General features: G+C 32.1%; 10 protein-coding genes and 2 non-coding genes across 13 annotated transcripts; 4 read left to right on the top strand and 8 right to left on the bottom strand.

The window, feature by feature from the left end:
* The first annotated feature begins 1,464 nt into the window (after positions 1-1,464).
* On the top strand, positions 1,465-5,699 carry LOC117913558 (pentatricopeptide repeat-containing protein At4g31850, chloroplastic). Its single transcript, XM_034828556.1, has 2 exons — positions 1,465-5,148; positions 5,323-5,699. Exon 1 carries the CDS (start codon positions 1,740-1,742, stop codon positions 5,079-5,081), a length of 3,342 nt encoding a protein of 1,113 aa, XP_034684447.1. The 5' UTR covers positions 1,465-1,739; the 3' UTR covers positions 5,082-5,148; positions 5,323-5,699.
* Positions 5,700-9,850: 4,151 nt separating this feature from the next.
* LOC117911984 lies at positions 9,851-12,242 on the top strand. The gene is made up of 4 exons (XM_034826384.1): positions 9,851-10,643; positions 11,113-11,183; positions 11,403-11,625; positions 11,897-12,242. The coding sequence occupies exons 1-4, from the start codon at positions 10,536-10,538 to the stop codon at positions 12,029-12,031; spliced, it is 537 nt and encodes a 178-aa protein (XP_034682275.1). The 5' UTR covers positions 9,851-10,535; the 3' UTR covers positions 12,032-12,242.
* A 2,312-nt stretch (positions 12,243-14,554) lies between these two features.
* On the bottom strand, positions 14,555-22,407 carry LOC117912463 (UBP1-associated proteins 1C-like). The gene is made up of 3 exons (XM_034827044.1): positions 22,119-22,407; positions 21,651-22,021; positions 14,555-15,893 (listed from the first exon to the last, which is right to left on the bottom strand). The coding sequence occupies exons 1-3, from the start codon at positions 22,210-22,212 to the stop codon at positions 14,796-14,798; spliced, it is 1,563 nt and encodes a 520-aa protein (XP_034682935.1). The 5' UTR covers positions 22,213-22,407; the 3' UTR covers positions 14,555-14,795.
* Positions 22,408-28,906: 6,499 nt separating this feature from the next.
* On the bottom strand, positions 28,907-45,594 carry LOC117912795 (probable protein phosphatase 2C 60). The gene is made up of 11 exons (XM_034827509.1): positions 45,244-45,594; positions 44,080-44,202; positions 37,503-37,566; positions 35,667-35,775; positions 35,286-35,442; positions 33,896-34,021; positions 33,435-33,558; positions 33,054-33,130; positions 31,429-31,481; positions 29,901-29,955; positions 28,907-29,346 (listed from the first exon to the last, which is right to left on the bottom strand). The coding sequence occupies exons 2-11, from the start codon at positions 44,194-44,196 to the stop codon at positions 29,155-29,157; spliced, it is 1,074 nt and encodes a 357-aa protein (XP_034683400.1). The 5' UTR covers positions 44,197-44,202; positions 45,244-45,594; the 3' UTR covers positions 28,907-29,154.
* Positions 45,595-65,522: 19,928 nt separating this feature from the next.
* On the bottom strand, positions 65,523-66,383 carry LOC117912751 (suppressor of Mek1-like). Its single transcript, XM_034827445.1, has one exon. It carries the CDS (start codon positions 66,381-66,383, stop codon positions 65,523-65,525), a length of 861 nt encoding a protein of 286 aa, XP_034683336.1.
* Positions 66,384-76,571: 10,188 nt separating this feature from the next.
* Positions 76,572-77,528, bottom strand: LOC117912242 (mitochondrial import inner membrane translocase subunit TIM23-2-like). Its single transcript, XM_034826755.1, has one exon. The coding sequence runs from the start codon at positions 77,399-77,401 to the stop codon at positions 76,853-76,855; it is 549 nt and encodes a 182-aa protein (XP_034682646.1). The 5' UTR covers positions 77,402-77,528; the 3' UTR covers positions 76,572-76,852.
* Positions 77,529-85,540: 8,012 nt separating this feature from the next.
* On the bottom strand, positions 85,541-87,677 carry LOC117912485 (pentatricopeptide repeat-containing protein At3g29230-like). Its single transcript, XM_034827077.1, has one exon. It carries the CDS (start codon positions 87,663-87,665, stop codon positions 86,085-86,087), a length of 1,581 nt encoding a protein of 526 aa, XP_034682968.1. The 5' UTR covers positions 87,666-87,677; the 3' UTR covers positions 85,541-86,084.
* A 90-nt stretch (positions 87,678-87,767) lies between these two features.
* LOC117912484 (eukaryotic translation initiation factor-like) lies at positions 87,768-96,339 on the bottom strand. The gene is made up of 9 exons (XM_034827076.1): positions 95,952-96,339; positions 93,878-93,949; positions 93,544-93,639; positions 93,181-93,402; positions 90,893-90,990; positions 90,499-90,586; positions 90,052-90,402; positions 89,707-89,949; positions 87,768-89,205 (listed from the first exon to the last, which is right to left on the bottom strand). The coding sequence occupies exons 1-9, from the start codon at positions 96,114-96,116 to the stop codon at positions 88,165-88,167; spliced, it is 2,376 nt and encodes a 791-aa protein (XP_034682967.1). The 5' UTR covers positions 96,117-96,339; the 3' UTR covers positions 87,768-88,164.
* Positions 94,712-94,816, bottom strand: LOC117913716. The gene has a single exon (XR_004651151.1). It is a non-coding gene; the product is annotated as a small nucleolar RNA snoR103 (small nucleolar RNA).
* LOC117913717 lies at positions 95,031-95,135 on the bottom strand. Its single transcript, XR_004651152.1, has one exon. It is a non-coding gene; the product is annotated as a small nucleolar RNA snoR103 (small nucleolar RNA).
* A 10,088-nt stretch (positions 96,340-106,427) lies between the features above and the next one.
* Positions 106,428-112,683, top strand: LOC117913505 (probable phospholipid hydroperoxide glutathione peroxidase). 2 transcript variants are annotated; one of them, XR_004651100.1, is made up of 7 exons: positions 106,428-106,770; positions 108,317-108,393; positions 108,566-108,627; positions 111,101-111,219; positions 111,297-111,464; positions 112,324-112,413; positions 112,533-112,683. XR_004651100.1 is itself a non-coding variant. In XM_034828497.1 (6 exons), exons 1-6 carry the CDS (start codon positions 106,486-106,488, stop codon positions 112,351-112,353), a joined length of 741 nt encoding a protein of 246 aa, XP_034684388.1. In that variant the 5' UTR covers positions 106,429-106,485; the 3' UTR covers positions 112,354-112,586. The 2 variants fall into 2 exon arrangements, 1 of the variants encoding a protein (XP_034684388.1); XM_034828497.1 differs by having other exon boundaries at positions 106,429-106,770; positions 112,324-112,586.
* Positions 112,684-116,145: 3,462 nt separating this feature from the next.
* Positions 116,146-121,586, top strand: LOC117912963 (probable folate-biopterin transporter 6). The gene is made up of 4 exons (XM_034827786.1): positions 116,146-116,930; positions 117,084-117,188; positions 120,512-120,682; positions 120,805-121,586. Exons 1-4 carry the CDS (start codon positions 116,241-116,243, stop codon positions 121,393-121,395), a joined length of 1,557 nt encoding a protein of 518 aa, XP_034683677.1. The 5' UTR covers positions 116,146-116,240; the 3' UTR covers positions 121,396-121,586.
* The last annotated feature ends 1,021 nt before the right edge of the window (positions 121,587-122,607 follow it).

Below are 122,607 nucleotides of genomic sequence, written 5' to 3' on the forward strand. Positions count from 1 at the left end.
AATATTAACCATCTACCATCCATGCACACTCAAACAATCTTTCATCACCTTAGGATGTGTTTGGTATAAGAGAAAAGAGTAGTAACCAGCATCTAATTCATTTTCTCACTTGTTCTTATGTTTTGATAACTTAAATGATGATGGAAATAAAATCTTACTTGTATGTGGTATTTTAATTTATTTTGATTAAAAGATATTTTTGGTTATGTTATTTTTAAAATTACTTTATAAAAATTTTAAAACTAAAGACTTTTTTAGATAATTTCTTTTTAAAAATAAGTTTTTATTATGATTTCATAACACAGATTGTAATTAATGTAAACAAAATTTAATTCACATCTTATTAAAACAAAAAATAATTTTTTAATTACAAATAAATAAATAGTTTTTAATAAATATATGGATATTAATAATATAATAAATCATAAATTATATTGTTTTATAAATATTATAAAAAATATAGATATTAACATTAATTGATTTATTTTATTAAAAATAAATAATAATAATTCAAAATTAATAATTTCTAATACTATTTGTATGATTTTATGCATTTATAAATATTATAAAAATATGGATATTAACATCATAATTAATTTTTTGTTAAAAAATAATAACTATAATTCTATTCTATTTTAAATGAATGTAAAAACAAATAAAATTTAATTTTTTAAGTTATAAATGAACCAAAATTTTCATTATATGCTCAATTAGGAAGATGACATTTTGAATTATTTTATTTAATATCTAATTATTTAATCAATTTTGTAAAACTTAAATTATTCTAAGAATTACAAGATTTATTAAATAATTTAAAACATTAATTATGTCTATTGTTTTTTATAATCATTATATATATATTTTTTAGTTTTAAATTATTTTAAAAAAATTATTAAACTTATTAATAAATTCAATAAAATTGAAATTCATTTTCTCAAGTGAAAAAAGATGGGAACAATTCTCTAGTTTACTTTGTTTTAAAAAATTATTCCTAAAAAACAACAACTAAATAATGGAATAATTTTTTAAAAGCAAATTTGTTTTTAAATTATACACCAATAGGTTTTTATTATTGAGCAAAAACAAATTCTTGAGATTTTTTTTAATTGAAAATAAAAAATTATTTTAAAGCATATGGATATTATTCACAAATTTATTTATTTATTTTTAATTTTTACTTACCAGAAAACAAATTATCACCTCAGGACATCCCTATATGTATCTAGATATAAGAATTAGAGTTACCAAATCTATTATTATTTAAGAAAGGAAATAGCAGTGAAAACAAAATATTCATTTTTATTCCTCTGTGAAAATTGGAATTCATCCTAAAACCACGAAATAATATAATTTTTGAAGAACTACCATATAATTAATTTGTTTAAATTCACTGATGAAATAATATAATTTTTGGGTCCGTAGTTATGGTTGAGTGGAGCTAAAAGCCTAAACCCCGTTATCCCATGTCAACTCCCAGAGAAAATATCTCACAGCCAAGAACAGCCAACCACAGATTCTGCAATTATCCTTGCTTTCTCATTTTTCAAATTCTCTCTCCCTCTCTTTATCTGTCTCAGTGCCAAGGTTCAGGTAAGGATATCCTAATTTCAATAATACTGCAATGTCTTGCTCTCTCACAAGCACTTCAACAAGCATCACTCATTCAAAGGACGCCTAGTGTTTCTGATTTGTGAGGTTCACGCTTTTATGTAAATTCTTTTGTTTCTGATACTCTCTCCATGGATGTGATAATACTCTCCTCTTCAAGTAGTTGTTGTAGTAAGTTCAAGTATGGTTGTGCTGTAACTGGGACTAAACCCTCCGTTTTGAGCTGTAATGAGTCGTTAGGGGGAATCAAAATTCGGAATTTGAACGTTTTGCCATCTGGGTGTAGGGTGAATTGGAAGAAACACAGGAAAAAACAAGTGGGTGTTTGTGGGTTTGTGATTAGAAGCTCATTTGATGTGGTGGTCGTGAAAAGGAAGCCGGAAAGTACTATGTCTTCTGAGGAAGTTTATAGGGTTTTAAAGTCGATTTCAGACCCGAACCAGGCCTTTTCTTTCTTTAATTCTGTGGCGGAAATGCCCAGAGTCATTCACACCACAGAGACATGCAATTACGTGCTTGAAATGTTGAGGGCTCATAGGAGGGTGGAGGATATGGTGGCTGTGTTTAATTTGATGCAAAAGCAAATCATAAAGAGGAGTATAAACACTTACTTGACTATTTTTAAGGTTCTTTATATAAGGGGAGGGCTTCGGGAAGCCCCAGTTGCGCTTGAAAAGATGAGAAAAGTGGGGTTTGTTTTGAACGGGTATTCGTATATTGGGTTGATCCATTTGCTTCTTAAATCTGGTTTTTGTAGGGAGGCTTTGAAGGTGTATAGAAGAATGGTGTCTGAAGGGATTAAGCCCAGTCTCAAGACTTACTCTGCACTTATGGTAGCACTGGGGAAGAGAAGGGATATTGAAACTGTAATGGGTTTGTTACAAGAGATGGAAAGCTTGGGATTGAGGCCTAATATTTACACATTTACCATATGCATTAGAATATTGGGGAGGGCAGGAAAAATTGATGAGGCTTATGGGATTTTGAAAAGGATGGATGATGCAGGATGTGGTCCTGATGTTGTTACTTATACAGTTCTCATTGATGCTCTTTGTAATGCTGGGAAGCTTAATAATGCAAAGGAATTGTTTCTAAAGATGAAAGCAAGCAGCCATAAACCTGATCGAGTAACTTACATAACTTTATTGGACAAGTTTAGTGACCATGGAGACTTGGATGCCATAAAAGAATTTTGGAGTGAAATGGAAGCTGATGGTTATCTTCCTGATGTGGTTACCTTCACCATACTTATTGATGCTTTATGTAAAGTGGGGAAAGTCGATGAAGCATTTGGTACATTAGATGTCATGAAAAAGCAAGGGGTGGCACCAAATCTTCATACTTACAATACTTTGATTTGTGGGCTTTTGAGACTAAATAGATTAGATGATGCATTAGGACTTTTCAACAGTATGGAATCTCTTGGTCTTGAAACCACTGCTTACACTTACATCCTTTTCATTGACTACTATGGAAAGTCAGGAGAATTCGGCAAAGCTATCAAGACATTTGAGAAGATGAAAACTAATGGAATTGTTCCTAATATTGTTGCTTGTAATGCATCTTTATATAGTCTTGCAGAACAAGGGAGGCTTGAAGAGGCAAAAGAGTTCTTTAATGGACTTAAAAAATGTGGGCTTGCTCCAGATGCTATAACCTATAATATTATGATGAGATGCTATGGTAAGGCTGGGAGAGTTGATGATGCCATTAATTTGCTCTCGGAGATGGAGGAAAATGGGTGTGATCCTGAAGTTGTCATTATCAATTCTCTGATTGACACACTTTACAAGGCCGATCGGGTAGATGAGGCATGGAAAATGTTTCAAAGAATGAAGGAAATGAAGCTTGCCCCTACAGTTGTGACTTACAATACGTTACTAGCTGGTTTGGGAAAAGAGGGAAGAGTCCAAAAGGCCACTGCGCTATTCAGGGGTATGATTGCAGATGATTGTCCTCCAAATACAATATCTTTCAACACACTTCTAGACTGCCTTTGCAAGAATGGTGAGGTTGATTTGGCCTTGAAGATGCTATTTAGAATGACGGAAATGAATTGTTTTCCAGATGTTTTAACATACAACACCGTCATTTATGGCTTGATTAAAGAAAACAGAGTTAATTATGCATTCTGGTTATTCCATCAAATGAAGAAAGTGATTTATCCTGATTATGTAACTTTGTGCACCCTCCTTCCTGGTGTCATAAAAGATGGGCGAATTGAGGATGCTTTTAGGGTTGCCAAGGAATTTGTTCATCATGTTGGAGATCGTGCAGATGGGTCTTTTTGGGAAGATTTAATGGGAGGGATTTTGATAGAAGCTGAAATAGGCCAGTCTATATTATTTGCTGAAAGTTTGGTATGTAATGGGATTTGTGAGGATGACTCAGTATTGATACCATTAATTAAGTTTTTGTGCAAACATGGGAAAGCTGGTGATGCCTACAATGTGTTCCTGAAACTTACCAAAAGTTTTTGTATTACACCATCGCTAGAAGCATATAATTCTCTAATTGATGGGCTCCTCAAAGCCCGGCTCACTGAAATGGCTTGGGGTCTTTTTTATAAGATGAAGAATGCTGGCTGTACACCTGATGTTTTCACCTACAACCTGTTCCTTGATACCCTTGGGAAGTCTGGAAAGATCAAAGAACTTTTTGATTTGTATGAAGAGATGCTCTTTAGGGGCTGCAAACCTAACAGAATAACTCATAACATAGTCATCTTCGGTCTTGTGAAATCTAATAGCTTAGATAAGGCTATAGATTTATACTATGACCTTATGAGTGGAGATTTCTCCCCAACTCCTTGGACATATGGCCCTCTTATTGATGGCCTTTTGAAGTCAGGAAGACTGGAGGAAGCGAAGCAGTTCTTTGAGGAGATGCTGGATTATGGATGCATGCCTAACTGTCCGCTTTACAATATTCTTATGAATGGATTTGGGAAACAGGGTGATGTGGAAACTGCTTGTGAGTTGTTTAGAAGGATGGTTAAAGAGGGAATAAGACCAGATTTGAAATCCTACAGCATTATGGTGGATTGCCTTTGCATGGCGGGGAAAGTGGATGATGCTCTGCACTACTTCGAGGAACTAAAGCTTTCTGGCCTGGATCCTGATTTGGTTTGCTATAACCTTATGATCAATGGTCTTGGAAGATCACGGAGGGTGGAGGAAGCTCTTTCTCTTTTTGATGAGATGCGGAATAGAGGGATTACTCCTGATCTTTACACCTACAATGCCTTAATTCTCAATCTTGGGATTGCTGGAATGGTAGAGGAAGCGGGAAAGATGTATGAGGAACTCCAACTTAAAGGCCTTGAACCTAATGTGTTTACTTATAATGCTCTCATTCGCGGGCATAGCATGTCAGGTAACCCTGACCGTGCATATGCAGTCTACAAGAAGATGATGGTTGGGGGCTGCAGACCCAATACAGGAACATTTGCGCAACTTCCTAATCAATCTTGACATCTAAGAGATGTGGTGGTCCACTCATTTGTTGTGCTTGCTGATCTATAGGCTTGGGATGTCCTAGGTACTAATCCCTTCTTTAGCTCTTCCTCTAAAATCCTGGAAGCAATAGCTGACATTTTTCTTCAAGAAACTGTACTTTCTGACCATCTTTTCATCAGTTTAATTAATGGGGTTTTTTCTTTTTCTTCTTTTTCTTTTCAATAATTTAGTTTTGTTTACGCATGGTTCTTGCCAGGGATGATCCAGCCCCATTTTTGTTGATGATTTTGGTCATGGGGGCATACATACAAATATAATTTTGTGGCAATTGATTTTACATCTTCTAGCAGCGGATGCTTCTGCAAGTTTGGTAGTTAACATACCTGCCTCCAGCAGATTCTGCAATACTGGGCCATATATTTAAGGTGCGAGCGACGTTTTCCAAATTGTTATCCATGAGTACTGTGAATACTGTTGTAAACTATGGTTGTCTTGTTCTGTACGAAAACACATTGATTGGACTATGTAAATGACATATTTTGTCACATCCTTGCTTTGCCTGTTTGGCGTATCTTGTCATTCAATAAGACAGTTTATTTTACTGTGTATATATATATATACTGTTTTTATTCATTCTAGTCTTACATATGCAAGTATTTATCTGTATAAGCAATCAAATTGTTCGTAGATCTTGATGCATCTGTTTTGTCAAGGTCATTGTCCTAAGATTTATTTGAAAGGGTTCACTTGGAAGGAGAATAGGTTGTTCTGCGAAGAGGTCATTAGCATGGTTGTTAAAAATTTACAATACATGATAGGATACAATGATATGATATATTTTTAATGTAAATCAATACGTATTGTAATCTGTGCATGATCTTAAATGTATCTTATAATATAGATATAATACATTATATGATACACGATACATAAACCTTTAACTGTTTTTCATAATTTTTAAGAAAAATCAAATTCAAAATTTTTTTCAGCAAAGGAATTTCTTATGTTAATTGTTTAAAATTGTAAAATAAGATTAGAAATTGATCATAAAAGAGAGAAAAAAGTAAAATAATTCTACATAAAAAAACTACATTCTTATTGTCAAAGGCAATGTTGGAAGTTAAATAAATTTATTTTTATTATAAATATTGGAAGTTTTCATTTGAATAATTTTAATGTTGATGTTGAAAATAATGGTGACTGGTGAATAAATTTTTTTACTAAACACATTAATTTTTTTTATAAATTATTTTATTTTATTTTTTTGTTGGGGAAAGAATGATCAACAAACATGAAAAATTGGATCTTTGGAGATGGCACATAAAGCCATACATATTGACAACACATAAGTACATATGCTTAATTAGACTTTGGAACTAAAAATTATATCTAAAAATTCAAAAAGTTTATTTTTGTGGATTTTGTGATATACCTATGCATTAAACTTATATTTTGTTAAATTGAACTTTTCAAAACTCTAGTATTTAATGTCTTCATATGGTATGACATAATTTAACCCTTTAAATTCTACCATCTATTATGAAATTAGCTATATATTACTCTATACTTCATGTTTTCAATACATATATATACAAACATATATATGTATATATACTGTATACGTACACACACATACGCATAGACATGTATATGAATATATATTTTTTTATTTTCTTATTTTTTTCCCTATATAAAAAAACTTATAATACATGATATAGAAAAATAGAAAAATGAATATGTTTTATGAGTTAACAACTATGGTTAATCTAAAAAGTGAATGACTGATTGACTGATTGACTGATGTAAGAGTGTATCAGATGGGCTTTTCGTATCCAGTGCCAAGGCAAGATCTACCAAATAAGCCTACCGGATATCCTTAACCTTGGAAAGTTTAAGTTGAACTGAGATATCAAAACATTGTTATAAGGCCTATTTAACTTTGTATAATTTGGGGTTGAAGACATCAATGACTTCTGTTATTAGTGTATGGTTTCTGTTCAGCTGTGCACATTGCCTGCAACATGTAAGTATAGACTTGGGGATTTCCCTGTGCAAATTCAGGCTTCACTAGAATAATTCAGACCTCCTATAATCCTACTTTTTTCAATTAAGCTGGACTCTCAAGTCAGAACTCTGTCGACTACTTTGCATGTTTATCTGCTGTACAGTAGAAGGTGAGAAGGCAGTTTCTTCCCTTGCATCCTCAGGTTCTTCATTCCTTTTACTTTGTTTTATTAGTACTGTTACTTTTCCTGGGAACACATTTCAGATGAATACTTATACAGGATAATTATCGGGTTGTAGAGATATTGAGGGGCTCTATTCTTTTCTGGTTACCTTTTTTTTGTGTATGTTTTTATTTTTGTCTATTATCAGGAACTAAGTACTTTCTCGAAGGTTGTTTCCTTAATCAATGATTCTTGAGCATTAGAGCTGCTATTGATAGGTTTTGAACTGTAAGTTCTCCCCATGGGTGAGTCCTAGAAGCTCTTTCCATTGTGTAGTTGTCAAGTTGATGGCCGATATTGATGGATTGCACTTTTCAGATCTCATAGATTAAAGCATAAAGGAAAATTGTCATCCAAAATAACACCATATCTGGATATGGAGTCCAATTTGGAAATGCTGGTACTTCTGTGCTGTGGAGAAGATGTCTCTAGTTGTTTCTCCAGTTATGCTCACTGATGGTTGCAACCAATTATGGGTTTCATGTACCAGACTTGTCAAATCCAACTTCCAACTATGTACTTGCATCTTTTTCTCGGTTTTTCTATGCTGCATAAGTAGGGAGAAGAGGATTCCTAATAACTATGCTATACTTGATTTTTACATTTGAATTGTTAAAGTAATATGCAGATGCTATTCAGTATCAGTTCATGAACAAATTAGTCACAAAAACTTGTTTGCTATGAGCGATTTGCTTAGTGCTTTGAGTTTCGAGCAAGAAAACTTATTTTTAAGTTATATTTTCTAAAGTTATAATAAATTCTAAGCTTTTCCTTACCTCCCTTGAAAGTGCATGATTTTCTTTGCAATCTCCATTTCTTATTCAGTTCAAGTGCATAAGTTTAAATTTTCAATTACAGATTGCTGAATCCAGCCAGTGCCATCTTTAGATCTACTTTGTTTGTCATTGGCATTTTCTATATAGCGAGAAACGTACATTGAATCGGCGATATCAGAAAATGTTATTGATCAGTGAGTTACTGAGAGTGTTCTGTGGTATTCTTGATGAGTTATTTTGAAAGTAATCTTGAATGCTTCATTAGATGCACTAGGTTGTGGCTATTTGTTTTGCTTGTGAAAAAGCTTTTGCTATGTGTTGGCAGAGTTTTCTATGACCCAGATAGCAGTGGACTTATGTCCTGATAAGTATTATTTCTTCCATCCTTCATTGTATCTTCCTGGTATTCCCCAATTTTTTTTATCATGTCTCTTGGTTTAATTTTTGGATTCAATGTGAAATGTAAGACAAAATTCATTTTGAGGATATGGGTTCTGTTTCTGGTTGAATGGTTCTTGAAAACCCAGTGATATTTGAACAAAACTGATCTCTTTCTGTTTCTGTTTCAGTAATTGATTGTGCAGGTTGGCTCATGTTAGTCAAGTAATCACATCATGTGAGATGGGTGAGCCGGGAAATTACTTTAGGGGGCAAGATTCATAGAGTCCCTTTTTCAGTGTTAAGAAATCACCTTGTATTTAGCAAAATTTTAAAAACACTTTTTGAATTTTGAAAAATTACTTGTAATGTTTCATGAAAAATACTTGATATATGATTATTTTAAAAAACACTTTTAAAGAAAATGATTTCAATAAAAACATTGTTAAACATATTTTTAGAGTGTATTTGACAGTGATTTTAGAAAGAATTTTTAATGTTTTTAATATTTGAAATTTTTTTAAGTATTAGAAATGATATAAATATTTTCTAAAATTTGATAGCATTTCTACTCAAAATGTTTTTTCTATGTAAAAAAAAAACATTATAAATGATTTTTTAGATTTTAAAAAGTATTTCCTAAATTTTGTTAAACATTTTTTTTAAGTTAAAAACATTTTTTAAAATTATTGTGAAATGAACTCTTAGATTGTGTTTGATAATTTGAAGTGATTTTAATAAAAGTGTTTTCTTTGAGAAGTTAATTTCTCTATTTTTCATATAAGATAAAAATAAATTCTTAAAAGTTAATTGAAGTTTAAATAATAAAATTTTAATTATTTATTTCATATATAATAAAATAGAACAATAAAAAAAAAAATAAAGATTGGGATGTTAATGAGCTCTGGGAAGATGAGGTTAAGAAAAAGTATATTTTAAGAATAAAGGAAGGATAATTATAATAAATTTGATATATATACATATTTAATTTGTGCCATTAAATTCCTAATTCCACCATTTTAAAAGTAACTCTTATGTTTTTAGTCAATCTTTATTTAAATTTTTATTTTGTCTTTTCTAATAATAGTAATAATTATCATTATCATTAATTATTGTCTTAAATAAAAAAAAGAAAAAAATTTTAAAAGGAAAAACTATCGGTTTAAAATGTAAAATATTTTTGGAAAAAGAGAAAGAAATCGACAACCCATGAATCATGGGAAATAAAAATATGAAAATTACAAATATATATACAAATAAAATGAAAATATGAGAATAAAAAATAAATAAAAATAGAAGGATATTATGGTAATTTGTGATAAATGAGGAGGGCATTTTGGTCATTTAAATAAAGACCACCATGACTATAAGGGTTCATAGGAACAAGCTGCAAAGTCCTCAACAAACAGTAGCCATTTATCTCCTGCTGATTCTGCACAACCTCTCTTTCTCTCTCTATCTCTATGAGAAGACTTTCTCTCTCTAGAACCAAATCAACAACCAACCCCTCCAAGAAGAAACAAAGAAACAACACAACCCTCTCTCTCTCTCTCCCTTGGGTTTATTTTTTCTCTCTCTAAAATGGCCCAGCTGGACCAAAATTTATGTAGAATAGAGGAGAAAAACAAAAAAAAGGAAAGATGGAAAGATAGGAGAGAAGGAAAGATATGTGTCTTCAAATGTCCTCCAACCACTGCTATTCTACACCGCATCTTCCCACAAATACCCCTTCTTCTTCACTACTCTCCTCCCAATCTTTATGGGCCTTTTGGGCTTCTCACTTTCTCCATGTCTTTCAGAGACAAAAACTACATACACAGACGCGACCTTCGCTCCTTCTACTTTCTCTCTCTATAATTACATCCCCCTTTTGTTCTCTCTCCCTCTCTCTTCAATCCCAATCCTTATCCACGTATTGGGTTTGCGGTTGTTTCTTCTTTGCTTTATTTCCAAGTTTTGTTTGTGGGTTTAATGGATTCTCACCCACTCTCTCTCTCGTCTTTCTGTCCCTATATTTGATCTGGGTCTCCGTTTTCTGGGCTTAATCTGGGTTTTCTGTTATTGGGGATGCAAGTTTGAGGAAGAAGATGAAGAGGGTTCCTTTGGCTTCTCGGCAGTCTCGTGCTCTTGGCGATGAAGTTAGGGTTGGGTTCAAACATCAAAGTCTATTGCAGGATTACTTGGAATTACAAAAGGTGAGGGCTTTTATTTAGTTATTTATTTTTTTGTGGGTTTGCTTTTCTTCTCTTTTTATCGAAGATCTAGGGTTTCGAATTTCGTGTTTGTTGATTTCTTTCTTCGATTGTTTTTTTTTTTTTTTTGTTTAATGTTTCTGTGAAACCCCATTTAGCTAATCTTTCTTTGATTTGATTTTATGTCCTTAGCATGTATTGATTTTATAGTAGTTCTTTGGTTTTCTGACAAAAAAACTCAGAAAATTAACTTCTGTTTGGCTGGTGAGAAAACTTGGGAAAAAAATGAAACTAGAAAATAGAATTCCGTCTACGTTTTGAAATTCAACATTATACTTTATGTTTCTGTATTTTTCCTACTTTCTCACGACCAATAAAAAGAATATAAGGTTTTTGATATTTGATGAGGTTTTGATTAATTTGATCATCCTCCATTGGTCCTCAATTGGGTTTTATGCCAATCTTCTTATAGGAATTTGTGGCAAAGAAGAGGAAACTACTGGCAGCAAATCAGAAGAGAGAAACCCTTTTGGCTGAAGTTCGGTAATGTCTTTTTTCTGGATCTTAAATTTGAATGTAATCGGTTTATTTTCTGTATTGCTTTGTTTGGTTACTGAGAAAATTTAGAGAAGACACAAAAATGAGCTAGAAAGTTGCCTTTATTTGATATGTTAGAAAGCAAAGGAAAAGCTACTTTGAAATCGAATAGTGGTTCATGGAAAATTTACGAATTGGAGACTGTTTGTTTACTCTGAATTTCAGATTCTTGAGAGGAAGGTATAGGTATCTATCAAAAATCCAATCTCCACCACCCAAACCAGAGCCACTGCAAAATCCAGACATTCAAAGCAAAAAGCTTCCAAAGCAGAAGAACCCTCATGTCAATGGAGTTGATGTAAAGAGCAAAAAGATTGCAAAAACAAGGAATCCTAGTGCCAATGGAGCTGTTCTGAAAAGGCCACCACCTCCTGCAGGCCTGATTTTGGTAAATTGAATTTGAATTTAGAACTTTCTGTGTTTAATATGAATTTGAATTTGTTGTTTATGATGGTTTCAGCATATTCAATAGGAATGAATTTGGATATAGACTCAAAATTGTAAAAAATAAAGTCTATTTCTCTTTAAGGGCGGAGAATATCCACGATTTGGAATGAATTTGGACTTGCAACTTGGAATTTTTTTGCAACATGGTTGTTTTATATGGAGTTAAAAAATGGAACTGTATTAATCACTTGATTTGTGTTCTACCATTACAGGGTGGTGAGAGAATGGGAGAAGAAGCTGTTATGGAGCCACCGAGAGTCAGGGGGAAGCCTAAGAATTGCTTGATCAATGACAAAAAGGGGAAGAAGAAAATCTCATGGCAAGATCCAGTGGCTTTGAAGGTCTAAATTTCCCTTGGATTAGTCCTTCAATGGATGATTATGATTGAGATTTTATTTTATTTTTTCTTTGTATTTTTTTTATTCCTTTCCTTTTTCAGTGCAAACTGGAAAGGGAGTATCTGATAAATCAGTACACATGAAAATGTGGAACACCCATTAACCAAATCATAGGAATTATATCTTACATGTTAATGCTTCTGGGCTCACTATATATGCATATGTGTGTATTAATTTTCCTATGAATGTGATGAATAGAGGAAATATTGGCTTATTAGTAAGAGGGAGAAGTAGGGAACGCTTTAGAGATTGGCTTGGAAGGTGAGCTATGGCCAGAATTTGAGATTGCAAAGAAAGGAATGCCTATGAAGAAGCCAAGGGGCACTGATGGCCAAGTTGAAAGGGGATAGAATCACTGTCATCTTGCTTCATTGTAAGCGCATCTGCAACCTCTTCTTTAGGAGTATGTTTGTTGAAGTTAGAGAGAAAATGAGAGAAAATAATTCTAAGGTATTTGTACAAAGCTATATAAGAATTTAACAAAGAAATAAATTGATCCTTGCAAGATTTCAGGATTTATGTAATATTATACAACCATATAACACCTAGCTATGGAAAATATAAAAAAACTCAACAATTCAATCATGCACACTTGACTACTATCAACTTTTCATTTGTAAAATTTATAAAACTTTTATTAACTTAGTTCAATCGTGATGAATTAGGTTATAAATTATGTTAATGGCAATTGTATTATCACAATACGATATCATGGGTTTTTGAAATTTAATCTTAAGATCTACAAGTATAATCTTTATTCAAAGTTCATAAATACCTTTGAAATTTAATCTTTAGCTCTCATTACCAGATATCTCAATTTTTTTATACATATTTCAAAACCATTATTTTTTCAATGTAAAAGGTATTACTATTTTTTTTTTAATTTTAAAAACATAAAATAGGAATTTTTTTATCTAAAAGTAAGGATCAAAACTCTTACAACGCTATCTACATGGTTTGGATACACTTTTGAAACTTTTATATAAAAACAATTTTTTCTTAAATCTTTAAAAATCACTTTCATAAATAAAATTTGAGGAAATAAAAAAGTTGAGGTCACAAGTAAGTTTCTACTCTTTTTTTAATTTTAATTTTTTTTATTTTAAAAATAAAAAATAAGAGGTGTATTCAAATGGGTACTAAGGTCTCTTTAGTACCTGATTTTAAAAATAGTTTTTTATTTTCAAATAAAAAACTAGAAAAACACGTTTCATAACAAAAACTGTTTTCAGGAAACATCTTTTAATTGTTTTCTAAAAGTTATCTTAAAAAATAATTATACAAATATGTAGAATGATTAAAAATAAAATGTTAGATATAAAATTATTTTTAAAAATATTTAAAAACAAGTTAAAAATATTTTAAGTTTTCAAATAGACTTTTGTTTTACAAAATATTAGAAACAATTTTTTAAAATTGTTTTTTAAAACTATTTTTTAAAAAAATTATCAAACAACTCCTAAACTTTTCAATTTTTTTTTTTAATTTTATTGCGCCTTTCATGTTTTACTAAATCCTTTACTAATTTTTTTATTAGTCGCCTTCATTAAATTAAGGTTTGATGAAACGCATTGATCGATTGTGTTTGGGACTTAGATTCATCAATTTTGAATAAAGATCAATTGATCAATCTTTAGCTTTTTCCTCGTACCTCTCACACTCATTAAAGGGTTTGATAAAATTTAATATTTATTGTTTAATAAATGATTTTCAGTTAAATTATTGACTTCAAAGTTATTATTTATTTTTATATTAAATATTAATCCTATTTAATAAATTTAAATTTATTTTAAATCATCATAATGACAGATTTACCTTATTAATTTTAATGAATATTTATATTTTCATTAATTTTAAGTAATAAATTTATTTGTTCAACATTAATATTTAAAGTATTATTAATACCTAAGATAACTAAACAAATATTTACCATAAAAAATGAGTTGCCAATCAAGAGTTATAGTTGTAAAATATAGGTAAATGTGATAAAAGATATTTAAAAATAAGTTACCATTAACATATTTATGTTAATCAATTTAATGACTTAAATTACATCATTAAGTTGATTTACCAAAGACAAACTTACGCACTCTTTCCCTAAAAAAAAAAAAAAAAAAATTCTTGAGAGGAAAATTATTTGATAATAATTGTAAATCTATTCTCTCTCTCTCTCTAAAATTGATCAAAAAATTATATATTTTAAAATTATTTAATGAAGAAAATAAGTAAATCGAGTTTAAAGAAACATATAAAAATAATTTATTGAGTTCAAACCTATTTTTTATTTTTATTTTTTATTTTTCTCCATTTTTCTTTATACTTTTCCTCTTTCCCTCACATTTTCCTTCTAATTTTTATGATAACCAAACATAACCATGAATTTTAAATGTTCCCTTTCCGCTTCTGCAACTTGCAAAAGGTTTACACTCCAAGTTGAGTTTCAAAACAAACCCTTGAGTAGATAATCCTGAGTGAGCTAATAGAATGGAAAGAGTTGATTTGAGAGTAATGTTCAGTCAAATATGGAAAAATTGTTACTTTGAGCCTATCACTAGAAGAGAATACTAATAAATTTCTTGCATCTTTTTACCTACCTAATGGTCCAAAGGAGAGATACCTGAGGAAGCAGTTATAATTTACAATCCAGTGCTCTTGCCCCTACTTGAATAATCCAGTAAGCTGATGTTGTTTACCCCATTCTACAGAGCAGTTTTCATTGTTGCCATCCTGCTTCCATTTTAATTTCATCATCTACTTCTGTTTCCTTGTTTTTGTCTGCATTGGCCGTTGAATCATTCATTTTCTTCTTGGTTGTTGTTTCTCCATCATTTTCAACATTATCTGGTAAGATGGATATGGTGATGAGAGCTCCACCATTTTTCCTTAGCAGGGTCATGTGCTTCTTTCCATTCTGATGTTCTTTCATTAAGTCTTCACTGGTGGTTCCAATCTTACAGGTTTCACACCAGAATTTTAGATTTGTCTGCTTTTTGTTCACTAGCAACTTGTCTTGTTCTTCGGTCATATCCTCTTGGGCTTCTATTTCCTCATTCCCTTCAGCATTGCTTGGTGAAGCAGCCTCCTCTGTGGCTGTTGTTTCTCCAACTTCTTGGGCATCATCAGGCAAGGAGGATATGGCCATGAGAGTTCCAGAATTTTTCTTGAGTTTCGCCACGTGCTTCTTTCCATTTTGATGCTTTTTCATCAAGTCTTCACTAGTGGTTCCAATCTTACAGGTTTGGCACCAGAATTTTAGATTTGTCTGCCTTATGTTCGGTAGCAACTTGTCTCCTTTGCACATATCCTCTTGGGCTTCTATTTCCTCTGTCCTTTCAGCATTACTTGGTGAAGCATCTTCCCCTGTGGCTGTTGTTTTTCCAATGTCTTGGGCATCATCAGGCGAGGATATGGCCCTGAGAGTTCCAGATTTTTTCCTGAGTTTTGCCATGTGCTTCTTTCCATTCCAATGCATTTCCATCAACGCCTGGTTGTTGGTGCTAATCTCACAAATTGGGCACCAAAATTTTTTATCCTTCTGCTTTTCTCTCACCTGTGATTTGCCCTCATCTCCATCGGGAAATGGATCAGGTCTGCAAATCTTTTGGCTCATTTCTTCACTTTTTTTAAGTGATGCCTCCTTGGCCTCATGCTTCTTTCCCCGGAAGTGATCTTGCAAACCTCGTTCACAAGTAGCACTCACTTGACAGAGTGGGCAGGTCCATTTATTTTCTGTTTTCTTCTTTTTGCTAGATGAAGATGCCTGATCACCACCGGCTACTTCTGCCTTCCTCTTTATCCCAACAGGCATGGCCTGCATTGAAATAATAATAACATGTCAACCCCACTTAAATTCCCAAAGCCACTTCTTGCTCAAAACTAGAGTAGAAAGCATAGGTATTGGGTCTTAAAAGAAGGAAAATGCAGCAAGCAAAGATTAGCCTATCACACTCCCATTCTCATGCATAAATTAGCTACAGAATTGTTACACACATCTCAGTGTACAAAATGTATTTACCATGTGAATAATTTTTGTATGCTCGAGTGTAGTCTGTAACATGGATAAAGACTACATCTTTGGATAGTCCTGCTTATTAAGATTAATGACAAAAACAACTACAATAAAAAAATAAGGAAAAATCCAACATGCTAATGATTTGTAGGAACAGTCACTAATAGACAACAATCAATATTTTTCTTCTCCCCCAAATTGAATTCCTTCTATCTAGTTCTTTCTCCTTATTGCATGAAAATCTACAAGAATATTCACTTTAATATAATGTAGCTCTGTTAAAAAAAAAAATGAATAATCCTCAGGATGGATTTATAGCAGTTGAAGCATCATCTAGGAAAGAAGATGCCTGCTGCATAGTTGGGCCCCTAATGCCAGCTTGAAGGCCTAGCTTTTCCCTGTTAGCAACATACTCATATGAGAGCACACTCAGTTACCAAATGTAAATCTCATTGACCAATGTGACAAAAGACAAACACATATACATAATTGATCACTTCAGAGGTTTTTTAAATATCGACTTCCCATGGGAATTTACTGCAGCATCATTTACCTTTTTTCTACAAATATGACGTTGAATACTTAATAATTGTAGAACATATTAGACACTTCACTAATTCAAACAACCTCAGCCTCAGGAATAATTTAAAAGAAACCATGGGTATAACAGTTTTTTGGTACATGAGTCTTTAAGTATTGTAAAAAAATTGATAATCATTTACAATACTCCTAAGAGGTAAGTGATCTTTGTAGCACATACTTATTGATAACAAAGCTAGATCAACATTTAGGGACTCATGAGCAATATTTCAGTTACCTGGGAAATGTGTGTAGTACTTGTATTAAACATGACTGAGTGCATGAGTAATGAATGCATCCAACACCCCTGCTTTCATAGGTGAGTGATAGGAGTGTCCAACAAAGAAAAAGAGCGACATATTCATAACTCAAAATTCTGTATGTTACTTTATTGAGACCATTCTTTGAGTATTACCACTTATTCATTTTCATAATAAAGGATACTATTATAGAGGCTGACAAATGTGTCTGCATGACAGACCTAAAGAGTGCCAAGGTGATTGTTAGATGTGTGTGTAACATAACAAGTTAATAGTCTACATACCCCATGAATTTGCTAAGTCATTCACTAATTAGACATTTCTAAGTAATGTTGGAGAGAAAATGATATGAAACTAATAAAAAGTTTTACAACAAACTAGAAAATCAAGGAAAGGATTCATTTGCAAATCAAATATGAAGTGCCAAATCGTACAGAGTTTTAACCAATAAGTCATGAGTATCCTACCAAAAGAAATGAGGCTTAGAGAATTCACCTATTGAAACCTAAAAAGAATCATGATTGATAGCATCCTATTCTTGTCAATGGCGACAGAGCTAATAATCACAACTTCATTATAAAAATTACATGCACAAGCAAATCCACACACACATGAGGTGAGCTTTACATGTAGATAGATGCCATGTATGCCAAGTTTCAAAAGGGCCAGCAATATAATGCTGGCTTATGCAGCCTTTACCAGTACCTACAGCTCCCTGGATAGAGGTTAGTGTGGACTTTATATTGGGGTTCCCTCGAACAGAAAAAGGTATATATTTGGTATTTGTTGTGATTGATAGTTTTCTAAAATGGCACATTTTATAGGTGTAAAAAGGCCCTCGATGCAACCTATGTTGCAAATCTTTTCTTTTGGGAAGTGGCTTGTGTTAGGGCATTATGTTTTCAATTTATTTGTTGGCAATTTTATCCTTTTTCATTCCAACATAGGAACCTTTTCAGATAGTGGCTTACTCTCCATTGAAGACTCAAGGTTGCCATTTATTCAATTGAATTGTCATAGGTAAGTTTAAAAAGGTTTGTCTACATGGCAAGTTAGGTTTGAAAAGGGGTTGGATTGGGTTAGGTTCTTAAATTTGAGCTAAAACTTGTTAAAAAATTAATTTGGCTTAATGGGAATGCTCAAGCATTGGCCAAAATGCTAGTGCTAAAGCCACCGCTCAAGCACTTAAATAATTGAACAGTGTTTAAGTTTGCTCGAGCGCTCGTTTTGATTCTGCCATATTCTGCAGTTCTCTTTTTTTGGAAAATAACGATTTACTTTTTATGGAAAAATCCATTTCCAATCCTCTAGGTCTCCGAACCTATATATACCCTTCCTAAACTCGTTTTAGGGTTGGATGCTTTTGTGAGAAAAACCTACATTGCTTGATCATTCTAAAGAAACTCTCAATAATTTGTATATTCGAATTCTGGGTTATTGAAGGAATTGCATCCCCTCAGAGGTTGAGACAAATCCATTGGAGCATTTGAGGTGTTGGGTTGCAGATGTGGATCATGATATGAGTACTGGAGAGTAAGTAGTTAGGTAGATTTGTGTATCTTGATTTCAAATAATTGCTGTTTGATCTAAGGTTTTGGATCTTATGGTTTTTTTATCTTCACAGTCAGTGTGGAGGTTTTCGATGTAAAAATCATTGTCTCTAGTGTGTAATTGATTTTTTCATTGATCTCTTTAATCTATTAGGGTTCAATTTAGTTAAAAAGGTTTAAATCCCTTTCACAAGTTTAAATTGGATTAAAATTTTCAACCCTTATTTTAAAATCTTTAAAAGATAACCCATTCACCTCCCTCTAGGCCTTACCTTGTTGGACATTAGGTTTTTCAATTGGTATTAGAGTAGACCTTTAAATAAAAATATGATTTTTTTCTCGATCTTACTAATCCAGTATGGAACAATGGCAACCAAAGGTGGGTGCTTCCATTAATAATCCACCATATTTTGATGGGAGTAACTATCCCCGTTGGAAGGCTTGAATGAATTTTTTTCTAAAAATGTAAGGTGAAAGAATTAGGAATTTGGTGGACTTTGGATGGGGACCCTCACTGAAATTAGATGTTTCTAGAAGATCTATTGGGGAACTCAAACCTAAGCAAGAGTGGGATAAATTGGATAATGAAGGTAGTGAGGCTAATGCTTAGGCCTTGTATAACATATTTCATAGGGTGAGTCTTAACGAGGTTTGTAGGGTAGCCACCTACAAGCATGCTAAAAGGCCTGGGACATCCTCGCAGTAAACTCATGAAGGCATTTCAGCTGTGAAGTTGTCTAAAATCCAAATGCCCACATCTAGATTTGAGAGCATACGAATGCAAGAGGATTAAACCTTCTCTACATTCTACTATGAGCTTAGTGATATGGTAAATTCATCCTTAACCTAGGAGAAAGGATCACTGAGTCTAAGATCGTTAGAAAAATTTTAAGATCGCTTTCTAAGAGGTTTAGACTTAAGGTTAATGCAATAGAGGAAAGTAGGGACGTCGACTCTATGAGAGTTGATGAACTTGTTGGTTGTCTTCAAACTTATGAGATGACCTTTACAAACTCTCAGAAGCCTAAAGAATCATCTTTCAAGGCTTCTAAGAATGAGGAAAAAGAATCTTAAAAGTTCTGAAAAAGTAGGATGAGAAGAACTTGACCATATGGCAAAATGTGTAAAAGAAGCTTTGAAATTTCATAGAAGGACTAATAGGAAACAAGAATCAGGAAAAGGAAAACATTTTGAAAAGTTTGTAAAAGAAAAAGGCAAGGGATTCTCCAAAGGGAAAAATGTTGAATAGTTTAATTGTGGTGGTTTGGGACATGCTTCTTTTGATTGTCCTGGTTCCAAGGATATTACAAAATCTATACAGGCTACTTGGAGTGACATAGACTCCAACGAGAGTGATTCCATAGCTTTGGAGGACACTAGGTATGATCAAACTGATTATGTTACCTCTGTTGCATCTGTTGATTTTGTGCATGATTCGGATAGTGAATGTGAATTTAATGATCAATAGAATGTTGAATTTCTTTAACATATTGCTTGAGTATCAATGCTTGATTAAAAAGTTCTTGAAAGCCAATTTTGGAGTTGATTCACAAAAATCTAAGATTGATATGCTATGTGAAGAGAAAATAAATCATGTTGAAAAAATTTGGTTTCTTAAGACTAAGTATCAATCTCTCCTTGAGAGAAACGATGCTCTAACTCGAGAAATTGAATCCCAAAGAACCTTTCTTTCTTCCAATTATGAAGTTTTTCATCCTAGGACTGAAGAATTAAAAGATATTTTTGATAAATGCAAGTCCCATGGAGATAAGAGAGGCTTACGTTACATTAACAAAACTGATACTCCCACTAGTGGAGACAATCTTTGTTAAAGGTAGGGAAGAGACTCCTAACCATGTAGCCTCATCTAGCATTTCTCCCCTATGCACTTATTGTAAGAAGTATAGACACACTCAAAGTGGATATCATAGTAGATTCTTTGAAAGGTATGAGTCTCAATTGAATAGACTAAGGGATGAGTTTGATTTCCTAAAAAATAAAATTCTACATATTAAGAAAAGAAAGAAGAAAAGTTCCTCTAGTTGACCATCTAAAGTGAAACAAGTGTGGTTGAGGAAGGATAGGCCTAAGTACATTGTTGTCTTTACGACCCTTAGAGCTAAAGCCCCTAGTGAGTGGTGTTTTAATAGCAGGTGTTCTAGGCATATGACGGGTGATAAGTCATTCTTCACCTCCTTTGAAGATTTCAATGGAGGTAATGTCACCTTTGGTGATAGTAGTGATACCCATGCGAATTCTGGGTTGTTGAAGAGACCTGCATCCCTTTAGAGGCAAAGGCAAATTCACTTGAGCAATCCATGTGCTGCATCATGAACATGGATTATGATACAAATGTTGGAGAACATGTCTTTGATCTTGTATGGTAAATTTTAGATTTGAGGTCCTAGATCTCGTAGTTTTCTATTTCGATGTAAAAAAGTCTCCTTTGTATTGGTTGGGTTTTGATCATTCCTAATTTCTTATAGGGATTGATTAAATCATTCTCAAAGAATTAATTGGATAAAAAATTTCCAACCCTTATATTAAAATCTTTGAAATACAGTTACCCTACTAGACAATCTATTTTTCACTTAGGATTATATAAAGAGGATCCAATTGATGGGTGAACACTTTTAGTTGAAATATTGATAACAAGGATTATTTCATGATAAGGAAGGAACAACCCTAGGGATTCCCCACGATCATGCCATGGTAAGGAAGGAGCCTAAGATCCACCTTCTCAACTGTTTATTACAAGTAGTTAAGAAGTTTTTAACTAATTCTTGTTTTTTCTAAGAAAGAATTTTCCACTACAACCGTTTTTCATTCTTTGAATCTGCACTTCACCTGCATTCCAAGATCACTTCATGAGATTCGACACCTAATTCATTGGGTTTTTTAAAGGCTGTCACTAGGGAATGATTTGCCAAATTTGCATAAATTTAGAGAAGGGCAAAGAAAAGAAGTTGTGGATATATTTAAAACTACCAAACAAACAACCTTGAAATTGAAAAATCACTCAATCTGAGTGGGAAAATCGATTCAATCACTAAATATACAATAAATCCAATTCCACCACACCAAATTAGATGCAACAAAATAATCCAGATAGGATAAGTAACATTTGCACAAATAGCAGAAAATAAATAGACTTGAAATCGAGTAATTACCATTGGTGGCACACCGTCATTCGGCAGCGGTTTAGTAACTGTCGAGTTTCCATGGACGCCACCTTCTAATCCACTCATGAAAGCCAAAATCTCAGAGTCCTTGAATCCTGGAAGCAGCACATGATGAAGCACCCGAGTCATCACCTTCAATCCCTCCTCAAAACCCCATCGCTGAAGCAAAGTCGTGATCGGTTGTTCGAACAACAAGGAAAATCCAGCACCGCCTCTTATAATTGCCAACTCTCTCTCGATCATCAACTCCCTCCTCAATTCAGCCTCAATATCATGGCGCATGGTCGCTTGCGCCGCAAGAAGCTCCTTCCTGACCCTACGTTCCGATCCCATGTCTTCCGTGGCGCTCCACAAGTTACCTGAAAAGAAAAAAGAACACCGAGAAAAGATTAATACAGTAACGAGAATCAAGCGAAGAATGGAGAAGGAGGGTGTAATTTTGAAGGGGAATGGTACCAATGAAGGATTGAGTAGTGTAGTGCGGAGCGGATGGAGATGGAGGGACGTAGGATGAGGCTCCTTTGTCGCCTGCTCTGAACTGGAACTGCATGATGATCTGATAGCGAATGGAGGAAAGCTAGGGTTTTTATTTTGGTCCTTAGATTTGGAAATTGCAAAGACTTTCCAAACTGGAGGGGAGTAGTGTTGGTGTGGGAGATGAAATAGGAAATTCCAGAGACTTTTCAAATTGGAGTGGACTGGTAGTGTACGACTGTACAACTGCACAACACAGGCGTTGTGTTCTAATTTTAAACGCCTTTCATCTAACGGCCCTTCCACTGTCCGCGCCTATTCCTGTTTTAGGAAGATTCTATATAATCAAAAATTGAAAAAGAAAATTATTAAAAAATAAAAACAAGGTATATATTTTATTTGTTTTCGGCTTGTATATATGATAATAAAAAATTTTAAAAAAAACAAAGAAGCCTTTTTTTTTATATTAAAAATAGAAAAAAAATATTTGCAATAATATATTTTAGTTGTTCTAGTTTGTTTTAGGGTTATTTTAAAGAATAATGACACAAATATAAAAAATATTTGAAAATAAAGTAATACATATAAAATTTATTCTTTAAAAAATATTTAGAAACGTAGAAAATAAGGTGAAAACATTCTTAATTGCCAAACAGACTTTTGGTTTTAAAAACATCAAAAAATGATTTTAAAAATTACTTTTGATAACTATTCTCAAAAACTATTTCTGAAAATAGATTTTGAAAACAATTCCGTACAATAATTTTTAATATATTGAATGTGTAACGACTTGCACCAAATTGTGTAGATATTATCTGTTTTGAGCCCAAAGAAACTCTCATGGTTTTAAAACATGTCTATATCATTAAGAGAAATATATATTTATATAGCGTTAGAAACTTTCTCTCATATCTGATGTGAGATATCATAATCACCCCCTATGTAAACACTACCTCTTTGTTGTGTCTTATGAGATTGAAGGACCAAACAAATAGACACCCCTCACGGAGCTAAACAAACTCTTACATTGGGGTCAGAGATCAACTTTAATACCATTTGTAACGACTCACACCCAACCATGTAGATATTGTCCATTCTAAACTCAAAGGGGCTCTCATGACTTTAAAATGCATTTGCAAGGTTAAAAGGAGCTTATACATATATAGCTTTAATAACTTTCTCTTATATCTAATGTGAGATATCATAAAGACCTTCCATGCAAACACAATGTCTTTATTGTGTCCCACGAGATTGCAGAGTCAAACAGACAAACACCTTATATGGGATCAAACAAACCCCCACACTAAGGTCAAGAATCGGCTCTGATACCATTTATAACGGCTCGTTCCCAACCATGTAGATATTGTCTACTCTAGACCCAAATGTATTCTCACGACTTTAAAACATATTTATATGATTAAAAAGAGTTCATACTTATATAGTGTTAGAAACTTTCTCCCTTATTTGATGTGGGGTATTACAAAATGGATTCTTTTCTATGTCTTATGCTTTTTTAAATTAAAATTATTTTTTGAAAAAATGAATTTATTGTTTACACAAAAGTCATTTGTCAAAGGATAATTTATTTTTTTGAATATTGAATTTGTCTTTTCATCATTTTTTCTATATTAAACCCAAACTCTTTTTTACGTTCACCTCATCTTTTCAAAAGATGGATTCATCATTTTAATAAATATTCAACTCATTTTTCTAAAATACTTTTTTACACTAATTCATCTTTTTCAATGCAAGCTTCATATTAAATTCAATTTGGTTTAAACTATGAAAATTTTAAAATTATTTTTATAGAACGTGAAAGTTTATAGGTTCACTTTAGGTAACACCTAGAGAAGGTGAATGGATGTTTCAACGTTTTAAGTCCAAAAATTTAATCTTTTCAATTATTTAACTATTTCTTTTAGGAAGCCCAAGAACATTCAATACAAAACATACAAGATTTTTTTTTTTTTTTTTTTTTTTTTTTTAACGAAAAACCACTCACATAATGTGTAGATATAAAAACCATGGGGTCAAAGATCTCTAATCACAAGTCCATTGTTCAAAAATATAGTATACAAGTTTACCTAACATATTTATTCATAAGACTTACTCTCCAACACCTACATTGAACTTCACATCTGTAACACAACACCACATGTGCTCCCAATGGATCTTACCTTAGCACCTGAGGGAATGCAGATCTTCTTCTTAACCCAACAAATGTAAAGACAAACATTTATGAGAGTTTCAGGATGAGAAGGCAAATTAGGTTACAAAACCATTTTTAGCATGGTATTTATAGAATTTAAATATCTAGTGGAATCAAATTCATATTTCCAAAATAAAATCAATTAAAATATGGAAATAAAAATATTGGCAAAGAGATTAGGATCTTTGCACGAACGCTTGAGCGCTCCAAAGAGTGCTTGAATGCTCTTCTAGTGCTTGAGCACTCGAAGAGTTTTAAAATAATTTTTAAACCATTTTTTAAAAGTAGTTTAGCTCAACTTAAACACATGTGGTCTACAACTGAAAACCCAATAATTCAATAGGATAACACCTTGAGGGGAGAGAGAGAAAATGGGTTAATAGGTATTTTTAGCTTTTTACCTTAATAACCCAAAAAGATGAATTTTTTTAATACAATTAACTCCTTTGAGAATATAGAGAATATTAAAAAACAATATAACACACAAGACGAGAATTATTTTATATGGAAAACCTCCACATAATTGCACATTTAGACTTGAAGCTCTTCCAAATGGATGTGAAGATTGTATTTCACAATGGAAAACTAGATGAGGAGATCTATGTGGATCAACCTATTCAGCTTGAGGTTGAGGGATAAGAATGCAAAGTATGTCACCTCAAGCATTTAATTTATGACCTAAAACAATCATCTAGACAATAGTACTTTAGATTTCATAAAGTAATCATTTCTATTGGTTTTGAAATGTTGAAAGAGGATCACTATATGTATGTCAAACGATTAGGGGAAAGACTTCCTCATTCTATCTTTGTATGTTGATGATATTCTATTTACTGAAAATAACATGGATATGGTTGTCACTACCAAAGGATGGTTGTCCTCCACTTTTGATATAAAGGAAATGAGGGAAGCAAATTTTGTGCTTAAAGTTAAGATCATAAGGGATCACTCAAGAAAACTTCTTGGTTTGTCTCAAGAGACTTACATTAAGAAGATTCTAGAGCAATTTTAGATGCAAAATTGCAAACCTATTGACACTTTATTGAGAAGGGTGCACCTTGAGCTTTGACCAATGCCTTAAGAATGATGAGGAAATGAAACAAATGACAAAAGTTCTTTATGTGAGTGCAATTGGAAGTTTGATGTGTGTTATGTTGTGTACTTGACCTGACATGCTTTGTAGTTAGATTAGTCAGTCGTTACCAAAGTAACTCAGGCTCTGTTCAGTGCGAGCAGTTAAAAGGATTTTTCATTATCTCCAAGAGACTAAAGATTTTGTCATCTATTATCAAGGTGGAGACTTAAAATTTAGAGAATATTGTGATGCGGATTGGGCTAGTGATAGAGATGAGCATAAATCCACTACATGATATGCTTTCATACTTAATGGTGTCATTATTGCTTGGTGTAGTAAGAAAAAAATCCTACATTGATCTATCCACTATGGAGTCAAAGTATGATGCTTGTTCAGTGGCCATATAGGAGGTTATCTAGGTGGGAAGATTCTTTCAACATTGAAAGTCATGCCTCCAGTCAAAGAGTCCATCACTATTTTTAGTGATAACATGACTTCTCTAGCATATAGTAAGGATCCTAAATATCATGGCAAAACCAAACACATTGATATTCATTTTACTACATTCAAGACATTATTGCACAGATGAAGGTAGTCTTAAAACATATCTCAACCAGTAGAATGATGGTTGATCCGTTTCCAAAAACCATTGCTAAAGATGTCTTTCAAACTCATATGAGGAGTTTAGGACTTTGTGGACTTTGATTTGTATTTTGTTTTTAGGCTCCTTTTGTTTTGACATTTTATATATGGGTATGCTATGCATTTGTTTTTCATAGATGTAGATTCCATTTTAGTTTGATTGATACCACCAACATACATTATTTGATTGTTACCGGGCTTAAATTGGTCCATTCACATGGGCAATTACCCTAACACTTAGATGGCGAGCAAGATGAAACGATATTTATTTTGGTGCTAAAAAAGAAAGCAAAATAAACTACATGTTTGGAATGTAGCCTTAGATAGGCTAAAATGAAACATATAGAATTCAAATTTGAAATTATTCCACAAATTCATATAACCTAAACAAAGCCAAATGTGAGATCTTATGCAGGTGTTTGATGAGTGATTATGCTAAGAAACTCATATTAGGTGCTTAAGGAAACAACTAGACTAAGATTCATACGACGCTAGGGAGTGACACACCCACTCTTGTGGGAACTTCGTCATACCATACACATCATATTGTATGCGCTATCTACGACCATTGAAGAGAGTGGTTGAATGGATTGCTGCCTCAACACCATGTGAGCCCTTATAGACTACAATAAAATTTACTCTATATCCTTAAACCTAGGACTATGTCATGAAGTAAGGGTAATATGTTGCTACTTTAGCATGTAACCCAAAGATCATGATTGATATGATTTAATAAAATATGTTAGGAAATCGGTCAAACCTAAACGGATTGACATGAGTGGTTAGGAAAGATTGTTAGTAACACACCACCATTTATAACTGATAGTCCAAACAATTATATCAACTTTGTGTTTGATATAAATATGAGTAAAAATATGTATATAAGTTGGGATTAAGCATCTTTTAATTGAGATATGACTCATTGAGAGGCTTTTAAAGGTGTTTGAATTGGTGTGATTAACAGGTCTAGAGTATAAACGAGATTTTTTTTTAGCGATGTGCTGTGCTAGTGAGATGGACACTTAGCATAAGCACTCATACTTCATAGTTTCTCATCTTGTCGCACACTCCATTTTCTATATGAAGAAAATGACTTGATGTAAGATTGGGAGAAAAAATAGGGAGATTTTATCCAATATGGACAAGTGAGAGATTTTATAATTTAAATGTTTTTTTAAATTCACCATCCACATATGGGTCAAATAAAAAGGGGATGGATAAGTAGATGAGTTTCCATGAAATTCAAAATTTGTTTTTGAATTAAATTGGTTAAAAACATAATGGAGATAATTCTCCATTTAATTTGGAATCCTTATCCTTCACCAATAAGGTTGACTATAAATAATAAGATTATTGGTCAGTCTCATACAAACCTTATTCATTGCACTTTGAAATTGACTACTATTTCATCTTATCAAAAATTGCAAAGATATTTCTTGTATTGTTTTCAAAGCTATATTTATCATTCTTGCATGAAAATGTTGAAGTGTTGGAAGAATATTGTGGAATTGTAAACTTTTATTAGAACCTAAAAACCAAGTATATAGTTAAGGTATTGTATGGAGAATCCTTTCATAATGAAGTACCTCAGAGACTTGTATTGAAATTTGAAGACCATAAATGTATGCAAGTTAGTGCCCTACCATGTATATCCATCATCTTTCCTTTACTTTTTATTGCTTATTAACTTTGAATTAAATTATTTTATAAATTAATAAAAAATTTGAAAGTTAACCACCATTTACCTCATTCTCGAGTCATTATTTTATTTGCTATAGAAGACTCCACATTATCGCGAAGTTTTCTATAGCAAATATAAAATTATTGACAATCATTATGATTGAGCATTAATATGGTGATATAGTCAATATTGTGAAGTCTTCTATATCATGGGAGGGTAATATAATCAATATATATATATATAACTCTTGGTTATAGTTTTAATCATAATTAGAGCCTATAGGGAATGATTTTGAGGGGTTATAACATTTCCTAATGCTTTAAAATGCTTTCTTACAAAAATTATACGTTTGTCAAACTTTTTCTTATAAAAATTATATGTTTGTCAAACTTTTAAAAATCTAGAGAATCACTTAAAATGATTCTTTCAAAAATCACAATTTTCTTAAATTTTATAATACATGACACAAAGACATTATTAAAGCTATTAATTTATTTATATCTAAATACTAAATGATTCTCCTTAAAAATGGTTTTAATGAAATTGCTATTAGTAAAAGCGCTACAAACTAAAAGAACACTTCCAAACAGAATTCTTGGTCTTCTTCCATGTTTTATGAGAAATGTTTCAAACTAGGAGAAAGTTAAAATCAAATATATATATATATATATATATATATATAGTTACCATATTGTATCACTCACCCCTTATATCACACATCTACATAGTTACTATGTTGTATTGCTCATAAGATTATAGGATCAAATAGATGGATTTTGCCATTAAGAGATCAAACCCACTACATATATAGCAACATAGTCAGATGTTAGACATTACAATCACCCAATCAAGAACTTCTTCCCCTCAACTTCATGTCGTATCAATCATTAGATTGTGGGATCAAATTCACAAGCTCCCAAAGAAGCATTCAAGATCATTATGATACTATTTGTAATTCCCTATAAGATTGTGAAATCCCCTTATGTCGTGTCACCCATGGGATTATGGGATCAAATCCTCAAACTCCTACTCCTGATTTTTAAATCCTCATGGTAAAAGCAGAAGGTGCATAACTAACCAAAATTTATCAACATTTCGAGCCATATAAAACATAATTAATCACAAAATTACCCATTTAACCTCGATGATTTTCTGAAAAATCGTAATTAAAATCACCTGTACATGTTATTATAGTGATAATAAATTCAAACCTATGAACACACACCAAACAAAAAGAAACAAACATACATTATTATTTTTTTTTTCAAGTGTTTCTTCATTCATTGTAGTGCTAAACAATCTACAATTACAGACAATCTGAGAATTGAAATCTTCCAGAATTCTAACAAGCGTGTGTGAGGGTGGATCTTAAATACGAATGAAATTCACCCATCTATGCAAGATGGATGACTTACTCTGTTGGTTTCGGTTCAGTATCAGCTTGGTTACATGATGAAGATTGCTCCCCTGATGGAGTGGCCGTGATGGGCTTCTTGAATTGCACCAAGATCATGGTCATGTTGTCACACCCTTCACCACCAGCTGTTGATGGAGCTAAACACCTATCAAGTACTCGTTCACATACTGCAGAAAGCTTGCTTTCCTGCATAATTTTCATTGTTTGGTATCAATTAGAGGCAAGACCTTTTGACAAATAGCTTGTCACACATTATTTTGGCATGCGTGGCGGGAAAGAAATGCCACTATTTTTTAAGATAAGTGGAGGATGATAGAGGGGTTGTGGGATTTACTTTACTTCTATTCCTCTTTCTAGGCCTTGTAAACCGAGGCTTTTAAAGGTATTCTTCTCAATGTCATCCAACTCAACTGGCTTTCGGTTTGTAAATCAAAAAGGTTTGGACATCCCTGAGAGGAGTTGCGTTTGTAGTAAAAACCTTTTGCATAGATTCCTTGTATAGTAGAATCATATTACGATCGGGTTTTTTTGTAATAGCAGACAAGGCTCCTCATCCTTCTCATGCTTTTGTTAATACAAATATATACTTCTCTTGTTTCTAATAAATAAAAAAAACAACAGTTATCAAACATTTTTCTTGCTCCTGCTTTTTAACATTATAAACAAAGAAAACAAACTTAGTCAGTTGTTTTTCTAATTACACTTGAAAAGCAGAAGTTCTAAAGATGAAATTAACTTACCGAGATCAGTTGCTCCTGTATAAAATCTACTAGTTGCTGGCTTGACATGCAATCCCTGGAAAATATTTACAGAAGGAGCAGAGTTTCAATTATCATAAATTAAAAGGACTGAATCCAACTTCACCAAGTTACAATCATGAACAGGAGATATGTATTGATCATATATGTTTGTAGGAGAAACCCTAGCAAGGAGTGTCCCAGCAGTTCTGATCAAACAAAATTGAGCATTTCAGGCATGCACTCACCAAGATGAGCAGGAGAAATTGTGAGTCATATGACTGACAAGAATAATTGAACTAACCAAAACAGCACAAATTATGTAAGATTTGGAAATGCAACAAGGTATTCACAAAAATAAATAACTCAGATACATGTACAATAATCCCAACTAAGTGGGTGTTTGGTAAACCAACTTGTAACTTAAGTTATTAAGTATTAAGTTTTACCAAACACCCCCTAAGTGATGGACTGACTATATCACAACACAAGAAACCAATGACTAAGGCACATAGAAATTGCCTTAAACCTCAAAATCTAGGTGAGTACTTATCATATTTTTGGTGTAGCAAACCCATTAAAATTCCAAAAGTGGTCCTTTATGCACAGAACTGGAATCAGCACTCCATTCCACAAACCAAATGAAATCATAGTGTTTTCACTAAGGTTGCTCATAACCTTATGCAAAAGGAAATATAGAAAATGGCTCAAGGAGCCTCAAAATACACAAGACATTCAATACTTCGTTATAAACCAAATTCAATATTCTCTTCAACAAAGAAAAAAAAAAGGAAAAAAAATTAAAAAAATTAAGGTCTTGTTTGAATACACTAACCTGTTTTTTGTTATTAAAAATAGAAAGTAGCAATAACTTCTATACAAAAAGTGTAGACATACTTTTTAACACTTCAAATTTTTTAAACAATTTTTAAAAACCAATACTTTTTCAAGTTATAACCATTTTCTGTTTTTTAAAATAAAAAACAGGAAATGCATCCAAACGGATACTAAACCTTTAAAAATAAAAATAAAAAAGTTGCCCTTACTTATAGTTCTCTTACAACCAGAATGACCTAGAGTGTATACTAGTAGAACATGCACTGATCTTCATATCAATGTCCATAACTGTGTCGGTGTACTTGTAAAAAAGTAACAAAATGAAGCAACTGACTTCTTCATTGATATTTTATCCTTCCTTGGGTGTCATTTTTTGTTAAACATTCAGCCATGAACAATTTATCTCTTTCATAATAATGCAAATACTCCCCTTATAAAAAGAGAACAAGAATGCAAATATTTTCACAACATAGGATGACAATATTATAGCCACATCAATATAAACCTCCATTACCATTACCTTAGATTCATTTTCTGTTGAAGTGAGGCAAACCAAAACTAATTTCATACTGATAATTAGGATGCAGGTAAATTCATCCTTCGATAAAACTAATGTAATGCATTTAACTATCAATGCAATTTTACAGTGAGATTCTATATTGAATTGACAAAGAAAAAAGTATAAGATGCATACCATATGCCATCACATGCCAGCACGATAAAATCATCATCATCGCAAAGTTCAACCTAAATTTAGAAAATGAATAAACATCAGAAAAAGTAGAAAGAAAAAGAATTAGGTGAAGATTTGATGACATTAGTATGAAGTGCCACCACATGCATAAGTGTTCAAGATCCAACATCTATTGTTTTAATAGGAAAAAAAATATACATAAAGGTAACTGAAGGGGGCAAACCCCAGAGTACATGGGTATAAGAGGTACCCCATAGGAACAAATAAAGGAAAAGAGCAGCCACAAACAAGGCCATGACCTAACAACTATGAAGGAAGTACAAAATAGATGTAATAAACTTTAGATATAGATCAAAATGCAATAAAAAGAGCATGTGCTTCTTCCTCCCATTTTCTTGAGGCTTCACACACAAACAATACATAGACAATTTAAACCCCTCTTTGTAGATCTTCTCCTTTTCCTTTTGCCTAAGCTCACATGCACAAGCATTCATGTTCCATTCAAAATAAGAGCATATTGTCACGGACTTAGTCGTTCACTAAGCTCGTGCGGCACTTAGGCAAGTCAAGACGCTTGATCTTGCTAAGTCAGCCTTGATCCCCAATGCTTAGCTTGCTCGGCTAATACACTTGCGACTCGAAAGCTTAAGAAGCTTAGTAGGCAACTCCTTAAAGAATGGAAGCTCTTTATTACTCAAAGAAGCCTTTACAAGTGCTTGGAAGCTCACTTGCTTGGTTAGGAAGTGATTTGGGTGGTGGCATGGCCAAATGAGGCCCTCACTTATTTATAGGCACCAAGGGAACTCTCTGGAACCTTGGAGGGTTCCTTACAAATCAAGAATATTCTAGAACATCCTACCCTATTCTATGTACAACCCTATGTACTAGAATATACAAGAGATTCCTAGAAGTCTCTAGAAAGCCTTGGACTCTTCTCATGCCTTCCACCATAGTGTAGAGATGTGTGGACATCTCTAGGCATTTCTAGAACCTTCCACACTCTTCCCACCAATGGCTTAGTGTAGATGGCTCTAGGAGTTTCCAAAAGTTTCCCTCCTCCTATATAAGCCCATGGGGAGGGTCATTTGAAGCATCCTGTGACAATATGCTAGACATTTGATCAAAATATAGACCAAGTTAAAGAATTTGGACAACACCTCCCTTTTGAAAATCTTCTATTTTTGCTTCAAACCCATTTCATTTTCTCAGACTCCCACTCAAACTATGTGACACAAAGCAATTCTACCAATGGTTGTCGTGCTTATACATGATTCCTTTCTCATAAGAATTTGAAATGAGAGTACATTTGTGTTATAAGTTTCATTGAAAATGTCTAGTTTTCTTAATCTTTTGGGAACCATAGTTAAACCTTTCATCAAAGTTATTTCTACTTTTTCTCTCACCTTTTCTATGGTTGAACTCTTCATCAATGTTATTTCTACAATTATGAGAGAAAAATAACATTAAACTTGCTTCTTCTTTGACCATGGACATAATCAAAGTATACATTGTGCGGTAAACTTTTCCTGTATCAATTATTGCAAGGAAGAAAGATACTTGTAGTATACATACTGAATAGCAATTTTATCATATTGTAACTATTGCACAAGGCAGAAGATACATACAGTGTTTATATCTGGATTGGCGGTTACAATTTGCTTTTCAGGAGGCAAAAATTTGTTCTGCTTGAATTCCATATCACCTACAATAAATAGAAAACTTGGCCTGTGACATGAAAACTAAACAACCTCTCTTGTGCATGTGTAAATTCTGTTTAACTTGGGAATGGATAGCAATGGCCCTGAGCTTATGGAGCTAGCTGCCACTGCACCTTGGGTTTTTCTTGCAGCCTACAGAATGGGCTGGGAGTCTATAAACCCCAGAACAAAATACCAAACAAATAACCAAAAAAGAAAAAAGAAAAAGAAAATTAAAAGAACAGACAAACAAAAGAAGGAAAAATAAGTAGTTCATTAGAAATTTAGAAGTGTCAAACAGGCAAGCACCTATGGCTCTTGCAAGATTTAAACTTCCATTGACTCGGCCTGCATGGATAAAACCACCAGCTTTTAAAATTCGCTCTTTCTCGACCTCGAGATCAGGTTTGTGGTCTCTAGACAGATTGTAAGCCTGCATTACACACACACACAAAAAAAAAAAATCAAATTAACTACAAAATGCATATTTTATAGAGAATCTATCATAAAAATGAAAATGATAATAAAAAATAAAAATAAATTCTATGTTTTTTATGCTAAAAAATTCTGAATGCCAGAGCCTGTCCATTCATCACTAATCAAAATTTTGGTTACATCTTTAACTGCCTATGGTGCAGAAGTCATTTGGTTTTGTGTCAACTGTCTTTTCAAGAACCAAAAGAAAAAAAATTAAAAAAGGAGTTGCCTTCTCACAGTTGGGCAAGTAAAACATGCTTAAAGAAGTCTCTCAAAAATTTCCTGTCACTTACCTGACCCTTCCTAGAAATTACACAACGAGAATCACCAGCATTAGCAACAACAAGTTGGTTATTTCTAATAATTGCGACACAGGCTGTACTCCCAGAAGTTGGTCCAGCAAAATCAGAATGAGGGCCCTGGTTACAATAGTTATAGAGTAACAAGTAAATCATAGAATAATAGAAGAAACAGATAAAATAAAACTCATCAAACAACTCTTTCCGTATATAGCATCACCTAGAGGATATGGGATAGACAATTCCAAACATGAATTACAGAATTCCACAGAAGCCACATTCTATTTGCTGATATAAATGGCATACCCTGCAATGTACCCTAGATTCTTTGTTTACAATAAAAAACATATAACTCTTGAAGCTGGCCTCTGCTTCCCAACTAAGTCTGACAAGGGCAGATAGGATTCCAATCAAAATATGTATCAAAATCCACAGAACAGTCACACCAATGAGGCTATAAGTATCTTTCTTATAAACTCTTTTCTATTGCAGTTTCTCAATTATTATAGAATACAATCTAGAAGGAAAATACATAAATAGAAGAAATATCACCATGAATCCTCATAGCACAGTTTTAAATTTTCAAGTAGCCTCAACATCAAATTTATTCACTCATCAAAGAGTTCAGCTAACCTATGAATACATGCTTCCCAGTAACCATGGGAAATACTCATCATAATAACATGACCAAACAACTACATGACCAAATCCACAGCATACACTTCAAGAGATTCAAACAAAGAATAATATGCTTAAAGTAACTATCTTTCATAAAGCAAATGCTAATGAATCAAACAAAAATAATTTTTTTTGACGGTTAATATTTTTTTTTGGTTGGGACTCAATCAGAAACCTCCCACACCCCATACCCCACCCCACCCAAACCCTTGCCACTTGATCAGGCCTCAATGGCAAATCAAACAAAATATTGCACAACTCATAAAATTCATAAAATTTTGTGAATTTTACCCAAAACATCAATTCATAAAATTCAGCTACCCTCAATTAAGAAGTGTAATTCTGTTGTTAAAATCAAGTATAAAAAATATGAACTCTTAACACTACATATATAACACAAATCTTAATGAAGATGAAGCAAAGAAATATTCCTCTATTTGAACAACAGAGCAATGTAGCATGCATTTGAAATCAGTTTGGATTTCTACCAAAAATTTCCACATGATTAAAATAATTTTAACCAAATAAAATTCAAATTGATGAATGTTGAACATTAGATGAAATGTTTTTCTAAAAGGAACTTCTTTAAACCTCCATAAATTGTCACAAAGAATTTTGAATCAAATGTATGCCAATGCTAGAGTAAAAAGCTTGTATGCCAATGCTTAATATTTTTTTTACAGTTGCCAATAGTGTAAGAAACTACCTCCTCAAATGCCCAATCATCAACATGGTCATTACCATCGCTGCTGCTCCTTGGAGACCAAATCAAACCTTCTATCATGCCAGTGAATTTGTTTATTTTATCTCCTAGAACAGCTAATTCCCTCCACCCTCTCTGTCCCCGCATCATCTCATCCATTCTACATCAAGAGTAACACATTTTTTTTGGTGAAAGTCAGAACCACATAAACTAAAATCAGAAGTGCTTGTCATCAGAGAGAGGGGGATAAAGGTAGCAGAGCTTGTGCATAATCAATCACTTTATGATCCTAAACCATTAAAGTATAGCACCATTACCAGATCATGATCACACCAGCTGCTAAAAAATAGAAAATAGTGGAAAGATAATCTAAGAACTAACAACCTGAAAAAGGATTTCTGAACAGAAGTTCCCAAGTCTCCAGCTGTATAAGCTTCATTCTTGAGCACCTGTTGGTGAAGATACTTGGCACAAAACTTTGCAACTACCTTACCTGCAAATTAAAGGGCTTGGGTGAGCAGCAAGAACCTAAATGCAGTGTTATGAGAGACAATTCTATCTAATGTTTATACTTCATGCATAAGCTTGATCATGAGCAGAAGGGATTGGTGATTTGTAATACAGTTAACTATTACAGTGTTTCCTGAGACGAAGGCCTTCCACCACAATATAACAGATGAATTTGGCATAGCTAAACGAAATAATAACTGTGTCATGAGACATTGGATGTGGCAAAAGAATGAAATATAAAAATGAATTGAAAAGAAACAAAGTTCACCCCCACAAAATAAATAAATAGAGAGAGAGAGAGAGAGAGAAAAGTTAGCAAGTGAGCTAATAACATTTTAACAAAAAATGGTTACTCAAACATATGCAAGATGATGTTCTAATCCTAACTACCAATGCTTTCCATAACATGAAAACTTAAACTGGACAGTACCACCTACCACGATATAAATCTAAATGGTAAGAAAGGATTAACTTCAAATAGAATACTTAGTGATCAAAGAGGAAACAATAATAATAATAATAAATAAATAAATAAATAAAAAAGATACATTTTCTCCTTAGAAGTGGGGTTGGGGCTGGACTGATGGGGGGTGTGGAATTCCATGGCTGGAAGAAGAATGAAACAATCTTGAAATCATTATTTTTGTGGCCAATGGAAGATCCTATAAGAATAGTTCTTTTTGTTTTATTTACATTAAGGGTTGCCTCTGAATTAAGAGCCCATTTCTGCTCCATTTTGCAGTTAATGTTTCCTTCTTTTTTCTTTTGGGTGCTTCTTGTATACTGATTGTACTTGGGCATGATGCCACCTACTGGAGTTTTTTGAAATCAATATTGTAACAAAAATAAAGATAAAAGATATAATTACCCATGCTTGATCACAACCACATTACCTAGATCTTCCAGTTTGAGTCCCATTCAAACTCATCAAAGTGTAAACTTTTTCATAGGAACAAACTGAACAAATTTTAGATAATTCTTAACATCATATTCCACCAGTTTGTATCAAGGAAAATGTTTCAAATTTCGTTCCCAACTTCAGTATTCATAAAAATGATCAAATATTAAGAAAAATACATCACTATTTCGTGTTTCTTTGCTTTAGGATCAGAAAAGAAAAACAAAAGTTTCATAGTAGATCAGGCAGCTTCCAAAACACCCAGATGCGAAGTGCTGAATTATTTGCATTAAAGCATGCAGAATATATTGTACATAATCATCAGAAAGAAAAGAAAAGGGATTAGTTTATAGCAAACAAAGAATGAAAAAATATGCAGGACTAGTACAACTTCAAGTAACAAAATATTCATAAACTAAAAAGAAATTTAAACAACAAAAGACACCATACATTTGCAGCACTTTTTAAATTAATTAAAGTTTTATGAACACATGATACATCTGTATCATAATGGCAATCCAGATTCCTATAAAGAGGAAAAAAGTTATGGCCAATTTACATGCTTCAGTGTATGTTACAAAGAAATAAATCACAAAAGAAAATGTACAGTGAATAAAATTTTTGGTTGGATCCAATTGCATATAGGATCTATTGTGAGCAAAGTCATCTGAATTCCTGAAATTAATCCAATTTGATTAAATCAATCCAAGTTAAAAGGAAAAGATAAATAAATGAATTGAAGGTAACACAAAGTACAACACTTAAATATAGAATGAACAAAAGAACACCAAAAACACCAGACATTTTCTTACCTCCATGGCCATCATAAACACCAAAAAACGAAGTGGAAGCATCCAGATCAGGGTATGCAGCATGCTAAAATAACAAATAACCATGGTAAATAACAGTATATATATATATATATGCATAAATAAACTAACAAGTTCAATTTAGTGCACAAATTAACATTTCCAATAAGCCAAGATCAAAATGTTGAAAATTAAACATTTATTTGTGAGGATCATGACCAAAGGCAGACAATGCCAAGATACCAAATTTGTAAGCATGAAACAAAAACATGGAATTGCAGTTGAGTTGATAACCCATCTTACATTTCTCTGAAATGCACTTAAATTCCTTCAGACTATATAAAATGGAAGAGAGATGATTTGACAAACTGAATCCTCATCTCTCTTCCATTTTGTAAACACTTCACATTTTCAACAAACAGTTCAGTGACGATCAGACTGGAACACAAATTGTAAACAAAATCCATCAAATACACTTCCCCACAACAGACAATGTTTAAATTTGGATGGAATTATAATTTTTTGGCAGTCACAATTAAGCAATCACAAATAAAATAAGTGTGATATTTTAATAGAAAAAAGAAAAAAAAATTTAAGCAACAAATCACACACAGAACCTACATTAGAAATCAAATATCTACACAAGTTAAATAGGCACAAGACTTTAGTTGTGTCATTTAGTTAATAAGAAAGGAGACTTTGGTTTTGTAATGACCTAAGGATGAGTTCAAAACAGAAAGCTCAGCAGTTCATTTGGTTTTGCAAAACCAGTGGATGCACTGACCATTTGTAAAACCTGACTTCCACTGCAGTCACATCTCTACCTTCAAGTTCAAAGTCATGAGATATGATATGATAATGGCAAGCAAATAAAGAAGCTTTTATTACAGTAAATCAGCTTTAACGCTTTTGTTGGACAGACACCCAAAGAATCCTCTTTGTTGGTTTTCTAACTTTTCTTTTTCTTTTTTCCCTTTTTTTTTTATATCAGGAACAACAAATTCGTATAAATGAATTAGTAAGTACAATAAACGACAAGATATCCTTCCAAAAAAATATAAATAAAAAGAAAAAAAAAACCTGATAAAAATGTAAAAAAAAATCTTAAACACTCCAAGAGACAATTGAAATAAGCTACACAGAAAAATATTCTCTTGAACAAAAAGACAACTGATTTACATGTTCATCATGAATCATAAAATAGAACCAAATTAATCAAAACATATTCAGTTTGATCGATATAGAGGAAGAAGAAAGGTGTCCCTCCTATGACATAGGATATGATCACAAGTCCAGCCAAGGCTCATGTAGACATTTAGGGTCTATTTCGGAACAATTTTTAAGAACAGTTTTCTATTTTCCAGAACAAAAAACACAGAAAGCACATTTGACAACCAAAAACTGTTTTTTGTTTTCTGTTCTTAAGAATAGAAAACAAGATATTTTCAGATAATATCTTTTAGTTATTTTCTATTGTTTTCACTTGTTTTTTGAGGGTTATTTTAAGAAATAATTATACAACAATGTAGAATAATTAAAAATAAAACACTAGATATAAAAATTATTTTTAGAACATATTTAAAAATATTAAAAACAGGTTAAAACATTTTAAGTTTCCAAACAGACTTTTGTTTTATAAAAATTAGAGAACAATTTTCAAAAATTGTTCTCAAAAACTATTTTTCAAAATTGTTTTCGAAAATAGTTACCAAACAAGTCCTTATTGTCTTTACTTTCATACTAGTTGCATGTGAAAAATCAAGAGGAATAGGGTTAACCACCTCTTTAAAGAATTTCTATAAAGAAGTAACAAATTAGGCTCAAGAGAAGGGAGGTCTAGGGCATGGTTCAAAGTCATAGTATCAGTCATCAATTCGGGAGATCTTGAGGACCATCAGTCTTGGTATCTCAAATTAGTATTAGACCATAGACATAACATGATAGTAAGGAAGCTTAAAAAATAAAAAATAAAGTTATAAAGAAGGTACCAAAAAATAAATACAATTAAATAATCCAAAAAATTTAATAAAATAAATTTTCATCACATTTAACATTGTTTAAAGAGTGATAAGAATATGTATTCAACCTAGTCTTTAATATTAAAAATTCTTTTATTTCATAGCTTCATGTTAAATTTAATTAATTATAAATTTTTAAAAATTAATTATGACCTTGTGCCTATTTTTATATTCAATACAGTTTTTTTATATTTGAAATTGTAACTTGTTAAATAGTTTTTTTTTTTTTTTTTGGTAACATGTTGGTTTGACAAGTATTTTGAAAATTTTAAAATATGCCTTGATAAGATCTAACCTCTAGGTGATGTTTACACCAATAAATAGCATCAAAGAACAAAAGATGTTCGAGTCATCTCCAATTCTTGAGCAAGACCACTAAATCATCTCTCAATAGATTGAGTTATTTCACAATAAATCAAAATACTGAACTTCAAATATTGGTATCATAACAGGCTTAGCTGAAGCAGATACCACTTGGTCATACTTTTGTGAGGTTATTTAGTTATGTTGGGAATTTTGTCCTGTTCATTCTCATTTAGGACTCCACAAGCTTTCATGTAATCTACACTACTTATGAAGACTCGAGATTGCAACGAAATCAATCCAGGATGACACAGATAAGTAGGTTTGAGTTATTGGAAATAATGACATAAAAGATACAGAATGTACTCATATGGAAATCGAGCATCAGATTAATCTATAAAAAAACTTTAATTGAATATTATAGCAGAGGAAAAAGGAAGTTGGGTATGTGAAAATTGAAAAATGGAAATTTATATAAGAGTACGCAAGCATCCTCAATGACAGCCCAAGCCCTCCTAGTGCTTTAAGTGGCCTTAAATAGTGCTCAAGTGGTCAACACTGGATTGATCTAGAATCACTAGTTTCCAAGATTTCCTGAGTTTCCTAAACCATTTTTTGATAAAATAAGATTTTTAAATCATTTTCAAGTCCATTAGGTTAATTCAATATATATACACCTCATATCACGCGATTTTGCCTTTGTTGCACCTAAGCTTTATATTATCACCCTTTGTACTTTAACAAACACTTTCACAAAGAAAAATCACAATTTATTGAGTTTGTGGTTGCAAAATCTCATCCCCTCAAGTTGTTGAAGAGTCCTCTAAGGAATATGGAGATGTTGCATCGTGGATGTGAGAGTAGGTGTAGGTACTAGCAAAGTAAGTCTTAAGGATTACTAACTACCAAGTAAAACTATATACCTATTTTTTCATATTTAGTGGATTTAGCATTGTGATATATTAACCCTGCGATTTTTACATCCGCAAGGTCTCTTAGAGATTTTGTAGGTGGCTTTCAACGAAAATCCCATGCCCTTTTGTGGGGTTGCATGTTCTATGCTTTTATTGATTAATCATATCTTAATCAAAGAACTTGGAAGAAAAATTAAAAATTGGATTTTTGCGCATATATTGAAGGAAATTACAAGAGTAATTAATTAAAATTCACTCCTATAAATAAGGTAATTATAGTCAATGATTGTGAATATGTTATTCAAATCCCATTATACCAAATACATCCAAACAAGCACCATGTTTTAGATATTAAATAGCATCCACTAAATAGATGAAATTCAATATCTATAAATGGCCCTTGGAGAGACACAACTTTTATTGTCAACCCATTTATGATGTATAAGAATCTTAGATTCCTACAAGACTTAATTTAATAATTTTATAATGCTATCCAAAATGTTATATTCATTTATACAAACATAATAGAGGATTGTTTCAGCACTCCCTTTACTGAAGGATTTGTCTTGGATGCTAGCAATCAGATGATATAAATTAACTCAAGGAGATATGATTCTCTTTTAAGAAAGAATGTACATTCCATCTTAAGCATGTCTCCACAATCCTAACACCAATTACCCAAATACAAAGTTTTTAACTTTGCAAGATCTCACTCTTTGGCTCGTCAAAGCAATCAATACATAAATACAACATACACACACACACACACACACACACACACACACACACATATAGATAAGGAGATATCCTTGCTTTATTGGAAGGGTTGACCCTTGTGAATTTGTCGAGCAATTACAACATTTGGTTGGAGGAGACTAGTCAATGGTCATAGTGATAATGTGAATTGTGTCATCATAATGCATGTGATAGTATCTCCCAAATGTGTTCTCATAATTGACCTCATCCAACATATTTCAAATACACTCATTACCCTTGAGTCACACCATTTCATTGATCAAGCCAAATTCATGTGTATTAAGATCTTTTTAGATAGAGTTCCCTACTTATTGAACTAAATCTTGAAATGTTATTATAGCAGGATTAAATATTGAACTAATTTTTTATTAGAAAACAAATTTATTAGAAGAGACAAGAAGAACAAGTGAGAGAAGACCTTGTTCACAATGTAAGAAAAAGAAAAATGTGGTAAATAAATAAAAACAAGAAAAAAAACCACAAGCCCCTATAAACTAACCTAGAAGGGTCCATGAGTACAAAGTTTGCATGTAGCATTGAAATACATACCATGACATAAGAAACTAACCCATAAGGGTCCATGAGAACAAGGTTTGCATGCAGCTTTGAAATACATACCATGACATAAGAAAAAGGCAAGAAAAATACAAGGAAAAAGAAAAGGAAAAAAAAAACTGTTAGTTTTTAGAAGGATTTCACAAAATGTTAAAATGAAAATTTCAAAAAAAAAAATACTGATATAATACCCCCAAAAAATGTTTAAAATAACTTCTAAAAGAACAGGCTTGCTCCATATTAATGAATGGTGGTGCACAACATTGCAAGTTATAATGGACCAAAAAAATATTCAAGGAGGGGAGCTAGAAAACAAAAAACTTGGATGAGAATGGAAGTAGGGATGGGGTCTCATCAATAGATAAGAGCAACCACAAGGAAAAACACAAACAAGAAAAAAACCATAATCCTTACCATACAAGAAATAATACCATGATGACAGCAATGTTGTCAAAAGCAAAAGGCGATATTAAGGCGATAACCTAACAATAGTAAGGCGATAAAAAGATATACATATATTTACCTATTCGATATTCAACCAATATAAATGTTGTCTTCAACAATCAACACTAGTAATTTTTCATCACTCACGATGTCTTATAAAATTAACAAAATAGTAATAATTATTGAAAGTGTTAAATATTATACCCCATATTATAAAAAAACATCATATTGTTTAAAGATATTCATCCTATCTAAATGTATATTCTGATTTTTCAAACATCTAAAAAGCAAAATAAAAAACAAAATAAGAAATTGAACATTCTAGAGAAGCTTTAGGCATCATCATCATAGTCATTATTGAAATTAAAATTGTCATTACTTCCATCAAGACTAGATTGATAACCCTCCATCTTATTATCTCTATGATTGATAATATAATATTTTATCTTATACTTTATTTAATCCAATGTTAGATTGAATGAAATTATATCTAAGTATGTTTAATCTTAATTCATGGTCAAAGGCGACCACCTCTATACCTTGTGCCTTATCCTAAGGCGATTGCTTAGGTGTTGCCTCTTTGAAGTCGCCTTGCCTAGGTCTTCAAAAGGTACCCTGCCTGATGGCCTAGGCGACCTAGGTGATTGCCTTTGATAACATTGGATGACAGTGACTATCTTTTTTGCCTCTCCCTTATTGTATAGTTGTTCCTCTCTTTAAGGGATAACTCATCCTTCGTGTACTATCTTGTATGTTGTGTGTGTGCATATAGTGAAAGCAAATATTTAATACATAACATTACAAACAGAAATACTTGAAGAAGAAGCTTCATAAAAAAGCAGATTAATTCAATAAAACAAGAAGTAAAGAAACTGAAACAACCATACTGAACAGCAGGTCAACAAAACAAATCAGCCAATAATCTAATTCTTTCAACTTCATCAGCAAAAATATGGTTTGATGCCCAATGAATCATTAACAACAAGGCTTCTTAGATTGATTAATCTGCCCAAGGTAACAAGGCCCCTAATAACCACACATCACACTTTTTTATAGCTATGGAAGCCTTATCAAATAGATGATTTTCCATTGGATGAAACTAAAGAAATACCATACTAGCCATATTATTAACCATTAAAATAATTAGCTAGCACAGTTTTCAAATGATGCTGTTAAAACAGATGAACCAAATTGGCCAAAGTGTGGCATTGTAAGAGGCTCCTCCAATGATTTCGAAATTTTTGTCTTATCTGAGTTCTCTCTGTTATTAGCAACATTGCTTCGTTTATTGAAAAAAGACCAACTTCAAAGGCACTCAAAATAGTTTAGTTTCATTTTTATCTGACTAGAGCTGTGAGGCCCATAACGGAAAAACTAGCATCAGAATAATGTACCACAACACAACAATATAATTGATTCCTCCCAAGATGGATAAAGATACAAAATGGATGACGATTCAATATATCAAACCATAAATACTAATTTTCACAACCCAACTCAATTTGTCTATGACATGCATACATCAGACAAACCCAAATGCAATCAACATATTTTAAATTAGAAAGGCCAAAGATTCCACTGTTTACTCACAGCATCTTCCATGGTTGCGCGCCATCCTTGCATGGATGATAAACCATATCTAACCCTGCCATTCTCACCATCCTCAGATAACTTCTCAGTTTTTGGAGTGCTCAGGTATATACCCATCTCTAGCTGAAACCGAAACAAATTAAGAAGTAATGAGTAAATAAAGAAAATTCTCAATCACAACAAGATTTCAACCCAGAAAAATGAAAATGAAAAAGGAAAAAACAAATTGATAACTACTATTTTCTCTTGTCATCAAAAGGTTTGCTAAAAATGAAGGCACAAAAAAATAAAAATCCAAGAGAACCTATCAAAAAAGAAGATAGCAAAATACAACACTCCTCAGTAGAGAAGTAGTTCCCGAAGCATCATCAGATTGTGTAAATGCTAGTGCCCCGTATGGTTGCTGGGAAAAAAAAAACATTAGATTTTCCACTTCCTTTTAATCATCAGAAACCGAATGGCTCAAAAGCCACCAACAGAACCATTCAGTCCTGGAAAGTTTTAAATCTTCTTGGAGATAAAAACAGCAAATACCATCAGATTCAATGATTAAATTTCCTTCATTTGACAATCAAAGGTCAATCTAATTATCTTCAAATCAAGTCAACTTTTACCAAATCCTAGATCGGATCAAATCCACTCAAAATCGACGTAGATTTCAAGCAATAAAACACAGGAATTAGTTACCGAAAGTTCAGAATAGAATCTTCAAAACTAATCAACAGTTATCAATGGCAATTAACTTAAATCAGAAAATTAAAGACCAACTTCAAACAATATCAAATCATTATGACAAAAAAAAAAATGAAGATCAACAACAGATAGTTTCAAAAAGAAATCGAGAGTCAGATTATAATTGAAATATAACGAAAAAAAAAAAAACAGACCCATGTAATAAAATTATGTGAAATGAACACGATGAACCTAAAAAATCAGACAATTAAAAGAAAAATCGCGCAGACCCAAATACTAAATCGAAATATAATGATGGAATCACAGAAGAGTAACATCAGAATACAACAAAATTTAATCTAAAATCCAAAAAAAAAAAACAGGAAAAGGAAAAAAGAAAACCCAGAAGTTAACTTTGAAACAGAAAAGATTGAACTAAGGCAAAATCAGCATAAAATTACAGGGTGTACTAGGGTTTAGGAGTGTGCTTACAACTGCCCGATTGGGCGTGAATACGAAAAATCGGATCAGAGCGCTGAGGACGGAAGTGGGGTACAATCTGAGCGTGGTTTTTTTTTCAGAAATAACAAAAACCAAGAGAAGTATTCCCGTTATCTGAGAGAAAAACAAGAAAATTAACAAGACAGAGAGAGGAGGACTAGCCGACGAAACTAGAGAGAGAAATACAGCAGGGTGGAGAGAGAGAGAAAAAAAAAAAAAGACTTTTGTTCGATAAGTGATGAGAGAAGATATTTCGGGATTATTTTTTTAAGGGGGTTTGGATTGGCAAACGACTCTTGGCTATGGTGGTGTGACTACTCGTGATTTGTGCCTAATCCCCAATCGCCCCCACATTTCCTTCGCCATTTAATTCATCAGTGACTCCATCACCCTCCTCTCCTCTCAGTGCCTGCTGCTTCAATTTTCTACCCCTATTTTGCTTTATGAATGACCCCAAATATCATTTATGTGTATAATAAATGATAATAATTGATATCTATTATACACATTAATTTTTTTTTTTTTAGGTCTATTCAATAAAAAGAAAAAGAAAAAAAAGTTACAATGAATTGGAAAAATTTAGACTTTATTTGGAAACATGAAAAAAATTTACCTTGTTTTTTATATTTTTTAAAAATAAATGTTATATGTAATATTTTATTTTTAAAATAATAAAATAATTAAAAGATTTTCTTCAAAAACATTTTTAGCGTGTTTGGTAACGGCTTTCAAAAGTAGTTTTGAAAATAATTTGAGTCTATTTTCAAAAATTGTTCTCTCATTTTTGTAAAATAAAAGTTTGTTTGAAAACCTTAAATATTTTAAAATAATTTTTATATATAATATCTTATTTTTAATCATTTTATATGTTCGTATAATTATTTTTTAAAATAGTCTTAAGAAAAATAATAAAAAACAACTAAAAAATATTTTTTTTAAACACTCAATTTTTTATTTTTAAAAATAGAAAACAATTTTTAGTTCTCTCCCTATGCTTTTGATGTGTTTGACAAATTATAATAAAAGTGTATTGAGAATAATCATGTATCAAGCATTTTTTCAAATAGTATTAGGAATTATTTTTTAATACTATAAATAACTTTTCAGATTTTAAAAAATGTTTCCTAAATTTTACCAAATATTTAAATATATAAACGTTTTTTAAAATCAATATGAAATGGACTCTAAAATTTGTTCAATATAAAAAATAGTTTTTATTTATTTTTAAAAGCTCATATAGTTTATAATAAACACATCTTTGATTTTATTTTTAGGTTATTTGATTAAAATCAATGAAATCATCTTGCATTTGTAAATCTAATCTTCCACATTTTTCAACCTAAAAAAATACTCCCTTTTAACAAAAAAAAAAAAAAACTCTCTTCTTTTCCCGTAAAAATTTTAAAACTTACGTGTAAATAGTTAAATTATTAAAAGATATTTATATTAAAAAAATGATTTACATTTTAAGTTAAAACACAAGAAAGGTTAGATTTATAAATTTAAAATTTTTCATCTTTTTACTTCTTCTTTTTTTTCTTGAACATGGGGGACAAGGATGGTTGTTTATTGTTGGCAAATCAAGTATCATGCTTATCCTTTAAAAAAAAGCTAGGGATGAAACTTTGTACGAGACCAAGGGTTTGTTTGAAATATTTTATTTTAATGCAATTTTTTTAAATTATCTACTTTTCACCCCCTGAGGAAGCTTCTTCCCATCTCTTCGAGGGTTGTTCATTATATTTAATAATAATTAAAGCACTCGTAAGCAAAAACAGATTCCAGATCCAAAAAAAAAAATTTATTTTAATAAATGATTTTTTATTTCTTTCACTGGATTTGTTTTTTTTTTTTTTTTTTTATCTAAGCTTCTTTAAAAAACTCCAATTAGAAGTTAGAGTTAGGCAAGATCAGTACAGGCACTTTTTAAGTGCCTTTTTAAAAATAAAAAATTATAAAATAATAAATAAATAAAAAGTTCAAAATGGGAATAAATGGTAAATACGAATTATTTTTTAAGAAAAGGTTAGAAAATTTTATTGTACAAATTTCCTGTGATGCCAGTTTGATAGGGGGTGACCCAAATCAACTTGTCACTTTACATGGGCAGATGATTAAGAACAAATTTAGGAGTGATTTTGAAAAATATTAAAAGCATTTTATAATGGTTAAAAACATTTTCTTATAAAAATTAGATATTTAGTAAATTTTTAAATTATTTTGAAAATTACAATGATTTCTGGATGGGTAATTTAATATTTTAAAATTTATTTTTTTATTATATAATATATTAAAAAATATTGTCGAAGATTTTTTTTCTATTTATATCTAAATATTAAATAATTCTTTTAATTGTAATAAAAAGTAATGAAAACATTATAAATAATTTTCAACACAAAAAATGATTTTTTGTATTTTTAAATTTTATCGAACACCATTTTTTTTTATCGAAAAAAAGACTTTTTTTTTTAAATTAAAAATGTTTTATATAATAACTGTCAAAAAGACTCTAAGTCCAAAGACTACTATATTTCACATAATTAGCAATTACCCATGTGTCACGAAAAACTTTGATTTGGCTAAAAGAATAAAAAAACAAAAGGCAACTTACTTTTCAATGGAAAGAAGAGTTATTTATAAGATAGGGCACAAGTTTAGAATTGCTCCAAATGGTATAGATTTTTTTTTATAGAAACTTTTGTTAATATTACCATGTGGATTCAATTTTGATTCTCATTTCTCATTAAAAAAATTCATGAATTTAAAATATTTGGTTAGTCTCTTCTATGTTTTTTTTTTAAATTTATGTAATGGAACTCCTTCATTTTTTATTTTTTTTAAAAGATGGTATTAAACTTTGTATTTAAAGCGGGTAAAGAAAAGAAAAAATAATAGTAATATGTAAAAATAAATCATTATAAGACTAAGATTTCTCACATAAAATGGCGGCATTTCAGCCATCCTTCTTTGCTTGTGAGAGATGGGTGCAATACAGAGAAATAAGAAGATTGAGAAAAATATTGTAAAATTAAGAAAAGAAAGTAGAATAACAAGTTAAAAATATAGAAAAGAAAGAAAATGATGACATAAGGATATAACGTGGTTTGACAATTTGTCTACATCCACAAAGAGAAAAGGAGAGGAGAAAAGAGAATTTCTCACTATGACAGAACTTTGTCGAAGAATGATTCCAAAATAAATAAATACGAGATGGTAATTCAACAATCATCAAAATTTTGAATAGAAATAATAAGAGCAAATTAAGGTAAATTCCTCCAAATCAACCATTGAATGGGAAATAAATATTCAACTCCAGATTTTAGTACTTTAGGAATATGATTTGTTCTTCTCTCCATCTCAATTTTAACAAATATGGTATATCATTCTCACTAATGATGATGAATAGTTATATACAAATACATTTAAATTATATATAAATTCAAACTCTATCTACTCCTTTAATTCAAACTAATAAAAGACTTTTGCTCTATATATTATTTTAATTCAAACTAATAATAAATAAATAAATACTAATATTTAAATTAAAGATAACATTAACTTTTGTGGAGAGCGGTCTCTCTAGGTCCAAATGGTGAGTGGATTCAACTTGGTGATTAAAAAATTAGAAAAGAATAATGAGATCTTATTGAGTCAGATTTTCAAAATATTTGAGAAACTTGTAGAAAGAAATTTTGTTGAAGGAAGAGTAGGATCAGAAGCTAATGTAATAGATAACACAGGAGGCAAAGTAGAAGGCGAAGTATAAGATGAGTTTCAAGTAAAGGTAGATTGAACATGACATATTTGTTTTCCTAAGACATGCAAAAATGCAATCAAATGAGGAAGCTTTTAGAGAGAGAGAGAGAAAGAGAGGGATAGAATTGAAAGTAATAAGGAAGTAATAAATATATGTTAAACGAAGGAAACCAAACCAATACATGTATGAAGCAAAGAAGAAGAAAATTCTAATAAATTTGAACCAAAAAACTTTGGAGCTCTTGAATATAAAGAGGCATTGACACTAGTATATTGTATTGGATGTTATAAGGAAAAAGGTATCAAAACCAAGATATTACATTATAATCTACAGGGAAAGAGACATTAAAATTAGGATATTGCATTAGAGGCTACAAGGAATGAAACATTAACAATACATAGGCATGACAAAGTCACTACCATTTGCCATAGGGGTAATGGGAGGTGGCTCAAACCTTGTACCTTAAATTTGCTCCAAGTTGGGGCTAGGGTTTAGGATTCAAAGGCTTCGATATCACAGAGAGAAATAAAAAGATAGAAAAAAAAATATGGCATACCATTCTTATGAATGATGATGAATGTTTACGTACAAATACATTTGAGTTATACTAAAATTCAAACATAACATTAACTTTCTCTAATGTAAAAAACCAACTCTCTAGCATTTAATTGATATTTTGTAGTGCATGATATAATAAGAACTTGAAATAATCTTAATATCCAATATTTTATATTTTAATTCATTTATTTAATAGTTAAAAAAGCTTTATTAATCATTTTTGTCTTAATTAGATCAAGAAAATATTGTTGTCTGCATATGATTCTCACCGAATTATATAGATATTATTTATTTTAGATCAAAGGAAACCTTCATAACTTTAAAACACATCTACAATGCTAAGAGAAGTTCATATATATATATATATATATGTAACATTAAATTTTTTTTTTCTCTATTCTATATGGGATATCACGTGACATGATCTAGATGTTTTCTTCTAAGTTGTAGCTTGGTTCAAAGAAAATACTTTTGATATTATTCCGAACATCTTATCGGACAAATGAATCTAGTTTAACTTGGACACAAAATAACCACATAAGCCAATTAAGGCCTATTTTACCCACACATATATATATATACTAATTTTTTTTCTCTATTCGATATGGATATCACATGACACAATCTAGCTGCTTTATTCCAAAGAAAATACTTTTGATATTATTCGAGATATCTTACGAAGAGTGAACCCAATTAATGTGGACACAAAGTGACCACATAAGCCAATTAGGCCTATACACATATATGTACTATTAACAGGAGGGGTACACTCTGGATACTTTCCTCCAAATTATAGGTCGGTTCAAAGATAATACCATTGATGCCCACATATTTAAGGAAAGTGTACCAAAGTCCAATGTGGACCCAAAGTTGTACATAAGCCATTAACATTTGGCCTGCTATTTCGTAGAAATTAAGGCCACATATAAGACCCATAGGAAATCTTGGACTGTTAGATATTGGAATGGCATATTGAATATTGATAGGGTTTGAATCAATAGGAAATCTTCGTTACCGTTAATGGATTATGAGAGTATATGATCTAGTTTTACGTCTACCTTTCTTAGGTGGTGTTTATTTTTTTTACTTAATTCTAAATAGAACCTTAACACTTAATAGTGTTAAATATTAGATTATTTATTTTTATAATATTTTATTTTTATTAAACATTAAAAATAAAAAAAAATCAACATGCCCAATCCTTTCGCAGTTTTGAGAAGTGTGGATAGATTCAATTCTAAGGAACCAACACTTTGAAATAAATTTAAAATTTTCTTTCTTATCTAATTTTCGTTACGTCAACAACTACTGTACTCTTTTTAACTTTAGGGAAAAGTGTTTCTCTTTCCTGGAACATTTGGGCCTAAATTGAATGTACGAAAACCCACGTGCCTCTAACGACGTGATCGCGACTCACCTTTATTCTGACTATGAAATTATTAAAATTTTTTTTTCCGATTTTTAATTTTTAATTTTTTTTATTACATTTAAAATCAATATAATTTTCAAATAAATAAATATTATATTTTTAAAAATAAATAAATATAATTTTCAAATCCAACCCTAGCAAAAATTTAAATTTATGGTTAAAAAAGAAAAACTAAAAAATATTTTATAAAATAATATTGATATATGACAAATAAATTATTTTATATATTAAATAACATAAAATATAAAAAAAATTATTTGTAAAGTTTAAATATTTGAATCATGAATGTTGTTAAACATAAGACACATTTCATTTTTTTTAAATTGAAAATATTTTAAATATATAAAATAATATATATTTTATATTTTTTTATTCGTTTTACAAATTAAATATAAATATGATATAATATAAGATATTTTATTGGATATGTTACATTAAATTCATAGGATATGATATTTTAAAACGTAGATATCATATATTACGAGTCAAACCCTAGTTTTTTTTTTTATTTTTATAACAGTGGATGTCTGGGCCATCTTACGCGCACCTCGACTAATCCCACGGGACCCTGAGTGGTCCGGAGGGTTTACGAGTCAAACCCTAGTGTTCTAAGATATGTATGTTTTATTCAATATGATATGACATCTTATGTATTTTTGAGACATACATATTTTATCCTATTATATTCTACAAATTAAACAAATTAAACATACCTTCTATGGTTTTTATAAGAAAAATATAAAAACAAAAATAAATAATATAAAAGGAGAAAAATTAAAAAAAGTAAAAATAAATTAAAAATTAATAAACTATTTTTATGTATTATTTTAAATTTATTTCACTTATTTTTATTATTATCTAAAAATTAAATAATTTAAAAATACATAAAATTTTAATTAAATTTAATATATTTGATTTTATTTCATATTTTTAACAATAAAATCAAATATATATATATATATATATATAAATCCTATTGTTTTTCTCTTTCCAACTAAAAATAGCATAAACATTAGAATGCGAGAAATTTTTGTGAATTTGGCAAAATATTATCAGGGAAAATTATGAATGAGTTTTAAATTTAGGGGTTGGCCTACAATTTTTCATAATATTGTGAGAAAATTGAATTTTTGTATTGTTATATTAAAAATTAATGGAATTATTCAATTTTATGTGGTCTTTAATTGCAATCATAAAAAGTTGTTCCAGGAAATTGAATAATAATAATAATAATAATAAGTTTTAATTTAAAAGTTATTGAAAAGGTGAGATGAGAGGAGGACCAAATTTTTTAATGGGACCAAACCATAGTTTAATCTTAATCATTATTATTCCTCCTTAATTTAAAAAGAGCATTTCCAACAACCATCCACGTGGACCTTTGGTGTCATGAGAATTATAATATTAACTTAAAAAAATTGAATTAATTAGTTTATTATTATTTGTATAATGGATTACTTGAGGTGCTTCACTATAGTGCTTAAAAAAAAAAGGAAAAAAAAAAAATAATTCTCCCATGATCATGACACGTAGTTGTTGTTATTTAAATTACGGGTTTGATGAGCTGTCAGGTGATAATGCATTGAATCATGATGAAGACAGATCTTTTCAATGAATATTTAAATCAATAGGGTTTATAAAAATTAAAAAAAAAAAAAAAAAAAACTGAATAAAATTTTGAAATTTTTTTGAAAAGCTAGTTAGAAAGACACCAAGATCACGATGGAAAATTATTATTTTTGAATAGTTTTTTATTCTCTATAATAAAAAAATGGAATGTGATAAATGTAAAACAAGATATAAACTCGAATATAAGACCTTAAAACTTGAAAAAATACATATGATACCATATAATTTGTGGTGAATTTTTTATACGCAACGAAAAATATCTTTTAGTAGGTCCTTAAAACTTGAAAAAATACATATGATACCATATAATTTGTGGTGAATTTTTTATACGCAACGAAAAATATCTTTTAGTAGGTCCATGACACCCAACTAATTTCGTATAAGATAAGCATTGGAATGTGGTAAATGTAAAGCAAAATTGACTTCTCTCCCAACAGAGGATGGCCACCAACACCAACACCAACACCAACACCAACCACCATTTATATGCATATAAATATATTTGTATGGGATTTGTTGCACTACCATTATTTATATACATATAAAAATATATTTGTATAGCCCATTTTTGACTTTGGTGTAAAATTAATCAATTTCTTTCTGGTGTATGCTTGGTGGGCACATCCAAAGAAATTTTCCACCACCCCACATGATGTTGTCATGGACTAGAGGTGAAGTAGGAAAATTCTCTCATTATATAATAATAATAATAAATTATTATTATTATGATTATTATTATTAGGGATAATAACTTTTAGTTCATTATTGATGAATTAGCTTTTGTGGGTTGTATTATGACCTTGTTTAAATCTACTTTTGAGAAATCAAAACATCATTTTTTAACTCAATAAGAGCTTTTATAGCTGATTAATTATTTTGTTTAAAGAGTTTATAATTTAAAAATAATAATATAAATGCTTTTGTTCAAGCTTATATTTGACTTATGGAATAAGTTTTTTCATTTAATGAATTTTTAGAATTTTAGGCCATTTTTTATTGATCCAACATGGCATTAGGTAGGTAAGATACGGGATCATATTTAATAGACGATGAAATAAAATAAATTTTGATAAAATAAGTTATTTCATCATTTATCATGTTTCATGTTAAATATGATATTTAATATCATTTTTATATTATGTATGAGAATTCTTATTTAAGATACATGGATTACAAATTTAGTCTTTTCTTTCATATTTTTTTATGTCGTTTATTTAGCATAACAAAAAAAAAATGATTAAAAAAATCAATTTTAAATAAATACAAAATAAAAAAAATGTATACAAAACAATATAAAGTAATACTAATATAATATTATTTAATATGTATAAAATGTTTTTTTTATATATATTTAATAACATGATATTAATATTTTTTATTTATAAAATTAAAATATTTTAATCATGAATCTCATTAACAAAGAAATTAAAATTGCTAAAAAAATATAAATTATAAAATAATTTTAAAATAACACTAAACATTAATTCATGGTAAAAATGGGGATGCAATATGATTTTTATTTCATTTTTTTGTTCTTCCTACCAACCAAACATGATCATGGTATAAAATATCTTATTGAATATCATTTCATTGCAAATTGAGAGATTGAATTTTGCAAACCATTTAGTAATAAAAAAATTTAGATTTAGGGTTGAGTTTGGATTGATACTATTTATCACTACAACTTAAGTCTAATTTGTTTTTTATGAGTTTATGTCGAGTATAATCATGTTTTGGTTAAATTTATATTGACTTGCATAACCCATTTAATAAAAAGATTATTTTGGATTAATTTGCACAACATGAATTTAACCCAAATTAGCTTATTTAATAGTCGTACCAGTTAACTTCACTACAATAATGATTTGTTTGACCTACATTTCAATTTATTTTAAATAAATAGGTCGATTAAGTCATTAATAGGTTAAATTAAAGGTTAATCGTATTAATTCAAATAAGACTTAACATAACTTGATTATTAAATATGATTATATTATTAAATGGATTATAGAATATGTTATTTGTTTAATAATCAGAAGAAATACAGTAAAGGGAGTTCCAAACATATATTGGGAAAAAGTCTTAGGGTTATTGGACTTATATTGTAGTTTCTAAAAAGTTCAAAATTTTGGGAGTCCAATGATTGAATAGGTTTATAGTTGTGACTATTTTTGAGACCCCAAAGGGGCTGATTCTGTCATGTGCAATCAAGTGTGAAGCCACACATGCCCTACATTACCTATCAAGATTATGTTGTCCCCTTAATTCCAATAATCTCCTATATCCCTAACATGATCAAGTCCTTATTAAATTATTAATCTTTATCCCCTTTTCTCTTTTTTCTTTCCTACTTTATTTCTTTTGTTTTTTTTTTTTCTATTTGTTAGTCCTCCTCAAAGCTTTCTCAATTTATCTCAATCATTACCTTTTTATTTTATTTTATTTTTTATTTTTTATGTAGGTAAATTATTGGACTTCTCCCTTAAATTGTATCTATTTTTGGAAAGGAAAAGCAACAAAATGGCAAGAATACTCAGCTCTCATGAAAATTATACATCATATTTTGTATTAGCAAATAAAAGAATTCATTAATGCATTTGGATTATTTTTATAAAAACTAGAATTTACTCTATTTTGATTTTTCTTTTTTATATGGTATTGTAAGTTTAATGGTAATTAAAACTTACTATCAATAAAAGAAGTAACACTCTTATTCTCCAAAATCCAATGCATTTCCTTATGTGTGAAAATTAAACAAAAATATCATTGGGGTTAATGAAATTATTTTAAACTAAATGTAAAGATATATTTAATTTCATTGAACTAATATATTGATTTGTCATTGTACGTGATAATACATGTCATGTGCCAAATGTATGTGTGACTCATCACTTATTTAATCTAAATTTTGTTGAATTGGGGAACCACAATTTTGAAGACCAATTTAGTGATAACTTAAGTCACTAAAAATTTTGATATCTACAAATGTTCTCACTTCAAGACGTATTACATACATGCCTTGCCACATGTACGAGGTAGGTCTTGAAGTTACCTTTCATTCTTCTTTAAACTTTTTTTCCAAAGAAATATTCTAATAAGAATTTCCAATTTTAAAATACCTCTTTCCAATTTTTTCCAAATATTATTTTGTTTATTTCCTTTCTTTTCTACTTGGTATCAAAGGAAGGTCTTATGTTAACAAAAACGTTTCTAATTTAAATATTCACTTTCCTTTATTCATAAACATTTTCTCTTACAATTCACCCTCCATACATATTCTTTTATATATAAAGAGGACAAAAATTTGATAAATCCATTTTGGACTCTCCACAAGAAGTCTTTCATCCTTGCTCAATTTTTAAACTTGTGAATTTTGTTCGATTTTTTTTTTTTCTCAAGGTAAAAAAAAGACTCACCATTCCTAAACATATGTTGATCTTCATCATTTGCAGAAATAAATTTGTTTTCAAGTTTTTTTTTCTTTTTTTTTAAATTACCTCAACATTTCAAAAGAATTTTTTTTACAAACTTAAATATCCATAAAAAAAATTATGAATATTTAAAATTTAACCCTCATATAATTAAGTTGTAGTCTTGATGTGGAGCGGTGTATTATTTTTGACACTTTTGCACTAAAGTCTCCACTCATTTAAAATTGGTTTGACTTAAATATATGGTTTGACTCATGCAGTGTCTTCAAGTTTTTATATTTAATTGAAACCAAAATTATATTTAATAATTATGCAAACAAGTCACGACTTTGATTTCTGTGATATTGTATTTTTGACACTTAATGCGATTTAAGTGTCAAATTGACTTGACTTGAATGTGTTAGCCCAAGGGTTCTCCTAATCAGGTTTTGATGATAACAAACCATAGTTAAATGACTAATTGATTTAAATGTTTAAGAATCTCAGGTACAAACTCGAAAATTCATCATAGGACCAAATGGATACAAGATCGAGATGCTTGGAAGACTTGTGATCATAGGAAACTAATGCAAGATGAATGCATGAGTGCACTTAGGATTTTCATACGGTTCATGCATCTTAGGAAACTCGGTTTATTCTTTAAAACTTCCATTTCATTAAAACCCGAGTTTCTAACTAATGTACCTTAGGCAAAATGTTTTATAATTGGCTCAATAATTTACCTAAAGACCTTGCCTAAGTGTTAGAAAAGAAAGAAATAAAAAAAAATAGGTTTTCGGGGCCAAAAATGATCAATCGGTTGAGGTTATGGCCAACTGGCTCAACTGATTGAGGAACCGGTCGACCGGTTGTGCTCGTCCGGTCGAGGATCGTCGAGGAAGGTAAAAAATCTTCTCTCTCTCCCAGTAGCCTTCTCTTCCCGATTGAGGACCGGTCGAGGTCCGATTGAGGCAACGGTAACCTGTCATGCATTAAATGCTTCAACGGTTAATGAACCGGTCGACCCCTAGCTCGACCGGATGAGGTTACCTTTTGCTGTTTTTGACTCCCGAGCTTAGAAACCTATAAATTGAGAGCTCCACTTCATTTATTAAGAAGAGAACACTTGCATTCAATAGCCTACCTACCTGTTCTTGATAAAAAAAACTTGCATTTCTTTCATAGTGCATTAAATCACCACTTGCATATCCTTTAGTGCACTCTTGTGTGTCATCCTAGCTTTGTCTTGTATTTGAGCTATCCTTAAGTTAGGTTGAAGGATTATATCTTGTAAAAATCTGAGTGTTAAAGCCTTCAAGAGGGTTGAATCTTGAAGAGGTTGTGTAAGAGCCCATTGGAGCCAGAATCCAAGTGTAAGAAGATTGAAAGCTTGGTTGAAGCTTCAAGTTAGTGGAATCCTCACTCGATTAGGAGGTTGAGGAGAGTGGACGTAGGCAAGAAAGTGTCGAACCACTATAAACCCGAGTTTGAATTCTCTAAACTCTATCTCTTTACTTTGTTTTTCTTAACTAAGCATGACCTTTGTTTTCTCAGAATGCATAGTGATGTTCAACTTTTAAAATTAATTAAAACTGTAATTATATTTAATAGCTATGCAAATAAGTCATGGCTTTGAAGCCACCCAATTTTGTACTTTTGACACTTAATGTGGCTTAAGTGTTAAGGTCTTCACTCATACGAATTGGTTTGACTTGGATGCATAGTAATGTCCAACTTCTTAAAACTTAATTAAAATTGGAATTGCACTTAACACCTATATAGGCAAGTCATAACCTTGACATTGTGCGATGTTGTACTTTCAAGACTTAATGTAGTTTAAGTGTTGAGGTCTTCACTCATGCAAATTAGTTTGACCTGGATGCATAGTGATATCCAATTTATCAAAACTTAATTAAAATTTGAATTATAGTTAACACCTATGTAGACAAGTAATAACCTTAATGTTGCATGGTGTTGTACTTTTGACATTTAATGTTGTTTAAGTGCTAAAGGTTTCACTCATGTGAATTAGCTTGACTTGGGTGCATAATAATGTTTAAACTTTAATATTTAATTAAAATTGGAACTACACTTAACACCTATATATACAAGTCATAACCTTAAGACTATGTGGTGTACAACTTTTAACACTTAATTAAAATTGGGTTCGCACTTAATACACTTTTTTTATATGGTGGTGACTAAACTCGGTTAATTTCCTCAAGTTGCCTACATATCCCTCATGGAGTAAGGATCAAGTCAAATGTAGTTTTTTTTTTTTTTTTTTTTTTATTTACACTCTAACTTTGCCAAGACTAAAAAAATTTAATCTTGTAAGTATACATCACAACTTTTACTTAAGTCGTCTTTTTCGAGTTTTCAACTTAGTAGACTTTTTTTTTTTTTGGCCATACACAGTTTAAACTCATACAGGCCAAAAGCATCATGCAGTTTAGGCTCGTGTTGTCAGGAGCATCACTTGTCTTGATTTTGATCTAAGGACAATAAATGTATGTTATTGGAACAAAGTTTAACTGAGGATTAAAGATGATGTATTCTCAACCAAACTTGTGAAGATTTTTCTTAAGTATTTTAGAGAACAAAATAATGTCCTTCGAATTTGTCTTGATTTTCAACCTTGAAGGTGGATGAATGACACTTTTATATTGTGTTTGATATTCTTCCATAGACTTGTTGAAGAATATGTCAAGGTTAGACTTGATTTCAATCCAAGGATGCTAAACACGTATTCTTGGAGTAAAGTTTAATCGAGGGTTAATAATGAATTGATCTCAAATAAATTTATCAATAATGTCCGCGAGTGTCTTAAAGAACCCGAATTTATTTTCTTTGGCTTTGAAGGTTGATGAATGACACTTTTGATATTCTTCTATGAGTTTGTTGAAGAATATTTAGAGTTTGATTATGTCTTTTGAAACTTCATTTTATGGATTTAGCTTTTGAGTTACAGCTTTAGTTTGAGAATGTCTCATGCTGAATAAAAACACTTACATTTAGAGAAGTTAGAGATTCTCTGAATTTGACTTCTTTAATGCAAAGAATTTGTTGCTTGGTTCAAAAAGTTTGCGAATAAAGTTTTTTTTTTTTTTTTCTAAAAAAAAATTCTTAGGTATAAGTTTGATTATTTTTATTTTTATTTTATTTTGTTACCATAGTTTAAGTTCTCGTAGGTTATGAGCAATATGCAGTTTGATCTCATGCTTTAAAGAGTATCGCTACTTTTCAAACTTTTGTTGTATTGAACAATTAAAGTGGATCTATAGGCTTCACCTTGTCTACTGTTTGAACATTTGTAGTGACACCTCTTCTAAATGAACTGAACTCCAACTTAAGAGTAGCTTTTATCCCTTCTTGCTTAATTGAAGATTTTTTATTTTTTGGAGCATAATATAATGTCGAGATTTAAAAATAATTATAGTGAAATTTGATGTAACACTCTGTGGACCCCGCATTTCGGCTCATGCGTTTCCCACTCGATGGCGAACTCGATTTTATTTGAAAAATGATTTTATTGATTAGGAAAAATGACTTGGAGTCGCCACTTATTTTTGTTTTATTTTTAAAGGATAAAAAAAATAAGAAAGAAAACCCTAAGTATGACTCCTTATTTTGGAAAATGTGGTCTGTGAAAAACCGGATTGGGTTCGGGGGTCAGGTTACTTATCGGGAAGGTACGGTAAAGACCGTAGCACCCCTCTAAGTCCCTAAAGTTGGGTCTCTACTAATAAAATGAAGCAATGGTGGCAATTAACTAATTAATCATGGATACCAAAATTAATAATCAAGCAAATGAGCATGTACAAGTCATAGTGAAAAGCAATATACACAAATAATGATGAAATCTAATTACGAAAATACAGAAAATAAATAATAAGAGAATTATGCAGAATGATTTATTGAATTAAATAAATAAAAGATATTAAAAAAAAGTTTTAAAGAAATTTCAAAGGATTTTATTAAAAATGATTTTGAATTAATGATTTCAATTTATTTACTTACAAAAAAGAATCAATTTATTTTTTCAACTTCGTTTGTATTCAATTTTCAAAAAAGTTATTTACACTTAGTATCAAAAGAATTTATTACAATATTTCAATTTGGGCACAAAAATTATTTTTACTTGCTTTTATTAGAAAATAATGGATTTTTACAATTTTATTTACAAAAGTATTTAGATTCATTTTCATTTAAAAGAGTGATTTTTACAAATTATTTAAAATGACATAACTTTATTTGCAAAAGAAATTTTAATTAAAAAGAAAAAAAAATTAAATCCTTAATTTCTAAAAAATACTTTTAATCCCATTTTAATTAAGGGAAAAGATTTCATTTAAGAAAAACATTTTTTTGGACAATTTTATTAAAAATTAAATTTTGGGGCAATTTTATTAAAAACAAATTTTGGACAATTTTTATTAAACAAAGAAAATTTTGGACAATGTCATTAAAAACATTTTTTTTTTAATTCTATTAAAAACAATTTTTTTTGGATTTTTTAAAATGCATTTTTTTGAATTTTTATAAATAATAAAAAAAACTTTCTTTTATTAAAAATAATATTTTAAAATCATTGTTTCATCAAAACCCATTTACTGAATTCTTCCTCTCATTTAAACAAAATTTCTAGTTTGTTCGATGTTCAATTCTGTACATACAAGTAAATATACACAGATAAATATTTACAGAAATCAATAGAATAAAACTAAATATAAATGAGAAATCAAATATGTACCCCAGTAAGCTTACAACAAGTTCAATGCTCCATTTACAGCTTTTCGAGTCTCACTTTGTTCCATGAAATTCCATGCTCCACGTGTCATAAATTTATGCTCAGCCAACAGGTTCGCAGAACGAGCCCATGCAAAAACAAAAACAGTCCAAGTTTCATATTAATTTACCACCAACAAATTAACTCAAATTTCGTATTAATTCAACAATTCAAATATCACAAACAACAATTACTAGTATAATTAAATCAAGAAAAATTAACAACAATAATAATAATAATAATAATAATAATAGTAATGGGAAACGGATGAAAATGGGAAGGGGGGCGCCGATCGGCAGTGGCTCGCCGGTGGCGACTGGTCGGTGTCCCGGTGGCGGTGAGGGGTTGAGTTTTTGAAAATAATAATAATAATAATAATAAAGAAAATAAGGAAAAAATGGAAAATGAAAGGAAAAAGATAACAAGGAAATGAAGGGGTGTTCAGCCGTAGTGTCTGATGTGCAATGGAGGAAGGGCTGTTAGGAGAAAGAAAAATGGAGGGGAAAGAAGGGAAAAACAAAAGGAGAAAATGGAGGGGGTTGGTTGTTGTTGGGAAATAAAGGGAGAAAGATGAGAGAAAATCCAGGAGGGTTGGGGAGCTCGACCGTGAGTAGAGTGTGGGGCAAAACAAAATGAAGAAGAAAAAAAATCCGGGAGCTTGCCGTGAGTCCTGTTAGAAAAACTGAAGAAGAAAAAAATGGGGGGGGGGGGGGGGGGGAAATCCGGACTGAAAGTGGGGGCAGCCCGACCATTCTTCAGGGGGAGAAAAACTAAAAAAGTTAAGAAAGCTTCAATGGGGAGCCAGCCAAAAGAAAAACAAAGGGGAAAAAAATAATAAAAAAACCCAATAGTGAGCTTAGGGGTATGGGTCTTGAACGTGGGGTGATGGGGGGTAGGTAGGGGAGTGAGAGGAGAAAGGAGAGAGAAATGAAGGAAATAAAAGAAAAAAAATAAAAATAAAAATAAAATAATAATAATAATAAAATAATAAAATAATAATAATAGTAATAATAAATAAAATAAAATAAAAAGTAAAAATATAATAATAATAAAATAATATATAAAATAATAAAAAACTAAGAAATAAATGGTGAGTGGGTAAAAAAAACACATGTAATCGAGATTTAAAATCTATGAACAAAATTGGGCTCAAAATCAATGTAAAATAAAAATGAGACAAATTTTGGGGTCTACACACTCTCTTCATCCTCATCAATGATTCTTTTGCCCCTAGTGCTATCATTTTCAATTTCTTCCATAGACATGCTTTCACTTTCATTTGTTTTTATAACAAGCTCTATGGCATGTGCTTAATGTAGCTAACTTTTTGAAGGTGTAGGGTCACATCCCTTAGAGAATGTACAGAAGATCCTAATGCATGCCTTGTATGCATATCTCTATAGTTGACATCTCATGGTTAAGGTTTAAGGAACACAAATGATTGATGTAGTTAACAACTAGTTCATTTTTCCATTGCTTGATATTGATAAGCTCCATCATGGTTATAATTTGTTGGGTGTTATAGAAGCGGTTGAGGAATTCATGCTCCATTTGGTCCCAACTATCAATGCACTCGAGTGCAAGGTCGATATACTAATCAAAGGCATTCCCTTAGAGGGGTCAAACAAATTGTTTGACTAAGAGATCACTCTTTGTACCTACATTGTTGGCAGTTTCAATGAAATGGGTAATATGTTGCTTTGGATTTCCCTTTCCTTCAAATGACTAGAACTTTGGAGGTTGATAACTCATAGATATATGTAGGTTATCAATTCTCTTGATGTAAGGCTTAGAGTACATAAGTGTCTATTGTGAAGGTCCACCATATTGCATTCTAATGATGTTAGTCATCATGTCCTAAATTTGTTAGACAAATAGCGACATCACTGAGGTAGATTCAATAGTTTACCCTCTAATTTGCATTAACTTAGAAGCATAAGGTGCATCACCTAGAGACACGATCTTTGGAGAGTAAGTCCTTGGCTTGTCTCAATCGCATTTTGTGTTTTTGCCTCAACTTTGCTTGTGAGGGATGTTATTTACAAATATTTCTCCTTGATAGTTTTGGTGAGTTTGGCAATGACACAAGTCATTTTAGCTAATTGTTTTTCCATGCATGTAGTGCTCATTGTCATTACCGACATAGTTACCACAAATGAAGAAGTAAAAAAGTCAAAATGGTTAGAGGATTCGTTCTCATTTGACATCTTAGTTGGTGATCCAAAGTGTGAGTTGATGCTAGAGTAGGCATCGACAACAAGAGTAGAGTGACTTATCCCCAAAGTCTTTTAGTGTTGAAAGGCTTTTTTCCCAACTATGAGAACTTTGACCATTTACCCCTAAAAAGGCTAAGGTGATGAGCGACTAGTAAGTGTTGTATGTCTTCACCGATTTTATTAAATGAGGGTCCTTTAGTGCTGAAAGGCTTTTTTCCCAACTATGAGGATTTTGACTATTTACCCCAAGAAAGGCTAAGGTGATGAGCGGTTGGTAAGTGTTGTATGTCCTCACCAATTTTATTAAATGGGGTGCTTACTCGCTAGCTTTGCTAAAGGTGTAGTAGTTGATTTTGCTTTGCTACAAGTCATGGGACCCGTAGAAGACATGTCGCTTGAGTAATGATAATTTTGTTATCACCCTTGTTGACATACACAACTTGAGCCTTTTTAACTCCTATCATCTCAGTAGTGATAAATTTCTTAATGAAAGAGATAAAAGGTCAAAAAAGTTTCATTGTGCGTGCCAAAATTTTAAATTTCATGCTGCAAAATAAGCAAAACTATAGAAAAATAATGCGAACATAAATTTTATTAAAATTAACAATTATGGGGATACAATCATTGTGGTAATATTTTTTTTTTTACAAAATACTATTTCTTTATGATTTTTTCACCTTTATCATAACTTGAAAGACAACAATGAAAACCTTTTCTTGATTTCAAATATCAATCAAGGGCCATAAGTGGTTTGTTCTCAAATGAACTCATTGAAAGACAAAGATTACATGTGTAGCATTTTTGTCATTTTTCAAACTTGTAGGAAGATTTTGTGAAGTCTTTTCTTCTTTGTAAAACCTCTTTTCCAATGTAAATTCATGTTGTTGATCCAAAGAAGTCCTCTCATTGAAGGAAGTTACCCTTGTTTATAGGTGAAATTAGGGAATTAAATTTGAAATCTCCCAAGATTTAGTTGTTCAAGTCAAAGGATTTGGTTCCTTGATTTTAACAACTTGTCTTCTTCGTTATGGAAATTTGTCAATAAGAGAATATTTATTTTTTAATTCTCTTTTGACTTCAATTGAAAGATTTGATTTTATTTATAAGACCAAGTTTTGTAGCCTTCCAAATTTTACCACATGTCAAATGCGCGTGAGACCAATTACTTACCAAGTCCAATTTTTGTTGAATTTGGAAGTCACAATTTTGAAGATCATTTTAGTGATAACTTAATTCACTAAAAATTTGATGTCTACAGTCATATATTAAAAGTAATGACATGTTTTTAATTATTTTAATTGAGATAATAATATACTTAATTATTAAAGTTTTAAATTAAGAGATTTTGTAGATGATAACTTAGGTTAATGCATTTAATGCATATTTTAATTTTTTTTTGGTCAATCTTAATTCATTTAATTTTTATAAATTGAAAATATTTTTATATTAAATAATATCAAATCCTATAATACAAATATAAGGAAAATTAATTATCAATATTTTTATATTTACTTTTTTATGTATATAAATATTAATAATTATTTATAAAAACATTATAGGAAAGATTTAAAATATATTTTTAATGATTATTCCTGATTAGTAAATGATAGTTATTTTAAAAATTAATATTAATGTTAAAAGGAAAATTTTATTTTTTATTTCAAAAAGTGTTTGACGTGAGATTGAGATTAAAAAATTATTAAAAGAGTAATTTTTTTTTATTCAAAAGAAATTATGACTCCATATGAGGACTGTTTTCCAAAACCTTTATGAAAAATAATGTTTTTTAAAACTATTGTCATATTTATAAAATCAAAGTAATATTTGAGAAGTTGAAATATCCTCTTAACCTATTTTCTATATTTTTAAAAATATATTTTTATTAAAAAAATATATTTATAGTATTTTATTTTAATTATTTTCTATATTTTATAATTATTATTTTTAAATATTCCTTAGAAAATAATTAAAAGATGTTGTCATAAAACACCATATTTTTTTGCTTTTAATAATAAAAACTATTTTCTATTTTTTTTATTATCAAACTTAATAAATAAAAAAACCCAAAAGTCTTGCTAACAAATACACATTTTATTCCATGTCTTTGAAAAATGTTGATCATTCTTTCAAAGATGCATTTGTCAACCATATGAGGTTGGTAAGAAATTTAAACATCCTTCAACCTCCTGAAGTGACAGATGATCTTACTCACATTCATTCATATAACTTTTTTCTCAATGAAAAAAAATATAAAATTATTCACATAATCCTCAAAGCAGGTTTGGAGCACATAATCTATGGTCAAACAATTTCCCATTCAACAAATTAAAAAAAAAAAAAAAAATCCTCATCCTAACCCAACAACCCACTTCACCAATCCCAAAAAAGGGGGCAAGGATTCTCAAATTAAACAAAGTTTTATTATACAATCATCACTATATTGGTTGAAGCAATGTTTAATTTAGTAAACCCTTTTTCATGATCATGGCAAGTCCTCATCATCATCATGGTTGTCATCAATGGTCTTAACACCATAATTATTCATATGATTCTTTACAAGTTTGGCATATTCAATGCCTTGTCCATAGGCATCCAAGGACTTTTTAAGATCGTCTTCATCATCAACATTATTATTATTGTTGATGTCGACGGCCTTAACACCATAATTATTCATTTGATTCTTTACAAGTTTGGCATTTTCAATGCCTTGTCCATAGGCATCCAAGGACTTAAGATAGTCGTCATCGTCGTCCTCGTCGTCATCATCATCATCATTGTTATTGTTGATGGCCTTAACATCATAGTTATTCATCTGACTCTTTACAAGCTTGGCATATTTGATGCCTTGTCCATATGCATCCAAGGACTTCATAAGATCGTCGTCCTCGTCATCATCATCATTGTTGTTGTTGATGGCCTTAACATCATAGTTATTCATCTGACTCTTTACAAGCTTGGCATATTTGATGCCTTGTCCATATGCATCCAAGGACTTCATAAGATCGTCGTCCTCGTCGTCGTCATCATCATTGTTATCAACAGCCTTAACACCATAATTATTCATCCCATTCATCATCATCAACTTGGCATATTTTATGCCTCGTTCATAGGCTTCCATGGACTTCCTAAGGTCAGCATCATCATTGGCATCATCACTGCTCGCTAAGGTGGAAGGGCTGTTGCCAAGCCCATAGTTGTCTCCAGTATTCGGGAAGAAGCTTGGCTCTCCCTCTTCTTGCTTGGAAACCCCATAGTCATCTTCTCCATAACTCCCTGCAGAAACATTAGACAAGAGGGCAATAAGCAGCAAGAGCAAGGGAATGTGTTTAGCAAAGGAAGCCATGGCTGTTGCAGTCTGCAGGCTGGAAGGTGTGGTGATGGGCCAACCTTTATGTAGTAGTCTACTAGAGACCCTCCCATTTAATTTTCCTACTCATTTACTGCAAATGAGACATGGTATAAATTTTGGCAAACCATTTTAAGAAGAAATATGCTACATGCTATTCTCATATTCCTTTTTCGTCCCTCCTCCTTCACTATAATAAATGGATTAGGAGTGAGTTTGAGAAACAAGTTTTAGTATTACCTTATACAAACCCGTCATAATAATACATATAATTAAATTAAAAATAGCCTAATATTTTTTTAGTTTTAACATGTATATAAGATAATAAAAACCACATTCAATAAAATAAATTATAAAAATTTATAATATTTAATTATTTATAAAATATATTTATTTTTAATGCAATTATTTTTCTTAAAAAAACTTATATAAATTTTTTTTAAAATTTTAATTTTTTTAGAAATAAATAGAAACAAATTTAACATTTAGCAACTTACATACTATATTTATTGGGACAATCTTGGGATCTTAAGTTAAATTCATATTGGAATTTTCTAAAAATGTTTTAGCTTTGCAGGTCGATGATTACATAAATTATTTGTCAAATAGTTATTATTATTAGTTGTAATTGTGATATTTTTTGAGAGCCCAAAAAGGTTGATTCTGCCATGTGCAGCCAATTGGGGATCCACACATGGCCTACATATCTATAAAATTATGCTGTCCCCTTAATTCCAATAATCTCCTAAATACACTGATGTAAATATTGAAAAGGAAGAAAAAAAAATCCCCAATAACATAATCAAGTCCATGACCAAGAAGAGGTCGCTGGGGAGAGTGTGTGTGAGAGAGAGAGAGAGAGCAGAAAAGGCTGAAAGGATCAGCATCAGCAGAAGTCTTAATCCCCTTTCCTCCCTTTTAGGCTTTTCTTTCTCACTTTGTTTCTTTTGTTTTTGGGCTAAGTGGTCCTCCTCAAAACTTTTGTCAAATTATCTCAATCATCTCATTTTCTTCTGTAGATGATCAATTATTGGGTTTCTTCAAAGCAAGGCACTATCTATTTTTGGAAAGGGAAAGAAGCAAATTGGCACAATTTTTTCTTTTCTTTTTTCATTTAATTGAATACTCTTCTCTCAAGAAAACGATCCTAATAGTTTGTATAAGCAAATAAAAGAAAATATTCTTTTTCACTCTAACGTGTATGCAATGACGAAAATATCGATTTTGACGAATATATCAATATATCGATTTTACGAATATATGAAGATATATCGGTGAATATTTTGATAAAAAATGTCGATTGATCAAAAATTGATCAAAACTTATAAAAATATAAAATAAATAAATAAATAAAAACTTTTGTGGCAATGTTCACTTAACCATTTACTATTCAACCCGTTGAATAAGTTCATATTCATTAAACCAAATGAAGATTATTTATTAAAACGGTTGAGGGTTAGTTGAACATCAATCTACCAGTAGAGCTCCTATAATTAAACAATCACTTAATGTAAACATCTTATACCACCTAATGGCCAATAGTTGATTTGATCGAAAGGTTGACTAATCGATCCTAAACCATTCCAAATGGCTAGTTTGAGTCTCCAACTATTATATAAAGGCTCCATGTTTATGTATATTACACGAAAGAGTCCCAAATCTTTATTAAAAACCATTTAAGCCTTAAACAAGAGTTCTTGTGTACATTTTGTTCCAAAACTTGCATTTGATCTTAGACCCCTCAATTTTAGTTGCATCTTGTATTGTATACTTGTACAAGGATCTTATTCTCATCCATTGTAACCATTGTGAGGTGCCACCAAGTATGGGATTAGTTGAGGAAGTTTAACATACAAATATCTCTTGGAATGGCCCATTGGAATCATATTTTAAAAAAGTAAAATAAAAATATTTTTAATTTAAATTACATTTTGATCACATATATCTAAGATTTTTGCATGCCGATTCAAAATATCTCAAGGATGACATGATTATTTCAAAATATAATATTAAAATGATTGTAACAATTTTATTCTATTTGTGTACTTTATTTCCTTTCATTCTCATTTCCTTTTCTTTTAGGTTCTTTGTTCCAAAAGTTTAGTAAGCATGGCAAAGCTGTAATTATTTTTGGCAAGAAAAGGAGAAAAAGGGATCCATGGGGTTGGTCAGAATGATGCTTCACCATCATCTTCTTTGATGCTTCACCACACCCAATTTACCTAAATGTCTTTCCATTTCACTTACCCACCAATCCCCATACAAGATAAAGCATCCATACTTATTACATGTAGCATTTTCATTATGACTCTTTTGGCTGTCGAACTAATTGATTTATTTAAATCAATGTCACAACTTTTGATTTTTCAATCAAAGCAAGAACTCAAGGAAAGTGATAAGAACAAAAAAAATATGAATCATTGAATATGCATGATGAGATCTAGATAGTTAAATAAGATAAAGTACACAGGTAGATGTAAACAAGGAGACTTAAAATTATATATGTGACATCACTTGATCGATGGTGTCTTTAAATAGATACCGAAAAAGTATATTTCTGTAACATAACCAGATGCAAACCTCCATTCTACATTCAACTCTATTGAAGGTATGATGTTCAATAATATCATTGGTCACCAACCCGATGCAACATCATCCCCGACCTTTTTATAACACGAACCTATATGTAAATTGATTCCCCACATGACAATATCCCGTACAAGATTCCATTTGAGAAGACACGATGAGGGAAGGGAGAAGACATAATGGGACAGCACCTCACAGAACATGTATGTATAACATTTTAAGATGTAGGATCAACAATGGGCACCTTTCATTAGGGGGGAAGGGAGAGACACAATGTTGGCTAGAATTTCCATTTGACTAGATGTCTGAAGAAAGCCTGTACGTCCCCAGGTGAAAGAATAACTCTTTTCCAGTTTTGCTTGTCATTTCCATTCACTTTAATATTTAAGATTTTCAATAGAAGTGGCATCCAGGGGTAAAAGATGTACAAAGGAATTTCCTTTGGTGGGGTGTTGAGGATGGGAAAAAGGACCGCCTTATCAATTGGGATCAAAGCATCTTGGCCTAAGGGAGGAGGAGCCTTAGGCTTGGGGGAGGATCACCTTAAGAAGTAGAGACTTTCTGTGGAAGTCATTATGGGCTTTTCCTGAAAGATATCAACGCTTTATCAAAAGATATCAATGCTTTATGCCATGAGGTCATCCTGATACTCACCACAATGGACAGGACACTGCCATTGTTACCATGTAGTAGCATTGTTCAATTTGGAAGGGCTATTGTACAAGTTTTCTCAGTTTTTTTCCCATTTTTCAACAAATGGTGGCACAAAATTCATTTTGTGGAAGATCTTTGGCAGATCAAGCAACCCCTGCATGGTCAATTCTCAAATCTTTTCAAAGGGTGAAGTCTAAAACCTCTTTCATCTTCATGTTAGGCTACTCTTCTCCCTCCCAGCCTTGGAGCTCTAATTTCTCCACATCTTGTTTGATCAAGAAATGGATGAGGTATGAATATTTAATGCCTACATTCCCTACTGTAGGGGTTTGGTCTCTGAGTTGCTCAATATCTAGAGCCCCTCTACCCAATCCTCGTTATTCCAACTATGTCATTTGAAATCCAAGTTCCTTCGAAGGTAAAGGTCTTGGCATGGCATGGGGCTAATAAGGTGATCATGCCAATGGTAACGGCTTTATAAAAATCCTCAGTCAACCCATTGTGCAACATGTTTAAGGAGTTGAAAAACCATTTATCATCTTTTCTTCACCGCTCTACTTCAATATAAATTTTCCAGACTTACTGGGATACAGATTAGGCATCCTTTACAAGCATGATACATATGATGATCATCTCCCTCAAAGGTTTTCAGAGATCCCCAAAGGCAGGGTACATTTTCATGCTGTTAGCCTCACTTTGATTGGGTAAATCTGGCAGGAGAAAAATGCCAGAAAATTTTCTAGATACATGGAGATTTGTGGAGGCAGTGTAGGATACAGAATTTTTATTTTTTGTTGTTCACCTTCCTTTTCAGCCTTTGCCTCTAAAGCCTTTGAGGGAACTCCATTGAATATCCTTTTGCTAAAATGGAACCTTATTAATAAGTCCAAGAGGATAATTAGGAAGGACAGATGGTATGGACTCCACCCTCAGAGGGTTTTCCTAAGTTAAATTCTGATGGGAGTACTCATGGTATACTAGGGTAGCCTCGGATTGGAGGATTGACAAAAATCATAATCATACATTGTTGAGAGCCTAATCCAAGCCTATTGAAAAGGGTTTGACCATTAACACAGATATTTACAAGGTAATGATATGAGCCTCTGTAATCTCTTGGCAGAGGTCTTGGTGGAGGGGCATTCAATTTTTGTTACCTTGTTGGCATCCAAAAAGGAAAGAGACCTATGGAAATTTGATAGTTGACTCCGATGTATTGATATCTCTAGAGATCTGAGAAGTTCTTGATCTTTTTTCTACGCTTAGCTAGAAGGGAAGCCATTACCCAACCAGTTGGTTTCTTTTGTGTAGAAAGTCAAGAATATGTGTAACATGTGATTTAAGGGATTTTACTGTATTCCTTTTTTTTTCCTAGTTTACTCTGTTTCCTATTTTAGAGGAATCTGTTTAGGAAGTTTAAAATTTCTGTATCCCATAATTAGAGGAAGGGAATTACGTTCTCTCCTCTATTTATTTTCCTTAGTAGTTCTTTATTGAACAAGAGAAAGAATCACTATTCTTTCTATTGCAGTTTCTTGATTTTTTTAAGGACATTTTACTCTTGTAAGTGGTATAGGGTTTTTTTGAGGAGGTACATTTTCTTTTTTTGATAGGTAAATAAAGGGTTTGCATTAGAAATGCCCAAAAGCGGTAAAAACAATACACACAAAATATACAAACACGCCAAAAAAAACTAGGTAATAAAGAGGAAAAAATGTCTTTCCCTTACTTAACTACCAACCACTCTATAAAGTCAATCATAGATAAAGTGTGATCCTTTGTATGCAACCTAACCCAATTAACAAAAGTATACAAGAAAAAAAAACTTAATTGCTTGGTCGAATTACTCAACATCATTGAAAACTCTTCCATTCCTTTCCTTCCATAAAATCCACATTAAACATAAGGGGGTCATCCTCTACGCCTTCTCCCTTTTTTTACCCACAAAAGAATCGTGCTAGCCTAATAGATTCCTCCTAATTGAGGAATGCATAACCCAATGCGCATTGAAAAGGGAGTAGATCAAATTCCACAACATTCTAGCCTTGCAACAAAGCAAGATTATGTGGTCAATGATTTCCTCCTCTTCTTTGCACAAGTAGCACTTATTTGGGATATTTCATCCCCTCCTTTTCAGCTTATCGATGGTCATAATTCTATTCCAATACGCTTTCCAAGCAAAAAAAACTCACCCCCATTGGAGCCTAAGACTTCCAAATAATACTCCATGGAAAAGGATCTCTAGAAGGCCTTGTGCAGGAGTGATAAAGGGATCTAACTGAAAATTTGTCATTCTTATTTTCTCTCCAACTCAAAATATCCTCCATTTCTCTTCTCACAACCAAGGGTTGTAGTTTTCGAAACTAGGACTCCACTTCTCCTATCTCCCAATCAATAAGATGTCTTGAAAAGGAAGGACTCCAACTACCAAAATCCCCGCCCTCCTCCCAAACTTCTGACACCCAACCATCTTTATTAATTGCTAATAGAAATAAGTTAAGGAAAGCTTCTTTCAAAGTTTGGTCCTCACACCACAAATCTTTCCAAAACTTAACCCTCCTCCCACTCCCTACTATAAAGCGGGATCTACATCTTATGCCCTTCTTCATTTCTGATGGCTTTTCACACCCCCACACTATAGCCACCCCTCACTCTTCTTGAACACCACCTCTCTTCCTCTACTCCAAACTTCTTGATGATGATTTGTTTCCAAAGGGGCTCCCTTTCTTCTGCAAATCTCGAACTCCACTTCCTGAGCAAAGCATTGTTTAGGGCCATAAGATTACAAATTCCTAGGCCTCCCTCCTTATCTACATAAACTAAATTCCAATTCACCGAGACCTTTTCCCTAGGGCACCACCACCTCAAAAAATCCCTTTAGATCTTTTTGAGTCTTGCACACACCTTTCTAGGAATGACAAAAAGAGACATGAAATAAATTGGAAGACTTGATAAGATGTTTTTGATCAAGATATGCCTCCCCTCCTTAGAAAGGTACTGTTTCTTCCACACTGTTAATCTTTTTTTGAATCTCTCTTCCATTGCATCCCACACCCTTGCAAATTTAAAAGAGACACCCAAAGGAAGACCCCAATAAGAAGTGGTAAGCTTCCCCACTCTACATCTCACCACCGAAGCAACATCCTCCAGAGTCTCTACCCCTCATACGGGAATAGCCTCACTTTTATCCATATTTACTTTTAACCACGAAAGTGCCTCAAATATCTCAACTGATCATTATTGGCCTCGCAAAAGATTAGTGTGTAGTTGACAAATAGAAGATGGGACATATCCCCCCTCTCAACTTCTTCTTCCCACTTTAATCCTAAAAATGAAGCCCCCTCATTTGACTCAAAAAAACAACTAACTAAGAGCCTCCATGACCAAAATGAACAGATAGAAAGATAATGGGTTGCCTTGTCTCAAGCCCCTGGAGCTATGGAAAAAGCCCGAAGAAGTTCCATTGATTAGAATTGAAAAGCTAGCTATGGAATACACTAATTGATCCAACTAATCCACCTTTGCCCAAACCCCATTTTAGATATTACAAACATAAGGAAATCCTAGTTAACATAATCATAAGCCTTCTCAACGTCCATTTTTAGAAGAAGACCGGAGATATGCTCTTTAACCCAGAATCAACAACCTCATTAGCAATGAACACAACGTCCAAAATCTGCCTATCTTGAATAAAGACATGCTAATTCTCCGAAACCACCTCCCCTAGTGTTGTCTTCAGCCTGTTTGCCAATACTATGGCAAGCAGCTTGTACAATCCCCTAACCGAACTTATTGGTCTAAAGTGTTTCAAGTCTTCAACTCCTTTTTTTTGGAATCAAAACCAGAAAAGTGGAATCAAGGCTTCTTTGGAACATGACATGATGGAAGAACTCTCTGAAGAAAGCTATAATCCCTATTTGGTATAATCCCAACAAAAATGTCAAGAAGACATGGTAAAACCGTTTGGGCCTTGAGCTTTATCACCAGAGAGACTACTCAGGACTTCAAAAACTTTGACCTCTGAAAAAGGCACCTCTAGACTTTTGGAACCATCCTTTCCCAACACTTTGAATCGTAAACGCTTATTTTTGGTCTCCAATCCCCCGTTTCAAGTAGAAGAGTCTGGTAAGCCCTTCACACACCAACCTTATTCTCTTCATCATTAGTAAGTGTAACCCCACTGATTCTCACCTTGGTTAACAAATTCCTTCTTGCACGAGCATTGGTCATCTTGTGAAAAAACCTGGTATTCTTTTCTCCCTCCCTTAATTAGATTTCCCTAGATTTTTGTGTCTACGAAGTTTCTTCTAATAAATTCCACTTCTTATAATCCTCCAAGGCCCCCTTTCTAGCCTCTGCCTCCTCAAGAGAAAGAGAACAATCTCTTTCCTTAGAGGCCCAGGATTGAACACGAGAAAAGGCTTCTGATTTGCTAAAGGAGACACTACCAAAAACTTCTTTGTTCCACATTATAAGATCCTTTTTAAAGAGCCTTTAATTTCTCGACAAGGCGATGACTACTAGTACCTATAACCGTATACCTAGTGCACCAATTTCTCACTAGCTCTTTGAACCCATCCATCAAGAGCTACATATTCTCAAATCTAAAGGAGGTCTTGCCCTTTTTTACCCCTCCACCCTTGAGAATAATGGGATAGTGATCAGAAGCAATCACAGAAAAGGCAAATTGAGAAATACCTGAAAAATGGTCCTCCCACTCATTAGAGACTAAGAAGCGGTCCAACCTTGAAGTTACTTAAGAATTTAAACCACCGCACCACATGAATTGACATCTAGAAGGAGGAAGGTCCTTCAACCTCAACTCCTTAATGACATTTAACAACCTCCTCATATCTGTCTTGAATCTAAAATCGTTTCTTTTTTCCCCTGGTAATCCAACAAAGTTGAAAACCCCTCCTACGCACCAAGGATCATCCCACGGACCTTTGATAGCTTTCAATTCTTCCCAAAAATCCTTTTTTTCCCTCAATAAGATTGGACCATAGACTCCTGTGAACACCCATACAAAACCATCTCCAACATTCCTAAAAAAAACCAAATATGGAGAACCCTCCACACTCCAACTCCAGTAGATCCAAAACTTTATTATCCCAAAAAATCAAAATGCCTCCTAGCACTCCTCTTGCATCAACTGCACCCCAGCTCAGAAACCTTCCAACACCCAAGCTTCTTACCACCTTTAATGACATCTCTTGCACCATAGTCTCATGAAACCATACCAGATCTGCCTTCTAGGTCCTAACCATAGACTTGATTAACTTCCTTTTCTCACCATCATTGAGCCCTCTTACATTCCATGAAAGGATTTTAATCTTCATCAATCAACTAGAACTAGTTCCCAATTGTTCTTGCTGCTCCTTTTGGACTAGAGAGAAGAACCTCCATGACTAACCGAACAACCCAATTGTTCTTGTTGAGCCCTCTTAGCTCCCTTTTGAAACGAGAAGAAGACACCGGTTTCTTCTTCCGCCTTTTACTTGGGGTCCCACATCCAGCCTTCTTAGACCAGATTTCTTCTTCAAACCCTCAACTACCATTCCCCAAAATATGCTAATTCAATAAGCTTGGTGAAGTCCTTGTCTGAAAGCAGATCCTCAACAGCCAGGCCACCAAAACTCCCCTCTTGAGTTGAGGTTGAAGCACCGTCACCCCCCAACACAACCCCACTTTCTTGAATGGGCCTAGTTAGCCATGGAGCTTATTTAGTTATCTTTTGAAGTAGTTTAAATTTAGTACTTTATTTTTTTCCTTTTTTTGTATTAAATTGTAGATTTTAGGACTTTTTCTCCTTCGTTATAACTATTAGTTCATATTAATGGATTGGTTATTCTAATTAAATATATATACTCGGAGAAAGTCTTAACCAGAAAAAATTTATTAATAGGATTAGAAGCAGGCAGGGCATGAGTCATATGACTGACTAAAAATTCATGTAATGTAACTTGAATGAATTGATAAGTATAAACAAGTGTATAATTAACTTATGGCTTGGAGATGCTAATCATGACCTTATACCTATCACCCATAGCTGACAGTTTGAAGATGACACCTTATAGAGAATTAGAGCAAGTTAAATGAAGTGGAAAGTGTTCCCTAGAAATTGTGCAATTATGAAGTGAAAACTTTTATGCGACACCAGCAGTGTTGAGCAATCAAGAAACAACATATTTCCAAAACAAGAAAGTAAAGTATAGCTAGATAAAATGAAATCCCAAGATGGATGATTCCAATATAAGCGAGATAGATTAAGAAACAAATGCATATGTCAAAAGCTAGAGGTAATAACTTTTGGAGAGTAATGTAGGAGTCAAAAATTATAAGAGGGAGGCTAGGAAAAACATAAACAATCGCATTCAAGGCACCAAGAAAAGATATGTAATGAAATGCGATTACAAACTGAATGCAAAATCCATGATACTGTCATAAGATGTTCCATATTTTACGTTGCATCGATTTGTAACCAAGTCTCATTAAGAATCAAAGATTCATGCTGCCACATCTAATGAACACAACTAGTTAGCAAGGTTGACCACCCAAAAGAATAAGGGCAGCTGCTTCCCTTCCTATGGCAATATCATAAACCTATTTTTACAGAGATGATTCAACATCTATAAAATTATTCCCAAAATACCAAAATTATTTGGAAGTGAAGACATTTGGATCTCACTTTTCACCATATTCATTACAAAAGCCTTTCAGACTTTTCTAATTTACCAATCACTCCCAGAATCTTAATCTAATGAGACTATCTATGTATATCAGTAATCACAACCAAACACAGAAACTCAAGATATAGTTGACTTTATGGTTACATGAATCAATCATAATAGAGATTCAAATTCATTATCACCAAGTTTTATTTTTTTCAGTGAGCTTTCATTCAAAATTTATCACATAGGATCACAACTGACATTGTAGACGATAGGATCAATAAATAAAAGAATCAATGATAAAATAAATTTATGTTGAAACATGTCATATGTAATGTGTAATTCAATGATTACAGCTAAAAAATAACCCAAAAATCCAAATTGCCATTGGTAGTTTGGTTCTGCAAGAAAGACAAATCGACAAATTGGATCCCAAATGACACAAACTAATCCAATTATACCAACGCCATTGAACTATAAACCAAAAAGACCACAAATCCACCATCCCTCAAACCTCCAGAACCCTAAAATCCTAAAAGACACATATCAGCCGAAACTTCATATGGGAACATATCGCTTCATGACCTGCTTACCGGCCACGGCAGCGCCAGCAGCCAAACCTCCGATAGCACCAGCGATCGCGGCGGAGCGCGGCCCCGCAGCCGCTCGATACATAGCGCCGGTGCCCAAACCAGCGAAGACGCTGTTGAGCATATCATCGGTGTCTCTCCAGTGTATCATCCCGCTCTCCAACCCGGAAAAAATAAGGCCAAGAACGCCCATCGAGTTGCCGAACCTCCGACCCGTTTGGCCGCCGGAGTTGAGAACCCGGTTGACTCGGAGTTTGAGCGTGTCGCCGGCCTCCGCCGCCCTGATCCCTTCGATGGAGCCCTTGGCGCCACCGATTATGGCTCCGGAAAGGTAACCCGACCCCGTATAGTATTGCAGATTCTCGCTCCAAGAGCGGCGTTGATGAAGCGATTCTTCATCGAAGAGGTACTCGGGAGAGGTGGGAAGGTTGTAGAGGTTTTGGATGGGGACCTGGAGGTCTTGGTATGGGTGGTAGACTCGAGTTTTCCGATTCGAATCGGTAGATTGATCCGCCATTTCAGAGAGAGAAAGCAGCAAACCCTAGAATTGGAATCGCAGAGGCTTTGTTGAGAGTTTAGGGTTTAACGTGAGAGAAGGGCTGTTTGGCTGACTTGGTCTCCACGCTGTTCATTGGCTTTTATTTTTATTTTTTTAAATATTTTATAGGAATCATGGGAGAGAGGAACTCTCAAGAAAGTTCTTTTATTTTCAGACTTCCACCCCTTCCTCCCCACTCCCTCCATTTTTTTTTTTTCTTTTTTTTTTAAATACTAAAAATGTTATATTTTATTAATTTTTCCAAATTATTTTTATTTGAAAATTTTAAAAATTTATAAATAATTATGACTTTCTTGTGCATGGGTATTTGGATGAGTAATTACAAAATAAAAAATATATATTTTTAATTTTATTATTATTTATAAAAAAATAATATGTGTTATAACTGCCATCACATTAATAATAATAAATATTAATTAAATATTATTTATGGTTTCCATTAATACTCATTAATAAAAACTATTAAATATTATTTATGAGTTTCATTAATATCCATTAATAAGAATATTAATGAAAGTCATTTGGAAAGCCTATAAAATGGATTTCTTACTCTTCTTTGATTCCTTCTTCACATTATATATATTTTTAAATTAATATATATTTTATCTCTACTTTGAGTTGCGTTATATTTATCATTGTTTTACAATACATTATTAGCACGAATTGCTCTGAAGATAATTCTCATATCTTAAACTTGAAGTTGTTTATATAGAATAAAATTTTATATATTTATATTATTGTTAGATTTTATTTTGTTATATATTGACAAAAGTTATAAGAAAATTATTTGATTTTTTTTATAATCAAAAGTTATACCAATGCTATCAATTTATTATAACTGATTTTAATAATATTGTTTTGTCATATATATAAAGTTATTTGACAATGTCGAACCACACAAAACTCGAATTGTGGCACTTGACATTTCGAGAAAAAACTATATATCTTAGATCTTTGATACTAAAATACATCTTGATGCAATGAATCTTGGAGTTATGATTAAAGAAGGAAATCAAGCATCCTTATAGGATCGCGCAAAAGCGCTGATTTTCCTTCACCGTCACCACCATGAAAGTTTAAAAAATGAGTATATTACGGTAAAGGACCCTGTTACTCTATAGAGTAATTTGAAGGAAAAATATTACTGCCAAAAAATTGTGATTTTCCCAAAAGCTCGATATGATTAGATGCACTTGAGGTTGTAGGATTTAAAAACTGTTAGTAAATATAACTTCATACTTTTCAAAATCAGCTCTCAATTAAAGTTGAAGGAAGAAAAAAACTCACAAAAGCAAACATGTTAGAGAAAACTTTTACTACATTTCATATCTTGAATGTGCTCCTACAACAACAATATCGAGAGCATAGATTTAAAAAATATTTTGAATTAATATCATGTCTTCTTGTTGCTGAACAAAATAATGAGTTTTTGATGAGAAATTACCAGTTTCATCCAACTGGACTTGAACCATTCCCTGAAGTGAATGCAATATCGTCCCAAACTCATAAATGTGGATGTGGACGAGGACATGGTCGTGGTCGTTGAAGAAATCCCTGATACCATGGTTCTTATGGTAATAATTCATCAAATTCTCAGAAAATGAAAGCCTCATTGCACCACTAAAAGTGGAACAATACTGAGGCAAAACAAGAAATTGGGAAGTGTTTACAAGATAAACCTCCTAAGAACCATGAGAATAATTGTTATAAATGTGGTATGAAGAGGCATTTGTCACGTACCTGTCATACGCTCAAACATTTGGTCAACCTTTACTAAGCATCAATAAAAGCAAAAGGAAAAGAGATAGAAATGAAATTTATCGACGGTAATAGATTGGATCTAACCTATTATGGCATTGATTTATTTTGAGGTCCTAGTGAAAAAATAAACCATTTAATAAATGATGAGAAGATTAACATTGATTGATATTACTTTTTATATCAAATAATATATTATTATGTCTTATATTTGCATCTGATTTTCTTTTGTTATTTACATTATGCCTTGTTTTTTTTTTAATATTAGTTATAGCTAGAATCCATGTGTTATTTAGTCTCAAGATGAATGAGGATGATGTATGTCTCATAGATTGTGCAACCATGTACACAATTCTTCTAGATAAAATATATTTCCTTGAATTAGTATTAATAAAAGCTAATATAAGTACCATATTTGGTACTACAAACTTAGTTGAAGGCTCTAGAAGAGCAAACATAACGTTACCAAATGGCACTAGATTCCATATAAATGACGATTTATATTCTAGCAAATCCAGAAGAAATTTGTTCAGTTTTAAAAATATCCGTAGAAATTAATAGCATATTGAAATTATGAATGAAGATAATGTAGAATATCTTTACATTACTTCCATTATATCTAACCAGAAGTTTATAATGGAAAGACTCCCAGATTTCTTCTCTAGGTTATATCATACAACTATAAAGTCTATTGAATCATATGTTGTCGTGAACCAGAAGTTCAACGACCCAAAAGTTTTTGTCCTTTGGCATGACAGGCTAGGTCACCCAAGGTCTTCAATGATGCATTGAATAATCGAACACTCACATGGGCATCCACTAAAGAACCATAAAATTCTTTTGTCCAGTGAATACTTATGTGTTGCATGCTTGCAAGGTAAATTGGTAGTCAAACCATCTTTTACTAAAGTCATATCTAAGTCACTAGTCTTTTTAGAAAGAATACATGGGAACATATATAAGTCTATCCCTCCACCATGTGGACCATTCCGTTATTGTATGATCTTAATAGATGTTTCACTAGGTGGTCACATATTTGTCTCCTTTTTATACATAACATTGTCTTTGCTAGACTTCTTGCACAAATAATCAAATTATGAGCACATATTCTAGATTATCCAATTAAGACAATACATCTTGATAATGTTGATGAATTTACTTCTCAAACATTCATTAACTATTGCATGTCAATAAGGATAAATATTGAGCATTCTATTGTTCATACTCATACCCAAAATGGTTTAACAAAATCCTTCATCAAAAGTCTCCAATTAATAGCTCGACCAATACTAATGAAAACCAAATTACCTATTTCCGCCTAGGGACATGCTATTATGCATGTTACAACTTTAGTTCGTATTCAACCTACAACTTACCATGAATACTCTCCTTCATAACTTGTGCTTGGAAAACAACCAAATATCTCTCATTTACTAATCTTTGGTTGTGCAGTATATTTACCAATTGTACCTACACAATGCACTAAAATGGGTCCCTAACGAAAACTTAGGATTTATATAGGTTTTGATTTTCCATCTATCATAAGATATATTGAACCTTTGACAGACGATGTATTTACATCACGCTTTACAAATTGTCATTTTAATAAAAGTGTTTTTCCATCATTAGGAGGAGAAAAGTCGATTCTTAAAGAATAATGAGAAATTAGTTGGAAGACATCTACTATGACCCATCTTGATTCTTGTACAAATCAATATGAACAAGAAGTTCAAAGGATCATTCAGTTGCAAAATCTTGCAAATCAATTACTAGATGCATTCATTGATACAAAGAAAGTGACAAAGTCACATATCCCGGTTGCAAATACTCCAGTGTGAATTGATGTCCCTGTATGACAGTTTACAAATGAATCTAAGATACGTTTAAAGCATGGTAGACCTGTCGGCTCAAAGGATGTAACTCCCCGGAATAGAATAACGCAAGAAAAACTTGGCACTCTAAAATAGACCATCAAAATGACTGATCAGTTTAAAATTGATAAATCTATAGTCCTAGAAAAGACACAAATAATGCAAAAAGCCCCTGAAGAGGCATATATTGAACAAGAAGCCCTTGAAGAGGCACAGATACCTAAAAATTGTGAGATCTCAGTAAGTTATGTACACATGGGAGAAAAATGGGATCGAAATAATATTATTATTAACAATATTTTCGCTTTCTAAGTGGCCTCCGATATCATAAGAAATTATGAAGATCTTGAACCACGAAATGTGGAAGAATACCAACATAGAAATGATTGTCCAAAATGGAAAAAAGCTATATAGGCAAAGTTAAACTCATTAACAAAATGAGAATTTTTTAGACTTGTAGTCCAAACACCTGAAATGTAAAGCATGTTAGGTACAAATGGGTATTTGTACGAAAGCATAATGAAAATAATGAGATCATAAGATATAAAGCACAATTAGTAGCACAAGGTTTCTCGTAGAGACCTGGTGTTGACTATGAGGAAACATACTTTCCCATCATAGATGCAATCACATTTCGTTTCTTAATTAGTTTGGATGTCTCATAAAAATTAGATATGCGTCTCATGGATGTTATTATAGCATATTTATACAGATCTATGGATAATGATATATACATGAAAATCCCTGAAGGATTTAAATTATCTAAAGCAAAGTACAAAGCCTCGTAGTATGTACTCAATCAAGTTACAACGATCCTTGTATGGATTAAAGCAATTTGGAAGCATGTGGTACAATCGCCTTAGTGAATACTTGCTAAAAGAAAGGTATGTGAATAACCTTATATGCCCATGCATCTTCATTAAGAAATTAGAAACCGAATTTGCAATTATTTCAGTGTATGTTGATGACTTAAATCTTGTTGGAACTCCTGAAGAGCTCACAAGAACAACAAATTACTTGAAAAAAGAATTTGAGATGAAAGATGTTGGAAAAACAAAATTTTGTCTCAACCTGTAGATCGAACATTTTCTAAATGAAGTTTTAGTACATCAATCAACATACATTAAGAAAGTTTCGAAACATTTTTATATGGATAAAATGCATCCTTTAAGTTCTCAAATGGTTGTCTGATCACTTGATGTGAAAAATGACTCATTTCGTCCTTGCGAAAAAATATGAAGAATTACTTGGTCCTGAAACACCATATCTTAGTATTATTGGTGCACTTATGTATCTTACCAATTGTACACATCTAGACATTGTTTTTTCTGTCAATTTATTAGCAAAACACAGTTCTACTCCAACTCGAAGACATTGGAACGGTATCAAATATATATTGCATTATCTTCGCAGAACTACTGATATGGGTCTATTTTACTCAAGGGAATCAAAGCAACAATTGCTTAGATATGCAGATGTAGGATATCTTTCAGATCCATATAAAGGTAGGTCACAAATAGTGTATGTGTTTAATTGTAATGGTACTACTATTTCATAGAGATTTGTCAAACAAACAATAATGGCCACATCATCAAATCATTTAGAAATATTGGCAATTCATGAAGCAAGTTGTGAATCTATATAGCTAAAATCTATGATCCAACATATTTGGGAATCATGTGAACTCTCCTCTATCAAAGGTGACCCGACAATATTATTTGAAAATAATGTTGCATGCATTGTACAGATAACAGTGGGTTATATTGAAGAAAATAGAACTAAACATATTTCATCAAAATTCTTTTATACACATGAACTCCAAAAGAGTAGTGAAATTGATGTACAACAAATACGCTTAAGTGATAATCTAGCAGATTTATTCGCAAAATCAACCTCAACATTCAAGAAGTTAATACACAATATTAGAATGTGTCAACTCAAGGGTATCGACATGAGGGAAAGTATGCTTGTAAAAAGGTGTTAGTGTACTATACTATTTTTCCCTTCTTCCAGATTTTGTCTCATTGGGTTTTACTATCAAGGTTTTTAACAAGACAATCCTAACATACCAAGAGCAACTTAAAGAATTATAAGAATATTATACTCTTTTTCCTTCGCTAGGTTTTTTACTAACAATGTTTTAATGAGGCATATTTTTCTAATGTGATAGATATCTAAGGGGGAGTGTTATAATTGAAATAATGAATGTCACCACATTAATTATAATAAATGTTAATTAAATATTATTTATGGTTTCTAATACTCATTAATAGAAACCATTAAATATTATTTATGAGTTCCATTAATATCCATTAATGTGAATATTAATGGAAGTCATTTCGAAAGCCTATAAAAGTGTATCTCATCCCCGTAATATGTGTCTCCAAATAAGAAAGAAATTTTTTTTCTCTCTCATGTGATTTCTTCTTCCCATTATATATATTGTTAAAGTCATATATATTTTATCTCTACTTTGAATTTTGTTGCATTTATCCTCGTTTTACAACAATATGAAAATTATCTTTTGAAGAGATAAAAAAAACTCTAATTTCTCTAATTTAATTATTAATTATTAAATTTATTTTAAAAAGTAACTTTAAGTTTTAAAATTTATACTAAAATAATCCGTTCAAAAAATAATTCAATATATTGACCAAATTAAATTTCTTTTCTTATTTCTCTATTCCAACTTCACAATGACTCCTTTCATTTTTAATTACTCACTTTGTCAAATTTTTGGAATTTTCTCTATTTATTCCTTTTATTTTTATTAATATTAATAAAGGTTAAAATTGAATATTTGTCACATGGCCAAATTTACCCTTTTCAAATATGTTCATAATTTCTTTGTTCAAATTCTATATATTTGGTTTTTGAATTTTGAAGCAATATCTATATTTTTTTAAAAGAAAATTTGAATTTTATTTATTTGATTGTTTTTAATTTGTTCAACCTATTATAATCAATTCGAGGAAATTGTGGGCTCCAATCAAGCCCAATACAACTTAACTTGCCTTATGGAACGAACTTGGGATGCGCTCATACTTACAACCCCAAGGCCTAGTCCTTTTAAGAATAAATATTAAGCACATTGGGCTACTTTTTAAAATAGTTTAGGCCGGACTTTTTTTTCGAGAATAGTTTTCTGTTCTTCAGAATAAATAAATAAAAAACACATTTGGTAACTAGAAACTATTTTCTTATTTATTTTCTTAAGAACGTAAAATAGAATGTTTTTAGATAACACTTTTAGTTATTTTATATTATTTTCACTTGTTTTTTATGATTGTTTTAAAAAATAATTATACAAGCATGTAGAGTGATTAAAAATAAAGTATTGAATACTTTTATTTTATAAAACATCATAATACAATTTTCAAAAACTATTTTTCAAAATTATTTTTGAAAACAGTTACCAAACAGAGCCTTAGAATTTGTTTTTCAAATTTTCAAAAACTACAGGCATTTTAACAATAAAAAATAATTCACAGCCTAGTGTCCATTTGATATATTTCTTGTTTTTTATTTTTAAATAAAATAAAAATCTATCTTATCTCTCAAAAAAATAAAGAGGTGTAAAATTTGAAATAATAAATTTTTTTAAATAATTTGTAAAATGATTACTTTTTTAATACATGCTTTTAAAAGTTTTTGTATCTTATAAGAAGTAATATCTAAACAAACGCTTAGAGTGTGTTTGACACTTAATTGAAATATTTCATTCGAAAATATTTTTAGGAAAAATAAACTTTAATATGCTTCTTAAGAATTTAAGAATGCGAGAATGTGTTTGACAGTGATTTTAAAAAGTGTTTCCAATATTTTTATTGTCTGGAAAATAAAAAATTTTAAGTGTTAAAAAAATTATAAATATTTTCTACAATCATTATCAAATGCATTTTAATCTTACTAAATAAATATTTTTCTTTAAAATATTTTTTAAGTTAAAAATGTTTTGTTAAAAATGTTTTTTTAAAAACGTCTTTCAACAAACTCTTAAATATATATTGATTTATTTTTAAAAACAAAAATTGTGTTTAACTTCCCATTTTGTTGAGATTGATTTTATTAAATAAGCATGATCATTGAAATTAAGAATAATTTTGATATTTTTAAATTTTTTAATTAATTATTTTTTGTTGGGGGTGGGGGGGTTCATGTGGCCTATTTTGGTAAAATTGTTTTCTTTAAAAACCCCTTAAAAATATTTAAGAAAAAATTGTTTCACTTCCGATGATGACTCAAAAACTTTTGTTACTTTTTAGGATGACACTTTTTGAAAAGACTATCATACATTCGTGATGCTTTCTATAAAAACAAATGAATTTCCCGGAAGGAGCTGCTTTCACTTCTGTGGGAGTGTGGAAGTATCTCTTCCACAAAAGCCAAAGAAAAAGGCAGCATCATATGAATGCATTTCCATGGATTCACTCTGATTTGTAGCATTCTCTGAAATTTCCTTCTCCTCTTTCTTCAGCAAGGCACCATGAATATTTAGATGTACATGGGATCCTGCAAATTTTCCTGGAAAACCATATTCCTTCATTTCTTCTCAATCATGTAGCAGTGAATACACCACCCATACACCATGGAGTCTATCTTGTTTGTCACCTTCACAGCTGCCACCATTCTCATTCTACTTCCCAATGACCATGCCAACAGAAACCCAGTACAAAAAATCATCTTCAAGGGCCTCCCATCAGCCTTTCATGCCTTTGTGTTATCCATCATGTTTGCCTTCTCCGCTGCATTTGCAGCCACTCTGCTGATCCACAAGATTCCCCAGATTGCAAGGCTTTGCAAATTGTGTTCCCTGGCTTCCATGGTGTCGGCTTTCGGGATACTGATTTGGGCCATCTCTAATTCCTGGGCAGATATGGTGAATGGTACAGCATGCTCAGGATGAAGACATTAAGGGAGGATCACCTGCTTTGTTTCATTTGTACAAATTGAAATGAATAATGAAATGAGAGGATTTATATTTATCATGAACAAATGAAGGTCTCACAGTTTTAATTTGACCCACTATGCAAATCTTGATCCATGCTGATATCCCCAGCCAAAAACCTGTAAAATTTTCCATTGACTTCAATGGTACTACCCCCAGCAGTTTTAGCAATCCCCGATTCGTTCATCCTCTCCCTCCATCTATTGGCTTCTTTCCGTTGGCCACATGATGCATACAAGTTCACAAACATCATAAACTCTCCATCACTCACATGATGAGCCTTGGAAGTAATCAAGTTTATCACCTTCTCTCCAGTCTCAAGATCCTGATGAATCACACAGGCACCAAGCAAGGCACCCAAGATGCTTTCTCCGGGTTCAAAAGGCATGGCTTCTATGAGCTGAAATGCAGGGTCGAGAAATCCAGCTCTACCCAGAAGATCAACCATGCAGCCATAATGCTCTAACTTGGGTGGAAGGCCAAACTCCTTTTCCATGCAGTCGAACAACCGGCAACCCTCTTGGACCAAGCTACCATGACTACAGGCACTGAGAAGTCCAATGAAGGTGATTTCATCAGGCCTTATACCATTATCCCGCATTTTGTCTAAGAGTTTGACAGCAGCATGACCATAGCCATGAAGAGCGAGTCCGGAGATGATGGCATTCCAACAATAAATATCCTTTACTTGAGACTTATAGAACACCTCTAGTGACCTCTGTATGGTTCCACACTTTGCATACATATCGATTAATGATGTGGCTACATGGGGACTTGATGCCAGCCGATGATCCTGAGCATATACGTGCATCTCAGTGCCTTTTCCCAGCCACCCTAAATGGGCACAAGCAGATAGAACAAGAGTAACGGTCAGATGGTCAGCCTCATGGTTTCCGGCTTTCATCTCATCAAATAAATCAACAGCCTCAGCATAAAGTTGGGCATGTAAGTAGCCAGAAATCATTGTGTTCCATGTAATGACGTTTTTCTTAGGCATTACATCAAACAAGTTCCGGGCATTACCCATATCGCCAACATTGGTACATGCCAGAATCATTGAGTTCCATGACACGATGTCCTTAGCATGAATTCTATCAAAGATGCTTCTGGCAGCCGCTTTTCTTCCTATTTTTGCATACCCAGAAATCATGATATTAAAAGATGCAAGGTCCTTCAGAGGCATATTATCAAACAGTTTCATGGCATTATCCATCTGACCACAAGAAGCATATGCAGCTAACATGGAATTCCAAACAACTACATCTTTCACACCTATCTCCTCAAACACCTTAGTGGCATGATCAATGGCCCCAAAGGCCGAGTACATGTCCAACAGAGCCGTCCCCACAAAACAATGGCCAGAAAAACCGGTTTTCATGGCCTGGCCATGGAGAGCAAAACCAATACAACAAGAAGAAAGACTTGAAGCTGCTTTGAGTAAAACAGGAAATGTAAAATTATCAGCATGAAACCCAACTCGTTTCATTTCGACATAAGCAAGAATGGCTTGATCTGGATTACCCTGGCCTACTCGCCTCTTTATAACCCTATTCCATCTTTGCAGTCCTGAGTCAACCGAGGACAATGAATAAAGGAAGCTGCAATGGAAAAGAGCCATCAGACTATAGAGTATCCATTTGGGCATACCAGTACCCTAAAAAAACCAAGTCTCAAAAGCAGAGAATCTGGGAATATAGAAGAATCAAGAAAAATTAGAGTAAAGACAAACTGAAGACCTTATCGCATATTGAAAATTTGGCCCACCATGGTGGCCTGGGTAGCAAAAACCAAATTACTTGGTACATATAAATTCAAAATCTAATGTAACAACTGGATAACAACAAAGCCTGCTCATCTCCGGGTTCTGGGAATAAATATCTAGAACCTGAGAGAGATACAAGGCATTATGCTAATCCTCACTTAATAAACAAATTCATGAAAAAAGAGAAAAACTCGAAAAAAAAATATACAACTGAATAAAATTCTGTAGTTTCCTGGTCCACTGGTGACAAATTGTAAAACTTGAAAGCAAGAAACTATGGCAAAATATGGGAAGAATAAATAAAAGTATTGCAATTATTTGATCTCCCCTGTTATAGAAAGCTGAGCAGCTTCCTGCGATGACTAAGACACACAGCCTGGAATCAACCAAGCAAACTCTTGCAGTCCTGGATATCAAGTCTATGTTTTTCCATCAATCCTTGCCCCAAAGGGTCTGAGCTAATGCTGCTCATGACAGCATCAAAGATGGCTGCCTGGAACCTGTCATCTTCCACCTTCTCCAGGACCTCCTTCACCACCTTGAAGTCTAAACCCCCGGCCAAAACCAGCTTCCCAAGAACCTCACCGAAGTTATTTGGTGCTTTTGGTAAATCAATGCCAACATCATCCAACAGTGAGCCATAGAGGAGACATCCAGTCCCTAAATCCCTAGCCAGCAAAACATTTTTATTGAACAAGTACACAAGAAGCTTTATGACTGGTTCTACACAAGGTGGACTCTTTTCCAGGGCAAGGCTAACAGCTTCTTTAACAACCTCAGGGTGATATGCAGGAGATTTCAGCTCCTCAACACACTGTAATGCTTCATCAAGAATTCGAACACTGAAATATTCCTCCAGAAGGGAGACAGTTTTTCTACGAAGATCAACAGGATTTGATCTTGGTGCAGCAGCCTGTGGTTTCTCAGGAGTACGAACAGGTGCTACCTGAGAAACAGGCTTAGGGGTTTGACTAATAGGCTCAACTCCCGAAACAAAGCTGGAAGGCTGTTGAGATGTCGATGCAGAACTACCCTGCAATAAGGCACTTGTCTTCCCACTTATGAAACCCCCACTGCCCTGGGGTAGAAGTTTTGAATTGATTGGCCCTGGTTTGGAGATTAAAGCTGACTGGACACGCAAGGCAGACTGGGCTCCAACACCATCAGCCCTTGGCATTGAACGGTTTCGAGGAACCTCCCAGTTATCAGTATCAAGCCCAGGCATTCCAGGCATCTTCCTGGTCCCAGGCATTCCAGGCATCATACCCCCAGAACCAGGTCTAGAAATGGGGAAGCCTCCAGGGCCCATACCACCAAGTGCCCCTGTATTACGACCATTTCTCATGCTTGCAGTTGCACCTGGACGCAACCCTAGATTCTTCTCTGCCTCTGAATGAATTTCAGTGATGGTTTTAGCTGTCACCTGCAATAACAATCATCGAAACAACATTGTCAGATAATGCCAAGGATGATCTACTTTGACGCATTTCTATGTTCCCTGACTTCCAAGTTCGTAAATTTATAATTATCATGATTCTCATCATTCATCTACAAAGATTTTCTGTACAAGTAGATATGCCAGTAAATACCTTCAATGTAACAAAATTCATCATTTTCAAATGAAAAATAATTAAGACAATTATAAGAGAAGATGGTGCAGTGAGTAGGCTAGAAATAGCATTTAGGTCATTTGAATTTTAGAAAATGTGGTCGCATCTAATCTCTGAGAAAAATGAGAAAAATCAGACATTATAGAGAGGCAGACAGACTAAACTACTGAACAAATTGAAACAAATAAAAAAAGGTGGAGCAACTGTAAGAAAGTCTCCCAAATTCCCCTCCAATCACCCCCAAGGGGGTTGGGGGTATGGGAGCAGGGCTAGAGGTGGATAAAAGAAGAGTCAATGAGATATGGAAATTCAACCTCTTCACGTCTAGGGACCCAGTTGTTCGCCCGCAGATCAAGAACATTACGAACCATGAACCTCAACCGTGGTGCAAGTTGGGGGTTTGTCGTCAGCTCCTTCAACCTGCTGAAGTAAAGATCATTAACTCGCCGAGATTTTTGGCTCTCGTCCAGCTGCTTTCCAATAGTATTAAAAAATTGACATATAGCCTCCACATTCTCCTCAGCTGGGCAAGTTTTACCATCTTGTCCCAAAAGCTCCTGTATCACAACCAGTTTAGTCAGGCTACTTTATAACAGAGTCTAACTGTAACTGTCTGAAAGAACAGCTAAAGACCAAATGATGGAACTCCAAAAAGTGACCTGAAGAATGTGGTGAACAATCTTTTCAGGCACCATCTTCTGCTTAAGAAGTTCACCAATAAGGCGAATGTTTCCAAGAGTTCGGAGCTTCACTTTTCTTTCTTTTTCCCTCCGTTCCACTTCTTGCTCAGGGGCAGTCAACAGCCCAATTTCTGCCCTCAGGCTGTCAGCACCTTCAAATGCCTCTTGGCAATTATTCAGGAGGATTCGCTTAAAGGTAATTTCTTTCCCACCAGGTTCTTCAGAGGGAAATGGCGGCAGCTTCTCATTAAGGTCTGAGCATAGAAGAGCATACATGGGACAAAATGTGGGCTCCAGCACAGCCTTATCAAAAATAAGCGAGATAACACCCTGCATTTGCAAACAGATTCCTTAGTTTCATTAGCAACCAAAAAGCAGAAAAACATCTGTGAAAAAAGGCATTTAAAATCTGTAAGAAGTGAGAACCTTTAAAATATCATGGGTGGTTATTCCAGATTCAATCAGCTGACCTTTGAGAACATCAAACTTCTCCGGGGTCAATTTGTTCAGTATGCTGCACAGAAAATACAACAAGCATAGAAAACATAATCAGAAAAGCTATTCCAATTCCCCAGTAGGCCATATACCAAAAACAATCCTTAATCGGTATGAAACTTCAAGTCAATGAACCATAGGTTCACCATATTTCCGAAATTTTTTTGTTTGATGGGTACCATATTTCCGAAAATTATGCATCACAAATCATGTAAACAAATGATTCAGAAGATAGGGCAACAAAGTTGCTAGGATTAGTTTCCCTTTTACTGGCAAGTGATCAAGATTCAGAAGATCAGAGAACAAAGTTGTAAGGATTAGTTACCCTTTCACTGTCTTCAGAACACGTTCCTGCTCAGATAGACTCACCCTTCGAGCAGACCATGGCACTTCAGCCTTGACAAGAACAGGAGCAGGCCCTACCTGATAATATATACTAGGTTAGAATGGGCAAATTGAAATCCAAAGACGAATGGAGTCGTAGCAGCACAACTACAGGTACTGTAAACCAAAATAGACAACAATATAGTAGCAGAGAACCACCTCTCCAATTCAAAACTTATCCAAGCCAAACTATTCAGACTAGCCAGTTTGGCTCAGGTTCCTACTTGAAGTGTTAGTGACATGTTGAACATTGCTTTTAAGGGTTTGGGGAACACTTCTGACAAAGTGCTATGGAAATTACTTGTCTCTCATTGATTTGGATGGTTAGGGGGGCGGAAGAAATGCAAGATCTTTGAGGACAAGTCAAGGTCTACCTAAATGATATGGAATCTAGTCTACTTCTATTCATCTTTTAGGGGTTCTACTACTATAGCTTTCCAGGGCATTCTTCTTCTCAACATAATTCATCTTGTTTAGATGTTGACACATGGATTCAAAGGGTTAAAATAGCAATGTTGAGTTGTTTTGATGTGTATTGGGGAGTATTTCTTCACTCTGTTTTGATAAGGTTTTGTAATGGAGGGAGGGATTTCTCATCCCTCTCTTGTATCTTCATTTTTAAAATAATTTGTTTGTTTATGATTGAAAAAAAATGATAACTATCTAATGAGCATGTCAATAAAAACATTGGTTATTCAACCTTGAATTTGCAACATATTAATGTCTCTAAAAAAGTGCAGGACCTAGAATATTCCAGGATTTGATCCTCGGGGTTTTGGTCAGTTAGATCTCCAAATAACTTAGGAAATAGGCTACCTGGGCATAATTTTGAAATTTGATGGTGAAAGACCAACTCTATTACAGAAGAGCATTAAATCAACCAAAAAAATGTGGAACACACATTTGACATCAATAAAGATTTTTTTTTTTAATTAGGTAAAATAGATATTAAAAGGCACCAAACAAAAAGGGGGTACAACCTTAGTGCAGAGAGTATCAAAAGGCACATGACAGAAAAAGAAGCCAAGAGAAAGGTCCTAACATCCTTACCCCTCCCCAAAACATAAAGAAAGCCTAAAAAAGAAAGCTTCATCTTCCCAGAACTCCTAAACTGCTCAAACAACAATTTAAGGAAGGCGCTTTCAAGGCTTTCCAAGCACTCAAGGTTTCCAAAAATCCTGTGCTCCCTCCAATGCTTGAGAACAACAAAAGACCATCCTCCAAATCTTAGACCATTTTGACCCCACAAAACTGCTGTGCCAGCTGAGCAGCATATCCATTACTAATCATGGAAGCAAAAAAGAAAACCCAAATAATGAAAACAAAAGATACCACTACCCTATGAGATGAAATCAACTTCACTTATTTCAATTCAAGTTGTTTAGTCCTCCAATCGTCCTTTTTTACTCTCAGATACTTCAACCCAACTCAATAAAGCCTTGAGTTTCAACTCTTTGAGAGTGGTATGTAATATTTAGTTAACCAACAAATAAAAAACGTTAAGAAAACTACAAGCAATGACCCTGACTATCTCAGTATTTTATAGCTCTTTTATTTACTACTTTACCCTTTGTATATGGGAAACCTCCCTTCAGGTTTTCACCCAACTTCAATTTTCCCTTTTCTCTTGATAAAATCAGTCAAATTAAACAATCATAGATACTTACAAGATGGATTCCTAATTAAACTATCATAACTACTTACGACACATTCTAATGAAGAATTAAATGTGCATTTCCAGGTTTATCAGGTGAAAAGAAACCATTGAGAAATATACAACTCTAGACTTAATAAAGCAGTTATTAGCATTAATAAAACTTAATTCACACTATGCTTGATCATACCAATTCACTAAATCAATTGTGCAATATAAATTTCAAATAAACATAGCATATGATTGAATATACTCATGTACAACAGTCCTCTATCAACATCTGGAATCCTAGAACTGTCACAAATCACCCAAGTAATGGTTATCACAAATCTAACAAACTAGAAATTAGACAAACCATGCCTTCATATCCTCTTTCAAATTGCATGTATTATATTTTTATAAGTTTAATTTGGAGTTTGAAGCAGGGGCATTCTATCAACTAAATATATCAATATATCACATGACCATATGCATAAAAGGTTTTCAAAAACAAAATAATTTCCATATCGAGAAAAATAACATAGCAAAACAAGGTAAGGACACAGGAGGCTACACATTTAATAAAAAGGCAGTACCCCTTGGTTAGAAGATAGTTGAGCCCTCACAAACTGGGAGTTTAGTTGGTCTTGACGGTTATTCAAGTCCTGAGTCCTTGACTCAAATCGACTGGGTAACTCCTTATTGTCTCGAATTGATTCCCAGGATCTATCCTCTCCAGTGGCAGGCAACTGTGAAGATCGGCCACGCCAGTCACGGTTGTCTGGCTCAGTATAACGACTTTGGGATTGGGGTTGAACCTAAAGAAATTTAGAAAAATGGATGTTACAGCTTTTAAACAGCAAAAAGAACATCAAAAATGGGAAAATAGTGTTATAACCACTATTAATAATAATAATTATAACAATAATAGAAAAAGATAAGACGAATGCTCTACTCACGTTGCCATCTCCACGATTCCAGTTTTGGTCTTCACCACCAAACTCAGACTCAATCTCTTGTTTTATCTTCAAAATATTCTCAGGGATATCAACAACCTAAGGGAAAAGATTATCAGAAACATGAAGGGGACATAAGAGAAAACACAATTATACAAAAATTTCACATGCACTGGAAGACCACATCTGCCAACAGGATATGAGGCTATTGGCATCCCACTTTCTAGACTACAGAAATGAAAACAGAGATAAATAACTGAAGAATCTTCTGCTTTTATTCTTCAACACAATCAAAGCAAAGAACATAAGTATTACAAGCATCGACAACATGACGTACCTCCCTAAGTTGCAACAGCTGGTCTCGGGTGTACCGGACACGTTCACGACCTTCAAACCGCAAGTCTCCACTCTACAACAATACAACAGCATAAAGAGTCAAGAAATAATCAAATCCTAACTCTCTACTCCATGACAACATAACAGTTGAAAAAGGCACAAGAAATATTTTGTTGTATTTTGCAAACAGATTATTAGGAAAGAGTATGTTGTGTTTTGCAACATTGACAAAAGAACAGTAAAGCAGTCTTTTACCCAGTTCATTTGGGATGATTAAACAATCATTCCTCTGTAGAGATATTTACAGTCTGATATCCACTCATCCATAAATATCAAATTTTGGCAACATGTTTGATCTTAAATTAGAGAAATAAAGCCATGACACTAGTAAAAATAGAGTGGAAACTGTTTGACTTGATACTATTGCACAGAAAATGAATTTTGGAACCCCAGTTAATTGCAAGATCATTACTATTTTTACTTTGGCAACTCTTTTTTGGGTTTTAAAGACAACCAAGTTTATATTTAATTTGAAATCCAATGCTCAAGCATTCAAAACTGTGGATCTGGAACTGTGGTCCCCAACTCCACGCAACAGATTACAGTCTCTATGTAAACAGGTCCAATTGGTATTTTTCTTTTTGATTGTCCGGACCTAAATTGCTGGTTTACACTAAATTGATTGTAACAAGGCATTGCATTCCATTTAATGATGGAGAAAGATGTATTAATCTGATAAGATGTTAACTAAAGGAAGGACATGTAAGGATTGAAGCTACTAATCACAACACACATTACTCTCATTTTTCCACATTGATCTAACTGAACTGTATCTCTATGTCTGCAGGTCCTTTATGGGCACCCTTATACTCATTGCATGCCCACCTAAAGCCCGCATGTTAATGTATGTCCATATTTACAGCAAGTACACGAACTGAAGTGCCCCACCAAGAATTAGGACAATAGATCTACTAAAATATAACCTCCATTAAAATATACTCATAACACTTCAACACCCTTCCTTTGATTTCTAAGAAAACTGAGCATTGGAGAATGAAATCTTGATAATTATGCTTTCCTTACCTTACCGACAGTAAAAAAAGCACACCTCAATTAAGCCAAAAAGCTCCAATACACTTGAGAAATCAGAGAATTTTGTTCTGAAGGTCCTTTATGGGCACCCTTATACTCATCGCATGCCCACCTAAAGCCCGCATATTAATGTACGTCCATATTTACAGCAAGTACACGCACTGAAGTGCCCCACCAAGAATTAGGACAATAGATCTATTAAAATATAACCTCCATTAAAATATACTCATAACACTTCAACACCCTTCATTTGATTTCTAAGAAAACTGAGCATCGGAGAATGAAATCTTGATAATTATGCTTTCCTTACCTTACCGACAGTAAAAAAGCACACCTCAATTAAGCCAAAAAGCTCCAATACACTTGAGAAATCAGAGAATTTTATTTTCTCTTGTCATAAGTCATGAAAGATCTTATAACATGATTCAATATTTTTTTTCCCTTTCGCCATTCCCCCACATTAATAATCACGTCATCAAAACCGGGTAAAGTTGATAATAAGACTCAGCCGCTACAGCAATAAGTCATCATTAATCATCAACTCAATTAAACTTTGTTTGGCTTCCAAGAGAACTGGGGAAAGAAAACTGAGCAACCGGGCTTTATATGTTTAGAGAGAGAGCAAAAATAAAATTCCAAATTTTATCAATTTCTTACCTTTTCCTATCCTTTCTTGACAACGAAAGCGCACATAAACAGAAATCATCAACAAACAATGCAAGATTGAAAAGCCACTAAACGGAGCAATCAAAAGCTTCCACCAAAATCCAATACAAAAACCATGCAAGAGATCAAAAGAACAAAACAAACAAACAAACAAACAAAAACTATTGATATACAATCACTAATAAAAAATAAAAAAATAAAAAACCAAAAAAAAAAAATCCAAAACGGAAACAAGAAGCAAAAAGGAGAACAAAAAAGATTGGATTTTTTTTAGAAACCCTAGATCTGAGACAAAAGGAAGGGTTTTATGCACTGACCTTGAGGAACGACGATGGAGCGAGACCGCCGTGAGGGCGAAGAGGCTGAGCATCAGATGAAGACGATGAGGAAGAGTCGAAGCGAGGGCCGAGGAATCTGGTGCCGCGAGGACCACCACCACCACCTGGACGCAAGCTTATGACGGTCTGATCTGCCTGCTGCATAACTCGAGATGCGAATCCTGAGTTGAGTTGTAGAGAGAAAAAGATAACGGAAAGTGGGCACAGAGAGAGAACACACGAGAGAGAGAGATAGAGTAGGAATAGGGTTCGAATATAGAGAGAAAGGAGAGTCAGCCTCTCTGGACTTTCTCTCCCAACCTGTATATACCTCACCTCTCTCTGCGCAGCTGCAAAGAGAGAACGAAAGAGAGGCGCCCTCAAGATGAGAAAAACCCTTTTGTTCCCTTAATTTTCCCTTTTTTTTTTTTTTCTCATTCCTAATTTATATATTTTATTTATTTTTGTACTTTTATGAAATTACATTAATACCCTTTTCTAAAATCTTGAATGTTTTTGACTTTTTTCCTCGAGAGTAAATCACAATATCATCTTCCTTTCCCTAATAAAATTTACAACAAAGGCCCTCTTATTTTTAGATTTATATTTTAATACACCTTCTAATATTAAGATATAAATCGAAAATTATGAAGAAAAAAGGCATATTATTTTTATAGGAAGAGAGAGATAAAGGATTTTATGTGGAGAAAAAGATCGATAGCAATTATGATGATATGTTTTCTTTTTGAATAGATGTATGTATGATTGTGATACATATTCTTGCTAGTTGAAAGGCGATGCCCTACCTTTCATTATTGAAGTCAAAAGGCCATGAGTTGAAAATTTACTTTTTAATAAATGTTTGAATATACTAAAATCACACCTTTACTTCTATGTTAATTTGATTGCTAAGCATAAAAAAAAGGGGAAAATTGTCTTTATTTACATTTAGATTTAAAAAAAAAATAGAAAAAAAGTTACGCGTGTCCAAACATAACTATTTAGGCTTTGTTTCACATCTGTTTTTTAGAATAATTTTTTGTTTTTAGAACAAAAAAATAAAATAATACATTTGACAATTAAAAACTATTTTTCTTTTTTTATTCTTAAAAATAGAAAACAATATATTTTTAAAAAACATCTTTTAGTTTTTTTTTTTTCTAAAAATTGTTTTAAACAAATATAATTATTTAGGTTTTGTTTGACATTTGTTTTTTATAACAGTTTTTTATTATTCATAATAAAAAAAAAACTAAAAAAACATGTCTGATAACAAAAAACTGTTGTCTTTTTTTTGTTCTTAAAAATATAAAACAATGTGTTTGTAGAGAACATTTTTTTAGTTGTTTTATATTATTTTGTAACAACCGTTTTAAAAAAAAAGTTATATAAACATGTACAATGATTAAAAATAAAACACTCAAACATAAAAAATATTTTTAAAAATATTGAAAACAAGTTAAAAATATTTTAAGTTTCTAAATAAACTTTTGTTATGTAAAACATTATAAAACGGTTTTAAAAAACTATTCTCAAAAACTATTTTCGTAAATAATTACCAAACAATCCCTTAGTGTTTTTCATGAATGTGAATCGAATACTTTAAAAGATAGGAGAGGTATGAAAAAAAACTTACAATAAGATCAATGGCTTACTTTAACTTGTTATAGTCATGCGTCATGTATTAAAGGGACTAAATTATACAAAATTTTGAAATTATTTGGTAAAAAAGACGTATGTCAATATGTTGGAAGGCAAAAAGATTAGATTAAATGTTTCTAAATATCATTTTTTTTTTCTCTCTCTTTTTTCTACCTTCATATCAAAATTTTGATTTCTAAAAGCAAAGATTAATTTTATTGATTAAAATATTTTTACTTTGTTATCAACAATGAAGATATTATACACTTCACTTTTCTATTATTTCTTTGTATTTTATCTTCCCTTGTATTATAATAATTCTTTCATTTATCCCATAAAGAGAAAATATATAATTAGTATCTCATGTTTGATTTTACCTCTTAGGCATATATAGGCAAACTTATGTACATGAATAGTACAAGTATCAAAATAAAAAATGAATAATTAGGTGTTTGACAAAAGTTATAAATACTTTTAAAAATATGAAAAATCACTTGTAATATTTTCTGAAGGAATACTTGAGAGATGATTTCCTAAAAATACTTTTAGAAAAAAACATTTTTAAGTAAAAATGCTACCAAACACACTATAACACTATTAATCTCAATGTTTTCATAATCTAACCACTCATTGAACCAGAAAAGTTATCGGTTCACGGTTCACTGGTCGAACCGGCAGTCGAACCGCCGTTGAACTGGTAACGTCATAAATATATAATTTATAAATTATTAAAATTTAAAATAATTATAAATAAAAAACAAATAATTTATATACTATTTAAAAATTAAATTTTTATTTCAAAATTAAAAAATTAGTTTCAAATTTAAAATTCATTTTTAAATAAAAAAAACTTATTTTAAAATCAAAAATTGATTTAAAATTGTAATTTTTATTAATTTAAATTAAAATCATAAGTTTTAAACATGAAGTAAAAAAATAATAAAAATAAAAATAAATAAATAATATAAAGATGAAATAAATAATAATTAAAAAAAATAAATTTGGAAGAAGGGATGAGAGGGTCGAGCAAAAAGGGGCTAGTTTTTCTAGTGGGGGGTTTCAGTGGGGGTAGTTGGGATAAGGAGGGCCTTTCCTCCGGCAAGAGTAGCATGAGGTGGGGGGTTTAGGGGGAGAGGGGTTGGCTTTTCCAGTGCGGGGTGTGGGCGAGGGTTCGTAGGAGTCGCGTGGGAGTATTCCAACGGGCAAAAAATGGAACATTTTCCAACGGGAGTGGGGGTTGGGGTTCCAACAGGGTCGTGGAAGGATGGGGTTTCCAACGCGGGAGTGAGTTCCGACGAGCAAAAAGGGGAAGCTTTTATTTTCTAGCACGGGGGTGTGGCCGGCGAGAGACAACAACAATGGGAGGAAAAATTAATTTTAATCGAATCAGCCGGTTTGAATAGAACCGGACGGTTCGTCCGGTTTACTGGTTGGACCACTAGTTCAAGCGGGCCGACCCCGGTTCAATACCATTCCGGTCTAATTGGTTGGACCGAATCGGAACTGTGACCGGTCAACGATTAGACCGGTCGGTCCGGTCTGATTTTTAAAACCATGATTAATCTTAAACTGGTCCTTCATGGTTTTATGATTGTATTTTTGAAGAAATATTTTTATTTAAGCTTCAAGATTTAACATAGTCAAAGAATTAAGATTGACCAATTAAGCAATTTTTATCCTTAACATCCCTTAAAGTTGAGTGACCGTAAGCTTATGGCACATAAATGTTTGAATAACCTTTTGTCATAATGTTAGACATTTAGTTGCTTAATGGTATCTAGCATATTTCAATAAGAGTGATTGGATAAAATACTCCAAATACTATTGAAATGAGAAAAATGACCTTTTTTTCTTTATTTATTTTTTAAATGATTCATTTTGGATAATATTACTCTTCTTTATTTCTTCAAAATGACATTTCCTTTTCAACCTTGAGTTATTTCTCTCTTGTTTGCCAATGAATTTTGCAAGTTCTCTCAATTTTTCACTCAAGTTCAAACTCATAAGAAAGATGAATGGATAAAAATCAATTACAACTCTCTCATTTTTCTTCTTCTTCAAGGTTTTTCATTTTTTTTTCCTTTTTGATTAGGTTTTTTAACAATCATTTTTGTAGTGGTTCTTCAATTCCATTGATGACTCGTGGGATATCACAATCACCCCCTATGTAGACACAACATCCTTGTTATGTCTCATAGAATTATGAGGTCAAATAGATAGACACCCCTCACATAGTCAAACAAACCTTCACATCGGAGTTTGAGATCGACTCTTATACTGTTTGTAATGATTCGCTACCCACTCTCAACTATGTAGATATTATCTGCTTTAACCCTAAGAAATCCTTAGGGCTTTAAAACATGTTTCATAGTTAAAAGAAACTTGTACTTATATAGTGTCAAGAACTTTTTTTGTTATTCGATGTGGGATATCACAATCACATCATCATGCAAACACAACAAGGACCCATATTCGATATGAGATATCATATTTTTTATTATGATATGGTAAGATTCTTTATCATTTTTTTTATATGTTTCGTTAGAGTTTTTTACAACTGTTTTTGTAGTGTGTTTTTTGTTTTGATTTTTGGAGTTATTTTTTGTAATTGTTTTTTATTGGGTTTTTTTTTTTTTTTTTTTTTTTTTTTTTTTTTTGGGGATTGTAGTTAGGGTTTTTTGTGATGAGATTTTGGTTAGAGTTTTTTTTTTTTTTGTAATTTCATTTAAACTCCTTAAATGTAAGATGAGATTGTAGGTTTGTAATTTAACATTTAAGTCCATATGAACATTATATGCTCTCTTTTTTTGTAGATAATATGGAAACGTAACTCCAATTAAGTTTTTTTAAACAAAATTTAACAATAGTAAAGTATTCAGGTCATTATAAAATAAAAAACTTAATCATAGTTAAATTAATTGTAAATGAAACTTAACCATTGAATAGTTCAGGTTATCATTACAATTGAAAACTCAGCTCCCATGCAATTCAAGTGAACACAAAATTAATATTTGTCTAATTTGTAATACATAAAATTTAATTCAAATAAATGTTTAAAATGAAAACAAGAATGAGTTGTTTGAAAAATAACATAATTATGAAAGAGGAAAAAAAAGTGAATAGAAGAGATAGATATTTCTTTGCAACAAATAATAAAATAGTTGACAAATAATTAATATAATAAATAAAATAAGTAGAAAGATACGTTTTTGGTGGTAAATAAAATTAAAAAAGGGTAAAAGTTTCCAAAAAAAAAAAAAAAGGTCATTTTCAACAAAATTAAAGAGAATGGTCAAATTTTATAATTTGAGAGTTATTTCTATCCATGTGTCCAAATAACCCTTTTAATAAATCGTTGAGTTACTTTATCACATAGGAAATGAAAGTCCAACTGAATATGTTTGGCTCTAGCGCATGTAATACGATTGGAAGCTAAGAAAAAGATACTCTAATTGTTACAATAAATTATTGGGATTTGAATCTATGACACCTTGACATGCAAAAAGGATTAAATACGAGGAAATTTAACAACTATGAGAGAAAGACTATAATGTTCATAGTCAATGCTATCTTAAGAGACGACATTATTTAGATCCAATATTGTTAGAATATTGGAGACCAAATGTTATGAAAATATTGATCAAAATTTTAATATTAGTGGAAATTTCTATAAAATTAGAAAATTAAAGGAAAATAACCAAAATAGAAATTTTGGATGAAACTTTGACAAACAATAAAACAAGTAATAGTTCACATATTAAACTATTTTTTTAAGAAAACAAGTAACAATTGATGACATTGGTTATGAGTTATAACAAATACAACTTTTAAAGTAAATACTAATCTTTATTTGATTGAATTTCAATAATTAAATGCACATTACATTATATTTAATATTAAAGTGATGAATTATAAGGTTTTAAGGTATTTTAGGATGAAATAATGCCATATTGATTTAAACATATTGGTTCTATGACATGTAGTTTGCATAATACCGACATTAGATACAAATATGTCAAACACATGTGTTTGATTTTCTTCCCACTACTTCTTCATGGATAGGAAACCTTGATTTGACCTATATGTTTGTTTAAATTTCCCATTTTACTTGATTTGAAACTCTATATGACATTTGTATAGAAAGGTAGTTAAATATTCCATAATCATTATTAATTAACTCCTTTTGAAGTTGTGGACTTTGTTCATATTCATAAGGAATAAAAACGATAGCCTTAGATATGAGTCATCAGGTTGAGTTATTTTACTCACGAAAAATGACTCTTTGTCAAATTTTGACATTTTTTATGGGTCCCACCATGTCTCTTCCTTGTATAAGACTTCCCAATAGCTCTTATTCCCATACTTGTTTTTCTAAATCAATGGTCTTCATCTTGTATGCAATGGGTGAAGTTGTCTTCACAACTAAATGGCTTGATTTTTGTTGACTTTAACCACCGTCTAACATTCCCCTTATCATCGTTGTCATCTCTATCATCTCCATTATCTCTATCATCATCATCATCTTTATCATTATCAAAATCAATGTCTATGTCATCATTTTCCTCACCATTTCATTTAAAGGCACCAGAAATAGAAGTACCAACACTGGTTTGGTTATATTTATAGTCAAGACTAACACAAGTAGGTTATGTTGGTAATTGCATTGGCATCACTAATGAATGAGCTCCACTTTTAGTGTAAGTAAACCTAACTTCTTCAAACATGACTTTCTTAACGCTAATCTCAAATTCAAGAGAATCTTTAGATACTTGTGGAATGAGATTCCCATGTTCAAAATCTAAGTGTATAGGTCTAACCTATTGGAACAATCGATCATCTTCTTATTCTCTTTACTATACCGTGATGTTTAGAAAATCAAAGAAATTCATTTAAGCCATTTGATCCTTTTTAGTCTTTATGTCTCATAGTTTTAGCCTTGTTGTCCTAATTCTCTTGGAATGTCTAAAAGATCTAAGAAAACCGTTCAAGCTATTTTATCCTTTTCAATGTTCATCTCTTGTAGTCTTAGCTTCATGGTGTGGTAACAATAAACAAATATTTACAGCTTCATATAAGCAAGATGATTCCATTATTTTATGTGGATAAGAGCAAATGTGCTCAAATTGAAAAGCATACACTTTGTGTTGAAATTCTTATAATTAATCACCATTGATAGCATAGAAGTTTTATTCTCATGCATAAACCACAATTCACCTAAAATTAAGGTTACAACTTGGGCACATTCAACCCACCCAACCCAAGGTTCAAGTTGACATGTGTTAAGATAGAGTCATTAAAAGCATAACATGATATTCAGCTTCTACTATTCTAATCACGTTTGTATTAGTATTTATCTAAGCATTCAGACCTACATCACTTGTATTGTATATCACTTGGGTGCATTAGGAATTGCATGGAAGGTTCAAGTCATGAATTTCTTGCAAGTTGATGAATTGTTCACAACCAATTCATAGATTTAAACAATTCACCCTTAAGCTGCCTTTTAATTAAAGGAATGACTTGCTTTGATCATTAGATTGAGTTTCTTATGATTCATACTGCACTAGTGTGTATGGTTACACAGTGAATAAAACCTATGGTAAATTTGTGACATTAATTATCAGGTAGTCATAATTTCACCAAGCTACTGTGGTATATGAGTTCTCAATCTTGAAAGAATATGATACTAGTATTGAGGTTTTCAATGGTTTTAGCCTACGAGTGAGACCCTAAGGTGGTCGTACATTTCCTATAGATTGGGTCATTGTTCATTAAGGAATGTAATAATAAGTGTTTTCAATAGAGACACTATAATATTTTATGGGATTGAGACAGAGTGTCCTATTGAATGATCTTTAAGATTTATGTTTAGTTTTCTTGGAAAATTTAAAGCAAGTTCAAATAACTAAAATAAAATATCATTACATTGGAGGCTTGAGTTTTTTGAAAACTTAAGAAGACTAGGACTTAATGTAAGGTTGTTCTTATCGGTGTACTTAAGTCATAAAAAATTTTCATGCATTTAAAGTTTCAAAAAATTATCCCTTATTAAACTTAAATATTTCTTAAAATTGAATGATTTTAGGCTTTTGATGAAACCTTCATCTTAACTCTTCCTAAACTTGATTTAAAAGTTTATCTGAGGTGTGTTACCAAAGTTTCCCAACCTTGATTGAAAGCTGCTTTAGCCCTTTATAATGCAATTGGTCAAGGTGGGAGGAGGGAATCAGTTGAGACAGTTGAGCTTAATTAGTTAAGGTGCACTTTATGCACTCTTTCTTTTCTAATAACCTATTTGAATTGGTTAAGGCAAGAACCTCAACCAGTCGAGGATCAATCAAACCGATTGAGGTCCTGAACCTAAATGGTTACTTGTTAATGCATTTAATGCATGATAACAATTGAATCGATCAAACCGATTGTTTGACTGGTCGAGTCCTTTTTAAGGGTTTTTGGGATTCAAAGCTAAAAACATATAAATTGAAGTGTTTAAGGTCATTTATGCACATGACACTCATTGAACTCAACTATTAACCTATTTTCTTTCTCTCATTTAAAGATTTTGAAGTGTATCATTCCTCAACTTGCAATTCTTTCAAGTGCAGCTTCAAGTCCATCCTAGGTTTCATTGTATTGTGAGCTTAACTTGCTATGCTTTCATTTATTTTATGAGAAAAGTATTTTAAGTGAGGTAAATAACTTGAGGTATTTACAAAAGTTTTATTGGAACCTTGGAATTTAAGTGTAAGTATTGAAGGCTTGAGGTTCAAGCCCTATAGATAAGTGAAACCCTCACTTGATTAGGAGTTTGAGAAGAGTGGATGTAGGCGAATTGCTAAACCACTATAAAAAAAAAGTTTGTATTTTTTTCTCATAATTTTTTGTACTTTTGCCTTTTATTTTCTATTATCTTCTTCTATACTTTTTTCTTAATTAAAATTTTTCAAAAAAGGACTATTACCTAATTCAACTCTCTCTCATTGGGTGTATAACTATGTTTAAATTAGCTTGTTTTCACAATGATCATGAATTTGTGGTGTCACAATAATTTCTTCAGTTGGATTTGACGTGTGTCCTTTGTAGATTGAGTGTATTAGTTTATCACAAAATAGGAGGATTTGAAACTATGGTAGATGTAATCTTGATAGACATAGCCTAATAGTTTCCATCTTATTAGATTATGAAGACTTAATCATGTATAACCCACATACAATGGATAGCATGTCACAAACATGAGAAATTGATATTTAATCAATTTCCATCTCAATATAATATCATAGGGTATTAAAGTGTAGTTAACTCTCTTTAGTCCAATATTGAGTCTATTTCAAAATTGGATTGTGAGAGAGTCATAATTTTCCTATGAGTCTCAATGGTCCTTCACTATTGCTCACAATCTTTTTTGGCATAAAAATTTGAGGGAAATTAGAGTTTTATTCATTTTTGAGCATAAAATGGCCTTTTGGCAAAAAACATTAAGTTTCCTAGAAACTCATGATCATTTATTTTGGGTTTTACATTAAACTAATTAATTAATTAATTAATACCCATTTTGATTAATTAATTAATTAGGACTCTGTATGAGTCACTTAAGCTCACATGAAAGTTTATATATACCCCTTAGGTTTTAGGGTTAGACTCTTAACTTTTCACATTATTGGTGTTCAAAATACGTTGACCTATATTTCTCTCCTTCTCAAGGTGTGTAGACTTTATACAAGGGCCAAGGATTAAAGATTAAGTCATAGGGTGAAAGATTATAAGGTTTTTGAGATTTCTTACATCAATTGTAATAAGATCTAGGAGATGTTTTTACTTTCATTATTGATAGATTTAGTAGTCTTGGGATCTAGAGAACATGCACCCTTGATCCTATTCCTAAGACCATGGACAAGGTGTGAACAAGTTAAGGTAGAGTTTGAATTGGAAAAATATCAACCTAAAGAGATTAGGGTTGGCGTGTGTTGAAAGTACGAGCAACTTATTGAAAATCGTATATCATTATTATTATTATTTTATTTAAAATGTAAAAAATATGAAAAAGATAATAAAGGAATTTTAACCTTTTCTTTTTATAATTGTACTATGCTAATAAATTTGTCATTCTTTATAATTATTAAAATATTTTAGAATATTGAAACTTGAGGTTAGAGTTGTCATTTTTATTAAACTAGTAACTAATAATATAATTAATAGTTTTGAGACATTTAACTTTTAAAATTTTATTCTATAATATGACTTATATTTTCTAACTTATTGCAACCCTTGTTGCCCACTAGTTTAACACAGGTTGAAATTTCTCGATTCGATCTCATATTAGGTTTAGAACAGGTTAAACCTTCTCGACTCGACCTTATATTAGGTTTTGAATAGGTTGGACATAGGATAGATAGGTTTGGCACGTATTGACCTTCAAACCCATTCAACCCATCCAAGTTACAACCATAGCTAAAAAGGAAAAAAAAAAAGAATTGATTTGAGTGGCCTATTTTTCATAATGTTAACCTTATTTTCTTGGTTTGTTTATCACCTCATTAATCGTTGGGATAAATGACAATTCAAGTTGAGTTGGACAACACACCATCAGTGAACATGGCAACATCTTATCCTTAAATCTTAAATAAAATTGAAAATGAAAAAAGAAAAATAATTAAATACCATAAAGCTAAAATGGAAAACAAAAGGAGAAAGGAAAAATTGAATTAAATAAATGAAAACTAAAAAGAAAAAAATAATAATTAAATGAATTGAAAATTGAAAGGGGAAACAAACAAACAAAATAGCCACGTGGAACTCCTGCTGCCACTGGTGAACATCATAACCCCCATCAAGAGGCTGCCACACTTCTCCGACAACCTCTGCAACAACGATTCTCAGTTTCCATACCCAAGAAATGGCTTCCATGCCTTTCTCTGCCTCCTTCACTGCTCATTCACCCGGATTTGCCCAAACCAAAGCAGCACATCACCATTCATGGCCTTCTTCTCCTTATCCTTCCATGGCTTTCTTGATGCCATCCACCAAATCCTCTTTTGGGGCCTCTAATTCAGCCTTTTTGCGAACTGGGTTCTCGCTTTGCTCTTCAGAAATTCCTAGGGTCTCCTTGAAATCTCGATTTTCAGGCGGCGTTTATGCGAGAGCGGCTACGGAGAAGAGCCTGTATGATTACACTGTGAAGGTATATGTTTTTGTGAATAACTTTCCATCTCACCCTGCATCCCTGGTGTGTCTTTTTTTGGGAATTTTTTGAATTTTTCATTTGTAATGCTTTTCTTTTCCTTAATTTACCGGTGTATGCTGAATTGTTCATCATCTGTAGTTTTTTCCTCTTTCTACCATTTTACATCTTTGGTGTTTTTCGTTTCTGGGCATTGATTAATTATTCTGCGGTTTTCTTTTGTGGGTATTGTTGTTTTGTGGGTGTTATTTCAATTATGTCTTTTTTGGAACAAGGGGGTTTATTGAATTGATCATTCCTTAATGGCTTCCTATTCGGATACTGGATATTGTATGAGTTCATTGGTAGAGTATATCGATTTCTGGAGTTGCAATAAAAGGAGTCTTCTCTTTCTTCCTTGTTTGTGTGTTCCTTTTCTGGGTTTGTAACTGAATTATGCAGAATTTAGAGTCTCCTTGGGTTCTTTTTGTCTGTGAACTCCATTTTTCTACTGAAATAATCCAAAAATTAAACTTTGTTTTGACTTGGTATCAGTGGAATTGTTATTTTGTGCTCTGTTCTTGTTTTCTCCTGAACTCGTAGTGCCTGGGTATTGTTCATTCAAGAGCAGCTAAGGGGAAGAGGATCCATGACTTCATTTTCAAGATAGATGATTAAGGAAACACCTAGAATCCTTTTCCTCTCTGGGCGTTTGTCTGAAGTTTTCTTCCATTTATGTTAACCCCTTTTCCGTGTTGAATATTAATTTCTGAAAAAGTACATGAAAAGGATTTTTTTTTTCTTTTTTAAATATATGTGAATCCCTTTTCTGTGTTGAATATTAATTGCTGATAGAATACATGAAAAGGACCCTTTTTTAAATTTTTTCATGCTTTGGGGCCTTGAGAAAGCAAGATCCTTTTTAGTGTAACTGTTTGAATCAGGGAGGTGACATTCTCATTTTTGTCACAAAACATCAAAATAAATAAATTTCCTAAATTTTCTTTTCTTTTCCTTATGTGTGTGATACATATATTTTCTGAATCTTTTATACAGATTAGAGAAAGTTGTGGTTGTTCCTTGCATGTATCTTTGAATGCCTGTGCAAGTCTATGCATGTGCCTACAATGTGCTAGATCTCTACTTGTGTGAGACAGATTAGAAGATTTTTTCCTTAACTAAATAATATAAATTAAGTGAATCTCTTAGGATTCTATTATTTTATTTTATTTTTCTGATCTAGTTTTTCTGAGGATAATTGTGGAAAATTCTTATTTTGGTGTGGGACTTTGAATAGGCAGCTATCAAGGTCTCCTGATTGTTATTCTGTATCACTTGTTTAAATTTCAAAATAATGGGTTTGTGATTTATTATTTGTTATCTTTCTTAATTTTGTTTATGTGCAATCTTTGAGAAGGTATTTTGTTGAATTTTTATTATTGTTCATGTTGTTTGAAGTGGTGTTTATATATTGGAGAGTTCAGGTGTTTTGTATGACCCAATTCAGGAATGAGCTTATAAACATGGAAAAATTAGTTTGCACTCAGTATGGAGGTTTTTGTTGCAGGATATTGAGAAGAAGGATGTTCCTCTTAGCAAATTTAAGGGCAAAGTCCTCTTGATAGTCAATGTGGCTTCAAAATGGTATTCTCTCCTATATGGTTGTTTAGTTTCATATGATAGCTGTGTAGATTAAACTTGTCTTCTTTTGTTTTTCAGACTTCTACAACTAACCTAGATGCATAATGATATTCATTTAAAAGTTCTACAATTAACTCAGATATGATCTAATTGAAGAATTTCCCTTGAATTTCAGTGGTTTGACAGCATCAAACTATTCAGAACTCTCGCACATATATGAGAAGTACAAAACTCAAGGTATGCTCAACTTCTGAGAGGCCATAGCTTAGATTTCGTCTAACCTTCCTGAGCTGGCATTTAAACCATTTAGATCTGCCCTGTTCAAAGCTAGGAAGTGTGGTGAACCTGAAGAATTTATTTTTGCTTTTGAAAGAGTTGCTTATAGTCTTATCATTGGATGTGTTATGTTTCGTAATTCAATCTGAACCGTATATACTAACCCATTTGACTTGAATGCTGATAAACCCCTGCCCAATAAGAATCAATGTTATTTTATATTACATATATTTGTAGGTAATAAATATTTTTGAATCTGGTCAGAGCATTCATCTTGTTAATGCTTTTTATATCCATGATCTGATGAGAAAGCAATACACAAAAAACTAACATACCTGATATATATTTTGATCTCTATTTGATTCGACGTCTTCTCAATGATACAATTTGGATGTACACGTAGTCACTCTGAATCCAATATGCTGACAGGCTATGTAATTGTTTGATTATGGTAATATGTGAAGAAAAAAATTCATTGACAGATCCTCGCGAACAAGCAACTCATTCATGGAATTGTTTTAGGACTTTTATTATACTACTGAGAATTATCTACCCTCTGGATTTCATGTACTCTCCTTAACGACTGCATGAATTGTAATCTATCTCATGGATCTTGTGACCCAAATTATGGGAGTCTTCTCATGCATTTAATGTCCATAGGTCCCATCATATCTGCTGTTGGGCTACATTAAACAAAAAAGAAAAAAAAAAGAAAAGAAAAAGAAAGGCGAGCCCACCAGGAAGCACATAGATTAATGACAACTGGGTGGGCCTCCACCCATTGGCATCATCTCCTATTCTTCTCTCTCTTCATGCTGTTCTCATTACAGTACTTTCTTCTCATCATAGAGAATTCACTGTTGTGTGGCAGTTGACTGAGCTGAAAAAGGTACAATCCATTGGACAGATCCCAAAACATAGTTAAAAACAAAAAAAAAAAATGTTTTGACTCCCATACTACATAATGTTTGGCTTCAAGAAAACAAAAACCTAAACTCAAGAAAGCCTTACATCACTACTTGAGGTTGTGTAGTTGATTGAATGGCAGGGTTGACTTTTGGTTTCTCAATAACCAAATAACTGATAGGTAAAATTCTAAATTTTAGCATGTGTCATGCCAACTAAATTTATGATGAGTAGTTCTGGTAAATTATGCAGCAGACAGGACAAACAAATCGTGTTTCCTGGGTATTTGCTTCTAATCAATAAGCTCCTAGCATATAGGATTCATTTCTTGTCAATTACATGGCTAAGTTATGGGTGCTTGGTCTCAAATGGCAGCCATACGCTTCTTAATTTCTATAAATATGAAAATAAGTCTAACAAGTCTGCATTTTTGCAAGTTAAATCATCCTATAGATTTGGTTGAGGATGTGTCTTACATTAGATCATATGTTAAGTTGGTTCAAATTATGAGTGTGGAAAATGAAATTTTAAACTGCTCACAATTTTGCATGTGTAATTGATGGACCAGTGTCCTTGATGGATATCATTAACAGACCAGTTACAAAGTGTCAACGGTTAATTGGGCAAATCATTTCTCATCCGTAACTTTGGCTGTGTGTGAATTTTGTTTAACCACAATTTGATTGATCATTGATATGTGTTATTTTGTAATTTGTCCATTAATCTCTCTTGGAAATTATGACGTTTTAAATTTTACCCTTTTGCATACACGTTTACAAATAATGTGGCATTAGCTTTGTCCTATGTGATTTCTGGTAAGAGTGATTCTTGGAGGGTTAGAAGCGCTTCCTAAATGCTTGGAAGCACTTTCATTACAAAACTTAGATGTTTAGCCAAGTTATAAAAATCACCTTTAACAATCCAGAGGATCGTTTGAAGTGATTTTTAGACCAGTATTTGGTAGGTGCTTCATTTAAAAATAAATCTTTTGTCATATATCAAATTACCAAAAACACTTTTTGGTTTATATCCAGACACTAATTGATTCTTCATAAAAGTGTTTCTGATAGTAGTGCTACCAATGGAAGGTTACAGACTAAAAGGGCTTTTTCAAGAATCACTCCCAAACCCTAAGATTTATGTGATGTTCATGCAATGATTAGTAGAAAGTAGTGATATGATGTGATCAATGTGATTTATCCTGCAAAGCACTGGAATTGATGAACTTCAATGTAATTCCTTTCTTAAACAACAGTTTGTGTCCTATGCTAGACGAATATATACATTTCTTTTCTTTCTTTTCTTTATTATTATTATTTTTAAATTTTATATAAAGATTAGTAAATGGAGCTATCCAGGGGAAAAGGAAGAAAATTGATTTTTAATTGAATTTGAAAGGTTGATTAAAATTTACACATCGTTTTGTGATCAACAATGTTTCTCAAAAGTGGTTTGAGAACTTTTGAACTCATAGAAAGCACTCATCCTGATGATACTCCTACATGCTGCTTATGCAATTCCATTGCAGGCTTTGAGATTCTAGCTTTCCCTTGCAATCAGTTTGGGGGGCAAGAGCCTGGATCAAATCCCGAGATTAAGCAGTTTGCTTGCACAAGGTTCAAAGCTGAATTCCCAATTTTTGATAAGGTATCGAACTGCAATCCCCTGCATATAACAGGATTGGTTGAGAGTGTGAATCAGGTACTAAATTTTGTGCACAACAGGTTGATGTTAATGGGCCAACCACTGCTCCAGTTTACCAGTTTCTGAAGTCAAACGCTGGCGGATTTTTGGGTGACCTGATCAAGTGGAACTTTGAGAAGTTTTTGGTGGACAAAAATGGTAAGGTTGTCGAGAGATATCAGCCAACAACATCACCTTTCCAGATTGAGGTATGTTTCTTCATCCTTGAATTTTGTAGACTTTGATCATGGATTATTCCCTTGAAACAATGACAATTTGACAAATCTAATGGTTGGGAGATGCAATGATTCTTCTACAACCCCTATCCTAAATATCTAAGATGCCTTATTGCTGTAGTAATTAAGGTGTTTGACTCTAGATAACTAGCTACTTGAACAGGGATAAAAATTTTCAAGGTCACAATTGGAAAGTTTTGTTAGCCCATTATTTCAACTATTATTTATGACCTGATCTGTTATGTTTGAACTGCTGGTATTAGCATGCACATCCACATACTGATTCATCTACGGTGTGAAGCTGGACACAGCTTTCCTGTTTATTCTAATTAGTCGCTCTTTACTGTAAGAGCCATTCATAAGTAGCAACATTTTTCTTGATAGCTTTTTTTTCCCTAGGAATTTAATTTTCTACATTTGGATTTTTTATCCTAATGGTCAAATTCGAGGATTATTATAAACTATCATATTTTAGTTCTTCAAAGCTATATATGGTAATGGCATGTCAGGATTATTTGGATTTTTGGTCCTGATGTTGAAATTTGAGGAATATTATAGACTAGTTGAATTCAGATTTTGAACCTTTGGTCAAGAGTATCCTTAGATTTTGGAATACTCTAGATGAGCTCTTGGATTATGGTCCCTTTTGCAGGGTTGCGAATGCTTTAAAAATCATGTTGCTAATAAACATCACGTAATCTATATTTGTTTCTGTATTTTAAGGGTAATTGGCAAAAAGATTAGGCAGTGGGTGGTTTGAATTTGGGCAGTGATTTTGTTTTCAAAATGAAGCAATTTTGTTGATTTTTTTTTTTTTTGTAATTTGTTGCAGAAGGACATTCAGAAGCTTCTTGCAGCATGAGTACAAGTTGTGCAGGCATGTATGGCAGCATCGCTCTTGACAAAAGAAAACAACTGACATGTAAATTTCTGGCTTAGGCATCACACCCGCGTATATGCGTTTTTGTTTCTGTGACATATGCATGAAGTTACATAATTTGTTTCCCTTGTTTTCCATTTCTTTCTTGTTTTGTTGAACAGAAATGCGCAAAATCCTCTTTCTGCAATTATAAGAGATTGATCATTTGCTATTCCTGCCTGCAGCATTTGTTTGCTGTGAAATTTGGCTGGGGTTTGAAGTGTGGGTTACTAGCAAAAAAATAAAAGGTCTAAAATGTAGATGCTTGATAAACATGGATTTGTCTTTCAAAATCTTATGATGTTGGAAAATACAATAACTAATTGATATGAAAATGGAACAGCATCATATTTTTTACCCTCAATTGACTTGTATTGCTGATTATATATATATATATTTTCTACTCGGGCAAAATCGCTTTACGCGAATGCGGTTTCAAATTTTCAAACAAAAATATAGAAAAAAGAAATGTCGTATGAAGTGTGTTGGGGTGCAATAGTACTCTTAAGTCTAAGGATAGGTTACCAAAATGATGATTTTTAGAACAAGGTCTATGAGTTGTGAAATCAAATGTCATAAAAGGTTTAGTTTATCCTTGTTAGATATCAATTGGTTGTTAGATGAGATGATCAAAACCCGATCAAAAAGAGGAATTCGAATAGCCTATCAATAGGGTTGAAGATAGGGCCATAGGGGTTCCTTGTCTTGTCTTTAGAAATCAGTGTATTATCATGTGATTATTTACATATGAATTTGCCTAACTTAGAAAAGAAAACATATCAATGAAAGGAAACAATAATGGAAGAAAAACAGGGGTTTCATGAAAGGATAATGTCTGTTTCATCCATTCAAGATACTCTTCCCATTCTGCTTCCTACTTTGTATTTGATTGTTCAGCTTTCACATGTTCATAACCATTTACTCATTCTGGCTTGTAAAGAGCTTGACAACATTATTATTTACTACAGTACTTTGGAGGTATATAGTATAAGAAAATTCCCATTTGTTATTGATTTTGTAGCTTTCATCAGCATTTAAAGATCCAATCAGTAGAATAGGTGGCAATGCAATTCCAAAAAAAAAAAAAAATCAGTAGTAGTGGGTCAGATTGGTCATTTAATTGATTGGATGCCAATTGGTTTACTTTCATTTTTAAACAACTCATGTTCTTTCAACTCACCTTTTCCTTCAAACTCATAGGATTGACCCATCAAAATTTTCTAACTCATCCATTAATACATTACCATGTATAAAATTAGGAAAAAAAAAACTAAGGTATTAAAGAGGTATCTACCAAAAATTTCAATCTTCACCATTAAAAGTGCAGAAAAAGATAAAGGTACATTCATGTGAAAAAAAATAAGACTAAGATATAAATAAATATAATTAAGGCGTATGATAATAGGATTTAATTGTACATATGATGTAATCTAATTGGTTATATTTTTCGATACTCTAATCATAGCGTTGTAATCCATGTTCCCGAATGACATGACTTATTATCATTTCAAGATGTCTTTCTTTTTTAATGTGCTAGGATTTGACTTTTGACTCCTATTTATTGCTTAAAATTAGTAAAAATAAATGTAAGTTAAAATAATCGAGGATAAACATTAATTAAAATTAACAAAGATGAGAAGATGAGTATGTTGATTTAATGATTTAAAATAAATTTTAAGTTAATTTTCCTAAATAATTTTAATACTTAGAGTGAAAGATAAGTAACAAATTTTAAGTTAATAATTTAAGGATGTTTGGCAGAACTTAATTCTTATTATTTAATGATTTAAGTTAATTTTAAGTTAAATTGCATTTAAGTTGTTAAGTTAAAACTTATTATTTAATTCTTACTTTAAGTATTAAGATCATATATTATTTATAAATTGGGTCACCTATCAATTGAGGTTGATAGCATTAGGTATATTCAATATATGTACCATGATATCTCATGGGTTTGGGATAACATATCTCTTTGAGTGATACAAATGATATGTGATAAGAAAATATATAATCATAGTAATTTCTTAATTGGAATTAACATGTGTTTTTGTAAAATTAGAGTATGTTAGTTGATCACATAATGGTATGATCTAAGAATCAAAGATAGTAAAGGTAATTTTGATATATTGATAATATCTACCTCGTTGATTAGGAATATCAATTCATGAGGAGCTTGCATATAATGGATATGGCAGGTCATAGACCCGATTTTAATATCTCATTTTAATATCATAGGATATATATTGGAGTGCAATCAACTCTCTGTAGTATAATGTTAAGTCAATTTCATAATTATATTCTAAGAGAGTTAGTATTTTCCTATAGTTCCAATGGTTCTCGTTCGAACTCATATTCCTTGATGGTAGGTACAACCACTTTAGGTGATTCTACTTTGGTTCTCTATTCATATGTGTATATAAAGACATTTTAGTAAATATATAAAGTTACACGAAATTTTATGAATGATTCTTTTTAGATTGAGCTAATTAATTAATTAAAACCTAATAAAGTTAATTAATTAATTAGAACCTTATTTATCTAAGTTCATATTGAGTTTGGATTGATTGAGTTAGAATCAGGTTGGTTGAGTTGTATAGTTTAAAATTCATCTATAATGTTTTTTTAAAAACTTTTTTTTATATATTTATATGAAAATTTAAATAATAAATGAGAATAAATTTCAAGAGGACAAAAAAAAATTATATATTTTTTCTAAAAAATAATAGTGTTCATGCTATAATATAATTTGATATTTTTATTTAAAAATTAAAAAAGAAAATTAATATTGAATAACATACAATGAATTCGGGCTAGGATGAAATTGTCAGAACCTTTACTTGAAACCCAATTCAAATTGAATTCAGGTTGAAAAGGCCTAACTCAAGTTTACTGGATCCCATCTCAATGTAAAACTGGGTGGAGTCCACCAAACTTTGGGTGGAGTCCACCAAACTTGCACCCTTAACACTGAACAACCAACCAAATCAACATTCATCACAAAGAAGTCAAACAAAATTCATAGATTTAAAAAGATTTTAGAGTTTATTTATTTATTTATCAAAATAGCCTTTCTCATGGAAAAAAGAAAAATCAATTCTAAGCACCTTAATTAGTAATATTCAAAGTAACTTTTTAATTGCCACGAATGAACCACCTCATTTTATTTTTTAAAACTTGAAACTGTATTTCATAAATGCGGTTTCATTTTTTAATTGCATTTGTTAAACGTGGTTTTACTTTTGAACCTTTTTACATTTTATGATTTTATTTTTTATTTTTATTTTTGTCTTATTTATACATATAATAAAGGTTACTAATTTATTTATAAATAAAATAATAATTTATACACATTTAAAAAAATTGTTTTTATTAATACAAAGACAAAGACAAAGTGCAAAACTAACATCAACATGCAACAACTATTATGTTATTACCTTGAAAAAATTTGCAAAAAATAATAATAACAATAATAATAGTAAAGTAAAAGCATATCTACATTGTTGTTGCAACTTGTAGTATTCGGAAAATTTCCCACTTATACTAGTATCTTTAAATGCAAGTGGAACATTTGTGAGGCTATGACCCCACTAAAACTGTCACCCTTGTGTTTCTTCTAGTGTCACCATTTAAAAGATAAATTAAAATATTATATATATATTATTTTAAATTTAACAATATTTTTTTAAGAAAAAAGTCCGTTATAAGTTGATGACCCATACCCACACGCAAACGAAAGACTTCCCCAAGCATTTGAGAGTCAAAGCTTCCTTCCATGACCCTGTGGTCAACATCTCCTCCGCATAACTCCGCCCCAGATCCAATTTCCGACCATGGAAGAAGAAAACCCTTCAGAAACCCTACAACTCATTGGCAAGCCTCCACCGAATCAACCCAAAAAACAACCACCATCACCACCCCCTCCTCCGCACCCACCGCCGACCCTATACCCCACCAAAACCACACCTTTTACCCTCCTCATCCAACCATTCCAATGGCTCCAAATGCTCTGCAAGCAGCTCAACCCCACCTTCATCCTCGGCATCGCCCTCGTCTACGGCCTCAGCCAAGGCTTCTCCAACTCCTTCTTCAAGGTCGTCACCGACTTCTACTGGAAAGATGTTCAAAAGGTCCAGCCATCCGTGGTCCAGCTCTACATCGGCTTCTACTACATTCCTTGGATCATGAAACCCGTTTGGGGTCTCCTGACCGACGTCTTCCCCGTCATGGGCTACCGGCGGAGGCCCTACTTTGTGGCCGCCGGCGTTATTGGGACGGTCTCAGCTGCGGTTGTGGCGATTAGCGGGAACCTGCCTGTGGCGGTGGCGTTGGGTTGCCTGATTGGGATAACGGCCGGAGTGGCCATCGCCGATGTGACGATTGATGCGTGCATTGCCCGGAATAGTATAGAGATCAGGTCGCTGGCCGCGGACATGCAGAGCTTCTCCGGGTTCTGCTCGTCAGCCGGCGCTCTCCTCGGCTACTCCAGCAGTGGGTTCTTTGTTCATCGTCTTGGGGCTCAGGTCTGCCTTGCCTTTCATTTATTTTTTACATCTTTAGAAAATGGAAAAAAAAAAAACCCTCATTTAATATTTTTGAAAATTAAATTTATAATTTGAAAAGAATTTAAGAGTAATTGTGGGTATTAATTAATATTAAATATTGTGTAATTGTAGGGAGCGTTAGGCATATTGGTGGCCCCGCCGGCAATGTTGGTGGTGTTAGGGTTTGTGATCTATGAATCGAGAGCCCCCAATCTCGCCTCTAACAACAAGAGGAAGGTACCTTTTTCTACTTTACGTTCAATTTAATTTCACTGCTATGCTTTGGTGGAAAAATACCAAAACTGAATATGTCGGTGGACTTGTCCCCCCCCGGTCCCCACCTGCATCAATGTCAATGAGGGTCTTTTAGTCATTTACTTAACCACGTGCTTGTCACATGGTGTTTAGGCTAAAGCTGAAAGATTCTAGTTTGAATAGAACCAAAAGCTACAAGAAAATTGGATGCTTTAACATGGGGGTTGGGTTCATATCCCAAAGAGACGAGCTGTCATTATTTGTCTTATTTGGGCCTGGTAGTATTTTATTCCCTGAGTCCAAAATGACTCTGCTTAGTATATTGTTTCAATCATTTAATTACAAGAGAAGTATCTTTCAAGTTTCAAAATGACTCTTAGAAGCTGGCAAAGGTTGATAGAGGATACTAAGAAATTCCTTTTATATTCCTAACTAATCTTTCAAGTGGGTCCACCACATTGTCATCTATTAAATTTATGATAAAAAATTATATCTTTACCTCCAAACTCCCGATAAAAATAAGACTTCGTTTGGTTGATGGAATAGGATAGGATATGTATATTCTAGGATATCATAACCGATTGGATAAAATATGAATATAGTAAGATATGATTTCTAATAGAATATGATATCCTTGGATATATATATCCTATAAACATGATATTTTAAGATAACATATCAATGATGTATGCTATATTATATTATATTTAATTTATGAAATAAATAAAAAATAATATGAAATATATATTATTTTCAATGTTTAAAATAAAAATGATATTATATTTAAATATTTTTTATTTAAAAAAATGAAAATTTTATTATGTTTAATAATATTCATGATTAAAATATTTGAACTTTACAAATATTTTTTTTATATTATGTTATTTAATATATAAAATATTTTTAAATTATATGTTAATATTATTTTATAAATATTTTTTTTTAGTTTGTTTAATCATAAATTTAATTTATGATAAAAAAATTATTTTGTAAAATGAGTATATTAAAAAATAAAATATTGATAAAAAATAATTTTTTGATACATGAAATAATCCCATATCTTACCATGGGATTCCCATGTAAAAGGAATTAAAAAAAGATGGTGAATAATATATCCCATCACTTTTCATGAATATTTGGTTGAATATAGAATAAGATAAGTGATGAGATAACTTATCTTATCCCATCACCAACCAAACATGGGATAAGATATAATATCTCTTTTCTTATCCTATCTCATGCTATATCCGACCAACCAAACATGACCTTTATTGTATTAGGGTCATATTTGGTTGGTTGTATATAGTATGAGATAGAATGAGAGAGAGGATATTATATCCTATCCCATGTTTGGTTAGTGATAGGATAAGATAAATTATCTTATCATTTATTTTATTATATATTCAAATTAAACAGATAAGTTGTAAGTCACTTTTTTTTATCCCTTCTATATGGGATATCTTAACATCATCCTAACATATGGGATATGCATATGACATGTATTATAAATTTATTTTTTATCAATTTATTATTTTTTTATATACTCATTTTATAAAATATTTTTTTATTATAAATTACAGTTATGGTTAAAAAAGAAAAACCAAAAGAATATTTATAAAATTATTTATATATATTAAATAACATAATATAAAAAAATTATTTGTAAAGTTTATGATTAAACATAAGAGAAATTTCATTTCTTTCTTAAATATAAACTATTGAAATGTAATATAATTTTTATTTTAAACATTAAAAATAATATATATTTTATATTATTTTTATTCATTTCACAAATTAAATATAAACATAATATAACATAACATGTCACATTGATATGTTACCTTAAAATATCATGTTTATAAGATATGTATGTTTAAGCATATCATATCCCATTGAAAATCATATCATTAGATATATATTTCCAATTTAATGGAATATGATATCTTAGGATATATATATTTTATCTTATTCTGTGAACCAAACGTAGTCTAATAGTCTATTGGGATCAAGTTTTGAAAAGTTAAAAACTCTTTTTTAAATTGAATAAAAGCTTTTATATTTGACTAACTAATTTTGTTTAAAAAAAAACCTTAGTCCCCATCCTAGACCAAGTTTTTTAGTTGAGTTTTTGGAACTCATTTTTTATTATGTTGATTTTCTTAATTTGGATTATGGGATGTGATGATTGAAATCACTCATGGCATGTACATGTTTATCTTTTTCGACAATTTCGTAAATATTTCATTCCAAAAATAAAAACAAGTGGGATTGTTTTGGAAATTGGAGGCAGTTACTAATTCATGATATGACATATACAAAATAAAATAGAAAACCTTTAGGCAATCCAAAACCATATTGGATTGGGTTAGCATATATACTTTGGGAAGTAGCCAATCCAGTCCTTATCTAGTAATGTTGTCCATGAATTTGGGGAAGAAATTCTAGAGTGGAACTTAACCCTATAGGGCATGAAGAGAGCATCACCTATTTATTTTCTAGTAGTATATGGGTACAAAAAGGTGGTCATTGGCAGTCAAACCCCATTGGCAGTGCTAACCCTCAGGTGCCTATGGGAGGCAAAAGGACCTTAATAATATGAAAAAAAAAAAAAAAAACTTTTTATAGAAACTTTGGCCTAGGAACTGTTTAGTGTTTCCAAGAATAGTTTTCTATTTTCTAGAATAACAAAAAAAAAAAAACAAAACAGAAAACATAGTGTTTTTAAAAAACATCTTTTAGTTGTTTTCGGTTGTTTTCACTTGTTTTTTGAGAGTTATTTTAAAAATAATTATACAAATATATATAATGATTAAAAATGAAGTTGTGGATATAGAAATTATTTTTAAAACATATTTAAAAATAGGTTAAAAATATTTTAAATCTCAAATAGATTTTTGTTTTACAAAACATTAGATAACAGTTTTCAAAAACTGTTCTTAAAAACTATTTTAAAAAACGGTTATCAAACAATGTAAGAAGTTTTTTTACATTTAATAAAAATTTTATAATACTAATATTACCTTCTAAAAATTATAATTTTAACTCCAATTTGTAGTTCATATAGTTTAGGATTTAGAAATAATTATCGGATTCATAAATTAAAAACTCAATTTTGGTTAATGATCTTTAGAAAAGAAAACTAAAACATTCTTTCTAGGTTTAACTCCGAGTGATGCATTATTGAACCAATTACCATTAGTCAACTAGATTTTGATTATTCTTACTAACTCCAATCGGTTTTAAGTACGACGACAGACAGGTGAGATTTATACATATATGTATATATACATATTTTTTCTCCCCAGGCAATGGAGAAGGTGGACATAGCAATAAGGGACATGTACAGGACTATAAGGTGCCCTCAAGTGTGGAAGCCTTCACTATACATGTACCTCTCTTTAGCCCTCAGTATAAGCACCCATGAAGGGCAGTTCTATTGGTACACTGACCCTAAAGCTGGCCCTGCATTCTCTCAGGTCTCCTTCAACCCCCTCCTCTCTCTCTCCCCCTCTATGTATATATATTTCCTTACAAGTATGCTGTATATTCAGGTAACATGCCTAACACTTGGTCCTCCTTTTCTCTTTTGTAAGTGCAGGAGTTTGTTGGAATGATCTATGCAGTTGGTGCACTGGCCTCCATCTTAGGAATCCTAATATACCATAAGACTTTAAAGGACTGTCCCTTCAGAACCCTTCTCTTTTTCGCCCAACTTATCTATGCCATTTCCGGGATCCTTGACGTCATCTTCATCCTCCGATGGAACCTAGCGCTTGGTGTTCCAGACTACCTCTTTGTTGTCATGGAGGAATGCATTTCCAGGGTTGTGGCTAGAGTTAGATGGATGCCCATGATCATCCTCAGCACCAAGCTTTGCCCCTTAGGCATTGAAGGCACCTTCTTCGCCCTACTAATGTGCATTGACAGCCTCGGCTCGCTCTCATCCAAGTGGGCAGGAGGCATGGTTCTTCACCTACTGCATGTCACAAGGTCTGATTTTACTAACTTATGGTTAGTTGTTCTTATAAGAAATATTTTGAGGCTTGCCACACTGGGTTTGATTTTTCTTGTCCCTAATGTTGGTCAGTCTGATGAGGTGATTTCCTCTGATTTTTTGAATGATACTTCGAGTGTTAGTGAGGAAGATGATGAGTTCCAAACTTGTTTGAATGAGAACGTTGAGCTTTAGTTATGGATAGTTTGGAGAAAGAGATCGATATTCATTTTGGGGAGAAAAAGAGGCTGTAAATTAAAAAGTAAATAAAAGAGTCCCCATATTGTGCATATGGGATATACCCCAAGTATCTTTGGGTTGTCGCCTTATCTTTGTTCACTATGGGTTGGTCTTATATAATAATATATATCTTTGGGTTTTGAATCTATCCTTGTTGTTCATGAAGAATAAAGTAGCGTTTGTATTTTTAACTTTTTACTTAAATTAATTTGATTTCAGATTTTAGACTTTTTTAAAAAAAATTTCTATTGACTCGTTACTTATTCATTTAACTTTTTAATTGAATAAAAAAGTAAAAATATTTAACTTTTTCTGAATATAAAAAGCAACATATTTTATAAACTAACAACTTAATATTTAACATTATTAAGTATTATTTAATTTTAAATTTTATTTATAATTTAAAAAAAAACACTACTTATGTCTTATCGAGATAATTTCCTTTTTTTGCTTTTGTCTTTAGCAGGTTTAAATTCTAAAATTAGAATTATTATTTTTGATTTAGGTATTACAAAATTGAATTGAATATAAAATAATTTTTTATATCAATGAAGAGAGCTTTCAAGTTGACTTCTATATTTGACACTCATAAGTGATTACATCTTTTAGTAGAATTATGTAAATAAATTATTGGGTAGTTAACCAAGGAACATGGGATAGTGATCTTAGAATTGTTGCCTTATTCCATTATGATTTTCATTTGTAGAGGACTCTATAAAATAGCAGACTTGATACAAAAAGAATAACAAATTGAAGTACAGAAAAATACTTAGAAGGGTAGTTTAGGTTGACCTCTATAAGAGGATAGTCGTAATATTTGAAGTTTGGTTTGGTTTGGTTTCGTTTCAAGTTTGAATTCAAAATTCTTTTTCTTTGTAATTCCTTTTGTCTTGGGCTTTTATGCCACCATGCTTGGCTAAATTTAAGAGTCTGAGTGAAGGGAAGTTGAGTAATCTCATTATTGCTACCTACACACAAGAGCGCCTCCCTACCTCAAAAACCATGGTTTGACTACTTCCCTTAGTATCGAGTTTAATCTTGTTAAGGTGATGATCGAACATCCCATTTTTGTTGCCACATTGCTCGTCGCTTGCTTTGAAAAACCTGGAATTAGGAAATGATATTGGAATAATAGCTAGGATGTGAAATCTCTTCATAGTTTGACTT

Source organism: Vitis riparia, chromosome 4 (assembly GCF_004353265.1).
Source record: "Vitis riparia cultivar Riparia Gloire de Montpellier isolate 1030 chromosome 4, EGFV_Vit.rip_1.0, whole genome shotgun sequence".
In the NCBI taxonomy this organism is placed as follows: Eukaryota; Viridiplantae; Streptophyta; class Magnoliopsida; order Vitales; family Vitaceae; genus Vitis; species Vitis riparia.

What these genes read in the sequence shown, in the direction of transcription:
- LOC117911984 (XM_034826384.1), top strand. Translation starts at nt 10,536, where the DNA reads ATGAAGAGGGTTCCTTTGGCTTCTCGGCAGTCTCGTGCTCTTGGCGAT. An exon ending in ACCCTTTTGGCTGAAGTTCG is followed by an intron (nt 11,184 to 11,402) that starts GTAATGTCTTTT and finishes TCTGAATTTCAG; the next exon opens with ATTCTTGAGAGGAAGGTATA. An exon ending in CTCCTGCAGGCCTGATTTTG is followed by an intron (nt 11,626 to 11,896) that starts GTAAATTGAATT and finishes CTACCATTACAG; the next exon opens with GGTGGTGAGAGAATGGGAGA.
- LOC117912242 (XM_034826755.1), bottom strand. Translation starts at nt 77,401, where the DNA reads ATGGCGGATCAATCTACCGATTCGAATCGGAAAACTCGAGTCTACCAC.
- LOC117913505 (XM_034828497.1), top strand. Translation starts at nt 106,486, where the DNA reads ATGGCTTCCATGCCTTTCTCTGCCTCCTTCACTGCTCATTCACCCGGA. An exon ending in TGTATGATTACACTGTGAAG is followed by an intron (nt 106,771 to 108,316) that starts GTATATGTTTTT and finishes TTTTTGTTGCAG; the next exon opens with GATATTGAGAAGAAGGATGT. An exon ending in GTCAATGTGGCTTCAAAATG is followed by an intron (nt 108,394 to 108,565) that starts GTATTCTCTCCT and finishes CTTGAATTTCAG; the next exon opens with TGGTTTGACAGCATCAAACT.
- LOC117912485 (XM_034827077.1), bottom strand. Translation starts at nt 87,665, where the DNA reads ATGCCCAAATGGATACTCTATAGTCTGATGGCTCTTTTCCATTGCAGC.
- LOC117912463 (XM_034827044.1), bottom strand. Translation starts at nt 22,212, where the DNA reads ATGCAGTTCCAGTTCAGAGCAGGCGACAAAGGAGCCTCATCCTACGTC. An exon ending in CACTACTCAATCCTTCATTG is followed by an intron (nt 22,022 to 22,118) that starts GTACCATTCCCC and finishes TTTTCTTTTCAG; the next exon opens with GTAACTTGTGGAGCGCCACG. An exon ending in ATGACGGTGTGCCACCAATG is followed by an intron (nt 15,894 to 21,650) that starts GTAATTACTCGA and finishes ATTTCAATGCAG; the next exon opens with GCCATGCCTGTTGGGATAAA.
- LOC117912963 (XM_034827786.1), top strand. Translation starts at nt 116,241, where the DNA reads ATGGAAGAAGAAAACCCTTCAGAAACCCTACAACTCATTGGCAAGCCT. An exon ending in TTCATCGTCTTGGGGCTCAG is followed by an intron (nt 116,931 to 117,083) that starts GTCTGCCTTGCC and finishes GTGTAATTGTAG; the next exon opens with GGAGCGTTAGGCATATTGGT. An exon ending in CTGGCCCTGCATTCTCTCAG is followed by an intron (nt 120,683 to 120,804) that starts GTCTCCTTCAAC and finishes TTGTAAGTGCAG; the next exon opens with GAGTTTGTTGGAATGATCTA.
- LOC117912795 (XM_034827509.1), bottom strand. Translation starts at nt 44,196, where the DNA reads ATGGGTATATACCTGAGCACTCCAAAAACTGAGAAGTTATCTGAGGAT. An exon ending in CCAATCCAGATATAAACACT is followed by an intron (nt 31,482 to 33,053) that starts GTATGTATCTTC and finishes TTCTAAATTTAG; the next exon opens with GTTGAACTTTGCGATGATGA. An exon ending in CTGGCATGTGATGGCATATG is followed by an intron (nt 29,956 to 31,428) that starts GTATGCATCTTA and finishes AATATTTTCCAG; the next exon opens with GGATTGCATGTCAAGCCAGC.
- LOC117912484 (XM_034827076.1), bottom strand. Translation starts at nt 96,116, where the DNA reads ATGCAGCAGGCAGATCAGACCGTCATAAGCTTGCGTCCAGGTGGTGGT. An exon ending in CTCCATCGTCGTTCCTCAAG is followed by an intron (nt 93,950 to 95,951) that starts GTCAGTGCATAA and finishes GTATTGTTGTAG; the next exon opens with AGTGGAGACTTGCGGTTTGA. An exon ending in GGGTCCCTAGACGTGAAGAG is followed by an intron (nt 89,206 to 89,706) that starts GTTGAATTTCCA and finishes TTGTTATTGCAG; the next exon opens with GTGACAGCTAAAACCATCAC.
- LOC117912751 (XM_034827445.1), bottom strand. Translation starts at nt 66,383, where the DNA reads ATGGCTTCCTTTGCTAAACACATTCCCTTGCTCTTGCTGCTTATTGCC.
- LOC117913558 (XM_034828556.1), top strand. Translation starts at nt 1,740, where the DNA reads ATGGATGTGATAATACTCTCCTCTTCAAGTAGTTGTTGTAGTAAGTTC.